Raw genomic sequence first — 144179 nt, 5'->3', positions numbered from 1 at the left:
CACCTCCTTCATTTCAGGAAATGTCAATATTCCATGAATGTTAGTTGAATTGGATGTGCAGCAAAACTTTATTTGTGTTCAAGGATTCTTCAGGGGAAAAAAAATTGATTACCACACCACCAGGTAATTTCTTATTGTGGAACACTAATGCAAGTTAGTCACGTAATCCAGTAAAATGGAAGAATTTGGCAGTCTCCACAATAACCAATGCCCAATGGAAGAGAATTAATAATCGACATCACCAAATTCTAAAAAGATGTGATCTAATATGGAAAAACTTAGGAAAATGAGATGTTGCAATTGACTCAGAAATATTTCACTCTCACTAAGATAATTATTTCAGTATATCTTTCTGGAAGTTACAATAGGTTAGTTGATGAATAATCAATAGAATTAGTTCCAGTCCTACTAAGAAACACAAGAATTAGAATTCATTCCAAAAAAGTTTGAAAATAAACATGTTATCTCTAAAGGTGCCCCTGAAGACGTAGATGTTTTAAAAAAAAACTAGTCAATGTTGTACCAGGGTGACTGAAACATGCTAATCCTATGTCATCTAGCCTTGTATGATTTGAGTTCCACACTAATGTTGTTGACTTCTACCTGCTGTATAAAGAATTTGTATTGAACTTAAATGATACTAGGACATAGTCTTGTGATGCCCACATTTTGAAGGACAGAAACAAAAACAGAAATTACTGGGAAAACTCAACAGATCATAGAATCATAGAATCTCTATTGGGCCCAACAAGTTCACATCAAACCTCCAAAGAGTATCCCACTCAGACCCATTCCCCTACCCTATTACTCTACATTCCTGTCACCAATGCACCTAACCTACATATCCCTGAACGCTATGGGCAATATAGCATGGCCAAATCACATAACCTGCACATCTTTGGATTAGCATCTGTGGAGAGAAAGCAGAATCAATGTTTCTTGTCCTGCGACCTTTTTGTTCAGAAAGACAGAATTTCATTCCTGTGCATCTTGAATATGAATTAAAGTTAAAAACAATAAATTTTGGTTGGATCACACCAATATAATCAAGGATGCAGGTGCTGTTGTGCATCAGTGCCACAAGGATTTTCTTCCGGTTTGAGTAGCACCACATTTGCTCATTGTAAGGACATTAATGCAGGTGCATGGAGCAAAGGATTCAGTGGAAACAGATTGTGACATCTGTCAGCATGGATCATTGACATGATGCTCGCAGTACCATTTTCAGCAAGCTAACACACTCTCTTAAACTCACTCACTGAATGTGCATTTACTGGCTGGAACAAATCCTGACCAAAGCTTTTTTACAGGGATCATCAAGTAACTTGATTGTTTTTTACCAGCTGCTGTTGAATTAGTAGAACTGAGTGATGCTTTGCTCTGTGATTTAATGCCATCCAAGTCTTCAAAAGGTGATATAGTACACTGTAAATGCCTTGGGTTCTGACTTCAGTGGTTCTGCTTGAATTGCTTGCTCCCAGACATCAGTGTTATAGTTTCTCTTTCCCTTGGCAATACAGTTGGGAGTGGAGATGGTATGGATGAAGATAGACTTCTCAAAGAGAAGAAAGACTGAAGACGAAATGGATTCTCAGCTAAAAGCCCTAGTATTCGTTCAGTTCATTAAGGAGATTTCTCCTGCCTTGCACTGTCTTGTTGCAGAACAGATAGCAGGACAAGGACAACACAGGGAGTGACTGTACTTATGAATGTCCATGTGATAGGCTGGTTCCAGTCTGAAGCTGATGGTATTTGTAACACCGCCAACATTTATCATTCACTGGTATGTAAAGGAGGTCACTGCAGTCCTGTTTGCAGAGACAACTCAATATATTCCATTTTCTCTCTCACTCTAAAGCAATAGAAGACAGCATATAGCTTCCCTGGGATTGTAAACATCCCATTATACAGAGTCCCATGAGTCATACACAGTCCACATGTAGGCACTATACAAAGGCATTGAGACACCAACAGGAAAGGGTCTTCCTCAGTGACCAGTTGCTGTGCACAGAATCACACAGGCTAATGTCTAGTAATGTGTCAGCAGTTACAATGCTTTGAATTTATAGCTCTATTTTCCTATTTGCATTTAAGCCAGCACAATAAACCAGAGGGTGACTACTGGGGAGCAAGGGTGTTCCAACAACCAACATTTCTATTGAGACACTTCTGCTTGAGGGGAGAAAGGCCAGCCCAAATTTTCCAGTCTCTGGATAATTGGAGACTAAATGTGTGACTGGAGAAACATGTTGGTACTCCTCAGAATTCCCATTGCATTGAATCCATGGGATTTGTTCAGGAAGTTTGAACTTGGGACAGCAATTTCCTTGGTCCTGGGATTCAAGTGCTGATGAAGTGTTAGATGTCTAACCTTTGAGTAGCTATACAACTAACTGGAATGAGTTCCCCTTCAACCCTCCTCCCAAAAAAAAACAACTGGTTCCACCCTCCATCCCTCCCTATTCAACAATCCCACATACCTACCTGCTACCACAACTACTTGCCATTTCATTAACTTGATAGACCACCCATTTGTCACTGTTTCAGCTGCCATAATCTAACCTCACTATACCTGCCCAGTACCTTATTCAAATACCAATGTACCACCTATCACCATAGCCAACTTGCCAATCAACCAATCTGCCATTCCACCCACTAACATACTGCCATCCTATCACCCACCACTTTCCTCACCGACACTCATTCAAGGATATACTAAAAGGCTGTTTAAATATCACAAAGCTAGTCAACATGATAGAGGATGAACTTACCAGTTCACCATTTTACTGATGTAAAATGGGACATGACTTGTCTTCCCTTGATAATAGTCCGATGAAGAATGACTCTGATTTAAAATATAGTCCGCATACCTGAAGAGGCTCACAATTGAAATCCCAGTGAGAGACTGGAGCTTGGCCAATGCATTAAAAAGTAGGAGTACTGCATAATAAAACTCATGCTGTCACATGAAATGTCATCAAACAAACTATTGGGGTGTTTAAGTGTTGCTTCTCATCTGCAGGTTATCTGTGTACTCCCTAGAATATGTTTCAAGATTTGTCTTCATCTACTGTAGACTGCAAAGTTCAACAATTAGAAGGGAACCTGCCCTTGCCTCCGGGCAGCTGAGGAGGTGGAGGAAATGGTGAAAGAGAAGGAGAAGGAGGAGGAAGAAGAAGAAAGTTAAAAATCACACAACGCCAAGTTATAGTCCAACAGGTTTATTTGGACACACCAGCTTTCAGAGCGCCGCTCCGTCATCAGGTGGTATGGAGTACTCCATACTCCACATACTTCACAACCACCTGATGAAGGAGCTGCGCTCCGAAAGCTAGTGTGCTTCCAATTAAACCTGTTGGACTATAACCTGGTGTTGTGTGATTTTTAACTTTGTCCATCCCAGTCCAACACCGACATCTCCAAATCATGAAGAAGAAGTATGGTAAAACAACCAAGATGTTTTAAAGTTTTGTAAATAGGTTGATTGGTTTTCGAACTAAGGTCATCTCTAGATTGCTGCGAGATAAATAAAGTGTACAGCAATCTGGCAAATATGCAAGACAACAAGAATACAGAGTTCGCACTTTGAAACAGCCCACTGGAATACCTGCAGTGTCAATATCGAAGGTCGTGGCTAAGAGTGTGAGAGCAAGGAGTGTTGCAGCTTCCACATCACCATCTTCTTGCTCCTCCTCCACCTCCTTCTGACACTGCTTGACCAGGTTACAATTCTTGGGGTATACAAAGTGAGAAAGACACAAGAGTAGGTTTGTATTGTTAGTGGTAGTGGGAAGAGACAGTTTCAGGAATGCTCAGGCATTGTCACATGATCTACAACCTGTAAATCAGAAGAGAATGTAGGATGAGGTGAAAATTGAATGTGAGGGTGAGGATTAGGTCAGAGCCGACCAATCATCATCCTCCATGGTTTCAGCTCTTCTGTTTGCCACGGCAACTCCGATGGTAATTATGATCTCTTCCATCTGGACAAGGATATGCAGTGGCTTATTTCCTAACCACTTGGCAGTTGCTGCCTCTGTTTGTGCAGTACCATGTCCTGCAAGTGAGAAGGATGTTCATTTGAGACTGCTATATGTTTTGGAGATAAAGTATTTCATTGATGAAGAGTTAGCAGCATATGCAAGCTGGGAGATGTGGATGTGAGTCTTACCACAGTGCTGAGCATGAGCAGATAAAGTAAGGCATATGAACCTTGATGGAAATGTGTTGCTGGAAAAGCGCAGCAGGTCAGGCAGCATCTAGGGAACAGGAGAATCGACGTTTCGGGCATTAGCCCTTCTTCAGGAATGAACCTTGGGCTGGTGTCACAATTGACAGAGATCGCTGGTTGGTGAAAAACATATAGATCATGTGTCTCTGAATTAGTGGGAATTGCAAATACATGTCAGTACATTTAATTACCTTGACTAGTAATGTGAGCTTTTTGTGACACTGTATTCAATTCTTTGGGGCTTGATTTTTGGCATTGACCTTTGTTGGTACCTAATCTATTGCCTTGATCGAAGAAAGCCTCTTGCCCCTCTTCCCAAACATTCGACCCCCAAGCCCCCTCCACCCCACCAATAAATAATATTGCTCTTTGTCTGCATCACCAGGGATGTGTTGAATTTCACATTAAATTTTGTTGTCAAGAAATTAACATTCCAAAATAACTGGTAAAATGATGGGACATTCAGCATGCCAACTGTAGCTTAATTTTGTTAAGTTCCTACTCAGAGAATCCCTGCAGGGTGAAAACAGGCCAGTCAGCCATCGAGTCCACACTGACCCTCCAAAGAGCATCCCTCCCAAGCACACACCCCTGCCCTATCCCTGTAACCCTGCGCCTTTCATGGCTGACTCACCTGGCCTTCACATCCCTGGACATGATGGGCAATTTAGCCTGGCTAATCCACCTAACCCTGCACATTTTTGGACTGTGCCTTTCTGTTTATGCTAAATTTGAAAATAGCATTCATAAAGCCTGGAAAAGTGATAAAAGTTCAACAAAAGCACAATCTGCGACAAAACCTCTACAGCTAGTCATTATGGAACATTCACTCTTAAAAAACAGCTAATATAATATGCTGTCATCCAGCAATCCTATTCACCTCTGTATGACACTGGTTTGATATAACGTATGACACATATTTGCAATTTTTCTTAGTGGGCATCTAAATGCCAAAATGTTGACATTTCTTGACAACACAACTATGTTTTCCAAGATAACTTTTCTTTGAGCTGTCAATCACACAAACTTTGTAATTACGGACACATTATTTCAAGAAATATCACATCCCAAAATAACTGCAGTATTTTCAGGGAGTTAAAGTCTCGAATCAGTACTGCATGTGTGCAAACTATGCCCATAGGTTGATCAGCAATCTCAAAACATGTCCATGGGTCTCTTTGCATTTCAGTCAATTAGCAGACTAACAAAGTACAGATTGTCAGCGTTATTTTAACCATCAGTAGTTATGCTATACCAAAATCAGCAAACAGATGGCATGCTTAATGCATGATAAAATGAGCATTATAAGCATTCGCTCCTTCTGTTAAGTTGGAATGCATTATAAAGCTCTCTTAAATTGCTGCTGATATTTCTTAATCAGATTATGAGTAAAAACAAAAGCAATTTACACTTGACTGTGAACCACAATGACTGTCCTTCTCTTCTTCAATCAAATCACATGTTAATTCACCAGTTGATCTTTCCATTGCTATATGTCAGAGTTGCTCTTGTGAAAATAAATCACTGAAGTCCACTGGATGATAGCTAGAATGATTTATGGAACAAAAGTGAAATATGTGCATTCTCCGGAGAGTCATGCACTCCACTAATGGTGGCTTGGTTCCATCGAGATGAGTTCAAAGGTTTTTAATTTGGAACCAAAAAATTGTAAATTTTTCAAAACAAAGCAGCCTATCAAAACACCAGATTTTCAGACAGTGAAGTAGAAATATCGAATGAATTTGGGATGGTAAACCAAAGTCAAAGTAATGTACAGCACTGACTATATTTCAATCAGTAAACTTATAGTTGACTATTTCAGTTGCATAAGCTTGGGCACAGCTGTAGGATTAAATCGTAGAGAGAAACAGCATTTCCCTAAAGCAGATTGTTGGTGTTGAATCAAATGTTATAAAATTCTCAAAGCAGGGACACAGCTTTCTTCTAAATTGCCTGATTTCAGGTTAAATGGAAGAGGAACAAGGATGAGAAGACACCTTGCTTCCAAGAGAGGAGTTGATGAGGCTCATTGCCTCTGTTTTAACTGGCTTTCAATGTTTAATAATGCCCTGCAACATTTCCTATGGCTTTGGAAAACCTGGTAGTCTCATAGGGAGTGGAGGGCAGCTTCAAGGAGTTTAGTTTGTTTTCCAGGAGGATCAGTTGTGTTTTCCTATGGATTGTACTTCCTGCAAGCTGCTCAGCATTGGAATATCAACTCCCATCCAAAAAAAAACAACCCCAGAGATCAAAATTTAGATGATTGCCCAGGGGCAAGGATAAAGTTTATCCACACTGCAGCCATATTTGGAAGCCAATGCTCCCTGAATACAACTGCTCCTAAAACCAGTTCCAAAGCTCTCCTTGTTACAGGGTAAACCTCTCTGCTAAAGTAAACCAGCCACCCAAAAAAGATTCACCTCGTGAAGTAATCTGTTAAAATTCAAGAGGAAAGGATTGATCCCAGAGGTCACTATTTAAAGTAAAAATAAACAACTTTATTCTTTAAGTCCAACAGAGAATATTAAAACCAACAACTATTTACAACCTCTTTCTCTTAAAACTATTTTTTACTTCCCACTCTACAATGCTAGTCCGATAAAAATCCCAATTAAGATTTACAAAAAAAAATTCAACTTTCAAAACCAGTCAGCTGTCGAAACTTCTCTTTGTATCTTCATCTGCAGATTTTCCTCTGTCATCTCTTCGATGATCTGCTGTGCAAACTGCTTTTGGACAGTTAACTTTCAGAGAGCTCTTGTGCTCGCAGTCTCTGTGGTAGTTCTCCCTCTAGATGTTTAAAATGTCCAGTTTTATACCCCAAAACATCAGATTGTTGCATTGGCTTTAATATTATCAAAATGTTAAATTCAAATTTGATTGGATTCTGGTATCTTGGGGTATAATTTAAACCGATTAGCCGAATTTGAAGTTTTTTTTTGTTTCATAGCAATCCCATCTGCTGCTCACTGTTTTGACCAAGTGTTACATTGTTTCCTTGTTCCAAATTGTGTGTGCTTTGTCCTTGCCAGCTTTTCAACTTTCTTAAAGGTGCAGTACCTCTACACCTTCATAACATCCTCATCTGACTGGAAGCCAAATTTGTCAATTGCCTACAATCCTGTCAAGTGTAAACTGTAGAGTTAAAATTCCGCTGCATTGTGGGAAACTCCAACTTCTGGGTTTACTGTCTGAAATGTTGCCCTCCTCTCTGGTCTTTGTAATTGCACCTCATTAATACTAGTGCCTTAACTTCACACTTTTCCTACATGTTTACAAAACAGAATTGAAATGGATAGCTTTCCTCAACCTTTTAATTAAGCACTAAGGCGTTTGCACTTCTTGTTAAATAATAAACATCCATCGACTTGAACTTGACATAAACCAAATCTTCAAAAGTGGTGACATTGTGTTCTAAGCTTGAAGTTTTTTTTTCAATGTGGATATTTTATTGTAATTCTATGTTTTCAGGTTACTGTCACAGCTGAAGCACAGATTGCTATAGCCCAGATAAATTGTTTTTACTTGTCCAGATAGTCAATTAAGATTTGTAGCCAGCCCAGGGAATCAACAAAGGGAATTCTCTCCAGTTCATTTCAACCTCTGATTCTTATCGAAAAAGCATAGTTGATCCTCCTTGACTTTGAAAGGCAACAAAAGAACACCATGATAGACTTTTGCTCAGATTTTAACTGCCAGACTAATCAATTAAACTATTGAAGAAAATGCAAGCGTAAGCAGTGACATCATAATATTTAATAATATCTATTAAGCTTTATATACAAATGCATATATATCAGAGTTGCTTTGCTAAATTTTGACATCCTTTCATTATATTATTGTTCTTTACCATTTTGCCTGAAATGCAATCCTCTATTTTCTCTTTGGAACACAAAGCCATGAGCTTAAAACTTAGCTTGTCTCATATTTTGGACGTGGGGATGACATTTTACAATGTGAGGTCTAGCATTTAAATTTAGTGCAAAATCTGAAAATTGTTCCAAGGATGTGAGCATCAGTGTGAAGGCAATTGTTGCACATTGCTAATTACCTTTAAAAAGTGGTGGTGAGTCACCTCCATCGATTGGGTGGCCATGTGATACACATAAGGCTAAAGCACTGTTAGGAAGGAGTTTTTGGTATTTTGATCCAATGACATTGAAAGAAAAGTAATATAGTTCCAAGTCTGAGTGGTGTGTGATTTAGAAGCGAATTTAGAGATGGTAGTGTTTCAATGCGCTTCCTGCATTTGTTCTACTGTATAATGAATTCTATGGTTTAGAAGGTGCTGTCAAAGGAGACTTCTGTCAGCGTGTACTAGTGATGGAGGAATTGAATTCAGAAGATGGTGGACCATTTCTGAATTTCAGTCCCTCTTGAGCACTGTTGGAGCTGTACTCATTCAGGTAAATGGAGAATAGTTCATCATACTCCTGACTTCTGCCTTCGAAATAGTTGTAAGAGTTCAAGGAGTTAGCTTCTGACCTGCTTTTGTCATATAATATTTACTTGGCTTACTGTCACTGGTCACTGTGTTACAATAGTGGTAAATTTGAACTGTTGAATTTTAACTTCCCCTGACTGATTGGTTCATGGACTAATGAGGTTTTTTTGGAAATGGAAGCATCTTGAACCTAAAATGGCTGCAGAGGTCATTTGACCTCAGTTTAAGGTAAGCTTTGTGAATCTCGCATTGAATAAAGTATACCATCTGCACTGAAATTGTTATTTTTAGCTAAAGATCTTAAAATCAGGCAACTGAGGAAGCTCAAGAAGCCTGACATCATCCAGGACAAAACAACCAGCTTGACTGGCACCACATCCACAAGCGTCCACTCCCTCCACCTGCTGCAGTGTGTACTATCCACAAGATGCTCTGCAGAAAGTTGCCAAAGATCCTCAGATAGCATCTTCCATGACAACTTCAATCTAGAAGGACAAGGGCAGCAGATATATGGGAATACCACCACTTTCAAGTTCCTCTCCAAGCCACTCACCATCCTGACTTGAAGTATATCACCGTCCCTTTGCTTGTCACTTGGCCAAATCCTGGAATTCCCTCCATGAGGACACTGTGGGTCAACCTACAACAGGTGGACTGTAGCGGTTCAAGAAGGCAGCTCACCACCACCTTCTCCAGGGCAACTAGAGGTGGACAATAAATACTGGGCCCAGCCAGTTTCACTCACATTCCCTAAAATGAATAAAAAGAAACTCAGTGAGCATTAGGAAACTTGCATCTCCTGTCTAACATGAATTATAATTTCCCATAATGGGAGGAAAAAAAGCTAATCTGTCAGTTAGCCAGCTTGCAAAGAAAATGGTGCCATACTTCAGAATACACACTGAACTATGCTTCAACAGCTGCCTTTTAGCAGCAGAGCAGAGAGACTGAAAATATATATTAGACAGCAAAAGCTGAATTTACTCTCTTCCTGGGAGAAAGTGAGGACTGCAGTTGCTGGAGATCAGAGTCAAAAAGTGTGGTGCTGGAAAAGCACAACCAGTCAGGCAGCATCTGAGGAGCAGGAGAGTTGACGTTTTGAGCATAAGCTCTTCATCAGATTCCTGATCGGCTCTGCTTTTCCAGAATCACACTTTTCAACTTTACTCTCTCCCTGCGTGTCTCATAATCAAGGAATAAATCCGCCACTGAGAAAGCAAATTGGGAAAACTACAATTCATTGAGAACTCAAAGATGTTTACAGACTCTGTTACTGCTGAGGATACAAGTCAGCCACTGAACAACTGTAGTCTTTGTTTAAAAATCTAACACCTCAAAGGTTTGAATAACTATTTAGTTAAGAAAAATGTATTTTCCTATCTGTAGCAGACACTCTTCCTTTTAAAATTATTTCCCATGTTTGATGTCATGTCTTCATGATTTTCTTTCTCTCTGGGTTGGGAGATGATAAATTTCTCTTTCATTCACTGATGAAAAATTTAGTAATTGGCTGCCTCATTTTTGTTTAACAGACAATGTTTTTATTGAAGTGTGTTGGCTGCAGGTGAGAAATAAATAAACTGTTTGTTACAATTTACTGAGTCAAGGTTAAAAAGACAGAAGCCAATTCCCATTCCTCACCTGGTTACTTATGCTTATCAGCCAGAGCTCGAATACTTTTCCAAAAAAAAAATGAGGTGCCAACTTGGTGAAGCTACAACACAGGGTTGTGTGCATATTAAAAAGCCAAAGTAACTTGCTTTGCCCAAACCTCAGCAATCCTACCACCAATAAAGTCAGACCAAAGCTCTGCAGTCTAATCTTAGATTGTCGTGCTCAATTAAGCAACTAAGTTGTTTCTAACTTGAAAAGCATCCCGACTCTCAATAATGGGGGCACTTAGTGTACAAATGTGAAAAAAGAATCTTGTAACCATTTTTACTCAGAAGTCCTGAGTGAATCATTCCCAGAAGCATCGATGCTGTCTGTCAGCAAATTCAGTTCAAGTCCATGTGATATTGAAGGGGTGAAAGTTCTGGATCCAGAAAAGGCAATGGGTGACTTCTTCAAAGCATGGATTTGTTTAGATATCTGTGATGTTGCAAATGTTCCTGAACATTAAACAATCACCAGTGAATGTCATCACTTTTGCTCTTATGATGGCAGGAAGCTCTTTGCTGAAACCAATGAAACAATGTTTAAAGCTGTGCAGGTTAGGTATATGACCATCTAAATTGCCCATAGCGTGCAGACTAGGTGTGTCAACAATGGCAAATGCATGGCTACAGGGATGGGGGCGAGCCTGGAAGGGATGCTCTTTGGAGGGTCAGTGTGGACTTGATGGGGCCAATTGGCCTGCTTCCACATTGTAAGGATTAGGCTGAGGATACCGTCCTGAGGACTGAGTTGCCAGAGGAGGTGGTGGAGGCTGGTACAATTACAACGTTTAAAAGGCATCTGGATTGGTATATGAATAGGAAAAATTTAGAGGAATATAGCCAAATGCTGGCAAATGGGAGTAGACTAATTTAGGATACCTGGTCGGCATGGATGAGTCGGAATGAAGGGTCTCTAAGACTCTATGCTGCACAGCAATGTACAGGAGCACAGATTTCTGGCCTTCAAGGACCACAACCATTTTTCTTTGTGCTAGGTTAGACTTCAACTAGTGTGAAGGCTTCCCCTGATTGCAATGGTTTCAGTTATGCTGGGTTTCTTTGTACCACATTTGCTTAAATACTTCACGTTTGAACCAATACTATAGTTGAAGCAGAAACCTAGTGGCTCTAGAGAACTAAACAGGGAATCCGTAAGCAGGTTATTGCTGTAAACGAGTTACTTCATAGCACTGTCAACAACCCTTTCCAATCCTTTGCTGATGATAGAGAGTAGAGCCATAGAATCATAGAGATGTACAGCATGGAAACAGACCCTTCGGTCCAACCTGTCCATGCCGACCAGATATCCCAACCCAATCTAGTCCCACCTGCCAGCACCCAGCCCATATCCCTTCAAACCCTTCCTATTCATATACCCATCCAAATGCCTCTTAAATGTTGTAATTGTACCAGCCTCCACCACTTCGTCTGGCAGCTCATTCCATACACGTACCACCCTCTGTGCGAAAAAGTTGCCCCTTAGGTCTCTTTTATATTTTTCCCCTCTCACCCTAAATCTATGCCGAAGGAGCAGTAATCGGGTGGCTTGGATTTGTCCTATTTTCTTGTGATCAGGATGTTTGAAGCAATTTTTCATATTGTTGGTGTTTGTCAGAGTTCTTGTTACATTGTAATGCCTTTGGTAAGGCATGAAACACACGCCTTCAGTACATCTGCTGGAATATGGATGTCACCCATTGCCTTTTCTGGACCCAGAACTTTCACCCTTTCAATATCACGTGGACTTGAACTGAATTTGCTGACAGTCAGCATCGATGCTTCTGGGAATGATTCACTCAGTACTTCTGAATAAAAATGGTCACAAGATCTGCCTCACACATCTCCTTCAAACTTTCCCCTTCTCATCTTACACCAATGGTCCCTTGTATTTGACATTTCCATGCTGGGAAAAAATCTCTGACTATCCACCCCATCCATGAGTTTCATAATTTTATACACTTCTGTCAGGTCACCCCTCAGGCTCTGATGCTGTAGTGAAAATAATCCAAGTTTTCTCATCCTCTCCTTAGAATGAATACATGACTATTCAGACCCCTGGGAATCTTATGGGGCCACAAACCAGTAAGCCCTTCCACCAGCTCCCCACAAAGGTTAAAGACCCGACACCCACATCCAACAGGATGAACGTTATGTGCAAGATACCCTGTAAAGACTGTGAAAAACACTACATAGGACAAACAGGAAGAAAACTGACCATACACGAGTGCACAAACACCAGCTCCCCACTGCCAGACACGATCAGTACTCTCTCATTTCCAACCACACAGACAATGAAGGACACAAATTCAACTGGGACAATCTAGCCATCCTAGCACAGGCAACACATAGACATGCCGGTGAATTCCTTGAAGCCTAGCACTCTAACTGGAACTCAATCAATTAACACCTTGAACCAGACCCTGTATACAAACCACTCAGATACAGAACCGCAAGTACCAACAAACAGAGACATATAAATATCAGGCAGGACAGACTGCTGACACCTTATCAAAGACGCGCTGATGATGTCATCTAGTGAGGCGACAAAACATTTGCAGAAAAGCACACTGGCTCAGTGAAAGAATCCATGGTTTAAAGACACCCCAGTTTAGGCCACATCCTGGTAAACCTGTTTGGTATCCTGTCCAATGCCTCCACATTCTTCTTGTAGTGCAATAGACAATACTCTAAAAATGGCCTAATTAACGTTTTATAGATCACTTGCCAACTATTACACGCAAAGCCCCAACCAATGAAGGTAAGCATGCCATACACCTCCGTAACCACCTTATCCACCTGTTTAAAATCACACAACACCAGGTTATAGTCCAAAAGGTTTAATTGGAAGCACTAGCTTTCGGAGCGAGGCTCCTTCATCAGGTAGTTGATGAATCACCTGATGAAGGAGTGGCACTGCAAAAGCTAGTGTACTTCCAATTAAACCTGTTGGACTATAACCTGGTGTTGTGTGATTTTTAACTTTGTACACCTCAGTCCAACACCAGCATCTCCAAATCATGACTTATCCACTTGTGATGCCACTTCCATAGAGCTTTGCTCTTGCATCCCACTTTGTATACCAATGCTCCTAAGAGTCCTGCCATTTACTGTATACTTGCCTCTATCATTTAATCTCCAAAAATGCATCATCTCACACTTTTCTGGATTAAACTTCATTTATGTGCCCAACTTTCCAACTGTATCTTTTGACAATTTTTCTCACTGTCCACAACTCTACCAATTGCTGTGTCTGCAAAGTTACTAAACAGACCACCTACATTTTCATCCAAATCATTTCTATATGTTGCAAGCAACAGAGCTGCCTGCATTGACATTTGCTGAACACCAGTGGTATCAGATCTCCAGTCAGGGAACCATCCTTCCAGAGCTACCCTCTGTCTTCTAGATTGTGTTGGTAAAATAGTGTTGTTAGCATGCACTTTCTAGAGAGAAAGAAATCTGTTTGTTTTAAAGGAAAGCTGTTCTGAATTACAGGAAGCTGCCAAAAAATGTTGCTACAATTCTCAAAAAAGAACAGAGAGTCATGGGTGGCACGGTGGCTCCGTGGTCAGCACTGCTGCCTCACAGCACCAAAGTCCTAGGTTCGATTCCCAACTGTCTGTGTGGAGTTTGCACATTCTCCCTGTGTTTGTGTGGGTTTCCTCCAGGTGCTCTGGTTTCCTCCCACAATTCAAAGATGTGCAGATCAGACGAATTGGCCATGCTAAATTGCCCATAGTGTTAAGTGCATTAGTCAGGGGTAGGAGAATGGGTTTGGGTGGGTTTTTCTCCGGAGGGGCGGTGTGGACTTGTTGGGCCACACTGTAGAAAATCTAATCTGAAAAAAAAGGTTCCATGGTCACTGTTACAACTTTGGACAGCAGTAGTGGAGGTGGACAGCAAGAGAAATGCTGTACTCTGCAGAAAGCCAGGAGGCTTCAGGACATTAATAGGTAGTATATCCAGATGGTGAAGGAAGACTGTTCCTGACACTTCACATTGAGGACTTGACAAAAATGCCACGAGAAATCTAATGACCTCATGTGATTGATCCAGGGCAGTTAATGCATCTTTACAGTACTTCCTACCCACTGAATCCCTCTTGCATTGCACTGCGGCCATTTAATCATCAGTGTGAGTTGCCTCTCAGGACTCAGATCTGAAATCCAAATACACTACCTTATTTTCACAAAGTTATCAATCCAGCTAGCCTCACACCCACCACTCATGTGCTTCCATATTCCTTCTGCTATTCAGCTATAACAGCATATCATAGAATCCCTACAGTGTGGAAGAAGACCATTTACTGGAAATGTGTTGCTGGAAAAGCGCAGCAGGTCAGGCAGCATCCAGGGAACAGGAGAATCGACGTTTCGGGCATAAGCCCTTCTTCAGGCTTATGCCCGAAACGTCGATTCTCCTGTTCCCTGGATGCTGCCTGACCTGCTGCGCTTTTCCAGCAACACATTTCCAGCTCTGATCTCCAGCATCTGCAGACCTCACTTTCTCCTCCAAGAAGACCATTTAGCCAACTGAGTCCACATCGACCCTTCAAAGAGCACCCCACCCAATCCCTGTATCCTCCATGGCTAATCCACCAAGCCTGCATATCCCTGGGCATCATATGCAATTTAGCATGGCCAATCCAATTAACTTGCATATTTTTGGACTGTTGAAAGAAACCAGAGCACCCGGAGGAAACCTACAGAGACACAGTGAGAATGTACCAACTCCACACAATCATCCGAAGGTGGAATCGAACCTGGATTCCTGGCGCTGTGAGGTAGCAGTGGTAACCACTGAGCTACCAAGCCATCCCAAACCATCACCTGAAAAATTGCAAACACTGATATCCTACCACCTTCTCGATGTGAGACAACACACTATAGAAAGCTGCAGAACAAAGAAAGCAGGAGATAAATGATACCTGCATCACTTGAGGCCTATGGAAGAGATAGTTATTTGTTAAATTGGATTGGCTACAATGGAGAAATATCAGTGCCAGCCAATATCATTGGCAACGTTGGCACTGATTGTGTGTTTCTGCCTTATGGTCCTTCTCATCTCCCAGTTCATATTCATCATACTATCCAACATGATGAGCAAGTTGGAAATAATGTGACCATAGAACTTACTTTCTACCTGTCTTCTTCTCACAATTAACTTTGTAGAATGATTTCCTGGTTAGAGATACTGAAGACCCCTGGCTTACCCAACCAGGTGCGAAAAGCTCAACTCCACATCGATGATGAAGAACCTCATCAGTTGATCCTTAATGTGAACCTATTAACTCAAATATAAGCCTTACATGTACCTTGATGGCTCATATTGAGTTTGGATTGACACATGACAAATCACCAAGTCCAGCTGGGTAATAATTATGACTGGAGTAAAGGATAGTTTGTTGCCAATCCATCAAATGGAAAGGGAACAAAGTCAGATTCTGCTAAAGGAGACTTAGACAAGGTCTCCTTTTCACATGGGATGGTACATAAGAAAACACTAATGAACGTGATGCTGAGATGTTACATGTATTGGATGGCATGTCAAACAAACAAAGTACTTCCACTGTAAGAAGTAAATAAAGGATTTTGGCTCTAACTTGGCAGTAGGTGTCATGCATAATTTAAACTGTGTATGTTCTCTAGCTCCCTGTAGTGTTGTAGACCCAGATACACTGCAGTTGCTGCTGCCATATCAACTGTAGCCCTTATGTGAATGAATCCTCCAGCCATTCTTTCGAGACAAAGCACCACTAAATGAAAAATCCAGGAGCTAAGCACAACACCTCTAAAAATACTTGGTGATACTTCCAAAAGCTAATAAATTTAGCTAACTTGCAAGAGTGCTGTCCTTTAATGGACATAATTGCTGGATCACACTTACAGGTGAACTTTTGACCTTTGGTGAACAATGTACAAATTCACACAATGCACGTGTCAGGTCCTACTTTGGACAAGAGACACATCAACCAGGAGGACTGTGTGACGACAAAATAGTGCTGATTAAGCTGCTTTTAGTGTACACAAAGGATAGGCATGTAGATCCCGTTCTCAAGCTGGTAAAACCAGTCGTGGCTGCACTGGTGTGTAGCACCCAGAGTGAAATGGGCTCCTGTCACTATGCTTTTGGTAGTGTGACAGAGATGTAATGCTGTCCATACCCTGTGTTGTGAATCAGCAGGCTGGCAAAAAATATTGAGCAATGACCCAGTACAGTTAAATAATAATTGTCTCTTAAATTCAAAACAAACACCAAAGAAAAAAATATTTTGAATGCAATTGCACTAAATATTTATACTCGAATTATATAATTGGGTTCCTTCCTTGAGTAACACTCTTGAGCATTACTTCTTTAACCCTTACTGCTGAAAATAAACTAAAGCAGTTCAATACCAGATTTAATCTTTACAGAATAACATAATTTCACATAAGTTTGGAGCATATATTAAAAAAATCAGTCTGGTTTTAATTCTTTTCTCAACAAAAGTCCATATGTAGTACTTTAAGAATACCTAGAACTAAAAGTAATTGCGTAGTGTCACTTTGTAATGATGCAACGTGACTTATGGCAACAGGGCAGCACAGTGGCCCATTGGCTAGCACTGCTGCCTCACAGCACCAGGGACCCAGGTTTGATTCCAGCCTAGGGTGACTGTCTGCGTGGAGTTTGCACATTCTCCCCGTGTCTGCATGGGTTTCCTTCAGGTGCTCTGGTTTCCTCCCATAGTCCAAAATGTACAGGTCAGGTGAATTGGCCATGCTAAATTGCCCATAGTGTTAGGTGCATTAGTCAGAGGGAAATGGGATTGGGTGGGTTACTCTTCGGAGGGTCAGTGTGGACTTGTTGGGCCAAATGACCTATTTCCACTCTGTAGGTAATCTGAGCTAAAGTTTGGGTTCGTCAGTGATGTGGAATCATCAATATGATGCCAATTAATCAAAGATTTAATCCTTAGGGTTTTCTGAAAACTTTCTATGATAAATAGCTTCTGGTGTTTCACAAAACACAAGAATTCCAGTCTTTTGAATTTCTTACTGTCTAGTGCAATGCAACTTATTGCCTTTGATTTGCTTAAAAGTTCTTGCAAAAGGGATGTGTTTATCAGGCTGAATGTACAAAACATATAAGAATAGTAAGGGCTGGAGAAACACAGCAGATTTGTGGAGAGGGAGAAAAACAAAGTGGAAATTGGTTAAGTTTCAATTTTCAGGGCTTATTTGCAAATTTGTTTTCCAGAAGATTGAACAAGATTACCCATGTGATTTTCAGCTGTTCACCTCATTAAGTTACATACTGCCTCCACAGTGCTGCTCTTGCACCCTCACGCACTCATTCGTAGTGGACATGCTCATAGATTCAGAGACATTCTGGTGCTCATGCCCCTCAGTGCCATATTTAAACCCTAGCCGTCTACCCATTCAACCCCTGTTAAATGGAGTGGTGGACAGGAGGGCTATCCTCTTTCCTCAAGGTGGCAGGTAAGTAAGCCAGTTGGGTAGAGATATAGTTCAGGGGTTAGGATGCCACATAGTTGTGGTTAGTGTCGAGTATGTAAGATAATAGATGGGTAAGGTGCCAAGTAAATACTGTGCCATCTGGGTACAGCCATAGAGTCATAGAGATGTACAGCACGGAAACAGGCCCGTCAGTCCAACTTATCCATGCCAATCAGATATCCCAACCCAATTTAGTCCCATCTGCTAGTGCCTGGCCCAAATTCCTCCAAACCCTTCCTATTCAACTACCCATCCAGATGCCTTTTAAATGTTGATAATGTTGCCAGTTAGGTGGAAGTGCACTGTATGGATTTTATGCCAAGTGGATAAGGTATGATGGTGCAAGTTGGCAGGTGAGCCAGAGAAGTGATGCAGTGTTTAGCATAGATTGGGGTAGGTGGAAGAAATCGGGTCTGGTGAGTGGGTCGGGAACATTGTGTGACAGGTCTAGGGGTCCAGTGCCAGTGAGGGGAGTGGGAGTTGGTTAATTAGGGTCTGGTCCAATGAGGGATCAGGTCGAGCTGGCTGCAGGGAGGACAGGAGTGTGGGAGAAGTCAGGGAAGTGGGACTTTGGGGGGTGGGGTGGGGATTGTTCTTTGCAGTGTGTGAGTCTGTTGATAGTTACTCAAGAGTTAAATTTTGCATTTAATAGTTTTTTCCTGAGTAACTATTGAGTTAATTTCATCAGCGCCCTCTGAATTCTCTGACTTAAATGGAGACTTTCAGCAGGTTCCAGACAAACAGGTATTTCCCAGTGGAATCTTCAATTTCCCAGGTAATCCTTGGAAGTCTGCTTTGATGGAAATTCAGCAGCAATCACATTCATAACTCCCATCTATGCTGGAATAACAACTGTCTGGGCTATCAGAAAGTCCAACTTGTCATCTTTCAAACCCAGATTCAGCTGTGTAAGTTATCGTTCAGACACTCTTTTAGAGTATTATTTTCAGGTTAAATCTATAATCCTGCTTGTACAGACATGTGTACATTTCTTATACCACAGTTTTTTTATTCCATATCGATCTCAGGTATTTGAAAGGTAAGGAACTACTTTCATGAGTAGAACATCTATACAAGGTCAATGGAAGTATGATCCACTCTGCAATTTACCATTTTGGGGAACAGATTTCATATAAACCTACAAAATAACAACAAGAAAAATAGATTATGATTTTCAGGTAGAAATTTTAAAAATGTTGAAATGTCATTTTTAGTGTAACTGATGGATTAGGCAGGCATTCTAATTTATTTAAGGATCCTGCACCCTTAGTGCATCCACTTTAGTGTATATATCAGTTGTCACTGTCAGTTTGAATGGAATTTCAAATTCTAAACCAAGACCTTTTCTGTTCTTTCGGATAACTGTAAAACCACATAGTACTGTCTTGAAAAAGAGCAGTGATGTTATCCCTAATATCCTGGCCAATATTTATCCTTAATTTAACATCACTAAACAGAAATTATCTGCTTATTATCATTATGTTGTTTCTGAGATATTTCGAGACAAACGTGCTTCCATAGTTCTTAGGTTACAACTGTAGCTAAACTTTAAAAGTCAAGTCTGATCTGATATAACACGATTGTTCTGCTCCTGTGTGATCCCATGTTATAAGAAAATCATGTATTAGCATGACCGGAATTGCATTATAGCCAATACAAGTAAGAAAAGCTCACTTTCTACAAATAATGATCTAAATTCTTCAATCATGTTATAGCCAATTCGTGTTGAAGAAACGTGTATTATAGCAGATCTAACTCTACCTCATTGATTGTAAAACACTTTGAGATCTCTTGATGGTCTGAAAGGTGTTTTATAAATGTAAGCATTTATTTTTATGGACACATCATTTCACAGGGCACCCATAATGCTCCTTGATTGCCAAATGACTTCAGTGTTACCCTGATGATTCTGGTTAATGGTAATAAATAGTTTTCTACTAGTTATTGCTAATAAATGCTTTAATCTCCGAATGGTTGCAACAGAGATGTTTGGTTTTATTGACTGACAGATCAGACTATGTTCTTTCTTAAAATAAAAATAATTTGACTGAGTACATTCAATGAATAAGATGTCTTGGCATTTAGCTCTGTTCTTTTTCTAGATTCTGATACTTGGATTAGGATAAATTCCTTATATAATTTATTCCTATAAGGAATCAAGTAACTACTGAAGATATTCACGAGTTGGCCATCTTACCTCAATTACTCACTCTCCCTTTTCATAATCCAAAAAAGGGTGACTCTTACTAATGTGAAGTGCAAATAAAATGATTCAATGAAGGAAAACACTGACTATTAATAGTGATCTGATTATGTTAAGAAAAATATGTGCTCAACATAGCTTGGGCAAAACTAGTTTCTCAAACTAATTTAAAACTTTATCTTCACATTGGATAAATGACTGTTTTGAGGTAAGACATTTTTGTAGGCAGCATGATTGAGACAAAAAGAAAAATATTTTCTTTTTGACTGTATTTCATATGCCAATGATAGCAGAATGCCATGTCTCCACTTCTCACGAACAAAAGTCAAGAATGTCTGTGTGTACCCCTTATTTGGTAAATAAATGTATCATAGCAGTACAGAACTGGCCCAAACTTGGCCTCCTTGTTTATTTTTAAATGCTTCCACTCATCTTTTTTAACAATATCTTTTCATATCCATTTTCCATTCTTTTCTTCAAAATATATCATGAACTAAGAACTTGTATAAGATAGTATATAGCCTCTATTTACTTTCCAAATAGTTCAATTAAAAGCTGACTGGCAGCTTTCAACAAGATAAATGTGAATTTACGAAAAACTATTACAGAAAGTTGCAAAGTGATACATTTATTCACTAAAATGTGTATTCAAGGTTTAAAGAACGGAAGGATAAAAGTTATGTTAGAAGAGGAAAACAAGATTAGTCTCTACTATTGTGCATGCCTGGCTTGTTAATTTTTTTTCTGAAGTAAAGGTATTCAAAACATCAATTCAGATTCAGCAGTTGCAATGGTTTGTGTACGCAAGTATATAGGGGATGTTCACATGTCTATATTCAAAGTACACTAGGTCCGAGGAGTGAATGAAAGCTTCTCTCGTTCACTTTTTCAGCTCTTCAGGTCATGGATCTTAACAAAGGACAGAAATTGCTGGAAAAAAACTCAGCAGGTCTGGCAGCATCTGTGGAAAGAAAGCAGAGTTAATGTGTCAGGTCCAGTGCCCTTTCTTCAGAAGTGAAAACGTTGGTATCACTGCTGAAGATGGGGTGGGAGGAGGGGAGAGGAATAAATGATAGTTGAAGATGGAGCTCAGAGAGAGAGAGAGAGCGAGAGAGAGAAATCTGTTGGGCAGACAAAGGAGTGGGTATAGCTCAGTCTGGGAGAATCATTAGCTGCCAATGGGGAAGCTGGAAGAACATTTTCCACTTGTTAACTCTGAAAATTTCAGGGTTCAATATTGTGTTCAATAATTTTAAGGCCTGAGCATCTTCTCCCATATCCTAACCTCAACTCCCACAAACCAGGCCCAGTCATAGGTTTCTATCATAAACAACCCATTGTCAGCTATCTTTGGTCCCCATTAGCAGCTATTGATTCTCCCAGGCTGACATTTACCCACTCCTTTGTCAGACCAACTGTTTTTCTCTCTCTCTCTCTTTCCTTCTCTCTCTCTCTCTCTGTGTGGACTCCATCTCCACCTATCATTTACTCTACCCCTCTCCCCCAACCCCATCTCCAGCATAAATACCAACTTCTTCCCACCAACAATCACTCTGGAGATGTTAACTCTGCTGCATCTCCTTTCTGGATCTTGACAGTCTTGTTCTATCCAGCAGCCCTTTGGCTGAGTTGTCATGGATACCTCGATCTGTTTTCCTTTGGAACATTTTCCATTTCAAGAGATCTCTCTCGTGGTACCCGGGTGGTTCTAGCCCAAGTGGCTACCCTCAGCCACCTTTTATCAGAAAACGGCTGCCACTGTTACTTTGATGAATCATTATTTAACAAAGCAGTTAAGTATACTGTAATTCCTATGATTTTCCACTTCCTATCTCCTGTTTTTCAGTATTCCTACAGCGTCTGATGCATGCTGGCATCAAACCTGAAACTGGATTTTAGTAACAAATTTAAACAGGAGGGGTAAAGAAAAATAACCATTTGCTATTGCACAGAATGAAGAGAAAATCAGGTTTGTGCCTGAAAATGGAATGTGAGTTGCAGGGAATTGGCAGATATTTAGTTGGAGATGGAATTTTTTAAACATTAACAAGACAAATTATTTTTGACAGATTTAAGGGAACTGTGTGATTTGGAAAAGGCAGAGAGATAGAGAGACAGAGTGGGGAAGAATGAGAGAAGGTTTCATGCCTGGCCCTTTTCCCATTGTTTTTATATTGTATTGTTTATGGCATATAATTTAGTAGCTTTAAATTCATTGCTTTTGTAATTGTTTCTATGCTTCTTATATCTGCACAGTTTTAATAGTTTTGATCTGATAAAGTACGATGCTGGAAAAAGCACAGCAGGTCAGGTAGCATCTGAGGAGCAAGGGAGTTGATATTTCGTATATAACACTTTGTCAGGACTTATGAATAGTTAATCCCAAAACGTCGACTTATCCTGCCCCTCAGATACTGCCTGACTAGCTGTGCTTTTGGATGTAGGTTTGCTCGCTGAGCTGGAAGGTTCATTTCCAGATGTTTTGTCACCCTACTAGGTAACATCTTCAGTGGGCCTATGATGTAGTTTTATTTTACTGCATGAGAATCATACAGCCATAAAACATAGTAAGAGAAATAGGCCATTCAGCCCATTGAGTTTTCTCTACCATTCAATAGCTACATCATAAACCTGTGAGACCATGAAAGTTACATAGTGAAAATAATAGGAGAAAGTGAGGACTGCAGGAAATGACATCACCACAGGAAATGACATCCTCAACCCAAAGAAACCCAAACATATAAATAGAAAGCAGGAATCATGTACAGTGCTTCGCCTGAGGCCCACTGAAGATGTTACCTAGTAGGGTGACAAAACATCTGGAAATGAACCTTCCATGGCTGATCTGATGTTCCTCAACAGCACCTCCCTGCCTTTTCCCCATGATCCTTGATTCCCACACTATTTAAAAATCTGGCTAAGTCCATCTTGTATATACTTAATGTTGAAGTTGAGTGTATCCAGTACATCTATTACCATTTCCTTTCTGTATCTCTTATCTTTACTTTTATTTTAAATGTGTGAGCTGCTGATTGCATTCAATATCAATTGATGTGAAATGCACATTTCACATTTCACAAAAGAACATTTGAGAGTTTCCTTGAGAGCTTCATTCTGATCGCTTTGAGAGCCTTCAAAGCTTCAATCAAAAGCCACTGGATATCTTTCACAACTTTGATGTTTTGATGCAAATAACAGCTTATTTTGATAGCCAAGTTACATACTACTGCTTTGATGTCCATGAATGCTCTCTATAAGAAAACTTTCAATGGGTGTTGCAGAAGTGAAAGCAAAATTAATGTGGAAACTTTCTGCTTGGGAATGGTCTGGGTACGGGGCATAAATATCAGCAAGGCAGCCAACAGAATTTAAAGCTTAATTAATAAATCTCGAATATAAATCTAATCCAACTAATGGTGAAAATGAAATCACCACTCATGGTTGGGAAAACTCATCTGCTTCACTGATGTCCTTTAGTGAAGGAATTTGAATGTGACTCCAGAATCACAGCGATATAATTGACTCAGCACAGCCCTATGAAATGGTCGAGCAAGCCACCCTGTTCAGTGGCAATTGGGAATGGGCACCTCATGCGAACAATGCCCACATCACATGGAAGAATGGAGAAATATAGTTAAATATGAGAGGAAAAATAAAGACAGACATGAATGGACATGGTGTGTTTTGTTTTGCATAACTATGAGTATCTGTGAAAGGAATATTCATGCCAAATCATGCCATCTGAAGACAAGTAAAACTATCTAATTCTAGCCACTTCAGAAATCTATTTCTGGATTAGTGGTGCTAGAAGAGCACAGCAGTTCAGGCAGCAACCAAGGAGCAGCGAAATCCACGTTTTGGGCAAAAGCCCTTCATCAGGAATAAAGGCAGAGAGCCTGAAGCATGGAGAGATAAGCTAGAGGAGGGTTGGGGTGGGGAGAAAGTAGCATAGAGTACACTAGGTGAGTGGGGGAGGGGATGAAGGTGATAGGTCAGGGAGGAGAGGGTGGAGTGGATAGGTGGAAAAGGAGATAGGCAGGTAGGACAAGTCCGGACAAGTCTCTGGAACAGTGCTGAGCTGGAAGTTTGGAACTAGGGTGAGGTGGGGGAAGGGGAAATGAGGAAACTAGTGAAATCCACATTGATGCCCTGGGGTTGAAGAGTTCCGAGGCAGAAGATGAGGCGTTCTTCCTCCAGGCGTCTGGTGGTGAGGGAGCAGCGATGAAGGAGGCCCAGGACCTCCATGTCCTCAGCAGAATGGGAGGTGAAGTTGAAATGTTGGGCCATGGGGCGGTGTGGTTGATTGGTGCGGGTGTCCCGGAGATGTTCCCTATAGCGCCCTGCTAGGAGGCGCCCAGTCTCCCCAACGTAGAGGAGGCCGCATCGGGAGCAACGGATACAATAAATGATATTAGTGGATGTGCAGGTAAAACATTGATGGATGTGGAAGGCTCCTTTAGGGCCTTGGATAGAGGTGAGGGAGGAGGTGTAGGTGCAGGTTTTACAGTTGCTGTGGTGGCAGGGGAAGGTGCCAGGATGGGAGGGTGGGTTGTAGGGGGGGCGTGGACCTGACCAGGTAGTCACGGAGGGAACAATTTTTGCGGAAGGCGGAAAGGGGTGGGGAGGGAAATAATGGTGGTGGGGTCATTTTGGAGGTGGCAGGAATGTCGGCGGATGATTTGGTTTATGCGAAGGTTGGTAGGGTGGAAGGTGAGCACCAGGGGCGTTCTGTCCTTGTTACGGTTGGAGGGGTGGGGTCTGAGGGCGGAGGTGCGGGATGTAGACGAGATGCTTTGGAGGGCAGCTTTAACCACGTGGGAAGGGAAATTGCGGTCTCTAAAGAAGGAGGCCATCTGGTGTATCCTGTGGTGGAACTGGTCCTCCTGGGAGCAGATCCGGCGGAGGCGGAGGAATTGGGAATATGGGATGGCATTTTTGCAAGAGGTAGGGTGGGAAGAGGTGTAATCCAGGTAGCTGTGAGTCGATGGGTTTGTAAAATATACTTCAGAAATTTAATCTGCCTCAAGTCTCTGTTCCAGTTCATCAGCATGTCTAAGTAGACTGTGTTATTTCATGACTGGGCCCACCAACCTCTCTAAATTGCATGATTACAGTCTCCTTGATTTTGAACCAATACTTGAGTAAACTCAATTGAGATTTTGAAAGATTCTGAATTATTACTTTTGTTTATGTATTCATCAGAATTCAAACAAATTCCTTACAGCTAATTACACTACAAGATGGCGACAGCAGAGTAGGCAGTGACCTGGCTTCTCAATCCATCTGCTTTTGTTTCCCTTTTTTTCTTCTTGTTTTTTCTAAGATATTAAAGTGTTTTGTTTCTGATAAAAAAAAGCTGACCCTGGAGCGGCTGAGATCAGGAGGAGAGTGGACTGGAGGCATGGAACGGAGTGGAGATGTTTATTGGACTGGGGTCGGGCATAGGAGGTCAGCAACTTGTGAGGCTGGTCAAACTGCGTGTTGAAGCCCCTGCGCTCATATACTGCAATGTAATCTGTTTATCTGACTGCAATGTTTATCATTTTAACTATGTCTTATTTCTAACTTATACTATGAATCCCTGTAAGGTAATGCAACTTTTCTTTTTTCTTCATTTTTTAATGTAAGATTTATACCTCAGTACTTTGTACCTAAGATGGCACCATGAGAGGTGACATCATGAAATTTTCACTGTACTTCTGTACTCCTGTACTTGACTACACATGACTATATAGGATATTCTGTTTAATGTTCCATCATAGAGTTATAGAGTCCTTCAGCACAAAGACAGGCCCTTTGGCCCAAATTAGTCCATTCTGATGAAATTGTCCATCAACGCTAACGTCATTTCTCTGCATTTGGCCCAAATCCTTCTAATCTTTTCTCTATCCGTGTATTTGTCTGAATGCCTTTTAAATGTTGATAATGTACCAACCTCAACTACTTCCACTGGCAGCTCATTATACCCTCTCTATAAAAAAGTTTCCCCTGAGGTTCCTTTTTATTCTTTCCCCCTCTAATCTTAAACTAATGCACTCTACTCCTTGATTCTCCAACCCCTCAGCAAAAGTCTAAGTGCATTCATTCTATCCATGCCCCTCATGACCTTATACACTTCTATAAGATCTCCCCGCAGTCTCCCTCGCTCTGAAGAAAAAGTCCTAGTTTGTCCAACCTCTCCCTATAACTCAGACTCTTGAGTCCTGGCACCATCCTTGTAAAGTTCTTTCATCACTTGAAATGTAGCAGACATTTCAGCAACATGTGAAATGGGCTTTCAGCTTTATGTCCAGTGAGATAACACTGACAATGATCAGCTCCATAGCATCTCCAAGCCTTTGCAATAATTCACTGACCTAACTATCTGCCCACCTATCACTTGTTCACCTGCCTGTCCATCTATCCTTTTTATCTATCTAGTGCAAACAACAAGAGGTATAAATATTGAAGCTTGATTTTCCATACTTTGCACTCTCAATAGGGCTCCAGAATATTGATTTCCTGAGGTTCTTTTAGCTTTGATTGTACATAAACTGAATAGATACCTTTGAGAAAATGTGGAACTATAAACTTTTAAACCAATGTTTGAAATTTATGACTTACGTCTGTGAGCGTGTGTATCATATTCTTCTTCATTCTGCTTTTTGCACACAGAAGATTACATTTTTCTGGCACACTCATATTATTTGCCAAATGCTCCCATTTGTGCTAGCTTTCTTACAATTCAGTACCTTTTCTCTTGAACTAAACAAATTCCACTTGAGATATATAAGCCTTTACATGCTTTGAACGAGTTAGTTGTATTTATACATCCAATTACATGATTGGGAGCACCCAACGAAACATGGCAAATGTAGCATCAGTCATGAAAACATCACTTCACCATTTGTGATTTTGTGTCCAAATAGACAACAAATAATAAGCTGCTGACTCATATTTATCCCAACTGTTGCTCCTCAAGGTTAATGTCCAGTCCAAAGATCTCTCAAAGTTGCCACCAAAGTTGATAGGGTTGTTAAGAAGGCATATGCATTGGCTTTCATTAGCAGGGGGTTGAGTTTAAGAGCTGCAAGGTTATGCTGCAACTCTATAAAACCCTGGTTAGACCACATTTGGAATATTGTGTTCAGTTCTGGTTGCCTCATTATAGAAAGGATGTGGAAGCTTTAGAGAGGATGCAGAGGGGCTTTATCAGGATGCTGCCTGGACTGAAGGGCCTGTTTTATGAAGAAAGGTTGAGGGAGCTAAACCTTTTGTCACTAGAGTGAAAAAGGATGAGACATGACTTGATATAAGTGTACAAGATGATGAGAGATAAAGATAGGGCGGAAATGGCTATCATGAGGGGAATAATTGTAAGGTGATTGGAGGAAGGTTTAGGGAGATGTCAGAGGTAGGTTCTTTATTCGGAGAGTGGTGGGTGCATGGAATCCATTTCCAGCAGTGGTAGTAGAGTCAGATACTTTAGAGACATTTAAGTGACTCATGGATAGATACATGGATGATAACAAAATGTTGGTCATGAAAGTTTGTTTGATCTTAGAGTAGAGTAAAAGGCTGGCACAACATTGATGGCTGAAGGGCCTGTACTGTGCTGTACTTTTCTATGTTCTATGTTCAAACCTCTACTCAAGCAAACCGTGGCATCATTTCAATAAAGACATGGGACAAGCATGACTGTATCTCAAAAAAAAAAGAAAGAACTGCAGATGCTGTAAGTCAGAAACAAAAACAGAAGTTGCTGGAAAAGCTCATCATGTCTGACAGCATCTATGGAGACAAATCAGAGTTAACATTTTGGGCCGAGCTACCCTTTCTCACCAATAACTCACCTTGGCCAGACAGAATCTTCTTAGCACAGCTAACAGATGAGTGTTGGGCTTAGAAGACCACATATCAAAAACATCACCCTTCAACTGTGCGAGCATAAACCAATTGTAGGAAGCAGAAGGTGTGCCTCAGTATTGCAACATTATAGGTTCAAAACGTATTTCAGGTAACCTGAAGTTATTGATGCACTCTCTGTGATATGCCCAGGGCTGACAGCAGTTGATTTGAATTCACTGAATAAGTCAATGATTTGCTGAAGACTCCTTTGTGATTCAATGATTAATCGAGTAGCATGAAACTGAATATGTATACACCGAAGGCTGCTCAGGTCTGAACATTGGCCTTTCTTTGAGTTAGCCAGCTGGGCTGGCATGAAAAATATTCAAGTTGGCATCATTGTTGAACTTCCCAAGGTTTCTTGTTGAAAAACATATCGGGGTGCCTTTGTTAAGCTTTGGTTGAGTATAGTTTGCATATATTGGGATTGCCGCAGGTACCCTCTGGTAAACACTTGAAGAGTTTATATACAGTAGGTCACCAGTATATAAGGTAACATTTGAAGCTTCAAATAATTCTTCCAAAAATGAGGGCTAACTTATACGACCAGTATAAAATGTGAAACATTGGTGCTGATGTTGGATGATGCAGATCTGTTTGTTGGTTCACATGTATGGTCTGCTCTGTGTGGTCATACCTTCTATTTCCTCATAAGCTCTTTGGCAGCATTGTCCATTTCATCAGCTTGACTTAAAGTTTAACCTTTAACCTGTATCTCTGAGGTGAAAAATTGAGACTAACTTCTATTGCAAGAACAGCCCTAGCTTACAATCATTAGCTGAGAAATGGGGGACTGACTTATCCACTGAGAATGTACTCACATAAATATGCATTTTGATATCAAAATGAGATCAACTTAATCTGCACCTGAGATGCAGAAATTAAAAGAGAAACATTTTTGGTAGTTTGTTGTCTTGAAAATATAGGAGTTTTGGTAGTTAATGCAATCAAACCCTATTTTAGATTAAAGTGTTTCAGGAATTTGTTGTCACAATAGATTGTGACAACACTAGGTGCCACAATTATTGTCACAAAAGTGACAATAAATTAAAGGTAAAGTCACAATAGTCCCAGAGGGCCACTACAGCATCAGAGAGAGACATTTGGAGGTGAAGTTAAACTGAGGGTTACCACCCCTCAGATGAGAGCGAGTTAGAGGAACTTTTATGTTAATCTCAATCAGTGCATGAACTGAACCCTGCTGTTGGCATCACTCTGCATCACAAAGCAGCTGTCCAGCCAACTGAGCTTCATCATTAATTACTTCATTATTCTGTCCATACCACAAAGCTTTTACAATTTAGACAGAAACAATTTAAATTTTAAAAAATAAATTACAATAAACCTGATCTGTGTTAGAATAATGCCATTTTTTTAAAAAATTAGAAATCAAATAAATATTGATGGAGTGTTTGGAGAAATGCACTTATGTATTGTGACAGGTCAGAGCTATGAGACGTTTGAAAAAGTTGTATTTCTGTTTCCAATCATACAGTCAAAATCATTAAAACCAACACATGGAACATAGAATCATAGAATCCCTACAGTGTGGAAAAGGCAATTCAATCCATTGATTCCACACCAATCCTCTGAAGAGCATCCCACCCAGAACCCTCCACCATCCACCACTATCCCTAGAATTCTGCATTACCAATGGCTAATTCAGTTAACCTGCACATCCCTGGACACTACAGGCAATTTTGCATGGCCATTCCACCAATGCTGCACATCTTTGGACTGTGGAGGGAAACTACCAGACGCAAAGACGATGTGCAAACTCCACACAGACAGTTATAGAGTCATAGAGTCATAGGGATGTACAGCATGGAAACAGACCCTTTGGTCCAACCTGTCCATGCCGACCAAATATCCCAACCCAATCTAATCCCACCTGCCAGCACCCGGCCCATGTCCCTCCAAACCCTTCCTATTCATATACCCATCCAAATGCCTCTTAAATGTTGCAAATTGTACCAGCCATCATCACATCCTCTGGCAGCTCATTCCATACACGTACCACCCTCTGCATGAAAAAGTTGCCCCTTCGGTCTCTTTTATAGCTTTCCCCTTTCAACCTAAACCTATGCCCTCTAGTTCTGGACTCCCCGACCCCAAGGGGAATCCAGGTGCCATGAAGCATTGCGCCTGTCAGAGATATTCAGCTGAAATTGCACAGATTTTGAGAGTTGCAAGAGGGCCAGCTACTGTGAGAAATGCCAGTGGATATATTTTTTTAAAACACCTTGCGTCTGCAACTTTGTACTGCTGCAGAATGTGTCAGAATGGCTTTGAATTTTCAATCCTTGCTCCTGTGGCGATGAATGTTGATCTGAGATAGAATTGAACCTATTTCCCATTTCAATGGCAAACCCATGAGATAACTCATGGAATCAAACTCAATATCTAAACAAATTAGAGTAGCAACTCTTTTGTCAATGCTGGGAAGAATGCTGTTTTTTAGTCTAGACCTCACTGAAGAGCAAAATAGCAAGACTGAAGATCAGTTGAAGTTCTTACGATCTATTTTGTTCACTACACTATTTGTATTTATGGATTATATTTATTTAACATGGAAGCTCAGGAGGAACTGAAGAAACACCTCCAGAAGGGCCAACAGAAAGGTCAAGGCCAAAGTACAGCATGTAAATATTGTCAAGGAAGCTATACAAGAGGAAAGACTGTCCAGCACGGGGAAGCTTCCTCTAACCACAGGAAGCTGAATCACTTGGCACTCAGATGTTTTGTTGGAAAGAAGCAAAGCAGGATCATAAAGATGGCTGTTGAAGATGTGGGAAACAATAGTTCTGATTAATCATTCTACACCAGAGATCAGGTTCACTCTATTTGATTTCAAGGTGCCAACTGTTTTATGATTTAGAATAATGATGGCAGAATGAGTGCAAAACGAGGTTGTGAGGTGACGTGGAGTAGTGTTATGTGCATCATCATGAACTTCTCAGACCTGTATAAAGTGGTTCAAGGTACAGGTGGCGCTGGGATAATGCGCACTTTGGCAGCACGCTCTGGCTATAATGTCACTGAAGAATCAGAGTACGGTATTTTGGAGAATGCTTGCCTTCGTTGGCAATTCCAATGGGGATTGGTTTGCACGTTTCATTCAACACATGCACCAACATGCCCGCCGTTCTGAGCATGTGCCAATGTCAGCTGCTGACAGAGCAGCTTTCTGTGAGGGGTACTGTACAGAGAGCAGCTTACTTATATCTTTTAAATGTACTGTGTTAAATTTACTTTTGCTTCGTTAATAAATATGATTTCAACCTTCATTCAGGCTGTTCTATACTTTAGGTTAAACTTTTGGGTGATTGTTGAGCGATTATGAGTACTGAGTCGAGAGTGTGATGTTGGAAAAGCACAGCAGGTCAAGCAGCATCCGAGGAACAGGAAAATCAATGTTTCGGAATTCATTTCCTGACGAAGGTCTGTTGATTGAAACATCCATTCTCCTGCTCCTCGGATGCTGCCTGACCTGCTGTGCTTTTCCAGCGCCACACTTTCGACTCTGATCCCCAGCATCTGCAGTCCTCACCTTTTCCCAATTATGAGTGATGGTCTGCCCCCAACCTCATTTTTCTCATAAGCCCCATTATTTTTACTAAGTGAATATCGACTAAGTGAGGTTTCATTGGAAGGCAGCTACAGCGTTATAGGAGAACTACCTTTCAAATTAGAATTAGATTTTATTGTCACATTGGGGTGGCACGGTGGCTCAGTGGTTAGCACTGCTGCCTCACAGCACCAGGGTTCCAGGTTCGATTCCAGCCTCAGGTGACTGTCTGTGTGGAGTTCGCATGTTCTTCCTGTGTCTGCGTGGTTTTCCTCTGGGTGCTCCGGTTTCCTCCCACAGTCCAAAGATGTGCAAGTCAGGTGAAATGGCCATGCTAAATCGCCAATAGTGCGAGGTGCATCAGTCAGAAAGACTGGGTGGGTTACTCTTCGGAGGGTCAGTGTGGACTGGTTAGGCTGAAGGGCCTGTTTCCACACTGTAGGGAATCTAATCTAATCTAATGTACTTGAGCACAGGGAAAGATGTACACAGTCACTATTCTTTAGCACTACCTTAGGTACGAAATCTTACATGTAAAGTAGAAAATGAAAAAAATAAAGTTAATAGTTTGGCATTACAGTTCTTATGAAGGAAGGGCTTTTGCCCGAAACGTCGATTTTGCCTGTCCTCGGATGCTGCCTGAATTGCTGTGCTCTTCCAGCACCACTAATCCAGTTCTTATGAAGGGTTTAGCCATGGGCCTGATTCCGGGCTCTTCCAACTGACACTGAGGCCATCATAGTACATGTACCCTCGCTGCATGCCACCGTAGAACAGGGCTGCCATTTTTCAGCACCACATTGCCTCTCCCGACGATATAACTGCCATGAGACCACACTGGGCCAATCTCAGCAACACAGCTACTGCTGAAGCTGCCCTGTGTTCTCCACTCAAGCTATGTATAAGGTTAAAATTACAAAACCAGAGAAATGATAAAAGTAAAAGCAGACAGAGAAGGGTTGGGCTTCACTTAGAGTCCGCCCTGGGGATCACCTCGAGAATGCATTGGGGATCACCTTGAGTCCATGGTGGGGATCACTTCGAGAACGTATTGTGGATCACCTTGAGTCTGTGTTGGGATCACCTCGTGTCCGCGCTAGGGATCACCTCGAGAACGCATTGGGGATCCATTTGAGTCCGGGTTGGGGATTATCTTGAGTCTGGGCCGAAGATCACCTCATGTCCGTGCTTGCTGAACTCTTTGCCATCAATGCCTTCTGCAGATGAGAGGTAATAAGAAAGGAATAAAGAAACAAGAGGGAAAAAGAGAAGTGAATGGAGCGAAAGAGTGAGACGTGTGAGACCAACTCTGCACTTGCAAAGCAGAGTTCCAGTGACCCTTAACTCCAGCCTAAAAAACTAGATAGAGGAGCTAGGAACAAAAAAAGGATTAATCAAAAAAGGTAGCATTAACATACAGGTTGAATTAACAACATAGTAACAATGAAAGGCTGGAAGATTGAGAGTATTCATTGGTAAAATGAATCTCAATAGCACTTTGAGGAGATCTCACTGCCCAAAATCAACTAGTGAAGACAATTGCCACAAAATGCAAAGGCAGTTTTCCACCTTCAATGCAAGGGATGAGTACTAGGAAGTGATGTTGGATGAAAACTGCAATTATTTAATGACATTTTGGATGTCATTTTGGTAAAAACTGGTTCAGTATGGCATTTTGGATATCTATGGAAGGTTATTAATGCATAGAGCATGAGATAGTCAATGATTTTCCAGGAATGGGAGTGATTGATAATGATTAACATCTATATAGATGTAGAGACACATGGAAGCAGTCATTACAGACTATGATGAGAATTGAGATAAATCACTAGGGAGAGCTCACCATGTGATTCTGAAAGTTGCCAAGAAAAAACTGTAATTGAAAATAAATTCAAGTACATAGATCGTGCACTGACAGTGAATTTACTTTGATTGCGAAAGGGTGAGGACTGTGATGGAGATGCAGCAATCAACAGATGTAAGAGCTATGCAGCAATTTCTTGGATTTGAGAACTACTTCTCAAAGTTCTTGCACAATTCGCTACCAAAGTGTAATCTCGATGCAAGCTCACTGAAAAGGATGGTCAGTTGTACTGGGTGTCAGAACAAAAAACAGCTTCCACTCACATAAGACACCTAGTGATGATAGTGTCAGTCTGAGCTGCTGAGAAGTTGACAGTGAAGTCACCCTGGAGTGTAATGTCAGTGAGACAAGACTAAGAGCAATGTGCAACAAGAACAACTCGATGCATTTTGCATCCAGGGCATTTATGCAAACTGAAAGGCATTTCCCAGAAAAAGGGTATCACTCTGGGAATCAGCAGACAAATAGTCAACAATAACTCAAAAGCATACCAATAGGAGACCTGAACAGTTAATGCAATGCATGAGCAGCAACAAATGAAAATCAGAGAAATTAGAAAGAGCAAGCATTCTTCATTGGGTTGCTTGCAGTTGCAAATGATTGCTCATGCACTTAGTTTAGTTTGCTTTTTTTTTCAGTGAAGGAGGATGTTTGGAAAAATACATGAGAAATTATGCAAAATAATCTTTGTCCTTTGTTACCTTTACAAAAATCAATTGTCTAAAACCAAGCAGAAGAACTTTAAGGTCTGATTCTGTTGGCCAGGTTCCCTCTCATGCTTTTTGTGTGAAGGTAGTTTTTGGAAATGGAGAGAAAGCCCAATCTTCCTGACAGCCACCTGTGAAGAAAAAAACCTACTTTTTAATCACAGTGAAATTTCAGGGCTCAGTGTTAATTAATGCTGTGGGATTGAACTTTCGTGGAGAGTCTTAATTTAGATTAATGAGTAACTATGGCAGAATTGCCCCGTGGATCTTGCGGCAATGGCATCAATAGAAATTCATGGTGTATCTATTTAATGGATGATAATGCAAAAGTACACTAGTAGAAAGAGTTAACAGATGCCAAGAGCAAGGATCTCTTTGGTGCAGTGTCGAGAGTGTGGTGCTGGAAAAGCACAGCAGGTCAGCTAGCATCCTAGGAGCAGGGGAATCGACGTTTCGGGTATAAGCCTTTCATCAGGAAAGCCCTTCTACTCTTTGGTGCATGCTGGCAAATTTGTATGATTATGCATAATGTAATGATATCAGAAATGACTTGAAAAACAACAGCCTGAAGTTTGTACAGATGATGCATGTATCATATTCAATGGTATAGCAGTTATTACTACAGAGGAAACATTTTATATTAACCTTCTACATTATCTTGGCATTTTATAGCCGCTCAACACTGGGTTAGCAATGTATCCTGTGGTGCCAAGTAAAACTCAAGAGCTATCAAAAGTAGGAACATATTAGGCGTGGTGTTTATGATCAATAAGAGTGACAAATGTTACAAGCATATTTAAACATCTGGAGCTACATTTATAACATTCATATTAAAACTGTCATATCCTGAAAGCACTGGAAACACAAAGCTCAGGATTAGGAATCTTAGGAAAGAGTGATCTTTCATATTTTCTTTCTGTCTTTCCATACACCTATACATCAGTCATTTAACAAGAACAGTACTTCATTAAACTAAAGAACAGAACAGTTTGATTCAATGTCTGTGACTGTTGAAACATTTTCCCCTTAACAGAAGATTTTAAACATTAGATGTATGGAAATCTGCATCAGATGGATTAAATCTCTCTTAATTATACCTCATTTGACATGAATTTCACCTCAATTCCTTAAGTAGAGCCACGAAAGTATCATTAAAAAAAAGTATACTACTGTTGTGGCCTGCTTGATGTAGTTTGACATTTTCCATTTCACAACTGTAAGGCCTCAGTATCTTTTGTGTGTTTTGATGCTTCATGAAATGGCTGTCCTCTCGTTTGAATTGCAGTAAGACACAACAAAAACAGATGAAAATGTAGCCTAGATACTTAATTGCACGTTTATTGCACTTAGGAGCACTCACATGCACTTATAAGCTTCTTTGTAAACATTTCCCACTGCAAACGTCACAGACTTCACTGCACATGAGAAATATGTGCAGTTAGTCAATCAGATCATGAATTAAGAATAAAGTATGCATCAATATGGAGAATTATGGTGAACTGTAAACCCCTGCCACAGAAGAAAATGAAAGGTTGAATTTGCATGCAGAATACAGAGTTAATGGCAGTTTTCTTGACAGTGTGGAGAAACAGAGTGATCTTGGGGTCTATGTCCATAGGTCCCTCAAAGTTGCCACCAGTTGAGAGGGTATGGTGTGTTGACTTTCATTAGCAGGGGAATTGAGTTTAAGAGCCACGAGGTTATGCTGCAACTCTATAAAGCCTAAATTAGACCACAGTTGGAATATTGTGTTCAGTTCTGGTCACCTCATTACTGGAAGGATGTGGAAACTTTAGAGAGGGTGCAGAGGAGATTTATCAGGATGCTGCATGGACTGGAGGGCATGTCTTATGAAGAAAGGTTGAAGGAGCTAGGGCTTTTCTCATTGGATCAAAGAAGGATGAGAGATGACTTGATAGAAGCATACAAGGTGATGAGAGGCATAGATAGAATCGATAGCCAGAGATTTTTTCCCAGGGCAGAAATGGCTATCACATGGCGCCATAATTGTAAGGTGATTGGAGGAAGGTTTAGGGGAGATGTCAGAAGTAGGTTCTTTACACAGAGAGTGGTGGGTGCATGGAATCCACTGCCAGCAGTGGTAGTAGAGTCAGATACATTAGGGACATTTATGCGTCTCTTCGATACGTACATGGATGATAGTAAAATGTAAGGTATGTAGGTTAGTTTGATCTTAGAGTAGGATACAAGATCGACACAACATCGAGGGACGAAGGGCCTGTATTGTGTTGTGCTGCTCTGTGTTCTATGTTGTATGTTCTGAAAGAAAATAATAGTGTGTGTAGTCTCTGGTGCAATTTTAAAATTAAAAATACCTAATCTGATCTTAATCTATATTTTGATGACTCAGTAATCTTTGGTATAACAGAGACTATATTAGAGGTAACCAAAATAAGAAGGCAAGTAACTAATTTAAATATGATGTGGAGGTGCCGGTGTTGGACAGGGCTGGAAAAGTTAAAAATCACACAACACCAGGTTATAATCCAACAGGTTTGGAAGTACTATTTTGGAGCACTGTTCCTTCATTAGATAGCTGTGGAGCAGGATCATAAGACATAGAATTTATAGCAAGTTTATTGTAAAAAATCACAGTGTCATCACATCAGATCATAGGGTCATTGCATAGTGTTGTGTTTAGTGTTAACATTTGAAAACAAATGCATGTGGAAGCAAAAAGCCACAAATAAATAATTTTAGAAATAAATAAATGGGCAACTATGATAAATAGATTTCAGGATAGGTAAATGTGAGGTTTTACACATCTTAAAAAAAGTCAGAAGAGGATAATTTTCCAACAGTACAAAAGAGATCCATAGATGTTTAAAGATCAAACACAACAGACCAAGGGAGACAGTAAATATCTTCACAGATCTGCTTCCATCCATCATGCCAAGATTGGCTTTTTCCTTTGGATCAGACCCCTTGGACCAATGACACAACATGAAGTCCCTCTTGATGGTTTGTGAATCTCAGACACACTCCAAGTAGAGGCTATCTACTCAAAATCTTCTATGGTGGTAGCAGCTGGAATGTTCCTAATTAAAGCCTGTTTTTCAGTTCTCCTAGCCAGTAAAGACCAGACTAGTCAATCTGGCTGACACCTTAGCTGAGACCAGTGTAAGAAATATGTCACACATTGGTAGTTGATGGGAAAGTGACTTTCTGGGGCTCTCTATCTCTTCTCAATATTGGAATCTTAGGCTTCTGGAACTTTTGAAATAAGCTGCAAGGTGAAATATTCAATTTGATGATGAAGTTAATTGAAAATAGAACAGGAAAAACCATGCATTTTGTCTTGGCTAAGTGCCAGCTTTAGGTCAGCACTAGCATTCTTGACTCTATCTGAGAAGTGAGTTTGAGCAATATAAAAACATAAACTATAACAGGGATCCAAGGTAGGATGGTCTGTGACTAAGGGAGCTGTTCCCATGCAGCTGCTCTTGTTGGTGGTTCAGGTTGTGGGTTTGGAAGGTGCAGTCAGAAACAACTTGGTGAGTTATTACAGTGCGTTTTGTAGATGGTACAAACAGTTGCCACTGTGTTTGGGTGACCGATGCAGTGAGGTGTGGATAGGGTGTCAATCAAGCAGCCTATATCCAGCTGCTTGAGTGTTTTGGAAATGAAAATAATATGCCACCATACTCCAGAGTTGAGCTTTCTGGATGGTGGACAGGTACTGGAGAACCACGAGATGAGTTACTTGCTGCAAAATTCATAACCTCTTAATTTCTTTTAGACAATAGACAATAGGTGCAGGAGTAGGCCATTCTGCCCTTCTAGCCTGCACCACCATTCAATATGATCATGGCTGATCATCCTTAATCAGTATCCTGTTCCTGCCTTATCTTCATAACCCTTGATTCCACAATCCTTGAGAGCTCTATCCAAAACTTTCTTAAATGAATCCAGAGACTGAGCCTCCACTGCCCTCTGGGGCAGAGCATTCCACACAACCACCACTCTCTGGGTGAAGAAGTTTCTCCTCATCTCTGTCCTAAATGGTCTACCCTGTATTTTTAAGCTGTGTCCTCTGGTTCGGGACTCACCCATCAGTGGAAACATGTTTCCTGCCTCCAGAGTGTCCAATCCTTTAATAATCTTATATGTCTCAATCACAATTTTGCAGTCACAATCTTTATATGACTAATCCTGTTAAGGTTCTGATCAATGATAATCTCAAAAGAGACAGAATAGAGACCGAGTAAAGGAACACACAATTTGTGTGAGGAGAAGAAAGAAATTTTCTCCACTGTATATCAGAATAGGAGTCAGGAGGTCCAAGAGGTACAGTGTGAGTTGACTAAACAAAAACTCTAAAGCCTAGAAAGTTGTTACAGAGCTGGGTGATTTCCCAACAATGGTCAAACTGCAGCATTGTTATTGGTGGGTAAATTGTAAAGGAACTCTGGAAAGTAGCAGCGAGAGGACAATCATGACATGAGAGAGTGTCAATTTAAAGCAATGCCCATACTGGCCATACTAACCATCACTGGACCTGCGATGTTACCATCAGGTACCTTCCTGCCTATAGGGTACAATTAAATAACAGGCTGTTATGCAACTGTCTAACCATGTAGAATGACAGTTGAGCAGGATATGATGTGGACGCTTGTGGTTGTGTGAGGTGCAACTTTGCTCGTTCCTGAAGAAGGGCTTATGCCTGAAACGTTGATTCTCCTGCTCCTCGGATGCTGCCTGGCCTGCTGTGTTTTTCCAGCACCACATTTTTCAACTCTGGTCTCCAGCATCTGCAGTCCTCACTTTCTCCTGAGGTGCAACTTTGCCTGAGTCCAGTATTTAAAGCATTCCTAACACTTTTTTTTAAAGATTAGAATCCCTCCATTGTAGAAGTAGGCCCTTCAGCCCAACAAGTTCACACCAACCCAGACCCATCTTCTTCTGACAAATGCAGTAACACAATGGGCAATTTAGCATGGCCAATCCACCTGACCTGCACATCTTTGGATTGTGGGAAGAAACTGGAGCACCCGGAGGAAACCCACACAGACATGGGGAGATTCTTTTCAACCATGAATCTCCTGCTCCAGCCACAATATACTTCCCCTTTAAGCTTAGCTTAAAGTGATGCTAGCTGCTTATAATATTTGTGCCTTTTCAATGAGCTCTGCCAACAATATGGTTAATCCTCGTCAGACACAGATTATCCAGAGGAGAACAAAGTTGGCAAGGTGTATTGAAATCATGGCAAATGGGTTAATTGCACATTGTGTTCCACATCTCTGTTTTCAGAGGAATTTACCCTGGAGATTGGTAGTAATGGGGTATAAGTGAAGGATAGATGCAAAGAATTCAGCCTTCAGGTAAGCACTAACATGTTTTAGAGTCAAATATTGTGCAAAGTTGCTGATTTGGCTGACCATGTCACTCATAAAGTGTTTTTGTACATGACAGTGAGAATGTTAACACTGGAAGCAGTATATCATAGGGAGACAGACTGCTTCCAAATCAAGGCCCAAGCGTTTGTTTATCAATGATTTCCCATTGGTAAAATAATTATATAAATTCAGCAACTGTAAAAATAGCATGGTGCCTGCAGAGATGCAAGGTGATGTTTTCTATCACTTGTGCCTACGTATAAACTCTATAGAAGCTGACATGGAGACCTCATTTAAAAATGCAGAGCAAGGTTTGTAAGGTTTGTCCCTTTGAAGCAAAATTGTGCTGAAACCTGACAACTCGAGTAATTTGTTGCTGAGGTAATCACCGGCCAAACTCCTGCTGAAGAGCATTCAAAACAGTTTTAGGATTACTAAATTTTCAATGGGACGAGGGAATTCTTGGTGCAAAGAAAGAAACAAACTCAAAACTGCTCTGTTAAACCATATAAGGTAAGTACCTTTTACTCAAGTTGTGAAAAAGTTGCAGGCAGATTTTGAGTTATTTTGATGGTTTCACATTACAGTCCTGAGGAAATAATTTAATCAAAGATACTTTCATTGTTACTTTGCAACAAAATAAAATCATCTATACTGAGTATGAGAACACTGAACACAGTGTGGTTCTGATATTAAATAACTGAATAACATAAGAAATGGAGGAGTTTCCTCTCTGAACTGCACTTTGCAATCTGTACAAAATCACCTAAGAAATAGCAGCAGCAATGTACCGTTCACTCCTTTGCATTTATGTTTTGATTTTAATTTTGATTTGATTTTGATTTTATTGTCACATGTATTTAATGGAAAGACCACAACAAAATAAAATGAAAAGCTTTCACCTGTCGCCACAACACAGTGCCATTTTGAATAATTTAAGAATAAAGGTGAAGAAAGATATAGCTTGAGAGAGTTCATCATCTCATCATCATAACAATGCCTGTGCTCCCATCCATCCATCACCGCTTCACCGTTCTCTACACCAGACCCAAAGCAACACCAAAGTCGCTGATCCTCAGGTGCCATCTTTGCTGCTGGGCCAAAACCCCTCCCCCACTCCCTCACAGCCACAAGCACCAGACCCAACTAATGTTACAGTCGTGCTTCTCGCTGCTGGGCCCTCCTCATCGATGTTGGCGTGATGTCTTTCTACCCTCTCCCACTTCCCTGCTACCAGTGCTGGACCCAATCAATAATGAAATCACCAAGCCTCAGTCACCATCATTGGCTAACTCACCACTGCCGATGTAGTAGTCACTGATTCCAGGTCCTGTGCTTGCTCCAGAAAAGTGAGCAGGGGCCTGTCTGAGGTAAAAACAATGACCGCAGATGCTGGAAACCAGATTCTGGATTAGTGGTGCTGGAAGAGCACAGCAGTTCAGGCAGCATCCAAGGAGCTTCGAAATCGGCCTGTCTGAGGTCTGCATCCTCCGTCAGCATTAGGCCTATCTGAGGTCTGTGCCCTGGGTCAGTGTTAGTCCTGTCTGAGGTCTGTGCCCTGCGTCAGCATTAGGCCTGTCTAAGGTCTGCGCCCTGGGTCAGTTTAGGCCTGTCTGAGGTCAGTGGCCTGGGTCAGCGTTAGGCTGTCTGAGGACCGTGGCCTGGGTCAGTGTTAGGTCTGTCTGAGGTCCGTGCCCTGGGCCAGTATTAGGCCTGTCTGAGGTCCGTGCCCCGGGTCAGCGTTAGGCCTGTCTGAGGACAGTGGCCTGGGTCAGCGTTCGGCCTGTCTGAGGTCCGTGCCCCGGGTCAGTGTTAGGTCCATCTGAGGTCTGCGTTCTGGGTCAGCGTTAGGCCTGTCTAAGTGCCCTATGTCAGTGTTAGGTCCTTGTGAAGTCTGCGCACTGCGTCAGCGTTAGAATCATCTGAGGACTGTGCCCTGGCCCTGCCCAAGATCCACGCATTGGGCCTGGCTTGAGACAGTTCACGATCCTCTGTCAATGTGTCGGCTGTACCCCAATCACAATAGGTGTACATTGATAGAAATATTTACTCGGGTCTAATCACTCACTTGCTCTAAGCACTGGTCCCTACTCTATTGGCAGCTGACCTGGAGTGGAGACATCAGAGGCTCTGAAACTCACCAGAAAGGGCTCTCATGTGAATTCACAGAGACAGATTTCAGATGGCTACAGGCGAGATGAAATCAGAATGTGCCAGACAACTTCAGTCTTGTTCATCCCCAACAGAGTTCTTAATGATGTTTGTGAAAAGTTGGTCCATTCAATGCCTGTTTCAATAGAACATCGATTATCTGAACAAGACAGGCAAGGAGTACATTTGTTTGGATAATAGATCGTTTGGACAACCGATCTGATCATAAACAAGCGGTAATTTATGAGGGCTGGTTATCACACATTTCTCGGTTATCTGGCAGTGCACGCTATAATGCCGTTTAACTGATAACTGAATGTGGCGTGGCCTAATGCCGTTTTTAACGGGACCTTGAGATCTTGTTCGGATAATCTGAAATTCTGATAACTGACGTTCGGATAATCGAAGTTATACTCTCTTTGGAATGCTTTGTGTCCATTTTCCTGTCATAGAATGGGCAAATTGCGTATTGATTTAGAATCAAATATCTGGAAAAATTAGAAGACCTGCTGGTTTAAGAAATGAGCAGGATGAACTTCAAATTATCTGACATATTCCTGCTGGTGGACAGGATGTGTTTTTTTCGATTTTTGTAGAAAATCATAACTTTAGAACATCAAGTAGGCTTACCTCTCTTTATTTAAGATGTCTGTGTACAGAGAAACAGCACTGTGCGAGAGGAGCCAAGGGGAGAGTAAGTTGGGAAAGTGGGTGATTCGGTTTCTGAATCTGAGTGGGAAACTGGCAGGTGATGTCACAGAAGGGCTGTGATTTGATCGGCTGATAAGGGGTCTGCTAAATTTGAATCTGTGCTGAATTTAATTTTGTTCATTTATTGGTTACAACTTGCATAAGCAGAGATACAAAAACAAATTCAAAATTAATTCAATAAAATAAGGTTGGAGGGTCAGGTGATGTGTTGTTTCTGCATGACATGGGAACTGGTGATCCCTGTTGTGGTTCCCAGTGACCGTGTCTGTGGTAAATGTTGGTTGCTGGAAGAACTCTGGCTCAGAGTCGAGGAGCTGGAGTCTGAGCTTCAGACATTGTGACACATCAGGGAAGGAAGAGTTACCTGGATGCTCTGTTTCAGGTGACAGTCACATCCCTTAGACTAACTAACTTGAATTCGGCCAGTGGTCAGAGACAGGTGGGTGTGGCTGTGAGTAAGGTTGCAGGAACTCAGCCCCTGTCCTTGTCTAACAGGTTCAAGAGTTTTGTTCCCTGTGTGGATAGGAGGGGAGGGGCTGGGTTCCAATATGCAGGTGGGCTGGGAAAATCAGGTTGGTAGTGGTTCACAAGAAAAGGAATTTGTGAAAAGTCTACAGGATGGCTTTTTTGAACACCTTGTGGTGGCGCCCACGAGGGATTTGGATTTAGTGTTGTGCAATGAGGCAGACTTAATAAGGGAGCTTAAGGTGAAGGAACCCTTAAGAGGCAGTAATCACAACATGATCAAATTTATTCTGCAATTTGAGAGAGAGAAGATAGAATCAGAGGCAAAGGTATTTCAGGTGAATAAAGGCAATTACAGAGGGGAGGGGCTGGGTCAAACTGACTGGAAGAGGGGCCCAGCAGGAAAGACAGTGCAAAAGGAATGGCAGGAGTTTCTGGGAGTACTTCAGCTGACACATCCAGAGGAAAATGAAGCATAGTACAGGGAGGTTAAGGCATCCATGGCTGACTAGGGGAGTCAGGGATAGCATAAAAGCAAAAGCAAAAGCATATAATGTGGGGAAGGGCAATGGGAAACCAGAGGATTGGGAAGCTTACAAAGACCAACAGAAAAAGAAATAAAGAGGGAGAAGATTAAATATGAGGGTAAGCTTGCCAGTAATATAAAGGAAGACTGTAAGAGTTTCTTTAGACATATGAAGGGAGGCAAAAGTGAACATTGGGCTGCTGCAAAAATGATGCTGGAGAGATACTGGTGGAAAAGAAGGAAATGGCTGAGGAACTGAATAATTACTATGAGTCAGTCTTCACAGTGCAAGACACAAATAACTTTCCAAACGTTCAAGAGAGTGAGGGGGTGGAGCTATGAATGGTGGCCATCACCAAGGAGAAGGTGCTAGAAAAACTGAAAGGCCTGAAGATGGAAGAATCACCTGGACCAGATGGACTACACCCCAGCGTTATAAGGGAGATAGCTGAAGAGAGAGTGGAGGCATTAGTGGTAATCTTTCAGGAATTGCTAAAATCAGGGAGAGTCCCAGAGGACTAAAAAATTACTAACATGACACTCCTGTTTAAAAGGGGAGTAAGGCAGAAGATGGAAAATTACAGACCAACTAGCCAAACCTCAGTTGTGGGTAAGATCCTGGAATCCATTGTGAAGGATGAGATTTCTGAATACTTTGTAGTGTGTGGTAAAATTGTACAGAGTCAACACGGTTTCTTCAAGGGGAGGTCATGCCTGACAAATCTGCTAGCATTCCTTGCGGAAGTAAGAAACAGGTTAGACCAAGGAGAACTAATGGATATCATCTACCTGGATGTCAAGAAGGCCTTTGACAAGGTACCACACAGGAGGCTACTGAGTAAGATAAGGGTCCATGGTGTCAGAGACAAGATGTGAGAATAGATAGAAGCTTGGCTGTCTGGCAGAAAGCAGAGAGTGAGGATAAAAGGGTCCTTCTCAGAATGGCATCTGGTAACAAGTGGTGTTCCATGAGGGTCAGTGTTAGGACCACAACTTTTCACTTTATACATTGATAATCTAGATGAAGGAAATGAGGGCATTTTGGCTAAGTTTCCAGAAATATAGAAAGATAGGTAGAGGGACAGGTAGCATTGAGGAGGTGGGGAGGCTGCAGAAGGATTGGACAGGTTAGGGGAGTGCGCAAAGAAGTGGCAGATAGAGTACAACGTGGAAAAGTGTGAGGTCATACAGCTTGGTCAGAAGAATAGGGGCATGGACTATTTTCTAAATGGGGAGAAAATTCAAAAGTCTGAAGTGCAAAGAGACTTGGGAGTTCTAGTCCAGGATTCTCTCAAAGTAAGTAGTTGAGTCAGTAGTTAGGAAGGCAAATGCAATGATGGCATTTGTTTCGAGAGGACTTGACCATAAAAGCAGGGATGTACTTCTAAGACTATAAGGCTCAGGTCAAGCCACATTTGGAGTATTGTGTGAAGTTTTGAGCCCCTTATCTGAGGAAGGATGTATTCACCCTGGAGTGTGTTGAGGAGAGATTCACAAGAATGGTCCTAGGAATGAACAGCTTAACATATGAGGAAAGTTTGAGGACTGTAGGTCTGTACTCGATGGAGTTCAGAAGGATTGGGTTGGGTGGTGAGGGGGAGGTGGGGTTGATCTAATCAAAACATAAAGTATACTGAATGGCCTGGACAGAGTAGATGTTGGGAAGATATTTCCATTGGTAAGAGACTTGTCAAAATTATTTATTGGCTCCTAAATGTTTTTATGGCTTTGAAATCTTCTTTTATTATATAAAAATACTTATCATTTGCTGACTTGTCCAGCTTCTTAATTTTCATCAATTATTTCACTTTATCGAATAACGAATTGATAAATCATCACTCCATATGCCTTTTCCTAGTATGTGGATGACCCAACAATAGGCAATCCACATCCTCAACCCCTTATAGCATAGGGAAGACCGTTTAGAATGGAGACAAGGGGAAATATCTTCATCCAGAAAGTGGTGAATCTATGCCACAGAAGGCTGTAGAGGCCAGGTCATTGAGTATATTTAAGACTGAGATGGATAGGTTCCTGAGTATCAAGGGGATCAAGGGTTACAGGGAGAAAGTGGGAGAATGGGATTGAGAAACCTATCAGCCATGATTGAATGGTGCAGCAGACTTGATGGGCTGAATGGCCTAATTTATGCTCCTATGTCTTATGGTCTTAAAAAAAACTGGATAAAAATTCCTGAGGTGAGCGGATTGCCTATTGTTGGGTTATCGACATACGAGAAAAAGGCATATGGAGTGATGATTTGTCAATCCATTATTCGATAAAGTGAAATAATTGATGAAAATTAAGAAGCTAGACAAGTCGGTGAATGATAAATATTTTTATATAATAAAAGAAGATTTCAAAGCCATAAAGCCTTTTAGAGGGCAAGAAATAATTTTGAAGACTGGATTTCCACCATTTCAACTACATGTTGAAATATTTGGCTGTGTAATGCCCATTTTTGGGAGCAGCTTTTGGTTTTGTTTCTAAATTAGCCTCCATGGATTTGGTGATCACCATGTTGGATACCATATTGGTGAGAGTGTTAGATCAGCCTAAAGAACATTGAGACATTAAAACAGGAGAAGGCCATTTCGCCCTTGAGCTCATTCTGCCGATCAATGATCATGGCTGATTGATACACCCGAAATTGACTTCAGGAAGTGGGATGGAGGGCATCAATGGTGTTGAGGTGGAAATGGTTGAGAGCATCAGGTTCCTGGGAGTGCTGATCAACAACCATCTGTCGTGGTCTACCCACATTGATGCAATGGTCAATGAAGTTCAACAACGTCTCTACTTCCTCGGGAAGTGAATGAAATTTGACATGTCTACAAAGATGCTTACCAATTGTTTCTAGAGGCACCATAGAAAGCATCCTCTCTGGATGCATCACAGCATGGTATAGCAACTGCTCTTCCCAAGAGCGTAAGAATCTACAGAGTTGTGAACACAGCCCAGTCCATCACATAAACCAGCCTTCCATCCATTGACTTCATCTATACTTCCCACTGCCTCGGGAAAGCAACGAACATAATCAAAGACCTCTCCCACCCCAGTTATAATCTCTTCCACTTATTCCATTGGGCAGAAGATATAAAAGGTTGATTACATGTATGAATAGATTCAAAAACAGCTTCTTCCCCACTCTTATCAGACTTAGATCAGAACTCTCAAATGTTAATGTTGATCTCTCTCACTGCACCTTCTCTGCAGCTGTAACATTGTATTCCGTACTGTGTTTTGCTGCCGTGATGCACGGTACATTCTGCATGTAGACCATGCAAAACAATCCTTCAGTTGTATCTTGATACATGTTACAACAATAAATCAAATCAAATACATATAAAAATCTGTCAATTTTAATTTTAAAATCAACACATCTTTCTTGTGTGTGTTTTTTTCTGCATTAGATAGTTTCAAACTGCTGCCATAATTTCTACATGAAAGTATCCCACTTCTCTCCTGAAAGTGCTTGCTCTATTTTATAGGCTGTACCCTATGTCCTTGACTTGCTAAGACTTGCTAACCAAAGTAAATATCTTCTCTCTATCTGGCCTCATCGTACCTTGAAAACCTCCAGTTAATCACCTTTTAGATTTCTAAATTCCAGAGAATACCACCACTCATCATGTAATCTCTTAATATCATTTTGATAAATTGATGCTCCACACTCTCAATAGATAAAATATCCTTCTTAAGGTATGGTGTGCAAAAGTGCTCCAGTAATCCGGGTATCATCTGATCAAACAGTCCTTATGCATCAGCGCCAGTATTCCTTTTATCCATTATTTTCAGATTCTGTTCATGATTAAAATACATTGATGTTTAAACATCTTTGGATCTCTCTTGTACTTTTGGAAAATTATCCTCTTCTGTCTTTTTTTAGCCTATCCTGAAATCTACCTATCATAGTTTGCCCATTTATTTATTCTAAAATTATTTATTTGTGGCTTTATGTTTTTACATGCATTGATTTCGATGTAGTTAAAAATAACGCAACACTATGCGACGACACTATGATCTTTTACTATAAATTCTGTGTCCTATGATTCTGCGCCACTAGCTATCTGATGAAGGAGCAGTGCTCCAAAAGTTTGTACTTCCAAATAAACCTGCTGGACTATAACCTGGCATTGTGTGATTTTTAGCTTTGTTCACTCCAGTCCAACACAGGCATTTCCACATCATGACTAAATGTTGTGCCATGGGCAATGTCCTTACAACCTTATTAAATGCACATCTCACCTTAGGTTCCTATCCTGCTTCCTCCTATAAGCAAACTTGATGCTACACTGGGGAGACAAAATGCAGGCTGGGTGACCGCTTTGCAGAGCACCTATACTCTGCCCACAAATGTTACCCTCAGCTTCCATTTGCCTGCCACTTTAACACACCACCACATTCCCTGGCCGACATCTCTGTCTCAGGCTTGCTGCAGTTGTCCAGTGAAGCTCAATGCAAGCTGGAAGAACAGCATTCACATTTTTCACTTGGGATCTCTGCAGTCTTCAGGACTCAATACCGAGTTCAATAAGCTTAGGGCCTGAACACCTTCTTCTATGACTTTTACCCACCCTTGACATTACATGGGCTGCTTTAAGCACAGCCAAGCCATTTTCACCAACTGAAAGTCTCCATTATTAGTTTTTTTCATTCCCTGGCACACCAATGTCCATCCTTTTGTTTGCCCATCTGCCTTCCTCTCCCTCTGGGCTCTGTCTCCACCTATCCTCTGATTCTGATTCTTTTTATTCAATCATGGGATGTGGGCATTGCTAGTTAGCTAGTAATCATTGTCCACCTCGAGTTGACCTTGTGAGCTGCCTTCTTGAACCACCGTAGTCCATGTGCGGTAGTTTGACCCACTATGCCCTTAGGGAGGGAGAGAATTCCAGGATTTTGACTCAGTGACACTGAAGGAGGAGTGATACTTTTCCAAGTCAGGATGATGAGTGGCTCACAGGGGAACTTGAAGGTGGTGGTATTCCTATGTATTTTTGTCCTTGTTTTCGAAGTGGTTGTGGGTTTAGAAGGCGCTGTCTCAGAATCTTTGGTGAATTTCTGCAGAGCATCTTGTAGATAGAACACACTGCTGCCACTGAGAGTTGGTGATGGAGGTAATGAATGTTTGTGGATGTGGCACCATTCAAACAGTCTGCTTTACACTGGATGATGTCAAGATTCTTGAGTGTTGTTGGAGCTACACTCATTCAGGCAAGTGGGGAGCATTCCATCATACTCCTGACTTCTGCCTTGCAGTGGGGACTCAGGAGGTGAGTTAGTCAGGGTTAAAATCAACGAGGAGTTGCAGTGAGAGACAGACTCGTACTCCCAGTCTCTGACCTGCTCTTGTGACCACTGTGCTTATGTGGTGAGTTTCTGGTCAATGGTACCCCCCAGGATGTTTACAGTCGGGGATTCAATCATGGTATAACCACTGAATGCCAAGGGCATTAGTTAGAGTATATCTTGCATCATTGCCACCCTCAGAGCATCCTCCAAGTGTTTTTCATTTTGGAGGATTACCAGGGGAGGGAGGTGGTAGGCTGTATCCATCAGGACGTTTCTTTGCCCATGTCTAACCTGAAGCCATGGGACTTCATGGGTTCCAGAGTTAATATTGAGGCAACTCCCTCCTGGCTGCATATGACTGTTGCGCAACCTCTGCTGAGTCTGTCCTGTTGATGGGACAGGACATATCCGGGGATGGTGATAGTGTGGTCTGGGACATTATCTGTAAGGAACAATTCCATGATTATGACTATGTCAGGCTGGTGTTTGGTTAGACTGTGAGACAGTTTGCCCAATTTAGGTGCTAGCCCCCAGATGTTAGTGAGGAGGACATTGCAGAGTTGACAGGGCTGTTTCTGTCATTGTCTTTTCTGGTGCTGAGATCAATACCAGGTGGCCTGTCCAGTTTCATATCTTTGAGACTTCATAGCAATTGATACAACTGAGTATTTGATACAACAGAGGGCAGTTCAGAGTCAATCACGTTGTAAAGGGTCTGGATGGCAGATTTCCTGATGGTCATTAGTGCAACATTGACAATGGGTTCATGGTCATCAGCAGATTCTTAATTCCAAGATTTTTAAAAATTAAACTCAAATTCCACCATCTGCCATGGCAGGATTCAAACTCAGGTCCCAGAACATTAGCTCTGTTTCTGAAACCATAGCCCATTAAAAGCACCACCTGGCCGCCATGTCCCCCGATGTTGCCACTTGTGGTCTAAGCAAAAAATAAGGGGAATATTTTCTCAATGTGAGCAGCTAGTATTTTCATTCTCATCCTATTTTATATATAGTCACCTCACCATTACTTGGGAGTTAGTTCCAGTTGGCTGGGAGGTTGGGTTATAATGTAGACAAATGCCGGCATTGAGAGTTCAATTCCTACACCAGATGAGGTGACCACAAAGGACTTTCCTTCTCATCCTTTCCCATCATCTGAGGTGTGGTGACCCTCAACTTAAACCATCACTAGTTGTCTCTCAATAATGGTAGATCAGCCCTAAAGTCTGTTAGGGTTCTGCAAATATTTTATTACATTCACAACATCAGAAAAGGGATAATTTGACTTATTTCAATCAAGTGAGTAATTAAAATGAAATGGTTAACTTAAACTGATTGATGTGGTAGAGAAAGGAACTCGCTCTGGTATTTGATTACTGGAAAATGATGGTGATAGGATAATTTGGATTTAGTTCTGTTGTGTACTTTGAAATCTTTCAAATTATATTTAATGCAAACAGCATGGTTTATTCTATTTTATATTCATTGCTCTTGTATAATAAGCTTCTGTTTTATTGTTGAAGCCATATCTACAGCATTGCCTGTTTAAAAAACCATATTGAAATTGAATTTTTAAAAAAATCTATCAAGCCAGGTTTCTGAAAACTGAAATCAGACAAAGCCCTTGAGGGGTATAAAGGAAGCTGGAAGAACTTAGACAAGAAATTAGGAGAGCTAAAATGGGCCATGAACTGTTCTACATTCTAATATCATCTGGAATCATAACAATCTACAAACTGGACCATGTGGTTTTTCTCTAATATGCTTTCATGATGCATGACAGCATCTGAGCTACCTCATCATTGCATTGTTGTTGCTGTGTTTAATTCCTTTTCCTTAGCAATGTATCCTTTCTTTAAAAGTTCAAATCATATTTAACATTTTTACATGGGTCTACATAATATTTTTAAAATTACAGACTCAAAACTCACACAACTTCATTTGAACTCAGCTGTGAGTCTGCATTCAATTGATACGTCCTTTGTTCAAAATTATTATGTGTAGTTACTGCAGGAAGATATGTGACATGTTAACGGACCCAACTGTTTATGATTCAGTGGATACACAAAAAAACTCCCATCAGTTTCACCTAAATCTACAATGACATACCCAGCAATTTAACCTGCATGCAATATTAATAATTAAAACTTCTTTTTTGACATTTACCAAAAACATTTTCAGATATTGCAAAGTTCAAGAATATTTATTTTCCAAGAAGCAGAATAATTCCATGTATGTTTTAGTAATAGAAATTCTCAATATCAGGTGTTATTTAATCTTGTAACCATTGTACCTCAAACTACAACGCATACTCCTGATGCAATATTTTCGTTTCTGTCTTGCTGAACACTGACCACATTAAAAATACATTGGCTTTTGCATTTGTTTTAAATATTTTGTTTCTTTAAAGTACATTATCTTTGAAGATTAGTACAGTTCACAATTCAAAGGTACTGTGTTTCTTAGACAACTCATTTGTTTCCGATTTTAATTAGGATCAATACGTACTGGATAGAAATTGTGAACATTACAAAACTCTATAAAATCAGTGAAAATAGACAACAGCAACTCCTCCATGACAATCCTAACACCGCAAGGACATATTCTTAGCTCCCCACTGTACTCTCTATACACTCATGACTGTGGCCAAATTTAGTCCCAACTCTACCTACAAGTTTGCTGACCAAACCACCATTGTAAGCTGGATATCAAACAATAATGAGACAGAATACAGGAAGGAGATAGAATGTTTGATGAAGTGGTGCAAAGATAACAATGTCTCCCTCAATTACAGCAAAACTAAAGGGCTGATCATCGACTTCAGGAAGCAAGGAGGTGGACACGCCTCTACCTACAAAAATGGAGATGGTCAAGAGCATCAAGTTCCAAGGAGTGATGATAACTAACAATCTGTCCTGGAACATCCACACTGATGTGTCATTCAAGAACGCACAACAATGCTTCTTCTTCCACAGGAGGCTAAGGAACTTCAACATGTCCATAAGGGCCTTCACCAACTTTTACTGTTGCACCATAAAAAGCATCCTAACTGAGCGCATATGGTAATTGCTCTGCCCAGGACTGTAAAAAGCTACAGAAAGTTGTGAACACAGCCCAGTCCATCATGTCAGCCAACTTCCCATCCATTGTCTCAATCTATACTTATTGTTGCCAGAGAAAGGCAGCCAACAGCCCTCCCACCCCAGATATAACCTTTTCCAACCTCTTCCATTGGGCAGAAGATATGAAATCTTAAACATACGTGCCAACAGGTTCAAGAACAGCTTCTTCCCCGCTGTTCTTAAACTTCTGAAGAAATCTTTCAAATTTCAAATCTAATTCTGATGTTGCTTTTCCACACCTACTGTGCAGCCATAACTTCGCATTTTTCATTGTGTTCAATCACCCTATGATCTGTACTTGCTTGTATGTTATGATCTGCCTGTACTGCATACAAAACAAAACTTTTCACTGTACTTAGGTACATGTGACAATAATAAATCAAATCAATTTAAAGTTATTAGTTCAGTCAGCTGCTGATGTTCGTGAAAATAGTCGAGATCTTTTTCAACAAAATTAACAATTTTAAAGCATTACGTAATTTGAATTAGAAGATTGACTGAAAATGTGTGAGGATCCCATTAGGCTTTTCTCTTTTCCCTGTGTAACATGCAGAGATCTCTCTGACACTCTGTACTACTGATTGAAAGAACAAGGCTACTCCAACTATGAAGATAACTGTCTTCTCATAAGAGTAATGACATGAAACAGCTCCCCGTCCACCATCAATTAACTGCTGCTGCCTGTGGTTCTTGACCACCTTGTATTTCATGAGAGTGAAGTGTGTCAAAGACATGATGTAATTTGTTTGGGAGATAAGTTTGTCACGGTTGAATAGAGGACAGTGTGTGTAAAGTATCAAATGTGAGTGTGAGTTTTACAACATTGGTAAAGAAAGAATTTAATCCACAAGTGAACCATGACTGATTGAGAATGTTGCTTGGTGAATGAAGGGGTGGGAGAGGTTATGACTAAGCAGATTGTTTTCTTTCAGAATATGTGGGCATCACTGGCAAAGCTAACATTTGTTGCAAAGCCTTAATCACCCTTGCACTGACTAGGCCATGGCAGAGAGTCAACCACTTGCTGAGGGTGTGGAATCACATGTAGATCAGTCCAGGTAAGGATGGCAGATTTCCTTCCCTGAAAGACATTAGTGAACCATCTGTTTTACAATAATCAATGGTAGTTTCAAAGTCACCGTTACTGAGACTAATATTCAACTCCATATTTATTCACTGAATATAAATTCCACCATTGCCATAGTGGGATTTGAACTCATGTCACCATTATGTACAGAATGGAAACAGGGCCACCCGCCCAACAAGTGCACACCAACCCTTCGAACAGCAATTCACCCAGACCCAGTCCCCTCCCCTATATTTACCCATGACTAATGCACCTAACACTGTGGGCTATTTAGCATGGCTAATTCACCTGATCTGCACATCTTTAGATTTTGGGAGGAAACCAGAGCACCTGGAGGAAACTCATGGGGAGAACGTGCAAACTCCACACAGACAGTTACCTGAGGGGGGAATCGAACCCAGGTCCCTGGCACTGTGAGGCAGCAGTGCTAACCACTGACCACTGTGCTGCCACCAAAATTACCCTGAAAATCTTAATATATCAATATATGTAGCCTTGCATGAAAATAACATACGGTGATACATAGATGTGTATGCTTTGCAGGTGTGCCTGTTTCAACTCAACAAAATAGATGACAACCATTCACTGATTCATTTCACAGGTTGATGCTTTAATCAATCAGAGTCAACCTGCCTCCTTTTGAAACAATACAAGGCAGATAACTATCACTCATTAATTGGTTCATCCTGTACCAATCACAGTTGACTTGTCAACCAAACAGCAGATGCAGTATAATTGTTGCTATTCTTGCAAATTGTCCTGATGAATGCAAGATGAAAAGCTTTAAAAGAAATGAGTCTTTTTATTTATCAGTACTTAAGGTATATATCACCAAACAACTGTTTGGGTGAAGTAGTGGAAAGATTTGGGGGATGGTTATCAGATTGACAAACTGTGACAAAAATAGGTATGTCATGTCTGTAATCACAGTTACATCAGCTGACTGGGTGGCTGGGTCTATTGTTCTGTGAGCTTTGGTAATCCATTCACATCTACCAGTCACAAGCATCTAGTTGAGTGTTGACCCTGAAATTATATCTTGGAGTCTGATGTACACTTGACAGGGTGGCCTGGAACTAGGTTTTCTGGCTAGACATTCTGTTGCAAGGGCAAGAATACTGCTGCTCAACATCCTTGAATTTACAGGAATGTGAAGAGCATGAGCAAGTCCAGTAGCAGGTTCCAAACCGAGTCAAATTGTGAATCCTCAGGCCTTGCTGATATTAAGAGCAGAGCCACATTTGAATAATTGTGTGCACAGTTGTATCTGACACCCAGACAGATTTAGAACCTACCTTCTGGACTGAGGTCAGTATCTACTAGGAGATCTTAGCTTGGAATGTAGGGGAATGGACTCTGGCAATTGGTAAGTGAAGGAAATTTCCAACCCTTCCGATGATCCTAGAAATGGAGGCTTTGGAAAATCCCGCAGTTGGTTTTGTAGGCCCTTCTCTTGAGTGGCTCTGAACATCAGGAGCTAAAGCTTTTACTAATTGTTTATGTCTGTGGATGTTCAGAATATACAGTGGGCAAAGCAGTACCTGATCCAGCTTTCCACTGCCTTTTCTGTGAAAAAATGATTTCCTTACATGATTCGTAAATTACTCAGCTATCATTTTTAAATGATGTCCTGTTGTTCTGGATTCTTACACTGTGGACATTGTTCCTTTGTGTAACCTATAAGACATGATTAAACATTTCTGTTCAGGTCACTACAACAAGGAATCCTTGTCAACTTATTCACCCTGTTTAATAAAATGTGACATTGAAAAGTCAGCATATGTAAAATATGTATAGGTGCAGAATCTACACAGATAGCTGCTCCAGTAGAGGTTGTTTTGACAGGGAATTGTTAATGGTGTCACCTCACACACTATCACATTGTCTTACTTGTAATGAATGCTTTAGCACCCCTATAATTTTAAACTGTGATTTTAGACTTGTGAGATAAGACTATCAAAGAATATGAAGATACCACACATGAAAGGAGTTGAAGGACAAATCAATCATCATCTCATTGAATGATAGAAAAGGCTAGAGGCCTGAATGACCGATTCTATTCTCTATATTTTGATTTCCTTTGACTCCATTTATTCTACTCAGCATCACATTCTGATAAAGAAGTTCTGTTTCTATGGAGATTCAGAGTGAAGTCTGCCAAATGGGATGTCTTCTTTTTGGAATTTGGTTCCTGAAGGAAAAGTGAACCACTTACTTTTGACTATTTTCTTGGCAGCAGTTACAATGACAGCAAAATTCCTATCCTAAGATCAGTAGTGAAGGAACACTGACATCAAGAGCAGCAAAGTGTGCTCACTGCCATATTTTTCAGTACACTGCTGCAATAAACTTGATTAGATCATTTTGAAGAGGTTGTTTTATCCATGCAATCGAAATCCACATTTGAAATTATTTGCACTTGACTGTATTATTGTCAGATTAGGAGACTTCTGCAATAATAACTGATGCACAACATACATGATAAACTGACCAGACACTCAACCTAAGATTAATTCACTGGAGAATGGGTAATGAAATGATGGTGTACTGTTATTGAATCTAGTACAACAATGTATGATGGTAAAAAAAAAGAAAGGGTGCATTGCAGGAAAGATAAAAATAGTAACTATTATGCATTACTTAATTCCATAAGTGATAATTTGGTGCCTTCAAGGCAAGCTAAACACATTACAACTTGAATAAGCTCCTGTTGAGAAATTCATCTAAAACAGTGCACATTATTTCACTTGAGTCATGATTCCATTTAACTATAATGTGTGTACTTTTCTTTCACTGACAGCATTACATTTCTATTCCATTTGCTCTATGCAAGCAAATTACATTGAAATCCCTGTTGCATCATCTGATTAATGTTTAAATTTTCCAATGTTGCTGCACATTTATATTTATGATTAGTTTTGTTGGATATATTTGCATATGCAATCAATGTCTGGAAAATAGCAAGCACATACAAACTGCGAATTCACAAAAGAAACATATAAGCTTATACTTTATCTTTGTTTATCATTTCACCATTCAGTAAACAATGTTAACCGAAAGAAATCTATGAGAAAATAACAAAGTGATTCACTTCTTCAACATAAATTTGCTGAGAATGTGACTTCATTGTTTTATGGTGGGTAAGAACAAGGGGTCAATGTGGAATATAAATGCTTACTTGTCTAGATCTGTAACTGAACTCTTGTCAAAAAGGACATCAACCATTACTTAGTGTCTACCTTTGGCTTATTATCTCACATACCATCAGTGGAAGTCTGTTTCCTTACTGCAAACACCTTTTTTTTTCCTGCTTATCACCCTCATGTTCTGCAAAACGGGTTGTATTTCTATGGGCAGGCAAAGAAAAAATAGGCACTGTTATCTGGGGCATGCAGCAACACATGAAGTAATCAAAACACAAATTCATCAACATTACTGTCACTGAAGAGAAATGAAGCAAGGCCTTGCCCTCAGATTAATGCATCAGGTGACAAGCCTTGGTCCTATGTTCACATATAAGAGATTACATGGCTGTGGCATTTTAGTTAATTCGTATAACATTATTGGGATTCCTGTAGCAACAAGCTTATGATGTTTTTTTTTTACATAAAGCAATGCGTAACAATGTAAGCAAACTTAATCAATCTTTTCATTAGTGATGTCAAATCAACACTCATACTCCTTTTCATAAGTAATTTTCCTCAATGTTATTAGGATTTTATATTGTGCAGTGGATGGTTGTGCCTCAGAGAATTGAGGCTGTCACAGCTCGAAAAAATATCACTCAATAGAATTAAACCTCAAAAGCAGTAACCTCTTCACAGTTATGCATTTGCTAGCAGAAAGTTATATAAGCTCCAGTAACATTTACAGATATTGTTAGTTTGTGCCATGCAGCAAAATCTTATCTTCAGTGGATGACAGGCCTATATCTTAATTTCCATGTCTTTTTTGAGTTACTTAGTACGTTACGTTCATTGGCCTTTTACAGCGGCATCTGATGACAAATTTTTGATATAAACCTTTCAGTCACACCTTTAAAACATATTCTATCAATCACTTTTACGCTCCTGAAAAACATCAACAAATGCAGCCAAAAGTCTATCCATTGATTCATCATTCCATTCACAAACAATTGCGTATGAGGACTGTGGGTCCAATCTGCTTGTTATTTCAAGAATGCCTTGGCATTTTGTAACCCAGTAACATGCAACTGTGGTAATTCATTCAACCAAAATACATATATTGGAGCAAAGTATTATTTAAGAGTAGTCAGTATGCTGTTGGTTATGTTCAATGGGCATCATCAATTTAAGGCTGAAAAAGGACTCCTGCAGTTTTAATCATCAAGTCCCTTTCTGTTGAAGATTCAGCCTTACGATTTTATTATTCATTTATGCATCACCAGCAAAGCCATAATTTGTTTCCCCATTCCTAATTGCCATTGAGAAGATTGTAAGGAATGGCCTTCATGAAATACTGCAATATATTTGATTTGGTGTACCATAATATTATTGGGTAGGGAATTCAGACTTTTGACAACGCAGCATCAAATAAATGGTGTTGTATTTTCAGATCTAGACGGTGTATGCTTTGGAGAAGAAAATGCAAGTGGTGGTGGTGTACCCATGCATCCACTGTCTTTGTCCTTCTGGATAGTCGAGGACCAGGATGGGAAGGGGCTGGCAAAGGAAACTTTGTAAGTTGCTGCCATGCAATTTGTAGATGGCATACTCTGCTGTCACTGTGCATCAGAATAAAATAAGAGATGGAGAGTTCATCGAACAGGCTACTTTGGCCTGATGGCTTTGGGTTCCTTCTGTGTTGTTAGAGTGCATGTATCTAAGCAAGAGTATGCCACCAGACTTGTGTCCTTGTAGATGGTGGACGGGTTTTGGGGAGTCAGGAGTTTGGTTATTTGCCACTTCTTCAGGCGGAAGGATGAGGGAAAAGACCTAGTCCAATAGGGTTGGCCATGCATTGTCGTGATCCAGCTGTATGGGTCAGAATTTACTAATCTTACTAAAGAGGTGATGTTACTCATACGATAGCGACGGAACATCTTGGCTGAATCTAATGTACTTTTGGCCAAGTTCCAGTTCGATTGTGTTTTATGAAAGGTTTTTGGCTGCAAGAGTGAAGCGCATTTTCTCGCAATATCTTACCAAACTCACCATGTTAATGACCTCCTCTGCCCCTAGGGCATCTCTTATATCCAATTTCAACCCAAATCTTAATATACACCTCGCCCAGAACAAATTGCCATTCAGTGGATATCCACCTAATTTTTGCAAAGCTTTATTTTCTGATTCACTTGTTGTTGAATTGCTTTGACTATTGCATGCTATTTCTGTTGCATTAAAACATTGCATCAGCAATTGAAGAAACCCATCTTCTTAGGACAAATAGACAATAGATTCTATACTTGCAAGTGGCAACTATATGCCAAGAATCTTTTTTCCCTTTTTTTAGAAAAATTACATTATTTTACAATTTGGCGTTTATTTGGAATGTGCAATATACGCACTTTCCCAGTGAAAAGGCGTATAGAATTTCAGCTTGAGACACCTGTCAAGTGTCAATGCCTTTACAAGCACCACTTGGTTACTGGTGAGAAAACAAAATACTTCATGTGCCACTGGAGGCACTAGTCTCTTCACAGTTTTATTACAAAGTGATCTCAAACCTCCCACTAACAATAATGCGTTCCCAATGAGGTATAAGCATCATTTTAAAATGGAAACACTCTTCAGAAGTGGGTTATAAGTGCATTTGTGTGAAGAGATATCCAAGCTGTCACTTTCGGCTATGCTAATGTGATGAACCAAGCTGTTTATTCTTTGCTAAGAAACATAGATTCATGAGTTTAATGTTGGTGACTTTGACCAATCACAGGGTTTGGTTTTTTTTCCCAACGGTAAGAAGATAGCTAAATCCCATTATGCTAAGTCCTATTATCATCAAACCTGCTGATGTATAGACACTTGGAATTTGCAATGATTGTTCAAGGTTCTATGAAATCTCTTTCCTTTCACTTATGTAAACTGTGTAAATAGTTAATGAAGGTTCTTGATCACCAGAATAATCTCAACAACAATTTGCTTCCAAGGCATGCAGAGCTTATGAAACATAATTTGTCGGGCAGGATGCACAACTGCATTTGTTTCCAAAAACAAAAATCCAACGACAATGTGAATTGCATTGGTGGAACAATCCAGCTGCTATTTCTGCCAATGTCCTGCATTGCTGATCATTTTTAAAACTATAAGCCAATTCAGGAAAGTGACAAACAGCAATTTGAATTTTCCCTGAATGAAAAACCAAGAAAAATAGGTCAAATGACTTAATTTGCTACAAAGAAAGGTAAGGCCTGCATATGTTTTGGGCTGAAGGTAAAATACTCCATTTGATTCCAGGGATGACGTATCTTCAAATGTATTTGATTTAACTTTATGTTCAGTGTCTTAGCTTTTCTCTTAAACTTGTTCTGTTAACATGCATTGTCCAGGGCGATTAGAAATCATTTGAGAAATACATAACTCCACAGCTTCCACCAAATCTGTCCTCTGGCTGCATTATAGTGAAGTGAGCATCATTGTGAAAACAAACAGAAAGTATTGCGGATGCTGGAAATCAGAAACTGCCGGAAAAACTCAGCAGGTCTGGCAGTATCTGTGAAGAGAAACCAGAGTTAACATTTCAGGTCTGGTGCCCCTTCTTCAGAATGATGGTAAGCGAAGAAAAAGATTTTTTATTATGCAAAAGATAGGGTAGTGGGAAGAGGGTAAGGAGCAAAGAACAGTTGTACAGACAAAAGAGTTGGTAATGGTCAGTCCTGGAGAATGAATGGCTGCTAGTGGGGACGATTAATGGCTCACTATCAGTTGTACATAATTGCAGACTAGATGATAACAAGGCTTGATGTGTGAGGTATGGGATATGGACATGGGAGAAGGTGCATCAAGCCCTAAAATTGATGAACCTAATATTGAGTCCAGAAGGTTGTAGGGTCCCCAAGTGGAAAATGAGGTGCTGTCCTTCCAGCTTGTACTGAGCTTCGCTGGAGCACTGCAGCAAGATTTAGACAGAGATGTTGGCCAAGGAATAGGCTGGTGTGTTAAAGTGGCAGGCAACTGGAAGCTCAGGGTCTTTTTTGCAGGCTGAATGTAAGTGTTCTTGAAGCAGTCACCCACTCTACACTTTTATTACCCCCATGTAGAGTAGACCACATTGTGAGCAGCGAATGCAATAACTAGATTGAATGAAGTGCAGGTAAACCTGAAAGGTGTGTTTAGGCCCTTAGATACCAAGATGGAAGGAAGTAAACGGGCAGATATTACAACTTCTGCGGTTGCAGGGGAAGGTGATGTGAGGTGGTGTTTGGATTGAAGGAGGAGTGGACCAGGGTGTCCCAGATGGAACGATCCCTGCTGAAGGTTGATAATTGAGCGGAAGGGAATATGTGTCTGGTGGTGACATTCTGCTCGAGGTAGCAGAATTGACAGCTAATGATCCTCTGGATGAAGACACTGGTGGGATGGTAGGTGAGGACAAAGGGGATCCTATTGCTGCTGTGGCACGGAAGAGAGGGAATAAGGGTTGAAGCGCTGTGTATTTGTTTTCTCTTCCTACCTTGAGGTTGCCACCTCACACTGAGTTGATATTGATGACCTGCTTTAGATTTTTCGGAGGAAGCTTGAGAGACAAATAATAGTGAAGCCCAGGCCTCTCAGTCTGTAGTATACCATAGGTTGACATTTCTGACCCCTTCTGATTAATGGGAAAGTTTGCATTCCTTTTAGTTCTACATTTTACGTAATTACTGAGACTTCATGACAAGGCATGACCTAATGAGTAGATGATGTGAATGTCCTTGGCCTTCAAAAGAAAAACATTCCATCCCTAACACAGAAGGTGAGCAATGAGATCCTCAGAAACAAGTCAATTTCTTTCATGTGTAGCCCCTGCCCTTTTGACCACAAGGGAAATGGAGCCCTAGTCTCATAATAGCTCCTATAGAAATAGCTGTTTTGTAGATTGGTATCCACCAGGCCATCACAGACATCAGATGAATCCAATTAGCTAAGAATTTCAGCACAAAGGGGCCCTTCCAAAGGTCATTGTATGCTGAAAATGTAGACATTCAGCCTTGCAGTGTACCCAATTTTCTGAGGCTTTAGATTTAGTGGAAGGCATAAGTCAGCCACAAAAGCCCACATTCTCCCTTGTGATAGAGGCAAATTAACACCACATTGAATGTCATGAGATCCACTGAAGTTTCGTGCAGTTTGAAAACTGGTCTAGCCTACCTTAGTGTGTCACACAAAGCAGAGGTTCCAAAATTTTAGTTCAGTCTTGTGTATTAATCATTTATTTTCCTGATCACTGAGGATGTTTAATTTCATCATTTTACTCCACATCATTTTTTTGTGTCTCCAATTTTCTGCATTCTATTTGTAGTAGAGGATTAAATTAGCCTCACAAATTTGGTAGGTCAATCCTTTCTCTTCTTGCATATTAACCAACATTTTCATAATTCTATTCCATGATGAAGTTTGTAAAACACAGCACATTATTGATTCAAGTTTTAAATCATGTTACTACTCCAGAAATTCTAAGTAACGTTCTTCAGGTTAAATGCATATGAGACCCTTTTCCCACTTTTAATGCAGGTGAATGCTGAAGAAAATGACACCCAATATAATGGTCAACTAAGCTTGTCAGGACAGAGTTGTATGGCTGAATCACTGCAGTTACAATATATTACAGTACAATATCAAATGGTAAATTTGAAGTTGTCAAATTATTTCACATCTGCCAATCAGATGCTTCTGGACAATTCAATTGGCTCACAAACCCTCCAATGAGACAGTTTTTATTGGGCTTCTAAAAATTTTAATAGTACATGGAAATAATAGAGGTAATTCAGATTGCCTACAGGACTCAGAATGTGACATTGATATCAGAAGGGACTTTTGCAGGATCACAACCTTTCCGACTCACTAAAAAAAAACAGGGAAAAAGCATGGAATCAGGAACATGAAGGACATTAAGTTTCATTGTCACAACTTTCAAAATTTTATTGCTGGAACAGCACAGCAGGTCAGGCAGCATCCAGGGAACAGGAGATTCGACGTTTCGGGCACAGGCCCTGTTCCCTGGATGCTGCCTGACCTGCTGTGCTGTTCCAGCAATAAAGTTTCAACTTTGATCTCCAGCATCTGCAGACCTCACTTTCTCCACAACTTTCAAAATGTCAGGTTACTCAGCCTGGTTAGCACTCTACCAGGAAATGAAAGTCCAGCCTCAGCTTTTCACGAAAAAACATGCATTAACCGGCACACCACCAACTGGGATCCTTAATACCTCACCCACTAGTGTCACTGTTATGATACACAATATCAATGTTGTCAGTCTAAAATTATTGTAAAAGAACCACAGGAAAAATGAAGTGATGTTCCCCCACTGCTAAGAGTAGAAAGTTTTGAAGTTAGAAGGTACGTTTGTGTTTGATATTGTCATGACCTGCAATAAGTTAACCAGCCACTTTGATTTCCGAGTACTGCTCAAACCTAGTGCTTGTTAAACAACATTAATTTTACTCATTTTGAAATTGCTTTCTAAACTGAATTTAAAATCTCAGATTAGTCTGGATGTATCACTACCTGGTATGGCAACTGTGCCATTCATGATCAGAGATGGTCACAGAGAGTGGTGAATTCAGCTCGGACAATCACAAAAGCTAACCTCCCATCTATAGAATCCGCCTACCAGGCCCGCTGTCAAGGAAAGGTCACCAGCATTCTCAAATATCCATCCCACCTTGGCAATGCTTTTCTACAACCTCTACCATCAAGGAGAAAGTACAGAAGCCTGAATACACACATCAGTAAGTATCAAAACAGTTTCTACCCTACTGTTGTTAGAATACCAATGGACTCACAAACTCTTCGTATTTTCCTGTACCTTTGTTTTTGTTTTGCCACTGTTTACCTATAATTTACTTATTTATGCTACTTAACTCTGTGATCTGCCTGTATTGCTTGGAAAACAAAGCTTTTCACTGTGCCTCAGTACACGTGACAATAAATTCAATTCAATTCAATTCAATTCAGTATTTGAAGTCAAACTTCTGGACTAATGGTCTGGATTGTTGCATTAATTTTCCGGTCACACAATTTGAAGAGACATTTCATTAAGCCCAAAACTGTCCTTTTACCAATTTCAACCAATGCTCTTTTGATTTTCTCAAAGCAAGCTAATTAATAGTTTCAGACATGAGCAGTAGCTTTTTTCCTTAGACATGAGGACTACAAGAATGGATGGGCAGATACAGCTAATATACGGGATCAACACAATTATATTCTGATCAAATGTCTCATGGGATTGAATGGCCTGCATTTGTTCTTATTTCCTATGTTCCTATATGATCTGTGAACTAACAGAACAGCCAACACGAGAGACAAATAATTTGTCAAGGTTAAAAGAGCCTGTCCGTGTAAAGCTAAGAATCTCCAATCCGAATACCAGCTGAAAATAACCATTTCAGCTGGCCTGAAAACTTTTTATTAACTAGGATTTATGGGACCAGGAGTGTGCTGGTTGGTCAAATAATCCTGTTGATCAAGTGGTCCACCTAATGAAGGCAAAAGCACACACTAATATAATGCAGGGGGTATACACACCACTGCTTTACCTTATTTACAGCATAAATCACTTAAATGATAATGTAATTTTGAGAAAGTTCTCACTTGCACCTTCAACCGATTACCTGGATTTTGTGGGAATTGTGAAACTTCCAATATTTTTGGCATGTAATTTTTGCTAGTTTATTGAGAATGCTGGTTCATAGAGTGGTGGCTTGAACAAAGTTTCAATTAGCAGAAAAAAAGATAGATGAACAGTTTCTTATTGTTAAGGATATTGATAAATCATAGATCTTTGATTGCTGGGTCACATGTATCATATGAATATTTTTGATTCACTTTGACTATACTGTAAAGAAAATAGAACGAACTGCAATGGATCAGGCAGAATGCAGTGTTTGTCACTAACCTCTTTAAAATGCTTTTATCATCAGGGAGAGTGGAAGGTTGCACAGATAAGTATGTGTATAATACATATATATAGTGTGTGTGTGTAATTTCTCATGATAAGATCATTAGGCTGTTTAAGACCATTCACCTCATCTTCACTTATCTCCAGGAAGATATCTTTTCTTCCACATCGCTATTTCAGGAATGATATATTTGTCGTTCATAAATAATCTTTGTATTAAACATGTGATGCCACCAAATCACAGAAAACGGACGAATCTGTCAATAGTTTTGTGTTAATATCAAATTAGCATAATATATGGAGGAAAGGAAAATTTTCCATTATTTTTAAATTAATGGACTATTTGTCTTGGATCTTTCTGGAATAAGATGGAGAGCCAAGAGACACAATGGGAAAGCATGTTTTGGCTATACGTTGTGTGAGATTGGCTCACTGGAAACATGGTGAACAGTTGCAAGAGGGAACAATTCAAGAGAGAAAAATACTCAACATTACCTTACGCTGACGTTAATATATTCTAAGAAGTAGCAGTGCAACAACAATTTGCCCTGAAGCAAAATAGTAAGGAATATTTGTGATTCCTTTAAAGTGTCTGTGGGATCGGTAATTTATAAAATAATCTGAAAAAGAAATGTTAAGAGTTTGCTTCAATAGCAAAAAGATGAATTGTAACAATCTTGAATAATAAATACTAATTCCTGTGGCACATAAACTCTTGACCCAAACAATACCAACAAGAAGTTAAATTGTTGGGCTGTGTGCCACACATAAGAAATGAACTGCAGACTTGAAGGAGAGACATAGACAGGGGAGTTGGAGAATTAAAACAATCAGATGCAGACAGATGTAAATCCAAAAAGACAGGAAAGCACACAGAGAATTCTTATGAAGAGAAGAAACATATCATTCCCAGGAAGAGGTCAGCTTTACCGTTAGGCAGAAAAAGAGACAGAAATCCTCAAACATAGAGTTACTACAATGTGGAAGCCAAACGTTCAGCCCACACTGACTCTCTGGAAGGCATCTCACCCAGATCTGCCCCACATTTCCCATAGCCAATCCATCTAACCTGCATGCCTTTGGACTGAGGAAGCCCACATAGACACAGGAAGAATGTGCAAGCTTCACATAGACAATCACCTGAGGCTGGACTTTAATCCTGATTGCTGGCACCATGAGGCAGCACTGCTAACCACTGAGCCATTGTACTGGCACTGCCTTAGTGTTAGTAAAACCTGACTGTGGAGTAATACAGTGGTATATGCTCTGGCTAAAAATGTCAAAACCTAGAAGGCTGTGTGAATGGCTTGGAGATGCCAAATAACTAGGTGTTTTTCTAAGATGTTTAGTAAGAAGTTTGATAAGGTTTGTCATGGTAAACTGGTTAGCAAGGTTACATCAATAGAGGGAGAACTAGTTATTTGGATACAGAACAGGCTAGAAGGTAGGAGACAGAGGGTGGAGTTGGAGGGTTGCTTTTCAGACTGGAGACCTGTGACCTGCAATGTGCCACAAAGATTTTTTTTATAGTTTTTGAAAAGATTTCGAGCTCAGGTTGTGAATGAGGCCATAAATTCATTTGCCGAGCTGGTGTGTTTATCTGCAGACGTTTTGTCACCTCACAAAGATCAGTGCTCGGTCCACTGCTTTTCGCCATTTATACAAATGATTTGGATGTGGACATAGGAGGTGTAGTTAGTAAGTTTGCAGATGACACCAGAATTGGAGTTATAGTAGACAGTGATGAAGGTTACTTCAGAGTACAATGGGATTTTGATCAGATGGGCCAATAAGGTGACAAGTGGCAGATGTAGTTTAATTTAGATAAATGTGAGGTACTACATTTTGGAAAGGCAAATCAGGGCAGGATTTATACATAATAGTAAGATAATGGGCAGTTTTGCTGAACAAATAGACCTTGGAGTGCAGGTTCATAGTTCCTTGAAAGTGGAATCACAGGTAGATAGGATAGTGAAGAAGCATTTGGTATGCTTGCATTTATTGGTAAGTGTACTGAGTATAGGAGTTGTGAGGTCATGCTGCAGCTGTACAGGATATTGGTTAGGTCATTATTGGACTACTGCATGCAATTCTGTTCTCCTATTGTAGGAAGGATGTTGTGAAACTTGAAAGGGTTCTGAAAAGATTTACGAGGATGTTGCCAGGGTTGGAGAGTTTGAACTGTAGGGAGAGGCTGAACGGGCTGCGGCTATTTTCCCTGGAGCACCAGAGGCTGAGGGCTGATTTTATTCATGTTTATAAAATCATGAGGGGCATGGATAGGGTAAATGGGCAAGGTTTTATCCTGGGGTGGGGGAGTCCAAAAGTGGCGGTCATAAGTTTAAGGTGAAAGGGGAAAGATTTAAAAGGGATCTAGGGGGCAGCTTTTTCATGCCGAGGGTGGTGCATGCATGGAATGACCTGCCAGAAAAGGTGGTAGAGGCTGGTAAAATTGCAGTATTTAAATGGCATCTGGGTGGGTATATGAATAGGAAGGATTGTGAGGGATATGGGCCAAATGCTGGCAAATGGGACGAGATTGGTTTAGGATATCTGGATGGCATGGATGAGCTGGACTGAAAGGTCTTTTTCTGTGTTGTACATCTCTCTGACTCAATGGTTCTATGTATCAAATCAGTGAACTGTGATAGTGATCTGTTGGTTGAAAAGAAACTCTGGGAAATTGCATCAAATGTATTGTCATGACCTGAGGCAGCGAGGGTTCATAGAATAATGCTTTGTCATTGTTAATAATGTCTGTGAAAGTTAGAGGTGAAAACTATTGTTTTTTCAGAAGCTCAGACCTACCTCATACGAATAATCAATCATTTATGGCAGAGCTGCATAGCTATGCAGTGCAACATCTGTGAGAGTGATAAAAATGCTCCTGATTCTGTAGAAATGTTTGTTTTATTGACTATTTAAAGTGCAGTTTACCTTTTTATTTGAAGTACCATTTTCCTGTTTATTTATGTGTTGTGATTTGTGTTAATGAAAATGTTACATAAAATAAAACCTTGTTAGTGATTTTATAATTCAGATGTCATTCAGTCAATTTGGTTATTCTAGTTTATAGTTTCCCCATGTAAATCAAAGCATCATCCCCAATGTTGGTGTCTGTACATTTTAGAGAGCATGAAACTAAAAGAACAAAATAATGATTCTGGTAATTTTCTATAGTTTACATTTGTTATCAATCTAACGTAACTAAAACATTTATTTGGAACAGTTTTTACTGCCTATAGCATTTTCTTTTGTGGAACTTTTATTTACATCAAGTATTGTGGACACAGTGCAATGAAATGCTAACTTCCCAATCAAAATAACTAGTAGAAAGTTTATGAAAAGAAAATTCTGGTGTTGCCTTAGCATTAGTAAAACCTGACTATGGACTAATACAATAACAATTGTCTGTCACCTTTGTAAACGTTGCCCGTGTAGTCGAGCCCAGATGACTTCCAGCTGCATATGAGTTACACCTGAATTTAGACAATCTAGTCTATACTCTTAAATCTTGAGATCCCTCCAGTAAAGACCCATGGATAGCTGCTGTGGCAAATGTAAAATATCAAAATGGCTGCAACAAGATTAGGCCATTCCCCTCACAATGTTGCACTAATTGTAACACCAAATGAAACTAATCCCTTCCGCATGCTCTTTGTCCATTTCCCTCCATTCCTTGCATATTCATACACTTATCTACAAGTCCCTTAAACACTCCTATTGTATCTGCCTGCACCACCACCTCTGATAGTACAGTCTAGACTCCTACCATTCTCTGTGTAAAAACCTTGCCCCACACATCTCCTTTGAACTTTCCCTCTCTCACCTTAAAAGAATGCCCCCTGTTTTGAAACATTAGGCAGTCTTTGGAGAAGTTGCACCTGAGGCAGATGTTTGAAGCAGAGTAAAGGGCATGTTATCCTGTTCTTTATCTGATATGAACTTGTTTCATTCTGACACTGGTGCCCACCAATGTGTCATTGTCAGGCAGTAACATCTCTTGTCTAATCGTTTCAAGATATTAATACATTTTAAAATTTCAAGAAAAATACTTTGTTTCAGTCAATTACTTCTATAAATTACATAAATCACATTGCAACTTGAAACTGTGTAGAATGAACATTAGAATGCAGCTCAAACCAATCCTGACTGTTCACATCATAGAATACAAAGAACTCCATTAAATATGCAGTAACTATTGTATAGTTAAAACTGTTCTGCAAATTCCAAGCAAATGATACATTATATACTAGAATTATTTGCTGTAATTACAACACTCAAATAATGTGGCTATCCATTATAACGGGAATAGTGTAAGGCAAATTATTAGGAGAAAGTGAGGACTGCAGATGCTGGAGATCAGAGCTGAAAATGTGTTGCTGGAAAAGCGCAGCAGGTCAGGCAGCATCCAAGGAGCAGGAGAATCGACGTTTCGGGCATGAGCCCTTCTTCAGGAATGAGGAAAGTGTGGCAAGCAGGCTAAGATAAAAGGTAGGGAGGAGGGACTTGAGGGAGGGGCGTTGGAAATGTGATAGGTGGAAGGAGGTTAAGGTGAGGGTGATAGGCCGGAATGGGGGTAGGGGCGGATAAGTCAGGAAGAAGATTGCAGGTTACGAAGGTGGTGCTGAGTTCAAGGGTTGGGACCTCACCATTTCTATCTCGGGCGACCGAATCAATCCGGACATTTACTATAAACCGACCGACTCCCACAGTTACCTAGACTACACCTCTTCCCACCCGGCCTCCTGTAAAAACGCCATCCCATATTCCCAATTCCTTTGTCTCTGCCGCATCTGCTCCCAGGAGGACCAGTTCCAATACCGAACAACCCAGATGGCCTCCTTCAAAGGCCGCAATTTCCGCCCAGACGTGATCGCCGATGCTCTCCACCACATCTCCTCCACTTCCCACTCCTCCGCCCTTGAGCCCCGCCCCCTCCAATCGCAACCAGGACAGAACCCCACTGGTCCTCACCTACCACCCCACCAACCTCCATGTACATCGTATCATCCGTCGTCATTTCCGCCACCTCCAAACGGACCCCACCACCAGGGATATATTTCCCTCCCCTATCAGCGTTCCAAAAAGATCACTCCCTCCGTGACTCCCTCGTCAGGTCCACACCCCCCACCAACCCAACCTCCACTCCCGGCACCTTCCCCTGCAACCGCAAGAAATGCAAAACTTGCACCCACACCTCCCCCCTTACTTCCCTCCAAGGCCCCAAGGGATCCTTCCATATCCACCACAAATTCACCTGCACCTCCACACACATCATTTACTGCATCTGCTGCACCCGATGTGGCCTCCTCTATATTGGGGAGACAGGCCGCCTACTTGCGGAACGTTTCAGAGAACACCTCTGGGACATCTGGACCAACTATCCCAGCCAACACGTGGCTCAACACTTCAACTCCCCCTCCCACTCCACTAAGGACATGCAGGTCCTTGGACTCCTCCATCACCAGACCATAGCAACACGACGGCTGGAGAAAGAGCGCCTCATCTTCTGCCCAGGAACCCTCCAACCACAAGGGATGAACTCAGATTTCTCCAGTTTCCTCATTTCCCCTCCCCCCACCTTGTCTCAGTCCCAACCCTTGAACTCAGCACCACCTTCCTAACCTGCAATCTTCTTCCTGACCTCTTCGCCCCCACCCCCACTCCGGCCTATCACCCTCACCTTAACCTCCTTCCACCTATCGCATTTCCAACGCCCCTCCCCCAAGTCCCTCCTCCCTACCTTTTATCTTAGCCTGCTTGGCACACTTTCCTCATTCCTGAAGAAAGGGTCATGCCCGAAACGTCGATTCTCCTGCTCCTTGGATGCTGCCTGACCTGCTGCGCTTTTCCAGCAACACATTTTTAGCTAAGGCAATTTATTTCCAGGTTTAGCAAATGTTCGAGTAAAAGAAATAATGAATGATATAACCACGAATAGAAATAACATATAACAAATGTGTCAAAATATGAGAATGTGCTAATCAAAGTTCACAAAGTGGGGAATTAATTATTATATCTATTTTGAATGTCACATGCTCCAATTGATCCTCAGTCAAAAATGATATTTTCCTAACAGTATAGTTTGGTTGTATTTCTACTGCAATGCATGGCTTCAGGTTGAAATGCAAGTGGAAGTGTCCAATACAAATTTACCAGTGTTTGTTAGGAGCTGTTGTTTTACACTTAGATGGTTCAGTATCCATATCATGGGAAGACAGAACTATTATCTCAGTGCATATTTATGGAAGGAAGAAAGTACCTATACATATAATTGACTTTCACAATAAAAGGATGTCCCAAAGTGCTTTACAGCCAATTAAGTATGTTTAAGTGCATTTACTACAGTAATTAAAAAAAACACACAGCAGCTAATCTTCACATAAAAGGTCCCATTTCAGTAATATGACAATTAACTAATGATATATTTTATAATGCTGATTGAGGAAGGATTATTGACCATGACGCCAGGGGTAACTCCCCTGTTCTTCTTCAAAATAGTGCCCATGACATCTTCTAAACCCTAAAGAGGAGATGGGACCCTGATTCATGTCTTGTCTGAAAGATAATATCTCCGATAATATTTGGTCAGCATCGCACGAGAGTTTCAGTGTAAATTCTTGTGTTTGAATCTCTCGGTAAGACTTGAAATCTCTCCAGTGTTGCAATGCTAACACCTAATCCATAACTGATATTTTACAAATTGGTTTATAATCTTGATACATGTAACAAAAGACAAATTCCTCTCCCTTGTAAGGAAGGAACAAAATAAGTTTATGCTGTATCGAAAAAAATTGGGTTAGATCTCATATAGAATTACGGTGACAGGACATTTGGTTTAACTGATCCATGCTAATGCATGTGATCCATACATGCCATCTCCCACCATTTCACTTTATTTGACTTTTTTAAATTCCTTTTATCTCCTATGTTATTACTTCCAATTTAACTTTATGAAAGATAGTCAACTCAACTACTCCTTATAGTAGTGAATTACATGTTCTAAACATTCCTAGGGCAAAGAGTTTTCTCCTGAATTTCCTAATTTATTTATTAATATCTGTCCCATATTTATGGTCCCTAACTTTTATTTGGTGTGAAAATGATTAAATATCTTTTCTATATCTGTCCTGTAAGACACTTTGATAATTTCCCTAAACAAGCAATTTGAAGAAACTCGGCAAAAGTGAGGACTGCGGATGCTGGAGATTAGAGTCAAGAGAGTGGTGCTGGAAAAGCACAGCAGGTCAGGCAGCATCCGAGGAGGAGGAAAATCAACTTTTCAGACAAAAGACCTTCATCAGGAATCTTCATCAGGGCTTTTGCCCGAAACATTGATGTTCCTGCTCCTCGGATACTGCCTGATCAATTTGAAGAAACTATTCATTCATTTTGTATTTCAAACAGGAGTTCTGTGGATCTTGCATATCCCATACAGAATTTGACTTATACTCTATTATTTACATGTTTACGACTTCCTTTTAATTTCCAAAATATTAATTCTGTTATTTGCATGTCTGCCTTCCATATTAAATGCTCCAATTGACATAAAATATTAGTTACACACCTAAAATGTGTCCCTTCTCAAATTTCAAATTTAATGTTGATCTTGTTTTTAGCACACCTTTTTTTGCAGGAGTAACTTTGTATTCCTCATTCTGTTCGACCACCCAATGTGCTTTGTAAGTCATGATCTGCCTGTCCTGCACACATAACAAAACTTCTCACTGTACTTAAGTACATGTCACAATAGTAAATCAAATCATAATATTTGCATGATGTTACTACAAAATACAGAAAAATTATAAATTGTATATCATGAATTAATTTATTTTAGTCTTGATAACTACCAAAACATTTAAGAAAATAAGATTGAACAGTATTCTATACATTGAGTGCAAAGACTAGAATGTGACGATGCACAAGACTTTACTTTGTTTTCGATGCATCAAAATATTCTTCCAGTGTTCAGTCAAAAAAAAATTGATAGATATGTGCACAAACATTGTTGTATATTTCTGTAATGTGCATTTATACAATTATAATCTCAAATCGTCATGAGTTAGGCACAATTATAGGGAAAAACTTTAAACATTTTGTTGGCATGAGACTTAACATTGCTTTGAATTTTACATGTCAGAATTGCAGTATTTATAATGTGGTAACTCCATTCAAATTGGACCCTTGGCCTTTTATAATATTTAACATGTGATTAAAATTATTAAGGACCATTAGTATGCTAATTGTTTTCATTTATTCAGTACTTTCTACCAGTATTTCTTTTAAATGTGGTACAATTGATAGTCTCTTGGGGTTTTCATAATGCGCGTAGTGAAGTGACATTATGCCAATGCTGCAAAGTAAATTGACAGACTCCCATGAGATTACTTTGACTAATAACTGAAAAGAATGCTGAAACTGCACAAGGCAGTTAAGGGCTGAAGAAAAACTCATAGGTGATCCAGTAATTATCAACAATCAGTTGATATTCAGGTACTGATAGTGACTAATCAAACAAGCATTCATAATGCTTACCTTAACTGTAATTCTGAATTGTGAATCTGCTGTGCTACTAATTTACTGAATGCAAAAAGGAAGTGGGACAGCATTTAGTCATTGACATTTGGTCAAACAGAAAATGTTTTGAATAAAAGGATCATTCATAAGTCTTGTTTCATGGACAATATGTTTTGTTTTAAGGGGGATTAAAATTGTGCAGAAGTAAAATAGTGTATACGCTGCAAATTTGAGAGACTAACAGAAAATAATGAAAATACTCAGAAGGTTTGGCAGCAATTGTGAAGACAGAAAACTAAAGCATTGTGTCTGCAAGACTGGCTTTTCTGCGATCTTGCCAAATATGCCAGTAGGTCCTGGTTATCATTTTCTGTCCCAGACCTAGGCATAGCCAGCCAGTTTGAGAGATTAGCTCTTGTATGGCTGATAAGCACTGTATCACAAGCCAGGTACTGAGCGGTGGGTGGGATCTTAAAGGTCAGAGCAGTGTGGGTGCAGAGGGTAAGGTTCAAAGCCAGAAGAAATGCTAATGTTGAAACTGGGGAGAATTACAACAAATGGCCCTGGAGCATCAGAAGTTGGAGTTAGGTAAATGTCAGGGTTAAAAGCAGAAGTGTGTTTCCCAGAACTTTATGGGAAACTAGGGAAGGGATTGCTGGGCGGAGCTGAAAATGTGTTGCTGGAAAAGCGCAGCAGGTCAGGCAGCATCCAAGGAGCAGGAGAATCGACGTTTCGGTCATGAGCCCTTCCTCAGGAAACTTATGCCCGAAACGTCGATTCTCCTGCACCTTGGATGCTGCCTGACCTGCTGCGCTTTTCCAGCAACACATTTTCAGAAGAGATTGCTGGGCCCCTTGCTGAGATATTTGTTTCAGCAAAATTCACAGCCGAGGTACTGGAAGACTGGAGGTTGCTAATGTGGTGCCGTTATCTAAGAAAGGCCGTAGGGAAAACCCAGGGAATTATAGAACAGTGAACCTTACATCAGTGGTGAGTAAGTTATTGGTGGGGGGGGGGGATTCTACCTGCATTCAGAAAGACAAGGACTGATTAGGAATTGTCAGCATGGCTTTGCATGTGGGAAATCATGTCTCACTAACTTGATTGAGTTTTATGAAGAGGTGACAAAAAATATTGATGAAGGCAGAATGGTAGATGTTGTCTATATGAACTTTAGAAAAGTGTTCGACAAGGTTTCACATAGTGGACTGGTAAGATCATTTGGGATCTGGAGGAGCTCATCAGTTGGATACAAAATTGACTTTAAGGTAGCTGACAGACAGTGGTGGTAGAGTGATGTTTTTCAGACTGGAGGCCTGTGACCAGTGGTGTGCCACAAGGATCTGAGCTAGTCCATTGGTTTCCATAATTTATGTAAATAATTTGGATGTGAGGAATGGTCCATAAGTTTGCAGACAACACCAAAAGTGTGGACAGTGAAGAAGGTTACCTCAGACTACAACGGGGACCCTTGAACAGATGGGTCAATGAGCCAGGACTGGAGGGTTTGCACATTAGGGAGAGGCTGAATAGGCTGGGGTTTTTTCCTTGGAGCATCGGAGACTGAGGGGTGACCTTATAGAGATGAATAAAATCATGAGGGGGATGGATAGGTTGAATAGCCAATGTCATTTTCCTAGGGTAGGGAGTCCAAAACTAGAGGATACAGGTTTAAGGTGAGATGGAAGGGTTTATAAAAGGACCTGAGAGGTAACTTTTTCATGCAGAGGGTGGTGCATGTCTGGAACAAACTGTCAGAGAAAGTTGTGGTGGTGAATGCAATTACAACAAAAGATATTAAAAGCATCTGGATGGATTATCAATAGGAAAGGTTTCAAGGGATATGGGCCAAATGCTGGCACAAGAGACTAGATTAATTTAGGATATCTGGTCAGCAAGGACAAATTGGACTGAAGGGTCTGTTTCCTTGCTCTATGATTCTAAGGCTCTATGACTGTAAGTGGCTTTAACAAAGTGTAGTTTATTGCATTATTACAATCAGGTACAAGTTACATTTGTATGATCAACATCAAGTTGAATTTCACCAGAAATCGGAGTTTCTGTCCATGAAGTTCAGAGTGCGGTGCTGGAAAAGCTCAGCAGGTCAGGCAGCCGGAGATTCAATGTTTTAGGCAAAAGCCCTTCATCAGGAACCTAATGCCCAAAACGTCGACTCTCCTGCTCCTTGGATGCTACCAGACTTGTTATGTTTTTCCAGCACCACACTTTCAACTCTAACCTCCAGCATCTGCAGTCCTCACTTTTGCCTTTCTGTCCATGAAGCCTAGTGAGATTTCTGACAATATTTTCTGTGACTACCTCATTACTTATGTACCATCTGCCAGTTCAGCCCACTTACAATAGCTTCCTTTTTGCCAACAGGTCTGAGCAGGGATGGGACTTCCTGAGACTCTCACCACCATATTTAAAACACAGTTGTACACAAGATCAAATGTTATCAGTCCATAGTCATCTTAAAGAGTTCTTGTGATTTGCTCCAGATAGACATGGCAAAAACAGAAGAGGTCACGCATTCAAGATGAGAGATGAAAAGATTAAGGGGGATATACACAGAAAGTACTTTACACAGAGGTTGGTAGGTGCCTGGAACACATTGCCAGCAGAGATAGCAGAGGCAGGCATGGTAAATTCATTTAAGGTGCATCTGGACAGATGCATGAGTAGGTAGGGAGCAGAGGGATACAGATGCTTAAGAATTAGGGGACAGGATTAGACAGTGGATTTGGATTGGCTCAGGCTTGGAGGGCTGAAGGGCCTGTTCCTGAGCTGTAAATTTTCTTTGTTCTTTCTTTGTTCTAATTGGCACCACACATTACTGATAGGCCTGGAGGTCCTGGTGGATAAGGTAATGCACAGGAAGACTATCCTCTTCCTTCAGGCAATACAGAAGGGATAGTGTCAGCATGATCCATCCTTTACACTTCGGTCAGCATAGTGTCCATGACCTGGAAGAAAACCCAACAATACAGGAAGAAGGCCAATGACACAATGTTTTTTGGGGGATTTTGTTCTTTACAAATGGAATAAATTCTGCTAAACTATTGCATTAAGGTTGATCTTCTCTTCCAAAGGATGATCTACAAACTATAAACATTTGAACAAGGAACAAGGTAAGCTGCTCAGCCCTTCAAGCTTGCTCTGCCATTCAATAAGATCATGGCTGATCTGATTATAATCTTAACTCTATGTTCCTGCGTATCCCCAATAGTCTTTCACCCCCTTCATTAGCAATAATCTATCCACCACTTTCTTAAAAATATGCTAAGATCCACTGCCTTATGAGAAAGAAAATTCCAAAGACTCAAAACCTTCAAAGAGAAATAAAAATCTACATTTCCAACTGAAATGGATTCCCTCTTATGTTGAAACAATGAGTCTTAATTCTAGATTCTCCCAGCAGAGGAAACATCCTTTCTATATCTGCTGGTCAAGTTCCCTCAGTTAAGTCACCTCTAAAATCCAGAGAATACAGGTTCAAATTGCCTAGTGTATCTAAAGAAAGCAATCTGCTCAATCCAGGCTTTTCTGTGTCATTTCTGGACTTCTGCTTCATTCAGTATCAGGTTGGGTTTCTCCAAAGTCAATTGTTTTCAGACATTCCAATGACCATTCTGTTTCTTTTGACTCTGACTTTAAAATTCCACAGTCACAATTTTCTACTAATCTGTAGAGATTACCCTGGATGCCTGTTAAATCTTGTTCTTTCAAGAATTTTATTTGTTCCAAGGTTAAAGTAATTGTCATAGGCTTGTAGAATTTTATCACAAGTCTTTCTTACTTCTTTTAGGTCTTGGAAAGACACAATGTTATCAGCTATAGAAATTATTATACAAGTATATTTACTTACTTATTCAATTTAGGATTTAGTATTTACTCTGTTATGATATTTTTTAAAGAACTATTTTCTTTAAGACGTCCAACTCCGTGTTATATTCGGCCCATCTCTGAAATTATATCTACCTGATTTTATTATTTCAATTTAGTATGATTTCTAGCATGATTACTTATTTTTTCTTATTTTAAAGGCTTTTAATCCTGCAATGTCACAATTTTGCTTTATTTATCTGTGGTGTAATAATTCCGCTAGTTTGTAGGGCTTTACTGCTCAGCTTCCTTGCAGTTATGCCGTCAAACTAGACAATCACATTTTTCAATTGATGATCCATTTTTTTAAAAAGTAAAATGAATGATTCCTGCCATTCCATGATCTAATAAATGATTCCCATCCTCTTTAATATTTTCATTGAATGAATCCTGCTGCTGACAACTTTAATAACAATCCCGTTATTTCAAAAACTCTTCATCGTTTTATAAGAAAAAATTTGTTTTCTTTAATGGAATTCACTCAAGATTTGTGTTGTCGACAGCACTACTCATAATCCCTGTTGCCTTACTGTTTTCTCCTGAATGTGTACTACAGTGTGTTAATTAATAAATTCTTCCTAGTTTAAATAATGGAGCCCTCTTCTGCAGCCTCAATAGACACCTAACTTTCTTCATCCAATTGACATTGTATGCTTAGGGTTCTAAATTGTCCCAATACCACTTTGATTCTGGCTTCAAAACATTCCTTGTCTCAGACCTCATTATAAAAGAATTTCTGTGACGCTTGATTTTCCTTATTGTAATGAGAATTGTGGAGCCAGGCTCCAATTGTGGTAATACTCAAATTGTGAGTACTCTAGTTAGCTCTACTTTCTGCAGCCTGAAAATGGGCCATATTTTTAAAGTTCCTCCCTTTGTCAGCCAAGAATTTTAGCTCTGAAGTCTGTGTGCTCTCTGGCACAACCATCAGTGTTTAGATTAGATTACCTACAGTGTGGAAACAGGCCCTTTGGCCCAATAAGTCCACAACGACCCTCCGGAGAGAAACCCCCCCCCCCCCATATTTACCCCTGACTAATCCACCTAACACTATGGGCAATTTAGCATGGCCAATTCACCTAACCTGCACATCTTTGGACTGTGGGAGGAAACTGGAGCACCTGGAGGAAACCCACGCAGGCACAGGGAGAATGTGCAAGCTCCACGCTGACAATTGCCCGAAGCGGGAATTGAACCCAGGTCTCTGGCACTGTGAGGCAGCAATGCTAACCACTGTGCCACCGTGTCACCCACTTAGTCTGCTCAAGTAATCTTTAAAGCTCCCTGGAATCTGTACTCCTTCTCATCATGTCGTATAATGGATCCTCATCACAGTCAACCTGGGAAAAGAAATACTAAACTCATTTATTTCTGCCATTATCTTTGGCCTGACTGATCCTCTATGGTAGAGTAAATCCACTTGGTCTCTCTAAAGGACATCTCTTCTCTTACTCGAGAGTAGTAAGGTAGCAATCGGGAACAAATTACATTGTGAGGATAGAAATTGTTACTTTTTTTTATAATTCATTTATTCATGCGGTGAGGGCATCTCTGGCTAGGCCAGCATTTATCCCTAATTGCCCAGAGGGCAGTTAATAGTCAATCACATTGCTGTGGGTCTGGAGTCACATGTAAGCCAGACCAGGTAAGGATGGCAGTTTTCTTCCCTAAAAGTCATTAGTGAGCAGGAAGAGTTTTTTCCAATAATTGACAATGGATTCATGGTCATCATTAAACTCTAAAGTCCAGATTTTAAAAGAAATTAATTTGAATTCCACCCCTTGCTGTAGTGGGATTCAAACCTGGGAGTTCATCATATTACCCGGATCTCTAGACTAGTGATTAAACCACAAAACCATCATGTCCCCAGTGACTTTGAGGAAGGCCCAGTCAGTAGGTCTACCTTCTGAGAAACAGAGCTGTTCTCCCACTCTAGTCTGTATAACATTGTATTGAGTGGTGTTTAATGCAGTTATAGAGATGTACAACTTCGAAACAGGCCCTTTGGTCCAAATCGTCCATCCTGACCAGAATTCCTCAACTAATCTAGTCCCATTTTCCAGCATTTGGCCCATATCCCTCTCAACCCTTCCTATTCATATACCCAAAGCATTAATCCTATCACAGCCTAACACTGACACAACATTACTCATTGAGATTTCCAAAAGCTAGTCAAATCAGAGAAAATCAAGAGTTCAAATGAAAACAACAAAGTCCAGGTAGGCATACTTACAACATATGATTATAAACCTTACCAACATCCATTTTGAAGACAAAAAGGTGCTTTATAACAATAGTAACCTGAAGAACTGGAGTCACTTTCTCTAACATAAACACTGACTTGTAACTAACTAGCTCATTTCTTTGCCTTCAATCTCTTAAATATGTGAGAGAAGTGTTTCCATGAGGGTTGAACTGGCTTCCTCAGCACAATTTACCAAAGCTGTCCATATCAGTGAAAAAAATTGGGGGAGTGTCAAGTGTCAGATTATGATCAGTGCAAAATTAAATTTCTTTGGTCATTCACACTAGTTTGAAAAACATTACTTTGGAAGTTGATCTATCGACAAAATTGGTCTTAGCCACAGCTCAGATTAACCACCATTGTGAGATTTCACTTGTGCTCCTTCGCAGTTTTTGAAGGAGATTTTCCACTGCATTTTCTTTTTAATGTTAAAACTTTTAAGTATAAAAAAGTTACAAATAAAATTAACTCCATATGAAAAGGAACAAGCATGTCGTTCCCTGTGTTTTGTAAAGCCAATTTTGCTATGCAGCCCAATATTGATTAAAGATGTTTATTTTATGATGTTGTACACATTTTCAGCTGTATAAATCAAACTACAATGTGTTGTACAATCTTAAATAAATCAAAACATATTTGTGTTGAAGAATCTAATGTGTTCTGTGATGCTGATTGTACATTGGCCAATATGTAAAAATCATAGAATCTCTACAGTGTGGAATCAGCCCACACCACCCCTCAGAGGAGCATCCCACCATATGGCTGTAACTCTGCACTACCCACCTAGCCTGCACACTACAGGGCAATTTAGCATGGCCAATCCACCTAACTTGAACACCTTTGGATTTTGGGAGGAAACCCATACAGACACAGGGAGAACATGTAAATTCCATATAGACAGTCACTCAAGGCTGGAATTTGAGCCTAGATCCCTGCGGCAATGCTAGCTACTGAGCCACCAACGTGAATGCAAATCTAAGTAAAAAGACACTTGTCAAAACTGGCACAATTTTTGGTGTAATATGCACCCAGATTACGGATAGTGCCCAAAATAGAAACTCTGATCTTGTTTTGTTAATTTTAATAACATAATGGATTTGTAACGCAGTCTACTTGATGCTGTATATGAACATTCTAAAACAAATTCAAAAAGCTATTGAAATTTCAATATACTTGTTACATAGAAACAGTTTGAATTATTTTATGCCAAAACCATTCAGATGGATAAGTAACCTAACATGGATATACATATCAAATGTTGGAATTCCATACTAAAACATAGAATGAGGAATATGTACTGATTCACTAGTCAGCACTGATTTAATAGAGGTTGTCAGTTCACATCCCTACAGTCTGACATCCTCTTCACCTTTCATTAATTCTATTTGAATTAAACGCAACTTTAAATTAACATTCTATATTGACTGAGAGAACTGTCTCTCCCCAAGATCATTTCATTCTGCATAACTTTTCTCTTCCTTAAAAGTGAGCAAACAGTCATTCTGTGCAAAAACATTTCTATCTGTCACTTTATCTTAAAGCTAAACGGGTAGTAATAAAGTTGTTAAGCAATTTTTTAACATATTTTAGAACATCCTCCTTTCCTGATACAGATTAATCAATTTGTTTTACTGCTACCTGCTGTAAATCTGTATGTCTTTGTTTTCATTTTAAGAAACAGGAGAGATAAGAATCTTCGAAAGGGTTAGCATCAAGTGAGTCAGAGAATAATTCAGGTGGACAGCAAGGTCTGTGAACAGCATACTGATTTCAGTGGCAATGGTTACAGAAACTCAGCATCAGAGAAGTCCAAAGGGAAAAAAAAACTTTTGTGTTTTTGTATCCCTGTTTATTAGACTTGTTGGCATCCAACCCATGGAAAATTCCAGGTCATGGTAGAATTCTGTGGTAAATATGTCCATTGCTGGTTAACTTGTGATTGTTCATCTGAACCCAATGTTTTGGCACAAGTTAGGAGTGTGAGGCTCAACTAGGAGGAACGAGGCTGGTCTGAAATAGATTCTAACTGCCACCAATGTGCTTCCACAATTTCAGGATGTTAAGAAGAAGATGAATATCAAGTTATTTGCATCATCATCATCAACAACCTGGAGAAATGGCCTGGATGGGCAAATTGTGGAGGGGGTGTGAGGCCTGGTATGGGAAGATGATCTCTATGGGTGTCCATTCATATGGAGCACTTATCTTCATCTAGAAAGAGCTTCGAGAAAAAAAAATCATCCGACATTGTCAGCCAGAGTAGATTGGAGTTGTGCAGATATGGCACTGTTTCTACATACATTGGATACTATTTTCAACATATTCACGAACAGATATTCACTCCTAATTATTATACTTCACTAAAACTCAATACAGAATAAATTATCAATACAGTACTGAAATAGCTGAACAATCTACTTAAAATGAAATAAATGGACATTCTTTGATTCAAAATGTGCATCACCCTGTGCTTAATGGTATGAATGTTAACTGCCCAAGCCTCAATGTTATCCAAGATCTGGGGCAGGCTAACTTGTGGGTGGCACGGTGGTAGCTCTGCTGCCTCACAGCGCCAGAGACCTGGGTTCAATTCCCGCCTCGGGCGACTGTCTGTGTGGAGTTTGCACATTCTCCCCGTGTCTGCGTGGGTTTCCTCCGGGTGCTCCGGTTTCCTCTCACAGTCCAAAAATGTGCAGGTCAGGTGAATTGGCTGTATTAAATTGCCCGTAGTGTTAGGTGTAGGGGAATGGGTCTGGGTGGGTTGCTCTTCGGAGGGTTGGTGTGGACTTGTTGGGCCGAAGGGCCTGTTTCCAAGCTGTAAGTAATCTAATCTAAAAAAAATCTTATGTTCCTTCATTACTGGAGAAGTTCTGAATGGATTTTAACATAATGCACTCATCAGTGAACAGTTTCACCCCTGACCTTATGATAGAAGGACAATCATTACTGAATTAGATGAAGATGTTGGACCGATTACTCTTCCCTGAAAATCTCTTGCAGTCGATATAAGTCTTTGATTGTGATCACCTCATGTACATTTGTGTCATAAATAAGCCACTGAAGATTATGACCAAATCGATCACTGTTTTATTCGGACTCTTTGAAGCTATATTCAGTCAAACTACTTTTCGTATCCATGTTATTCAATCAAACTGTGTGAATTCATTCTCCAACTTCTCCAATCTATAGCCTTTCTCTCTTAGAAATTACACACATTCTTTGAAATAGCTCAGGTCAAGGATGTTAATCTTAGAGTGAAAGTATCATTATTAGAGAATATGTGTGTTGGTCACTCAGATGGAGTTGAATTCTTATGGTTCATTATTTCTGTGGTTCTTTGATTTGAGGATGCAAGCTATGCAGAAAAGTTGCACTCTCATGTAATTTGTTTTTGGTTTGCCAATGTGGCAAGTGTTTGCTGTTGCAAGTGATGTATCAAAGACTTGCATAATTTATGTTAGAGAATGACTAATGTCACTTCAATAATGGCTGGGAGTGAGCCTGCAGCATGAATGTGTTGAACTGCAGTTATATTGACTGTCGGCTGTAGTCTGTAGATCAACACACAACACAATTTTGTCACATAACGAAACAGTGAAGTAAGTTATCCATAAATATGCTTCGGCAGTTGTGACAGTGCAGCCACAGATCTTTCATTCATTCATGGAATGTGGGTGCTGCTGACGAGGCCAACATTTACTGCCCATCCTTAATTGCCCAGAAGACAGTTAAGAATCAGCCATATCGCTGTGGGTCTGGAGTCACAGGTTGAGTAGTCCAGGTAAGGATAGCTGATTTCCTTCCCTAAAAGGTATGAGTGAATCATGTTTTTTTTCACATTAGACAACGGTGGCTACATAGTTACTGTTAAATGAGGCTTTCTTTAAAATTCCATATTGTTTTTTGCTCATCAATCTCAAATGACACCAGTTACCACATTGGGATTCAAACCCATGTCCCTCAGAATATTAGACTGGTGTTATTCTACTATACTACTGCCTACCCTTAAATTCTGTGGGTAAGTGATAATTTAGGCAGTGGGGAGGGAAGGAAACCTCTTTTACATCTCTCCTTTCATCCCCTTGTTCCCTCGAGCAAAATAAAATACACAATGTCAGATGTACACCCAAAAAGCATTCAGATATCCAAATCTTTATTGATTAATCAAAATTTCAAGAGGACATGTCTGACAAAACAAATATAATGGATAAAGGTACATCAAAGTATCCAACAATCATAAACCTTGCTCTTAGATCTAATTTTAAAATCTAAAAATTAAAAATAACTCTTTGAAATATCTATGTGACATTTAACAATCAGTGAGCCTATTGTTCAGTGTCCATTTTCACTGGGAGTCTGATTGCAGAATTAAGTGCCTGCAATTAAGTGAAAAAAGTGAGAATTGTGTTGCCACTCTTTACTATTCAATCTATATTAATTTTAAATATTTAAATTCAGCTCTGCTACATTTTGTGTAAGGGGACTTCAGGCTATTTTGATAGGATGCAGTGAAAGGAGCTCCCCACTTAATTTCCTGGTCCCTATTTGCACATTTCTTGCCAACAGCACCAAAGCTGCCAGCAAGAAAATATGCTTTCCTATCTGCATATTTCCCATGTCAATATTTCATTATTGCAAAAAATCAATCCCTGTAAACAGTCCGTTGGCTTTTTCTTTTGCAAATCAGAGGTGTATTGAACAAACAGTTCTAGCACATGGAAACATTTTAATGAGTTAAAGGCACAAGGGAAAACTTTCGAATTTCAATTTCAAATTAACCCAAGTTGGATCAGTTTGGGTTAATTCTCGAGGGAGGAAGAATTTCCTCTTTCCATGAAAGCTATAAGGGAGGCCTGATTTTCTTTGCTAATCAGGAACAAAACATGGGAATCCATATAATTGGTATGAGCGGCTCCTGTGGGAAGAATTTTGCTCATGCTAATGAACAAATACAAGTCAATTGTGACTTCTTTAGTGGTCCTCTAACAACTCCCAAGCAGCTAGAATGTGATTGAAGCAACAGAATTTCCTAAACTTTATTAACTCAGGTGTAAAGTGTGCAATTGTATGAGAATAGCTCAGAGGCAAGAACAAAAAATGAAATCCCAACATGAATACGGTGCAAGGTTTCACAAACATGATACGAGAGGGATGACATCATTTGAGATATGAAGGTATCCTCAGCATAAGATATGCAAGGAAATGTGTCACCCAGACAGGCACTGTTTTTGAGAACCTGACAGGAAATGCGATCATGAGAAATATATGAGAGAACAAGGTAATCCAATATAATTGCTCCTGTTCATGCATTAATAAGGAGTAACTGTGGAGAACCTGACAGGAAATGACATCAACAAAGATACACCAGCTTAGGAAAGAAGACAAATAAAAGTCCTGAATATTGCTGCACAAAATCTGCCCATGACACGATGGAAAGTTATGGTTCTAAATGCCTTCAACAAGAATGCAAGTAAGAAGTTATCAGAGATGAAATATCAGAATTCTATGCAAATTGTGATCCATGCATGTTAGAAAATAAACCTTTTATAAGTGGTCGGTTCAGTAGACCATGTCATGCTCTCATAATCTTCAGTTGCTTTTATATTTGAAGTAAAAAGCAGATACATTATCAAGGATTGCAAACATCAACAAATAGATAGTTCCCAAATAAAAGTGTCTTAACCCTTGCAGTGAGTATGAAAAGCAGAGGATTTTACGGTAAAGTTCAGGACTTCTGACTTGCAGTGTTTTCAGATATTACATGATTTGTCATCATATTTTAGCTGTGGTTGCCCACATACAGTCATGCATAATATCAATAGGGTTTAGGGTGCCAAAACAGAAGCAAAACAATAGAGCATCCTTATCTACTTACTGACTTGTAATTTCATGCGATGGCACTGTAACTTTGTGACAGAATAGCAGAAATCTAGAGGTTTTACAAAGCTTCTGAATTTAATGCACCTAGCCCTATATAGAACAATGCCGACACAAGTTATCTGCGGCTTGGAGCCCCAAATACTATTCCTGACCAGTGCACCAGTTCTCATCTAAATATCAGTATTAAGCCATTATGTGAGTGTGATTGTGGCTGAAATTTTGATAAATGTTAAGTTTCTAACACATCCAATCCTGTAATTTTTAGAATGAGCAGTTGCTCACATCAATTCAATGGAGCTATCCATTTGCCAGTGACTTTAAAGCCAATTGCATAAGGTTTTACATTGGGTTATTACAGAGGTTGCTCATAGCATGTTAAGCCTGCAGACTATTCCAAGCATTCTATGTCTCTGCTTAAAAAGAGCAGGTCTATTTCAAAGCGTTGAGTTAACCGCCCCTGTTTGTTCTGCATCTATTCAAAAATATAAATGAGAGAACAAGGTAATTCAATAGAATTGCTCCTGTTGGTGCGTTAATAAGGAGTAACTGCAGAGATAGAATTGGAAACACTAACCACTTATTTGCTTCTGCAATTCTTTGGCCTTAGATGGAGTGTTATATCCATTTCTGTCCACCACACTTTACGATGGAAAGCAAGCGTGTATTGCTTCACATATGAAAGACTTCCATGAAGTGGATAGATTGAAGAAACTGTTGTGGCTTTCCTTGGAGATGAAGGAATTGTGAGGAGGTGTTCCAAACCATGAGAGTCTTAGACAGAGGAGGTAGAGAAAAGTTGATCCAGTTGACAAACAGTGAAAGAATCAGAGGACACTGATTTAAGATGATTTGTAAACTAAAATGTAATAGAATGCTTTAACACAGCAAGTAGTGAGGAACTGGGATGCAATGTACAAACATGTAGTGGAGATAGATTAAATTATTATTTTTGAATCGGACTTGGATAATCTCCTGAAAAAGAAAGACTCCCCAAAGCCTGTCCACCACCGACAAGCAACAAGTCAGCAGTCTGATGGAATATTCCCCTTGTACCTGGATGTATGCAGTTCCAATAACACTCAAGTTCGACTAATTCCAGGATAAAGCAGCATCCTTGGCTGACATCACATTCACAAACGTTCATACCCTCCACCACTGACGCTCTGTATCTGCAGCATGTACTATTCACAAAGTGCACTGCAGAAATTCATAGAGGCTGCTTAGATAGCACCTTCCCAAACCATGACCACTACCATCAAGAGGGACAAGAACTTCCTCCCTTGTGTCTCCAACAAAACCCAAGAAGGTTGGCCCACTCTCCCACCACTGATGCTCAGTAGCAGCAGTGTACACTATCTACAAGATGCACCGCAGAAATTCACCAAAAATTCTCAGACAGCATCTTCCAAACCCATGACCACTTCCACACAGAAGGACAAGGGCAGCAAATACATGGGAACACCACTACCTTCAAGTTCCCCTCCAAGCTACTCATTATCCTGACTTGGAAATATTTTGCTGTTCCTTTACTGTCACTGGGTCAAAATCCTGGAATTCCCTCCATAAGGGCATTATAGGTCAACCCACAGCAGGTGGACTGCAACAGTTCAAGAAGGCAGTTCATCACCAGCTTTGCAAGGGCAAATAGGGACGGGCAATAAATGCTGGCCCAACCTATGATGCCCACGTCCCACAAATGAGTAAAATAAGAACCCCACAGCACATGGACTGCAGAAATTCAAAAAGGCAGCTCGCTACCTCCTTCCCAAGGGCAACTAGTGATGGACAATAAAATATTGGCTCAGCCAGTGATGCTCACATCCCATGGAAGATTTAAAAATCCAGAACTAGAAGGAAAGGGTGAGGGAATTGAACTATGTCAATTGTCCCTGGAAATGACTGACACAACCATTTTAGACTGAGTAACCTCTTTCTTTGTTGCTACAGATTTTTTTTTTTTGGTTTTATGTTGCCAGTCTTTATTATTTCACAGAATCAATACACTATTTTAATCAAGAACAGATTTGAAATCAATCAGTCATCTCCAAAGACAGACTGGGATCTCTAACTGACTCACAGAGATTTGGAAACGCTGTTACATCTACCTTCAAGACTGTTTTCTGCATGATATGGAGGCTTCACAGTGGGTTATCTCCAACAAGAGTAAAACTTTTCATGTCATAGAGTCATAGAGACATAGAGATATACAGCACAGAAACAGACTCTTCAGACTGGCTCATCCATGCTGGCCAGATATTCAAAATTAATCTAGTGCCATCTGCCAGCACTTGGCCCAGATCCTTCTAAACCCTTCCTATTCATATACCCATCCAAATGCCTTTAAGTGTTGTAATTGTACCAGCCTCCACCAGCCTCTGGTAGTGCATACATATACCACCCTCTGCATGAAAGTGTTGCCCCTTAGTCCCTTTTAAATCTTCCCCACCCCAGAGAAAATACCTTGTCTATTAACCCAATCCTCTGGACTTTCAACAGCAATGTTGTCACTGAATTCCCTACCATAAACATCCTCGTGATTACCATTGGCTAGGGGATGGTGTTGTAATCATGTCGTCATGGGGCTAGGAATCCAGTAAACCAGACAACCACACTCAGGATTTGGGTCCAAATATCACCTTGGTGGCTGGCGGAATTTAAAATGAATTCATAAATCTAGAATTAAAAGTCTCAACAATGGTCACTGTGAAATCACGATTATCTCAGGAACTGGGGAAATCTGCCATCTTTACCTGGTCTGACCTATATGTGACTCTAGACTCAGAGCAATGAAACTAACTCTTAATTGCCCTCTGAAATAGATTGGTAAGCCAATCAATTCAAGTGCATTAAGAATGACAAATGCTGACCTTGCTTAAGATTCCTAGATCCCATGAAATAATGAATAGGAAGTAGAAATGGAGCTAAATTATTCACACAGAATTTTCACTGTGGCTGCACAAACAGGTGAGAAGTCAGAAGTCTGAGATGAATAAGACCATAAGACCATAAGACATAGGAGTGGAAGTAAGGCCATTCGGCCCATCGAGTCCACTCCGCCATTCAATCATGGCTGATGAGCATTTCAACGCCACTTACCCGCATTCTCCCCGTAGCCCTTAATTCCTTGTGACATCAAGAATTTATCAATTTCTGCCTTGAAGACACTTAGCGTCCCAGCCTCCACTGCACTCTGTGGCAATGAATTCCACAGGCCCACCACTCTCTGGCTGAAGAAATGTCTCCGCATTTCTGTTCTGAATTTACCACCTCTAATTCTAAGGCTGTGTCCACAGGTCCTAGTCTCCTCGCCTAATGGAAACAATTTCCTAGCGTCCACCCTCTCTAAGCCATGTATTATCTTGTAAGTTTCTATTAGATCTCCCCTTAATCTTCTAAACTCCAATGAATACAATCCCAGGATCCTCAGCAGTTCCTCATATGTTAGACCTACCATTCCAGGGATCATCCGTGTGAATCTCCGCTGGACATGCTCCAGTGCCAGTATGTCCTTTCTGAGGTGTGGGGACCAAAACTGGACACAGTATTCCAAATGGGGCCTAACCAGAGCTTTATAAAGTCTCAGTAGCACAACAGTGCTTTTATATTCCAACCCTCTTGAGATAATTGACAACATTGCATTCACTTTCTTAATCAGGGACTCAACCTGCATGTTTACCTTGAGAGAATCCTCAACTAGCACTCCCAGATCCCTCTGTACTTTGGCTTTATGAATTTTCTCACCGTTTAGAACATAGTCCATTTTTCTATTCTTTTTTCCAAAGTGCAAGACCTCGCATTTGCTCACGTTGAATTCCATCAGCCATTTCCTGGACCACTCCTCCAAACTGTCTAGATCCTTCTGCAGCCTCCCCACTTCCTCAGTACTACCTGCCTGTCCACCTAACTTTGTATCATCAGCAAACTTAGCTAGAATGCCCCTAGTCCCTTCATCCAGATCATTAATATAAAATGTGAACAGCTGCGGCCCCAACACTGAACCCTGCAGGACACCGCTTGTCACCGGCTGCCATTCCGAAAAAGAACCTTTTATCCCACTCTCTGCCTTCTGTCAGACAGCCAATCCTCAATCCATACCAGTAGCTCACCTCGAACACCATGGGCCCTCACCTTGCTCAGCAACCTCCTGTGTGGCACCTTATCAAAGGCCTTTTGGAAGTCTAGGTAGACCACATCCACTGGGTTTCCCCGGTCTAACTTACTTGTCACCTCTTCAAAGAACTCCAACAGGTTTGTCAGGCACGACCTCCCCTTACTAAATCCATGTTGACTTGTTCTAATCCGACCCTGCTCTTCCAAGAATTTAGAAACCTCATCCTTAATGATGGATTCTAGAATTTTACCAACAACCGAGGTTAGGCTAATTGGCCTTTATTTAACTGTAACACCATTACATCCGATTTTGCCTTCTCTCTTTCAAACTGCATACTGAACTCTACCATATTATGGTCGCTGCTTCCTAAGTGTTCCCTTACTTTAAGATTTTTTATAAAGTCTGGTTCATTACATAGCACTAGGTCCAGGAAAGCCTGCTCCCTTGCGGGCTCCATGACAAGCTGTTCCAAAAAGCCATCCTGTAAGCATTCCATGAATTCCTTTTCTTTGGATCCACTGGCAACATTATTTACCCAGTCCACCTGCATGTTGAAGTCTCCCATGATCACTGTGACCTTGCCTTTCTGACATGCCTTCTCTATTTCCCGGTACATGTTGCTCCCCTGGCCCTGACCACTGTTAGGAGGTCTGTACATAACTATGGTTTTTTTGCCTTTGTGGTTCCTCAATTCCACCCACACAGACTCCACATCATCCGACGCTATGTCATTCAGCACCATAGATTTAATTTTGTTCTTAACTAACAAGACAACCCCGCCCCCTCTGCCCACCTCCCTGTCTTTTCGATAAGTTGAAAACCCTTGGATGTTTAACTGCCAGTCCTGACCCCCCTGTAACCACGTCTCTGTGATGCCTACCACATCATAATCATTCACGATGATCTGTGCCATTTGTTCGTCTGCTTTGTTATGAATGCTATGAGCATTCAGGTAAAGTGCTTTAATGCTAACTTTCTTATCATTAGAGATATTGGAAGTCATAAGATGTCCTAAGTTATCCTTCCTTTTTGCTGCATTCCCAGTCTGTTTCAAGTTTAAGTCTGCCTGCATATATGCTATCCTGCCGCTTATCTTTCCATTTAACTCCATACTCCCTGTCGCTTTCACTTTCCCTTCCCCCCAACTCAGAAGTTTAAAGTCCTACTGACCACCCTATTTGGTACCTGATCGGTTCAGGTGGAGACCGTCCCAACGGTACAGATCCCCCCCGGTTCCAAAACTGATGCCAATGCCCCATGAAGTGGAATGCCTCTTTCCCACACCAATCCCTTAGCCACGTGTTTACTTCCCTAATTTTCTTATCCCTATGCCAATTGGCACGTGGCTCGGGCAGTAATCTGGAGATTATGACCCTTGAGGACCTGTACTTCAAATTCCTTCCTAGTGCTCGATAATCCCCAAACAGGTCCTCCACCCTAGCTTTGCCTATGTTGTTAGTCCCAACGTGGATCACAACAACTGGACCCTCCCCCTCCCGCTCCAATATCCTTTCAAGCCAGTCAGAGATGTCCCGAACCCTGGCACCGGGTAGGCAACACACCATGCGAGACTCCCGATCCGGCTTGCAAAGGATACTATCTGTCCCCCTAATTATAGAATCCCCTATAACAACTACTTGTCTTTTTGCTCCCCCCTCTTGAATGGCCTTCTGCACCATGGTGCCGTGGTCAGCTGGCTCATCCTGTCTAGAGCCCTTTTCCCCATCCGTACAGGGAGCAAGAATCTCATACCTGTTGGACAAGGTCAAGGGCTGAGGCTCCTGCACTCCTGAACTCAGGTTCCCCCTACCTGCCTCACTTACAGTCACACTCTGATGTCCCTGATCGCTAACTGGATGTGAATTACTTAATCTCCCAGGTGTGACTGCCTCCTGAAACAAAGTGTCCAGGTAACTCTCCTCCTCCCGGATGTGCCGCAGTGTTTGAAGCTCAGATTCCAGATCATCAACTCTGATCCGGAGTTCTTCCAGCAACCAACACTTGCTGCAGATGTGGTCACTGCCATTCACAATGGGATCAGCCAGCTCCCACATCATACAGCCTACAGCACACCACCTGACCAGCCATTTCTGCTTAGTTAATTACTTTATTACTTTGTACAGGTTTGAGTTAAAATACTTTCTGATACCTCTCTGCTATAGTCTTTTTCTAAAAACCAGTTAATGGATAAACAGTACTTAGTAAGGGGGTTAAAGGAGGAGGGCGGGTGGGAGACACTACAGTTGTAGAGTCTCGGGTTTAGCCGCCTTGCTGATTTATATACTCACTGCTTTCCTTCCGGGCTGCTCCTCTGGTCGTCGTCACTTACCCCTGCTGCTCCCGCTCTTTCTGTGAAGAGAGAAAAAAAAATAACTCACCTCATGACCCCCAACAACTTTCAGCCAGCCAACTACATTCAAAACATGTTTGGGACTACAATAGAATATTTCCCACCTGCCAAGATGGATGCACCTCCAATAATACTTAAGAAACTTGAACATTGGCCAGGGCTGCTTGACTGACACTCCATTCATTACATTAAACATTCTCTTGATTGAAGAATTGACAAAATGTCAGTGGGAAGGAGATGAGGTCCTTAATTAGCAACTTAATTGGGGTGAAACTTTTTGTTGCGCTCTCTCCAAGACCAAATGGTCCTTTAAGGTGTGATGCCTAGACTTGCTATGGTTTCACTAGGTCTTTATGTAGCTGAAGGGTACACTCCTGTATTCTATTTCTCTTTATGTAAAGGCCATCATTCCATTTCCGTTTTCCTTTTGTTCTGCAACTGTACATGATACTTTAATGATCTGTGCACATGGTCATCAGATTTTATTTGATTCGACTCTTCCTGCTGTTTCACTTTAAAGAAAGTACTCTATCCTATCCATTTTAGGTCCAAAGTGTATGATCTCACATTTGTTTACAACAAAATCTATTTGCCACATTTTTGTCCATTCACTTAAACAATCAATGACTTGTAATGTTACACTTCAATCTATAATGTTCTGAATGCTTACAACACCATCTATTTTTGTGTTCATTCACCTATCTTTGAAGAGCTCTCTTAATCAATAAACAGACTGTTTATCCAATTGCACAGTCATGGGATTGTGTAATAGACCAAATGAGACTAAATTGGAAAGCCCTCAGTAGGGCTGACATTCACGATGTGTGTATAACCTGCACATTTTGTTTATAACGCTGCAGCATAGCTATTACAGCTGACTGCTCATTTGAATTATTTCTGCATGTATCCAATGTTAATCTTGTTGCACACATGTTTCAGGTTCCAGAATTGTTGAGGTTGGACAGAAACTGTTAGCTGAGCAAGAAGTGAAATGTGGACCGGGAGTAACCTGGGAAAGAGCACGTTCTGAGATTTTCAGATTTTTCACTGAAAATCTTTGATTGAAGATGTGGAAAGTAGGAAGGATGTCTTGTATTCACAGGGGACAGGAGACCATCCAGAAAAATATTCAAAGGCAATGGGACCTGATAGCTGTAGAAGTCAATGTCAAAGTTATGTTCCTAGCCCAGATGCGTTCTACGATTAATTCAATGGTTTGACAGGATTAATCAAGGTCAGTTTGTGCCTCTTCAAATTCTATTTCCTACAAACTATGCAACTAGCCTCAGATACTGATTAATTCAACTCATCTTCATCACTTAAGTACCAGCAATTTCAATCAATTAGGCCTCATACTGATCATCCTTATGGTTTATGTTACCCTTATACGCATGTAGCTTGCTATAAGCCACATCTCAAATCTTGTGCATACTGCTAAATACTCAAACATGACAGCTGCAAAAAAACTATGTTACAGTTAGTGACACACTCCACATATTGTGGAATGACAAGAAGATGCACTGTCAGGTCTAGCAGGACTATCTGTGGGGTGGGTAGCCATGCTGATATATTCCTTCATTGGTTCTGTCCATTTTTGTGATACCTGTTGCTGATGCAGTAACCAACACTGCGCTCAAATCATTGGAGGTGATGGTATCCTTTTATTTGTGTATCTTCACCAGTTACTTCCATCTGACTTTTTTCTAACTTATCGAACATTAGATAAGTGATAGCACAGAAATTCTACCAATCATGTCGACCGTATTGAGTAAACCAGTCACCCGTTCCAGTCCTATTTTTCAGCACCTGGTCTTTAGCCACATAGTGTTTCAGGAGCAGATCCAGGTTCCCTTTAAATGAGCCAAGGGTTTCGGCCTCAGTCACCAGGGCAGCAAATTCCAGAAACCCTCTGCGGAGTAAGGTATTTCCTCACGTCCCCTCTAATCCTTCTGTCAGTCACCTTTAGTATATAGTATAATCCTTGATAATTAATCTCTCCACGAGGGGAAAAGCAGGTCTTCCTTATTCACCTCTCCAAGCCCCTCATTATTCTGTACACCTCAACTAAGTCACCCTCGACCCATCTTTGTTTTAAAGAGAATAACCGTTAACTTTCCAATCTATCCTTACACCCACCATTTTCAAGTTTTGACAACATTATTGTCAATCTCCTTTGTGTTCTCTCTAGAGCCACAATGTAACCAGAACTGATCACAAAAACCATAGCTGAAACAGTATCTTATACACTTCGAGCATTCAATCTCTGCTTTGAAGTTGCAGGTGTTCATCTCTTCTCCCTCCATCACCACCTCTCCTTACGACTCTCTTCCTCTGTGCCTTTATCCTTTCAGACTCTCTAGAACTGTCACAGAGACACAGAGTCATACAGAATGGAAAAAGGCACTTTAGTCCAACCAGTCGTTGCCAAACATAATCCTAAACTAAACTAGTTCCACCTGCCTGCATTTGGCCCATATCTCTCCAAAGATTTCTTATTCGTATACTTATCTAAATATTTTTCAAATGTTGTAACTGTACCCACATCTATCATTCTCTGGAAGTTCATTCCACACATGAACCAGTCTCTGTGTGAAAAAATTGCCCCTCATGTCTGTTTAAAATCTTTCTCCTCTCACCTTAAAAATATTCCCAATACTCTTGAAATCTCCTACCCTAAGGAAAAGGCACTTGCCATTCATTTTTTTCTGTAGCCCTTATGATTTTATAAACCTCTGGAAGGTCACCCCTCAACCTCCTACGCTCCAATGCAAACATGTCGCAGCCTATCCAACCACTCCTTATTATTCACACCCTGTGACCTTGTAAAGGTTTGAAAGATACAAGAAGGAGATGATGATCGTGGCTCAAATTAGGCAATTTCATGCTTGAACTCAGCAGCTCAGGTGTAATGGCATAATTTACAGAACAGATCAGAGACAGGATCCGCAGATGGTGAGATGTGGGTAGCCTGCATTCAACACAAATGCCAGCTCTCTGGAGGGTATATTTTGTAATGGAGGACTCAATGAGAACTATTATGGGGATGGCTACAGGAACGAGGCTGGTGGGTAAATACAATAATATGCTTACTGTCGTTGGATTCCTATCAGAAAGCCTGAATTCTCTCTCAAGCAACATGGATGAGCCCAACACTAACTTGCTCTGGGCTTTGTGCAGTGTTTGTATCCTATTATTCAATGGAAGAGAGTGATAGCCAAGTACTTTTGGATCAGCACGGACCCACCATGATGCAGCAAACACGCCTTATTCTAACAAAGATATAAAGATTGTTAATAAAAGCTTAAAAATGTGCAAATAAGTAATGACCCTTTTTAAAATTTACACACACACACACACACATTTTGGAAAACATAAAAATCCTACACAGTGCCTTCATAAAGTATTTTGGTGAAGTTTGTCCCTATTCTCCACCTCCACCTCCTTGTGTTCCTGTTTCTCAGCTTCCATCATTTAACTAATGGCAAGGACCATCACATCATTATGCTGTTATTGTGAAACATGCAGCAGAACATGGATCTTGACATTGCTGGCTGAGTTGAGCATATGGTGCTGGAAAGACACAGCTGGTCAGGCAGCATCTGAGGAGCAGGAGAATCGATGTTTTGGGCATCAGCCCTTCATCGGGAATGAAGCTTGTGAGGAAGGGGAGTTGAGAGATAAATAGGAGGGTGGTGGGGCTGGAGGGAAGGTAACTGGGAATGTGATAGGTAGATGAAGGTGTGGGGGGAGGGGGGGAAGGTGATAGGTTGGCTGCTGGCTGAGTACTTCAGGATACTTCCAAATTATCGAGGCAGCAGAAGCATTGTTTCAGCATGCACATGATCTACTCAGTGATATATTGTGGGCAAGCGCGGATTTCATTCTACACATGCTGCAGACAGCTGCTTGTGTTGTGCACTGGAGGCATCAACAATAGACCTTTGTTGTCCAAGAACCACACTCTGTTTTGTTGTAATGCCTGAACTGCAACTGACACAGAAGAATGCTGCAGAACTAAAGCATCACGGATGTTATCATGATACTGGGGAATAACTTTCATGCTCTTGGTCCCACAGCAGCTAGGCACTGAGTAAGTGGCAACCCTTTCAGTTCTGGTATATGCCAAAATTGACATGATATACCTGCAGAGCAATAAGTGTTCAGTCAATAGCATTGTTTCTCATGAGAATGTCTGCAACCTTGTAAAGTTGAATGTGCATTCTGCCTGTTTGCCTGATAAGAGGCTGAAATGTAATTAGCTCTCTTCCACCTTCCTTACACAACTGGATAGCACGCTGCAGAGTGTTTTAGGTATTTCCAGCTCCAGCTTTCACCTGGAAGGAGTCTGATATACGTAAATCTATTTCCACATTTACCTTTACATACACACATGCACAATGTGGTCCTGGCTCTATCACAAGATTACATTTGTGTCTGCAGTATACACCCAATTTCATTGAGGATCTGTGTATTGAATCCCAGCTGACTCAGTCATGTTTCTTTACTGACATCAAGGTTGGAGAATTGCTCGCTGATCACCTAGGGTAGAAATTTGTCCTCTTGTTCTACTTGCACCTTGTCTTTAATTCTCCCTCTTGCCGCATACCCACTCTGCATACCTTCTGCTCATTCTCCTGGTCACAAAGTCATTCAAGAAATCCTTCAAGCTCTATTCCCGATGAAGGACTTTTGCCCGAAACATTGATTTTCCTGCTCCTCGGATACTGCCTGACCTGCTGTGCTTTTCCAGCACCACTCTAATCTAAACCTTCACGAAGAATGCCTTGGGAGCAAATGGTTTGTGCAGAAGTCTTGGAAATGAGAAAAAAATCCTTCAGCACTTGCACTCACATTCAATCCTTACTATACAATTATATAAATCCCCAAACTGGCATCGAACCTTAAAGGAACTAGAGGAAAAAATTGTAATTGAAAAATAGATAATATCTTACTGGGGAGGGGGGATAATGCATACATGCAAAGGGTTTTAAAGAGAATCTTCGATGCTGTATGGAGAAAATTCTTTACAAACTAATGTAACAATCACCTTCATTGCAGTGTGTTCTACATAACAACGAAGTGATGCATTGCTTATAAGTCATTCATGAAAGATATGTTAAGGGATATTATCAATGCTATTTTTGCCTCATGAGGACTGATACTTTGAGCGATAAAACAATTGCCTTTCTTGCTGTACCCAAAGGCTGGAGAGGTCATTGCCAAAGCAACAGCTGTCAGTTCAGTGGAGAAAGGTTTCAAAAAGAGTTTGGAATAGAACCTATTCCTTGATGGTGCATCTGGTCAGATACCAAAACCAGTGAGTTATGACTCATTCTGCCTTAGGTTACTTGGTGGGTTTATATGTTTGGCAAGCAGCAATATTATTTTGTTGAAACAAATTTACTTGACATCCTTCCAAATTCCAAATGAAACCTTAGCAATGTAGTGTAAAAGCTACTTATTAATGATAAAAAAGTTTTTCTAAATGAAATATTTCCACTCCAAAACATGTTTTTTATGTTAACAATCATGGAAATTGGTGCTGCTACAATGATTGTCTATGCTATTCACGTTTGAACAGTAATCATTTTGGAGCTATAGGACACCTTTAAACCTTACAAACATGCAGAAGCAAGAAGAGAATTTGAAAGGAATGGAGCCAAATAGAGATCTTAAAGCAGACTGATGCATGGAGGCTGTGGCTGAGTTACTAAATGAGTACTTTGCATTGTCTTTAACAAGTAAGATAATGCCTCCATAGTGAAAGGGGAAGGAGGAAAGACATTTGTTAAGTTAAGAATTGATGAGGAGATAATAGATAGATAGACTGCTGTATTACGTTGACAGTTTAAAAAGACCAGGTGTTATGCAATCAAGAGTACTTAGAGTAGTAATCTTGGAAATTACAGAGGTATTGGCCATAACCTTCCGATTCTCCGATTGATGAGGACATTACCAGAGGGAATGCAACAAGATTTGGCAGTGTCCATAATCTTTTCCTCAACAAAATGCATGCAATTTATGGACAAATTCACTTTGTCTACAAAGAACATGGTACATTGGGGAAACCGAGCAAAGGTTACGACAACGGATGAATGGGCACCGCACAACAATCAACAGACAGGAGGGTTCCCTCCCAGTTGGGGAACACTTCAGTGGTCCAGGACATTCAGCCTCGGACCTTCGGGTGACCATCCTCCAAGGTGGACTTCGGGACAGGCAGCAGAGGAAAGTGGCCGAGCAGAGGCTGATAGTTAAGTTCGGTACCCATAGGGAGGGCCTCAACCGGGACCTTGGGTTCATGTCACATTACAGGTGATCACCATTGCACTACACACACACACACACACACAGATACTCCTACACACACACACACACTCTCACATACACACGGACACAGGTACACACAGACGCGCACACAGACACCCACACACCCTTATAGACACACACACTCCTACACTCACACATGCACCCCCTCACAGACTTAAGACACTCTGCACTCACTACACACACACTTTCTCACACTCACAACCCTCACCCCAGACAGACACATACACAGACAGACAGACAAAGACCCACATGCACACATATATTTTGTGTGGTGAATTTGTACTTGCAGAGTTACATTGCACTTTGCTCAAAAACTATATACATTCATGTAGAACTCTGAGCTCAAAAATTGCATGAATTTATGTAAAACTCCGTTATCTCAACTGTTTAGATTAGAATCAATCTAAACATCAGGTCATAGACAGAGAACACAGGGGGCTAACATCTTCAACATATTGTATAGCTATCACCATTGTTAACAGCTAACCCAAGAATGCAACTTTTAAAAAAAAGGGTTTTGTGATTTACACATGAAAGAAGTGAAACTATCACTGTATTCTAACAAATGAAAGGCTTAACAGACAATCAATTTTTCAATGTATAATTTCAGTTACATCACACTGCAAATTTTTGCTATAAATTCTGTGTTACGATCGAGCCCTCCACAATCACCTGATGAAGGAGCGTCACTCCGAAAGCTAGTGTGCTTCCAATTAAACCTGTTGGACTATAACCTGGTGTTGTGTGATTTTTAACTTTGTACACCCCACTCCAACACCGGCATCTCCAAATCATTACAAAGAGCATGGCAGTGTGTATAAATATATGTAGCTTGTAGTATACCTAAATAACTTAGAGTATGGGGCAAATGGGTGATCCTAAATTATTTTCTAGTGTAATTCTTAACAAAGCCAGTATTTTTTAATAATTGCTATCCAGTAGCAGAACCACTTGTTATGTTCATCATGGTCTTGTGGCCTTTGTAGCTAGAAGCTGGTTAAGTATTGTCAGGACACTAACTATTGTGGATGGTCAAAGGTTGTTTGATATGAACCTATTTTTGCCTTGATGGCAGAATCTTCTCACTCGTGTGTTTATAGTAAACTAGCAATGTGAGATGGCGAGCTTCACGTCTTGCACAAATCTCTGGAGTATCTTCCTCTTCTAAGTAATCTGAGGTTGATTGGGCACCTTTCTGGGACAAAGCTTCAAAGTTCTGTCTCTTTTTTGGAATGGATCAGCAAGGAAAGTTTGTTAAACTTTATAAAACTCAGGCTCGGCCTGAATGGAATATTCTGTCCAGTTCTGAGAACCACTTCAGGAAGAACATGAAGGCATGAGGGATGCATAATAGGTATATGAGAATGTTTCCAAGGATGAGAAACTTCAGTTATGTGGATAAAGTGTAGAATCTAGGCCGGATTTTCTTAAAGAGAAAATTAAAAGGAGATCCAATATAACTGTTCAAAACGATGAGAATAATTAGGTTGAAACTGTTTCCTTTGGTCAAAGGAATCAGAACCAAAGAATACAGCAAACTAAGGTGGTTGATGAAAGAAATATTGACTTAATCAGGCTTTCATTTATGTAACAAGTAGGAAAAATCAGTAAAACCGATAACTGTGACTCGTTGGTCCAACTTCTCTTATTTTCTTCAAAATGGTGATCCAGCACAATCATTTCCAAACATCATTGGGTTATTTTAACTCTTATTCCCCCATTTAGAATCTGGAATGCATTGCCTGAGAGAATGGAAGCAGATTCAGTTCAGGCTTTAAAAAGAGGGTTGTACAATTACGTGAAGAAACCAAAGTGCAGTGTTATGAGGAAAAGGTGATGTCATGGGGCTGGCTGCGTTGCTCATATGACAGACAATATGGACATGGCAGGTTAAACCTCCATTCTATGGTGTAACCATTCTATGAATGTCTGATTTCAAATCCTGGATTTCCCCAATAAAAAGAATATGTCCTTACGTACTTTTATGTATATTATATATAGTATTTAAATCCTGCTTTATATTAAATATGTCAATTATATCATCACCCAAAATTCTGAATTCAAGGGAGTTCAAGTGAAATTTATGTAAATTCTCATCTTAATTTAAACCTTAAATCTAAGGTGCTATTCTGACAAACCTGCATTGTAACACTTCTAGTGCCATCATGTCTTTCTGGTGTGTAGTATCCAATACTGGCATAGGTAATTGGTAATAGCCACTGTAGATCAGATCTGACTAAGTCTTTGTACATTTTTTTTAAACTTTGTTCATTCACGGTGAGGGCATCACTGGCCAGGCCAGCATTTAATTGCCCGTCCCCTAATTGCCCAGAGGGCAGTTAAGAGTCAACCACATTGCTGTGGGTCTGGAGTCACATGTAGGCCAGACTGGGTGAGGATGGCAGTTCCCTTCCTAACAGACATTAGTGAACCAGATGGGATTTTTTGACAATCCTCAATTTTCATCATTAGACTCGTAATTTCAGATATTTATTGAATTAAAATTCCACCGTCTGCCGTGGCTGGATTTGAATGCAGGTTCCCAGGACATTACCTGGTTCGCTAGGTTAACTGGCCATCACTTCCCTGTATATTTAAAGACATTGTATATAAAGGCTAACATTCCATTTTGTTAATGTTTATGGGTTAACCTTTAATGTTTTGTGTAACACGATCTTCTAATCTCCTTTGCTCATTCACACCACGAGTCTTTCATTATTTCAAAAGTAATAACCATTGAGGCCTTCAGTGCCTGGTTTAAATGAGTTGGCATCCCACTTTAAGCTCTGTGGATGTCATACTGTTTTTAGTGATCACATACTTACGAGACTGCTTCAGCCAGAGGAGACAGCCACTTCAGCTGCTGTTTAGCTGGTGACCCCTTGAAATTGAGCAGGAACAGGGTAGTCAGGTTTGGCAAAAATTACTGAAACAGTGTTCCCAACAAATTTTGGCTGGGTGGGAGGGTGGATTAAAACGTTCCAAACAAGGCCATTGACTGAATTCTGCAGCTCCCGGACAAATCTCACATGTTTGTCTGCCTCAGCTGATTCTGTACTGCCTGGGTGGGATGAATGTTGAAATCAGTGATCTTAAAATTTTTTAAGGGAACTGTGGTTAAATCCAAAAATGCTTTTTGCCGTTACTTAATTTGAACATTTGAGGACAATGCCATGACCTGGATCCCACAATAGCGCCCACTTTTTGCCAATCGCTAACTTGGTGGCAAGGCTGCTATTCTCTTCTCACTACTGGCTTCACAGCTAGAGGCATGCAATCTTTAAAGTTTTGGTTTATACCAACTCATCTCGCAAAGATTGGGTAAAGGACCAAAGTGGGAATCCAGTCAGCAGGCCACATCGTCCTAGTGGTTAAGAGGATATCCTGTTTTCACATCATTTGAAATACAATACTGCTAGATCTGTGCTGCTTTAAGAGCAGAAATATTCGTTTCTGTTAAATGAACACTGGTATCATGCAATGTTAGTTTGAAAGCTGTGGATACCTTAAATCCTGGAGAGTTTCTCAATATCTTCACACTTTTCTTTGAAGTGCGACATAATGTGACAATTCAGGTATGATAGGGAAGTGCAATGAATGTGAAATGCAGACTTCATGCACTCTTCATATAATATTAATAGACAGATGTAATCAAGAAGAATAAAGGCAGTTTCACACAGAAGACACAGGAGGGAATAGCTCATTTTAGCTTTACCATTTCGTGTATCCTCTATCTGCTCTTTATGGATCACATGGCACTGTGTGTTCTAATGTGAACAGACACATCTGTTTGGACTGCAGAGGTCTGAATATAACAAGACATTTCACATTCAGAATGCATGCTATCTGAAATGACAAGACGTCTGTCCCAGTTAATTCAGGAATCTGCTTCTAAAACCATTCACATTTTAGAATAAGTGCAATAGTATAAAGGAACTGTTTAAGCAGATAAAAGGTTTTATGGATTTTTTTAAACTAATTAAAGCGTTCAAATGTCAGTTAATGGAGGTACTCACCTCGAGTGAAAGAGACTGGCATTTTATTCTTTCTTTTTTCACTGTGATATTGAAATAAAGAGTTTCACTAAATAATTTCAGAATGAAATGATCACAAGAATGAGATACAGCAGCAAAAACAAACCCCTGCATGAATAAAAATGAAAGTTACCAAATATAAAGGTCAAGTCTCCAACAGCACTCCTTCCACATTTCAAGAACAATGACTCATTGTTTTATTTCATGTCATAGGTAGACCTTCAATGCAGGTAAAATAAAACATCATTATTAGTATAGTCCCTAATTTCAGCCTCCAAGCATATCTTTAATGGAACAAAAACAGAAAAAAACTCAGGGGGTCTAGCAGCATCCGTGGAGGGAAAGCAGAATTAATGTTTCATGTCCATTGACCCTTCTTTAGAACTATCACAATTTTCATTTAGATTGATCCAGCAAATAAAGATTATTGAACACCATTCTTAGCATGGGACGGTCTGTACACTGTAGAGATAAACGATCCTGGTAGATCCTTTAATAGTTGTGGTTTTGCAAGGACACATGATGGTTTCCCTCAGGGACCTGAGTAAGTTAGAGGTTATACAGGCAATCTTATAAAACTAATGGGTTAGATTTTAATTTTGTGAGATAGGGTGAAACAGTGATAGGAAAACAGCAGCCAACTTTTTTATGTCCTTTCCTAGCGACATAAATGGAAAAGATAATCAGGAAAGATGGACACTTGGCGGTCAACTATTGTCATTCATATTACAATCACGTGCAAAGTCCATCCTGACCCAATTTTTTTTTCACAGAGGGAAGCTGTGATCTTGATTTGAAAAATCATAGATAGGAACTTTGCTGTAGACGAAAGCTTATTATAAAAAGAAACTGTGAAAAGCACAAGAATCATGTGGAGAAGTCTCAAGCATATCTACTTGTCAATCAAGGAAGGAGGTTACAGACAAAGTAGCTTGTTGCTTAAAATTTTATTATTATTCAAGGAGGAGAGAGAGAGAAAGAGGACAGGAATTAGGTGCTTTCTGTTTTGCAAGTTTGATATTTTACTTCATTGTTCAACCACAAAGCTGTAGCCATTTGCCCAGGAGCCAGTCAAGAAGTTATTACAGTACTGAACACTCTCAAACACACACACTCCAGCAAGCATTCCACCTAAACCTCCTCTCCCGACTCTATCCCTGTATTTGCCATTATTAACCCACCTAACCCAAGACACTATGGGCAATTTACTGTGGACAATCCATCTAGCCTGCATATCTTTGGAAACCAGAGCACCCAGATGAATCCCACACAGATGTGAGGTGAATGTGAAAAATGTGCATGGACAGTCAGCCGAGGTTGGGATCGAACATGGGTTCCTGGCACAGTGAGGGAGCAGTGCTCTTTCTTTCTGTCACACATACTCACTCACTCACTCACTCAGTAGTATCATTCCCTACTGCCTTATTAAACCAGCACTGTAGATTGAATTCAGTAATTCTTTACTTTAGAGATTGAATTATCTTCATTCACATTTCCTTGTACTACAGCATTGAATTTTCCAAGCTTTAGTCCACTGAACAAAAAAAAGGTCTTCACATGCCCCCATTCTTAAAGATATGAAATACCACATCAAAACATTTTTCATCTTGAGCAACATCATGCGAAGACATCAAAACACAAGATTTATATCCATTCACCCTCATTCATCCATCAGACAAGTCTTCTGTAATCTCGCATTTTGCTCTTAAAATTCTAAATTATTCCATCATTTTTGCATTCTGAATGATATGTCGACTATTATGTTATCTTCATCAGTGACATGAACAATATTTACATTAAATGCTAGCATCACTAAACTCTATCTGAGCAATCTTGCATTTTGATTTTAAAATTTTCAATGAACGCTAGAAGGTTTTGAGATATGTATCTTTGTTGGTGACCCCATGTACTTTCCTGTAGCTTACACAGAATATAATTCATCCATCTGTTTTAGGAACTAAGGAACTAATACTACCAGTGAACTCCATTTTTTTTAGGTTCAATTCAAGTAATTTTCCAGCATGTATTGAATCGCAGCTTCTACCTGAGCATGTTTATTTGCTGGGTTCAATCAATGTTATATTAATGCAATGAATCTCTTCTGCATCATGTCTAGCTGACATTGTCCAGATGTATTGTTATAGTTTGTTTTATACATCCTATGGAATATTACTGGATCTTTCCAATTTCCTTCCTCTAAACATGAGAACACAATGTCCAACTTTCTTTGTATTTCCTCATTGATGGGTTGAATTGTGGGGAGGTTGATTTGTGAACTATTTATTTCTTATTCTGCCTCATGCTTACTATGTTTAGATTGCTTACAGTGTGGAAACAGGCCCTTCGGCTCAACAAGTCCACACTGACCCTCCGAAGCGCAACCCACCCAGATCCATTCCCCTACATTTATCCCTCACCTAACACTATGGGCAATTTAGCATGGCCAATTCACCTAACCTGCACATGTTTGGTCTGTGGGAGGAAACCGGAGCACCCGGAGGAAACCCACGCAGACATAGGGAGAATGTGCAAACTCCACACAGTCAGTTGCCTGAGGCAGGAATTGAACCTGGGTCTCTGGTGTTGTGAAGCAGCAGTGCTAACCACTGTTCCACCCACTATGTTTGCCATTCTCCACTAACCTTTCCACATGGTGAAAGTGATCTTTCTCAATTTCTTCCCTGTGATGTAATTGTATCATCATGTTCGCATCACATAATCTATCCTTCTTCTTGTGCTAAGGAGTATCTAAGAGATAAGTCACTTTACTAACAACACTGAGAAAGAAGAGTTGATGGACATACTATATTTGGATCTTCAAATCTGGGCACCACTTCTAAGGAAGAATATTTTGGCCTTGGACGAAGTTCAGTGCATGTTTGCAAGGTTGATACAGGATTTCAGTTATGAGGAGAGATTAGATGAAATAAGCCTTTATTCTCTGGAATTTGGAAGGTGAAGGGCTGATCTAAGGGAGGTCTTCAGGATATTAATAGGGAAAGACAGGGTAGTGAAAGATAAACTACTTTCACTGTTTGAAGATTCTAGAACCAGGGAGCATAATCAATAAATAGGCATGGGTCATTCAGGAGAGATGTTAGAAAGCACTTCCTCATGCAAAGAGTAGGGGAGGTTTAGAACTCTCTTCCTCAAACAGTAGTTGATGCTAATTCAATTTTTAAATATAAATCTGAGAAAGACAAATTTTGATTAAGCATGAGTATCAAGGGATATGGCCCAAAGCAGGCATATGAAGAGTGAGGCCACAGATCAGACATGACCTTATTGATAACAGAGCAGGATCCAAAGGCTGAATGGTGAGTGTGGTGCTGGAAAAACACAGCAGGTCAGGCAGTATCTGAGGAGCAGGAGAGTTGACATTCCAGGCATAAGCCCTTCATCAGAAATGAAGCATCATTTCTAATAAAGGGCTTATACCTGAATCATCGATTCTCCTGCTCCTCGGATGCTGTCTGACCTGCTGTGCTTTTCCAGCACCACATTCTCAACTCTGATCTCCAGCATCTGAAGTCCTCAATTTGTCCTCAAAGGGCTGAATGGCCTAATCCTGTCCCAAAGAAAGCAAGTGCAGCAATTTATTAGGAAGGCGAATGGAATATTAGCCTTTATCACAAGAATATTTGAGTACAGGAGTAGTGAAGCCTTGTTTCAATTGTATTGGAGCATTGGTTATACAACACCTGGAGTACTGTGTTTAATTCTGGTTTCCTTATCTGAGAAAGTTCTTATTGCCAAAGAAGGAGTGTAACAAAAATTCATCAAACTTGTTCCAGGGATGGTGGGACTGATATATGAAGAGACATTGGCCAAACTGAGCCTGTATTCACTATTGTTTGGAAGAATACAGAATGCATTGGCCATGTTTCGGTACTTAAGAAGAATTACTATGTATTACAAATGTCCAAATTACTTCAAGTGATAAATAGGGTTGGGAAGTCTCGCACCAGGGGGTATAATTTAAAAATAAAGGGTATACACTGAAGCCTGAGATGAGGAAAAATTATTTTTTAGAAAGAGAGTTGTGAACCTTTAGCATGCTCTGCCACAGATAATTGTGGAAACTTTGACATGAATATGTTTAAGGAACGGATTGATAGATTTCTGGTTACCAATGGTGTACAGGATTTGGAGGATGGATGGTACAAGATATTGAAGTGTTCAATTAGCTATGATCGTATTGAATAGTGGGCCAGGCTCAATGTGCTGAAAGGCCTATTCCTGTTCCAATGCTCCTAAACTTTCCTAAGTATCTGAAAGGGTTTTTAAAAATTATAACTTAATAAGATAACTTGTGGAGCAATATTTAATATCACACAGCAGAGAACATTTAGTTGTGAGTAACTCACAGCAACACAGAACTGTTTGTTAAACAATACATGGGACTATTTGTACGGGGAACTAACTCTTCTGCAAGCTAGTAATGGAATAAGAAGATAATGCTCATAGTGAAATAAAGAGTTGTTTATTCATTGAACCTCTGAGCTTGAAAGAAGGCACTAATACACTAGAGTCATTGGATAAGCAAAGGTGATTGATATGCACAAGTCAGACATGAACCGTTATATAAGGACAAATTGTAGCCTATGGTGCAATCAGACCCGATCATATGTATGTGTCTTCACACTAAACATATGTTACCATGGGATAGGTGTACACATGTGGTGATAGGTTAATTATACTGACATAGTAATGATTGGATGTACATAACTGTACACCTCTTATTTGGTATATGTTAATTTCTTGTGACTGAATGTAAGAGTGTAGCTGCCTCTGTGATCTTTTGTTGTGGGTCTCCAATGCATTATTTTTACATTCTCTGGGGTTCCTTCCTGGCTAAGGAACAAAGGTCATTTTCATAATCTATAGGTCTTTGTCTGATCACCCTCTGCAGATAGGGTTCAGACGGTAGTGGAAAATGTGGTGCTGGAAAAGCACAACAGGTCAGGCAGCATCCGAGGAGCAGGAAAGTCAGCATTTTGGGCAAAAAGCCCTTCATCAGGAATCCTGATGAAGGGCTTTTGCCTGAAATGTCAATTTTCCTGCACCTCGGATGCTGCGTGACCTGCTGTGCTTTTCCAGCACCACTCTAATCTTGACTCATCTACAAGTCATGTTGATTGAACCTACTGATGCTGGAATCTAGTTTCCATCATTAACTGGAAAGAGATCTCTTTTAGAATTTTGCATAATGCCCTGACACCTTTTTTTTCTCTCTTCAACCTTCTACATGTTCAACATTCAGTTCATTGGTGTAAACCAGAACTAAATCCATGAGGAGGTTGAACAGTTCATCCACTTTACTAACACCTTCCACCTCGACCTCAAATTTACCTGGACCGTCTCAGACTCCTCCCTCCCTTTCCTTGACTTCTCCATTTCTATCTCGGGTGACCGACTCAAATAGACATTTACTACAAATCGACGGACTCCCACAGCTACCTAGATTACACCTCCTCCCACCCTGCCCCCTGTAAAAATGCCATCCCATATTCCAAATTCCTCCGCCTCCGCCGCATCTGCTCCCAGGAGAACCAATTCCACTACCGAACAACTCAAATGGCCTCCTTCTTCAAAGACCGCAATTTCCCCTCAGACGTGGTCAACGACACTCACCACTGCATCTCCTCCACTTCCCGCACCTCCACCCTTGAACCCTGCCCCTCCAATCGCCACCAGGACAGAACCCCACTGGTCCTCACCTACCACCCCACCAACCTCCGGATACATCGTATCATCCTCCGTCATTTCCGCCACCTCCAGACAGATCACACGACCAAGGATATATTTCCCTCCCCACCCCTATCAGCATTCAGGTGAGACCACTCCCTCTGCAACTCCCTCGTCAGGTCCACACCCCCCACCAACCCAACCTCCACTCCCGGCACCTTCCCCTGCAACCGCAAGAAGTGAAAAACTTGCGCTCACACCTCCCCCCTCACCTCCCTCCAAGGCCCCAATGGATCCTTCTATATCCATCGCAAATTCACCTGCACACACATCATTTACTGTCCGCTGTACCCTCTACATTGGGGAGACAGGCCGCCTACTTGCGGAACGTTTCAGGGAACACCTCTAGGACACCCACACGAAGCAGCCTAACCGCCCCGTGGCTGAACACTTTAACTCCCCCTCCCACTCCGCCAATGACATGCAGGTCCTTGGCCTCCTCCATCGCCAGACCCTGGTCACACGACGCCTGGAGGAAGAGCGACTCATCTTCCGCCTAGAAATCCTCCAACCACAAGGGATGAATGTAGGTTTCTCCAGCTTCTTCATTTCCCCTCCCCCCCCCACCTTTCCCAGCGCCCTTCCCCCAAATTCCCTCCCCCCTACCTTTTATCTCAGCCCGCTTGGCACACCAGCCTCATTCCTGAAGAAGGGCTTATGCCCGAAACGTCGATTCTCCTGCTCCTCGGGTGCTGCCTGGCCTGCTGTGTTTTTCCAGCACCACATTTTTCAACTCTGGTACTCCAGCATCTGCAGTCCTCACTTTCTCCTCAGACGATAGTGGAACTGCTATCAGACCCAGAAACTCCTGCACGGTGGCTCAGTGGTTAGCACTGCAGCCTCACAGAACCAGGGACCTGGGTTCAATTCCAGCCTCGGGTGACTGTCTGTGTGGAGTTTATACAGTCTCTCTGTGTCTGTGTGGGTTTCCCCCCACAGTCCAAAGATGTGCAGGTCAGGTGGATTACCATGCTAAATTGCCCATAGTGTTTAGTGCAATAGTCTGAGGGAAATGGGTCTGGGTGTGTTATTCTTTGGACGGTCAGTGTGAACTTGTTGGGCTGAATGGCCTGTTTCCACACTGTAGAGAATCTAATCTAATCTAGTTTGGTTGGGAAGGATGGTTCCAGCCCTCCATGAATTCAAAATTTGCACTCCTGGTGAGTAGCATTCTCACCAACAGTTTATGTCAGACTAAAATTAAATACACTCAAAGACTTAACCTCCACAACCCTCTGCAGCAATGATCTCCAAAGATTCACCATCGTCTGGATGAATAAATTCCTTCCCATCTCAGTTCTAAAGGATCGTCCCTTCACCCTGAGGCTGTGCGCTGTGGTCCTACTCTCTCCCACTAGTGAAAACATTCTGTCCACATCCACTTTATCCAGACCTTTCAGTGTTTAGAAGTTTCAATCAGATGCTCCTCATCGCTCTAAACTCCATTGAGTATGTGGAGTTGAGAAGAATGAAGGGGGTGACCTGATTGAAACTGTCAGCAGTATGATCTGAATGGCCTCTTTCTGCACTCTAATATTGAGTAATTTTATAAAAGTACTCAAAATTCACCAATATACTTGTCTTCTAGACCCAGGTTGACTGAATGCATTGGCCATGTTTCTGTACTTAAGAAGAATTACAACCTTGATTAACCGAGCATCAATTATCTGAATTTCAGATTATCCGAACAAGACCTCAAGTCCCATAAAAACAGCATTAGGCAACTCAGCATTCAGTTATCAATTAAACAGCATAATGGCGTGCACTGCTGGATAACCGAGAAATGTTTGATAACCGGCTCTCATAAATTACTGCTTGTTTACGAGCAGATCGATTATCTGAACAATCAATTTTACGAACAACAGACTCCCTGCCCATTTAGTTCAGATAATCGTGGTTCTACTGTAAATAGATTTTAGCTGCAGGGTAGTCAATTATGTACCATCAACTCAACCACATAACTCGACTGGTTAAAACTCTAACTTTCCTACTAAACTCATGCTCTACAAATAAACAAGTCGACATAGATAGAGAAACAATGGCATTGATAGGGTAAAGTCAGGGAATGGGCCTTTTTGATAGAATTCACTGAGATGATTTTTTTGGTTTGTCAGGATTTGCTAATCCTTGATATTCTTTTTCCAGTTACTTTCACTTTCTCGCAGAACGTGCAGATTGATTGGTTTGTACTTAGAAAATCTCTTATTTATTAGTTAAAAGACATAGCTTACAGCAACTGACAAGGGAAATAAATTGGTTTTCTCCAGGCTTAAGTTTGACTGCAGGGGAATGGACAGCACTTTCCTTTTCAGAGGTCTGACGGTCATTGTTCAAACATTCACACCCACATGTTGTCCAACTACCTGGGAGGCATTGACATAGTTCTCAGTAGACAGAAGATCTTCGCCTTGATAACTGGTTACCATTTCACAAACCAATCAGCTACCTATTGCTGGCTGAATCTCATTTTGTATGTACTCCATCGTTCTAGCTTATCTGCAGCTAAACCTTCCCCATTGTTTGAACAAGCAGCAATGTAAACGACACTTATTCAAAATGTTAGTAGCCTGCCTGTAAGAAGTGTAGCAATCCTTTCTGCAATCCTTGGTTTAAAAAGTAGCCCCTTTCCCGTTCAAATCCAAAATCAAAAATACACAAAAATAAAAAATGATACAGACTTGACAGTATTTAGACATAAAATGCAAAAGCTGATAGTCTTTTTGGCGTAACAATTGATATCACGGTCTCCAGTTGGACCAACTGCAATATTTATTTTTTGATCTGCTTTTTCACATTTATCTAGAATCTCATTATTTTGCTGATTTGGTTCCTATACATCATCCTAAAACGTTAATATGTTTCTATAAACACAAGATCAGGGTGGAGATTGTGAATGGGAGGAGCATGATGGAGGCATTGTAATAGTCTTTTCTTTCAGCTTTAAAGCCCTGACATTATAACGTGATTTGGGAAAAGAGAAAGAAAAGAGCCCAGCCAGAAGATTGGACCCCCTTGACTGTAATGTATGAGCCTCCTGTAACAAATACTGCTGGAAAAGCGCAGCAGGTCAGGCAGCGTCCAAGGAACAGGAGAATCGACGTTTCGGGCATAAGCCCTTCTTCTTGAAGAAGGGCTTATGCCCGAAACGTCGATTCTCCTGTTCCTTGGATGCTGCCTGACCTGCTGCGCTTTTCCAGCAACACATTTTCAGCTCTGATCTCCAGCATCTGCAGTCCTCACTTTCTCCTCCTGTAACAAATAACCTATGTAAATTTCAGTGAGTATAAGGTAAACCTTCAGGTGTTGAATACATTCACATTTCTAACATAAAAACATTCCATCTTTAATTGTGGTGCTATGTATATCCAGCATTTTCTTTGTTTTTATTTCAGATTTCCACCATCTATAATATTTTGTGTTTTGCTTTCTGGAGTAGTTTCAATTTACTAAGGAGGTAGAAGAGTTTTCTACCTCTGACTGGTCTTTTCCTCTTCATTTTTTGTCCCTTCTCGGAGATTGTATAATTGGTGGTTGACATTTGTCAATATGCAATGGAAGTAATAAATACCTCAACATGATGTTCATGGCTTTGGAGGTTTTACAAACAGATTTAATTAATCAGTTAGTCTTTGCCGTCAGTAAAATTCATAGGTTTTGTAGATGAGTTGAATTCAATTTCTGTCATGTGCATGTTGTATGAATGAAGTACACATTATTTTATGCGACTACAAAGCTCACTTTTCACCTTTTCATATGCTAGTGACAACTGTGAGCAGTTTCTTGAGTTGCTAGGGACCTTTTTGTGGTCTTACTGCAAGATATTCAAGCATTGTGTCTTGAAGTGCCAAAGAATAAGATACCGAAGTACAGAGAATATAATTAACATTGCAAATAGCAAATGCAAAGGTAGGTTAACTACAACATCATATCAAATATGTCTATGCAAATATCCACTCATATTCTGTAACTTAAATTCAATCTGGTTAAGCTCATTGAAGGCATAACAAGGGAAAAGAAATTGGATTAGAATCGATCCAAGATAGCAAATTGCTTTAGGGTAGAAGGATATTTGATTATAATGAACCTCACCAGAGCACAGCAATTAGGTTTCTCTTAGTTTTCCACATGGATACATAGGGTTTATTTCCAAGCATCTTGCTTTGTGGTAAACAGAATCATAGAATCCCTATAGTGCAGAAACAGGCCATTCAGCCCACCACAATTCTCTGAAGAGCATGCCAACCCAGACTCATTCCCCCTACCCTATCACCTGGAGGAAACCCACACAGACATGGGAAGAATGTGCAAACACCACGCAGACAGTCACCCGAGGCTGGAATTGAACCTAGGTCCCTGTCACTGTAAGGCAACAGTGCTAACTGCTGAGCCACCGTGCTACCTCAGAAGTAACATCAGGAGAAATAACCAATGGAATGAGTCTTATCGCTGACAGTGCTGTGCCAATGGTCTCCCAGGCCTACCACTGGATAGCAAGAGCATCCCTTAGATTCAGATTTATTCAAATGCTCATCGGAGTACTATCATACTGGAAGCAGCAGATTACCATTTTTTGTAGTCTCAATTAGGTGGAGCTACAATTAGAGATCCCTAATCTAAGAACCTTTGTATTTCTGTTGGACCCCTAAACTTCACAAAGCCCACCTGCTACTCTGGTACTAAAGAAACAGAGGGCATGCCGTCTTCTTCTAACATGGAGGGACTGACCTATAGGGTAGACTTGGAATCAGCTATAGTGCAGTGCTCAATCTTCATCTATCCTCATGACAACACTGATAAGAACTAGACATTCTGTGATGTGTGGGCAAGGGAGAAAGGAGAATTTAACGCATAAGCTTTGTTAACTTCAGTAATTTTCTTATTAATTGACAGATATAAATAGCACAGTCTCAAAAGCTCTCAGGGATGCACAGAATTCTCACAGGTAATGACTGTGCGAAGGGATTTTAGTCAGGGACATGGATTTACTCAATCTATTGATAATGTCTTCCATCCATTAAAAAGTTTAAGGAACTCATCTTACCATAGAAAAAGAGTAATTTAGAGTAAACATTATCAGTTGTCTTGGTGCAGTGTTTAATGTATAAGGAAGGTGGACTGAGAGTTCAGACATTGGTAAGTGTACCTAAAGCACAGCATTTAGTATTTTCCCGCTATTGCTATCAATAAATGAAAACCCATGTGGATTGGTGATTAAGAAGGACTCTGTATAAGTATCTATTGTATACAGGTTATACAGGCAAGATCAGACAATGAAAGGGCTGGAGCTAATTCAAGGTTCATTTAAATAGAACTAGTAAGATTCACGTGCCGAATGGATTGGGATACAACTCATCAGATTCAGAGCAGTATTGAACTGCCTGTGTATTTTTTAAAGCACATTCATAGTTTGGGGAATTACAGGGTTTCCCAGAGTCTGTGGATATGGATAGGCCAGATGAGCTTTCAAATCAGTTGACAGTGGTTACATTGTCACCATTGGAATTGTTTTATTTCCAGATTTTTTCTGTATTGAATTCACCATCTGCCATGGTGGAATTCAAGTCCATGTACCTCGAATATTAGCCTGGGGTTTTGGATTCCTAGTCTGGAGACATTTGCACAACATCACTACCACCCCTGGTTAGCAATGTAATAAGTCGGGTGGGAGTCATCCAGGGAATGGGGGAGGGGAGAGATCGAGGTGGGAGGCAAAATTCCAAATCATTGTTGTGGTGTCCATGAAGGTGCTGCAGACCACTATCTGAAAGAAACAGGCACCTGAGCCACTTAGCATGAAACCATATAAAAGCATGTTGATTACCTGTAAAAGTGCTATATTACTGATTCCATGTTGAGACCTGTTAGTAGAGATAGAATTGAGCACAAGTGCTTTATTACATTCATCTGAAGTTCCTCTCTTCAAATTGTTACAGGTTGCTTCCAACTGAGGGGGTCAGATTTCAAATCAGGATATTTATTCATACTTCAGTAGTTCATAGAGGTTTTTCAACATGAACTGTGTTACTGATACACTCCTGCTCTTTAGATGATTAGGGAATGAGCCTCTGTGGACTTGAATGATGGCAGTTTGGATGGAAAGACTAGAAGCAAAAATAGCATTTCACATTCACCAAGATCTCACAAAACAGCCGGCTCTCACAATCCAAATATAACTCATTATGCAGTGCTTTAAGATTCATTGGTCTGTGGTCCATAATGACCAAATACATTACCTGGAACAGGGAATGAGGTAATTGGAAGTACCATTCACCTTAAAATGGGCTGAATTGTGCAATATGAACCCAAATTGATCAATAAAAGTCAGACAGGGTTTGGAAATAAGATGTAAGATGCGTTTGTACAAAGTGAATTATTTCATTCATTCCCACAGGGTGTGCTACAATGATTGCTCCAATGATCAGATGAAAATTGAGAGAATGTAAATCTCTAAAAGAATGAAATCAATCCAGCGTACATCTGTTAATCCTCAACGTTTACATTAATTTCATTCTTCTGGATATTCATATTTTCCTACCATTAATTCTATTGAGGCTTTTTGATGGTTATTGATTTGAATTTTATGAAACGTGAAAAGAATATCCAGATTCAGATTACTTGACTGAGACATTATCTAATTAATAAACTTCCCGGAAATGATTTTAATACAACATTTCTGAGCTGTAATATAGAGTATAATAAAAGAATAATTCTCTGTGGTAAGGTTAACAACAAACACTGAGCCTGGTACTGATGAATTGGTTTACTCCAACGTGCAGATGGATTCAATTAACTAACAAATGTACTTGCCTTGTGCATATGAATTGTTTTGTGTATCTCAGCAGACAGAATAATGCATTCTTTTAGTGTGCATTGAATTATACAAACTATTGTTGAATATGATTTGGTATAATAATCTGTTATGTTAATCAGAAAGGTACAAAATGCATTGTGTGGTGAAATTGGTCCATCATTAGTAGTGTGAGCCTGGAAAATCAATGTATCATCCACATCATCAAGACCATGGGCGGCACGGTGGCACAGTGGTTAGCACTGCTGCCTCACAGCGCCAGAGACCCGGGTTCAATTCCCGACTCAGGTGACTGACTGTGTGGAGTTTGCACGTTCTCCCCGTGTCTGCGTGGGTTTCCTCCGGGTGCTCCGGTTTCCTCCCACAGTCCAAAGATGTGCGGGGCAGGTGAATTGGCCATGCTAAATTGCCCGTAGTGTTAGGTTAAAGGGGTATGGGTGGGTTGCGCTTCGGTGGGTCGGCGTGGACTTGTTGGGCCGAAGGGCCTGTTTCCACACTGTAAGTAATCTAATCTAATCTAAAAAAAAACCAGTGACTGCAATCCCTGTAACTATAACATTCATCAGCTCTATCTGCTTGAATGCATCCGCTGTCTGAAATTCTTGTTTCATTCCTTTGCTATTCCTGGATTCTACTATTGATTGTTCTTTTGCCTGGCTCCCCACCTTCCACCCATGATAATCTTGAGTGTATCCAAAACTCTTCTTCCACATCCTACCTCACCCGTCATCCATATGCTTACTGATCTATATCACACATCTACATTGGCTCTTGGGCATGACATCTTTAGTTTAGAATTTCAATTGTGATATTCAACTCCTCCTACTTTCTCATTCCTCTCCACCTTGGCAATCACCCTTGATTATCACCCTACCCAAATAACCCTGCAAGACCTAGTCAAGATTTTGATCTCTTCTCCTAATAAATTTTCATGTGACCCAAAATAAAATGTATCTGAAACCTTTGCTATCAAGAGCCTTGAGACATCTTTGTGCCACTTAATAAAGATAGCATATAGCTGTAAATTGTCATAGAGTCATACTGCGCAGAAACAGACCCTTCAGTCCAATCAATCCATGCCAACCAAAAACCCAAGCTAAACTAGTCCCACCTGCATTCTTTTGACCCATGTCATTCCAAACATTTCTTCTTCATGTACTTATCCAAATGTCTTTTAAATGATGTAATTGCATTTACATCCACAACTTCCTCTGGAAGTTTATTCCCCACATGAACCACTCTCTGTGTAGAAAGGTTGTCCCTCATGTCTTTTTAAAATCTTTCTCCTTTCTACCTTAAAAATATGCCCCTCAGCTTGAAATCCTCCAACCTAGAGAAAAAGCACCTGCCATTCACCTTTTCTATGCCCCACATGTTTTTATAAACCTAGATAAGATCAACCATCAACCTCTGACATTCCAGTGAAAAAAGTCCCATGCTAACCAACCTCTCCTTATAACTCAATCCCTCAATTTCCAGCAACATTCTGGTAAATCTTTCCTGAACCCTCTTCAGTTTAATAATATTCCTGATGAAGGGCTTTTGCCTGAAATGTCGATTTTCCTGCTCCTCGGATGCTGCCTAACCTGCTGTGCCTTTCCAGCACCACTTTAATCTTGACTCGGACCTCCAGCATCTGCAGTACTCACTTTCACCTCTCCACCTTAATAATATCGTTCCTCTAACAGGGTGACCTGGTCTGGACACAGTACCCTAGAAAAGGCCTCACCAACACCCTGTACAACCTCAACATGATGTCATGAAAACAAAGATCAGTCCTCACTTTCACCGTGGTATGAGATGGCTTATTGTTTCACAAAGGTTATTTAAGTCTCATACATTTGATATTGTTGTGGTTGTAGGAAAAATGGACTGTCAATTTTCAATTTCCATCAGCTGCTTTTTTGTTTAAATCCGGTGTCTATTATGGGTTAAAATGGCCTTTAAAAGAGCAAAACACTGGCTTAAGATGGCTGCCATGATCACCTGATCAGAAATTGTGTCAACTCATGAAACCATAAATAAACAAGCCTAAACTGAACTTAACATATTTTCAGAATAACTGCAAGCAGTCACTCAGATTTGGTTCTCGTATTTGTTTTAAAAATCCTGACAGTATCATACAATGAGATGAAAGTTTGCCTGCAGACTATCCCACTTGGGGGAAAAAAATGAAGCAGTCATAGGAATACATAAATGAACTGTATGACAGACCTCAATCTGGAGACAGAGATGGATAAAGGAAGAAGAAAATGAATTAATAGCAGCAGTGTTGAAATTCTTGCTCTATCTATCTCTATCTGTTTTATTTTTCTTAGACATTTGAAAACAACAGCCAGCGATAGGGTAAATTGGAGAAACATCTATTCACCATGAACTGAAATGTATCAATAACTGATTGCCACTTGTAAAGATTCAAGGCATCAATTTCACAGCCAGAATTGCAAATTAAAACCTCACACTTCAAAGACTGTAAGGACTTCTTTAATTAAATTGACTGTGTTGATTTTCCCTTCCGTAGTAGATACTCTTCCTTTTTTAAAAGTTTCACTGGTATTTGTATGTATATTTGATGTCATGTTTTACTATTTTCCTCAGTGCTAATAAATAATAAAGTTCTTCTTTCACTCATGAAAGCCTTACACTTGGTTCTTTAATTTTGACGAATACAATATTTTAATTGGAATCTGATATAGCTGTGTTATAGAAGAGAGTTTAAAATACTTGTTATGGTCATCATAGAATGATGAACCCATACAGTGTGAAAGCAGGCTATTTGGCTCATTATGTTCACACCAGCCCTCTGAAGAGCATCCCACCCAAACATACCTTATCCTACAACCCTGCATTTTCCATGGCTAATCCAGCTAGCCTGCACATCTTTGGACTGTGGGAGGAAACTGGAGCAACCAGAGGAAACCCACGCAGACACAGGGAGAATGTGCAAACTGCACACCAACAGTTACCTGAGGGTGGGATCAAACCCAGGACCCGTGAGGCAACAGTGCTAAACACTGAGCCACTGTGCCAACTGTGGGGTTCAGAAAGCAGAAAGCTGATTCACCTCTCCACATCTGGTCATAACAATTTTTCCATTGTCCAAGGTCCCAGACAGTCTTGCTTGTTGCAGATTTTTTTTAGAAATAATATATCATATTCATGTTGCTTATGACATGGTAATGAATGTTGTATAATTATTTTGCATCAGTCTTCATGGTGGAAGACATTAATAATGAAGGATGGGGTGAGGAGCTGGAAGAGGATAAAGGCAATCACCATCACTAGAGAAGAAAAGGTACTGAGAAGTTAAGAATCAATTAGTTTCCTGGATCTGATGGTACATATCCTCGGTAATAATCTTCCTAGAATCCTTAGAGTCAGGAAATGTCCCAGATAATTGAAAAATTTCCAATGTAACATCCTTGTTCAAAAATGGAGAGAGACAAAAATACAGGTAAGTATAGACCAGTCAGCTTAAAGTATCACCCTCACCCTCACCTCCTTCCACCTATCGTATTCCCAGCGCCCCTCCCCCAAATTCCCTCCCCCCTACCTTTTATCTCAGCCTGCTTGGCACACCAGCCTCATTCCTGAAGAAGGGCTTATGCACGAAACGTCGATTCTCCTGCTCCTCGGATGCTGCCTGGCCTGCTGTGTTTTTCCAGCACCACATTTTTCAGCTAAAAGTATGCCATTGGGAAAAAAATTTAGAGTCGAATTGAAGGATATAACACTAGAGCACTTAGCAATACATAATAAAATTGAAGGAGAGCTGGAATGGCTTCTTGAAGGGGAAATCATTCATGGCAAATTCATTCCAGTTCTTTAATGAGGATAAAGGGAAACAGTAGTTTTAATATATTTGTATTTTCAAAATGGGTTCAATAAGGTCCCACAAATGAAGCTACTTAATGAAGAGTCAATGGTGTTGGGGAAAATGGATAAAGATTGGTGAACAAATTGAAGACAGAGTGTTGGGATAGAATGGCTATTTTCATAACAGCAACCTATAACTCGTTGAATGCTGTGGGGATGGGTTATAAAGTCATAGAGTCATAGAGATGCACAGCACGGAAACAAGCCCTTTGGTCCAACTCGTCCATGCCAACCAGATATCCCAACCCAATCTAGTCCCACCTGCCAGCACCCAGCACATATCCCTCCAAACCCTTCCTATTCATATACCCATCCAGATGCCTTTTAAATGCTGCAAACATACTAGCCTCCACCACTTCCTCTGGCAGCTCATTCCATGCATGTACCACCCTCTGCATAAAAAGTTGCCCCTTAGGTCTCTTTTACATCTTTCCCCTCTCCCTTAAACCTATGCCCCCCCGGGAAAAGACTTTGTCTATTTATCTTATCCATGCCCCTCATGATTTTATAAACCTCTATGATGTCACCCCTCAGCCTCCGACACTCGAGGAAAACAGCCCTAGCCTATTGAACCTCTCCCTATACCAAAAATCTTCCAACCCTGGCACCATCCTTGCAAATCTTTTCTGAACCCTTTCACATTTCACAGTATCGTTCCCAAAGGAAGGGGACCAGAACTGCACGCAATATTCCAACAGTGGCCTCACCAATGTCCTGTACAGCCGCAACATGACCTCCCAACTCCTGTACTCAATACTCTGACCAACAAAGGAAAGCATATCAAATGCCTTCTTCACTATCCTATCTACCTGTGACTCTATTTTGAAGGAGCTATGAACTTGCACTCCAAGGTCTCTTTGTTCAGCAACGCTCCCTAGGACCTTACCATTAAATGTATGCATCCTGTTAAGATTTGCTTTCCCAAAATGCAGCACCTCACATTTATCTGAATTAAACTCCATCTGCCACTTCTCAGCCCATCGGCCCATCTGATCAAGATCACATTGTAATCTGAGGTAACCTTCTTTGCTGTCCACTACACCTCCAATTTTGGTGTAATCTGCAAACTTACTAACTATATCTCCTATGTTCACATCCAAGCTGTTTATATAAATGATGAAAAGTAGTGGACCCAGCACCAATCCTTGTGGCACTCCACTGGTCACAGACCTCCAGTCTAAAAAACAATCCTCCACCACCACCTTCTATCTTCTACATTCGAGCCAGTTCTGTATCCAAATGGCTAGTTCTGTCTGTATTCCCTGCTATCTAACTTCGCTAACCAATCTCCCATGGGGAACCTTGTCAAACGCCTTACTGAAGTACATATACATCACATCCACCACTCTGCCTACATCAATTCTCTTTGTTACTTCTTCAAAAAACTCAATCAAGTTTGTGAGACATGATTTCCCACGCACAAAGCCATGTTGACTATTCCTAATCAGTCCTTGTTTTTCCCAATACATGTACATTCTGTCCCTTAAGATAGGCTTATGCCCGAAACGTCGATTCTCCTGTTCCCTGGATGCTGCCTGACCTGCTGCGCTTTTCCAGCAACACATTTTCAGCTCATTCTGTCCCTTAGGATTCCCTCCAATAACTTGCTCACCACCAACATCAGGCTCACTGGTCTATAGTTCCCTGGCTTGTACTTACCACCCTTCGTAAGCAGTGACACCACGTTAGCTAACATCCAGTCTTCCAGCACCTCACCTGTGACTATTGATGATACAAATATCTCAGCAAGAGGCCCAGCAATCACTTCCCCAGCTGATCATGTCCTGGGAATTTATCCACTTTTATGCATTTAAGACATCCAGCATTTCCTACTCTGTAATATGGACATTTTTCAAGATGAAACTATCTATTTCCTGACATTCTATATCTTCCGTGTCCTTTTCCACAGTAAATACTGATGCAAGATACTCGTTTAGTATCTTCCTCCATGTCCTGCGGCTCCACACAAAGGTCACCTTGCTGATCTTTGAGGGGCCCTATTCTATCCCTAGTTACCCTTTTGTCCTTAATGTATTCATAAAAGCCCTTTAGATTCTCCTTAACTCTATTTACCAAAGCTATCTCATGTCCCCTTTTTGCCCTCCTGAATTCCCTCTGAAGTATACTCCTACTGCCTTTATACTCTTCTAAGGATTCATTGGATTGATCTTGTCTATAACTGACATATGCTTCCTTCGTTTTCTTAACCAAACCCTCAATTTCCTTAGTCATCCAGCATTCCCTATACCTACCAGCCTTTCCTTTCATCCTGGGTCTGGAGCCACAATTATTTACAATGTAATTATAAATGACTTGGGATGATCAAAGTGAATATAGAATCAAGTTTGCAATAATCCTATAAAATTCACAGTTGTAACACTGCTCCTTGTTTTACGGCAAGATGTTGCATGCCTTGATTGCAATATTTTCATGTTTAGCACCTTATGATTTATCTATTGTTTCCTCATTGTTTCATTCCCATTCATACTACTATCTCCTCTGTCACTTAATCACTCCTAATTTCCATGTAATCAGTTTTCCTCCCTTTTGTTTTTCCTCCTCTGGACTGCTTTTCCCTACCTATATGTTTATTTAAGAATGATGTGAAAATGCCAGTGTTGGACTGAGATCGACAAAGTTAAAAATCACACAACACCAGGTTATAGTCCAACAGGTTTAATTGGGAGTACTAGCTTTTAGAGCACTGCTCCTTCGTCAGGTAGCTAGTGGGGCAGGATCATAGGACACAGAATTTATAACAAAAGATCAAAGTGCCATGCAACTGATGCGGTACATTGAACAAAACTTGATTGCTGTTAAGTCTTTAATCACTTAAAACTGATTACAGGTTTCAATTCATTAATATGTAAATCCCAGAACTTCTTTCAAGCCACATTCCTGAGATAATTTAAAGTTTTACAAAAAAAGTGACATCTCGGCTGAGATGATGCTTTAAATGTGTGAGGTTAGAGTCTGTGTGTATGCAAAACCTGAGTTAGACCAGTTCTATATCCAAAGTAGAAATTTATAAAATGTCACTTGGATTGACTGCCTACAGATTGTGTGCTTTGTGAACAAAATAGAATGTATCTGCAAATGCAAATTCACCTCATAGACTGAGATGTGTGTGTGTGCACGTGAGGGGAACAGAGTGTGTGTATGTATGTGTGTGTTTAGGATAGAAAAGGAGAGTGTGTGAATGTGTATACGCATGAGTATATGCCTGTGAGAGGGTGTGCACGTGAGTATGAATGTGTGTGTACGTGTGTGTGCGTGCGCGTGTATGTGCGTGTGCGCGTGTGTGTGTAGCGGTGTGTGTATCACGGAGGGCCTGCGTGATTGTGTGTGTATACTGTAGAGGGGTCACCTGGAATATGACATGAATCTAAGATCCTGGTTGAGGCTGTCCTCATGGTTACCAAACATTTACTTAAGAAGTTTTATACCTCCAACGTTTTTCAGATGCAAAATCACTGAAATGAAAAATTGGTCCTATACTGATTGTAACAAGGTCAGCCAGGTGGGCCCATAGAATAAGAGTTCCCTGATTGGTCCAATTAGGGAGCCCAGGCTGACATATAAACAGGAGTGTCAGAGGTTCTGTTCACTCAGACCTGGCTCTGAGGGAGCTGGATCAGTGTCAAGGACTCTCCATGTGTAAATAAAGAGTGACTTAGTGACAGGATACTGGCCTCTGTGGAGTTATTTCAGGTCCCTATTGCTAAGCAGAATAAGCAAGGGGGCAGAATCTTTGCTGCACAGGTTTCCCTGCACATACCATGGAGCTGTAACTGTAGTGTATGTGTCTTCTTTATAAACAGGATCCCTGCCTGGATACCAGCCTGATTGACAAGTTTAGCTTCCATTTCAGAAAGGAATAATCTAGAAGGTAGGGATCAGAGTTGCAAGAACAGATGAGGAACTATTATTGTGTATTGGAATTTGGGACAGGATCCAATCCCAAATGAGTCTTAATACAAGGGTGTTCTATTGTGGGCTTGTTTAATGCTTGGGCAAGTAATCTTGGTAGGGTGTGGTCCAGAAACATCCTGCTGTTTCTGGACCACCCCTGTATTAAGTTTTTCCTCAGATATTCCGTGTTTCATTTAATCAATTTAGTTTCCTAAAGATTGTGTGAAACTGTTAACATTTTCACATGGCACCCAACTCCAACCTGCTTATTTCTGCAGGCTACAGTTGCCCCATTGTCACAGTCACTATCATAGTTGATACCCAACATGTTCGAGTCATAGATGTGAACAGCATGGAAATATGGCCTTTCAGCCCAACTTGTCCATGCTGCCCATTTTTCACAATTTAACCTAGTCCCATTTGCCTACATTTGGTCCTTATCCCTCCACACCTATCCCATCCATGCATCTGTCTAAAATGTTTCTTAAATGACAAAATTGTATTGGCTTCCACCACTATCTCGTGCAGTCAATTCCACACACTCATCATCCTCTGTGTGAAAAAAATTGCCTCTTTGAACCCTTTTATATCTCTCCCTCTCACCCTAAACCTATGGCCTCCAGTTTTAGCTTCTCCTACCATGGGCAAAAACTGTCCGATAACTACCTTAACTACGTCCTTCGTGATTTTATATATCTTAATAATGTCATTGCTCAGTTTCCTACACTCCACGGAAAAAAGTCCTAGACTATCCAACCTCTCCTTATAGCACAGACCTTCTGGTTCAGGAAGCATTTTTGAACTTTTTCTAGTTTAATAATATCCTTTCTCCAGTAAGACAACTAGAATTTGAATGTTTAGTATCTCCAGGAAGTCTTGTTTATATTTCAGATTTCCACAGTATTTTGTCTAAATGGTGCTACTATCTAGTCTGCCAAGCAAAGACATCATAAAGAGGTATGTCGGTCTTGAGCTGGAAAACTATGCTGTTAAAACTAATCTGCATGGTTTAACAAGGGAAACTCTTAATTACTTACTGGAATTTTCAATTTAGTTCATGCATGTGTTTGGTTAGTTTCTAAGCTAAAGAAACATAAAATCTAAACAAGATATCCGTCTTCTGCACCAAAGCCTCTTAATTGTAATTTGTACAATGACTTATCATTTTCATGATATGTCAGACAGGTCATTTGATTGTTTGAGAATAGCAGTTCTGTAGGTTGAAGTGGTTAGTTGGTTTAATGAATTTTCACCAATGCCAGTAATTACTAAGGTCAAATTGATGAGCCATCCATTCCTTTGTACTTGCCTATGACTGCATTATATTTTTGTTACTTAATAATTCAACTAATAGAAGTAGCAGATCAGATAATTGGATAAATGATTAGTTCTTTTGAATGCTATCGCTCAGCACATGCTTTTCAACAAAGCATGAGTAGCTCGAGCAGATCAATTCAATGATTGTCCTTCTGAACTGCCAATCATTATTAACTATTCACTCAATTAGCCTAAACAGATTAATAGGCAATGCTCCTGGTTCAATGCATGTATAGAAGAAGGGGTGTATGTCCTGGTAACCAAACTGTTACAATGATAAATAGAATGAAAACATCATGACTTGAGGGAAGCAGAAGGCAATGAAGCTTTTAATTATTGTTCAGCTGCAAGCTACAGAGAATTGAAAATAGACAACAAACAAAGGAATAAACAATTCATGATCCAAACGAGGTTAAAAATTATCGTCAAATCCTGGGTACATCAGTTGTGATTAGAACATAAGAAATTAGAACAAGAATAAGTTCCTTGAGCCTGTTCCACCCTTCAATAGGATCATGGCTGGTCTGATATTCTTCTCATTCACTTTCCTGTGTTTCTCTTATAACCCTATATTCCTGATTTGTCTATCTCAGCCATCAATATACACAATGACTCTACCCCCATCATTCTCTGTGGCAAGGAATTTCAAAGACACACAACCCTCTGAGTGAAGAAATTCCTCCTCATCTCAGTCTTACATTGGTGTCTCTTCATTCTGCGACTGTACCGTCTGGTCCTCGACTGTCCCATGAGGAGTGACATCCTCTCAGCATTTATCCTTGTCAAGCCCCTTAAGAATCCTATACACTTAAATCAATCACCTGTCATTCTGCTAAACTCCAGTGAGTAGAGTCCCAATCTGTTTAGCTTTGGCTCATACGACAATCCCTCAATACCAGTAACTCAAAATGTTAAGTCTGTCTCTCTCATACATTACATATAATACAAGATGTGGTCAGTTTCTCTATTTTTGTCCATATAAACTTTTTGTTTTTGAAATACATTGTACTTTGGATGATTTAACCAAACTAATGTTGGACACACAACATGCCATGACATTATCTGAAGATGAGCAAGAATTTATCCTAAACATAGAAACTAGCTTTAGGATTTAGATTAGATTCCCTACAGTGTGGAAACAGGCCCCTTGGCCCAACAAGTCCATACCGACCCTCTGAAGAGCAACCCACCCAGACCCATTTCCCTCTGACTAATGCACCTAATACTATGGCCAATTCACCTGATATGCACATCTTTGATCTGTGGGAGGAAACCGGAGCACTGGAAGGAAACCCACACAGACACGGAGAGATTGTGCAAACTCCACACAGATAGTCACCCGATGGTGGAATTGAACCCAGGACCTGTTGTGCTGTGAGGCAGCAGTGCTAACCATTGAGCCACAATGCTGCCCTCAAGGAGTAGGACATAGATTTGATTAGTACAGTTAAGGCAGATGAACTGGTTACCACCTCATTGCTATATGTGGGATATTACTACATAGGGAATGACTATGTATTCAGTGACATAACAGTAGTTCTTTCCAGAACCATTTTGAGACATTGCTGAGAGATGCAATCAGGCATTATATCAATAAAAGATTGATCAGTTTTTCTTCTCTGTCTTTAGTTTAATGAGAAGTAAAATAAATCCCTTTGAATTCACTACACTGAGGGTATTTTTTCATTAATGCTACTTATGTATAAGATTTAATTTGTAAAGCTCAATTTTCCAGCTCTTAAAATCAATGGCAAGAGAGGCTGCAAAACACATGAACTGATCTTAGTGTTTCATTTTCCAGTCTGCACTTGAGCATGACTCCATACTAAGAGATAACATCACAAATTAAGTGATGTTAATCCCTAAAATTCTTGCAGTAAGGTTGCCTTGGCCATCATCTGTTGCTTCATGTAGCGTAGAGAAGCTGAAAATCAGCTGTGAGCATGGACAGAGTATTAGCAAAGTACATAGAAATGCCATTGAACTGAGGGTGGAATGCACAGGGCATATGGTTGTCCTGTTGAGTAACGGGATCCATGCATAGAGGATGGCAACAATCTGAGTCTGCACAACAGCTATGGATCTGAACTGCTCTCTGATCTTCCACCGAAGCACTTTGAGCTGCCAACAGGATTCCACTTGCGCAGTTGTGGAAGCTGTACGGAAGCCGACAGAACTTCATCGTGACTGGGTCCACCAAAGTTCTTGTGAAGTTGGCTATCACCCCATGGTGGAAAGAATGAGCTCCAATCTCTGTACGATGGCCACTGTCAAATTGAAGCCAGACCGCTCTTAGCTCTTACACAGTGACATAGGCTGTCTGCCAGTGACCCAGGAGTCTCACTGAGAGTGTTAATCAATGTTTTCCTGCCAGCCACCCCACTGAGGTATTCTTCTCACTGGGCAGCACAGTGACTCAGGGTTTGATTCCTGCTTTGGGCGACTATCTGTGTGGAGTTTGCACATTCTCTCAGTGTCTGTGTGGATTTCCTCCGGGTGCTCTGGTTTCCTTCCACAATCCAAAGATGTGCAGGTTGGGTAGATTGGCCATACTAAATTGCCCATAGTGTTCAGGGATGTGTAGGTTAGGGGTAAATGTAGAGTAAAGCAGAATAGGTTTGGATAGGATACTCTTCTGAAGGTCAGTGTGGACTTGTAGGGCTGAAGGGATGTTGTAGGGATTCTATGAAATCTGACTCCCCTTGTCTGTGACTCAGTTATCCTGAGAGCTATTACATAAGCAATCCCTTACCTCTGAGACGGCTTCAGTCTACTCATCTTTGTTAACTCACTCTGTGTACTGGCCATGACACCGTGCCACCCTCCACAGTGAGGTATCTGAGCCTGTGAATGTAAATCAAGTGCAGGTCCATCCTCATCACTCATATGAGATAGCTCTCAGTCTTCCTTTTCCTCCTGGTAGCATCTTCATATGTCTCGAAGTAAAGAAGAAGAGGGAGCAAGGTGGGCAAGGAGGAGGAGGAGAAGAGGAAACAGAAACAGGAAGAGGCCATTCAGCCCCTCAAGCCTGTTCCACCATTCACTGAGACAATGGCTGACTTGTGGCCTAACTCCATATATCAGCCTTTGGCCCATATCCCTTCATATCTTTGTTGAACAAAAACATATCTATTTTAGATTTTAAATTAGCAAGTGCTCCTGCATCCACTGCCTTTTGTGGAAATGAGTTCCAAACATGTCTCCTGAATGCACTGGCCCTAATTATCAGACTATGTTCCCTAGTTCCCGAAATCTCCGACCAGTCAAAATAGCTTATCTACACCATCTTTTGCTGTTAATATCATGAAGATTTCCTTCAGATCACACCTTAAACTTATAAATTCTACAGAAAACAGGCTAATTTATATAACCTCTTCACATAACTTAACCCCATTGTATTTCATCCTTCTTTTCTGGCATGTCTGGGGCACTGAGTTATGAGCATTTACTTCTAAGACGTGCTCTAGTCCTTCTTAATTTGCTTGTTTTGAGGATATCATTACGATACAGCTCCATCCTAGAGCCGAATTCAGTCACCAGACCCTCCACAGCATCACTAATGCAAGGAACACTTTCCATGATTTCAGGTGTGTCACTTCCTTTTGAAAAATAATAAATCTTGAAGAGGGGCAGGATGTCTGAATCATGTGACCTGAGAAATAATGCTGCCAACACCAGCTGTGTGCAGAAGCTGCGGGAAGCACAAGGATTAAAGGAGCAGCCAAGGGCAGAAATCTTTAGGAGGATCAACAAAAGTTTGATTGAATTTCTTAAGAAAGTGACAAAGATGATTGATGAGGGTAGGACAGTGGATGCTATCTATATGGACTTTCCTGAAGCATTTGACAAGATCCCTCATGATCCAGAAGAACACGTCACATGGGATCTATTGTGAGTTGGTAAGTTTTATACAAATTGGCTTGGTCATGTAAGACAGAAGGTAATTGTGGGAGAGGGGTTTTTTGATTGGTGGTCTGTGACCAGTGGTGTTTTGTGACCAGTGGTGTTTTGCAAGGATCAGTAATTAGAGCTCTGATGTTTGTAATATATATAAAGGATTTGAATGAAAATGTATGTAGTCTGATCGTACGTTTGCAGCCGATATGAAAGTTAGTGGAGTTTGTGGATGGCGAGAAAGATTATCAAAGGATACTCAGTGAGACAGATTAGTTGGAAAGTTTGGTGGAGAAGTGGCAGTTAGAGGTTAATCCAGGCAAGTGTGAGGTGATGCATTTTGGGAGGTAAAATGCAAGAGTAAAGGACACATCAAATGGCAGGAACCTTAGGAGCATTGATGTAGAGGGGGAATTTAGGGTGCAAGTCTCTAGCTCCCTGGAAAGGGCAAAACAAAGAGATAAGGTGGTAAAGAAGGCATATGGCATACTTGCCTTCATAGGACAGGGCATTGAGTACAAAATTTGACAAGTTATGTTGCAGCTGTATAAAACTTCAGTTAGGCTATATTTAGAGTATTGTGTGCAGTTGTCACACTGTAGAAAGGATGTGGAGGCTTTGGGGACAGTGCCAAAGAGGCTTACTAGGATATTGCCTGGATTCAAGTATATTTGCAATAAGGAGAGGTTGGAGCTGAAAATGTGTTGCTGGAAAAGCGCAGCAGGTCAGGCAGCATCCAAGGAGCAGGAGAATCAACGTATCGGGCATAAGCCCTTCTTCAGGAATGCTCCTATAAGGCAAGGTTGGTCAAACTTGGAATATTTTTGTTAGCGTGTGACCTAATAAAGGTTTATAGAATTCTAAGAGCCATGGAGTATTTTTCCCAGGGTAGAAACATTTTAGAGACCAGACTAAACCCCCTCAAAACATGTCAAGGAGATAGCCTAGACATTAACGTTTTCTTATTTGAAAGGCAGGTGCCAGGCATTGTCTTCCGGATGCAATTTGATTGGTCAAACTACTAGGCTTGAAGCAAAACACACTTTATTTGTACCCTTTAAAATACTGACAAAATAAAAGCAGAAGAATTGGCTTAACTATAACTCTATCAAAATACTTTACAAAATAATAAACTACTCATTAACTGCTCCAATATAGTAATATCCCATAAGGACATCCTTGTCAAGGGCAAATTCAGTAAAAATAGATTGTCTCACATACAACTCCAGGAAAGGGAACAGAACCCCAGCTTTTAGATGTAAAGAGAGAGAGAGAGTGAGATGTAGCAGCTTTCACAATCCCAACAGCTACTAAAAGTTAAAGCTAAAAATCCTTGTTCTGTGGGAGCTTGACTCCACCCATTCAGGCTGCTTCTATTGCTCTAATGTTTAAATAATCTGTCCTAACAAGCTATTTACTTTACTGGTTTAAAGCAGACCTTTCGTTAATTCTGTCTCAACCTCTCTTCTTAAAAAAAGGACAAAATACACCCCTTACACTTACAGTATTGTCACAAATGTTAAATACAAGTTTTAAGGTGAGATGGAGAAGTTTTAAAGTTGGAACTTACTTAAGCAGAGTTCAGAAGGACATTGATCTTCCTACATTGCTGTTCGTTCCTCTAGAAAGCAGAGAGTGCTCTATCCTGGGTGGCAACTTCTGTCTAGACTGGAATGGTGCAATATCATGGCCTCAATTACTAGTTCTAGAGAAGGAGGGAGGAAATCTTGTAGTGACATGGCTTCAGTCGTGCGAACGTTGTGAGTCACGTGACACAATATTTCCTGAGAAAAGTACTCAACATCTTATTTGTGCAATTATTTAGGGAGAAAGGGAGTCAGTTGGGGAAGATAAATTACCATAACAGAGTTGATGCCTTGAAGCTTACTCACCACACATTTGAACTGCAAATGTGAGAAGTCCCCTTATGTTTAACATTGTGGGCTGCTTCTCTGTGTTAAAGGCGCTATGTAAATGCAAGTTGTATGGGTACTCAGCGATAATGAGGAAGCTTGTCCTTTTCCTATATTCCCTGTATGACAGGTTTCTGAAATCTTCAGGTTGTAGCTCTCTGGTTCCTCTGCCTCCTCTGATGCTATGGATTTGAGAGCAGCTGACTGTTTCTCATTCTGCTGTTCCTGAGGCTGTTTTTCTACTTCTGTTGCTTGTATTGCCGCGCTGTTGCTCGTGGTGCTCTTGCTGTAACTGCTGGGTTCCCTACCTGCTATCCAGTCTAAGGTAACAACAGTAATCATGCTGCTCTGATACTTCAGAGTTCCAAAATGTATATGAGACTTCCAACATCCAAAGTGCAGTTACACATCTGAAGTGTTTTAAGTGTGTTGGAAGAACTTCCAAAGTTTGAAGAGGTTTACAATGTAGATTAGATTAGATTACATTACAGTGTGGAAACAGGCCCTTCGGCTCAACAAGTCCACACCGACCCGCCGAAGTGTAACCCACCCATACCCCTACATTTACCCCTTACCTAACACTACAGGCAATTTAGCATGGCCAATTCACCTGACCTGCACATCTTTGGACTGTGGGAGGAAACCGGAGCACCCGGAGGAAACCCACGCAGACACGGGGAGAACGTGCAAACTCCACACAGTCAGTCGCCTGAGGCAGGAATTGAACCCGGGTTTCTGGCACTGTGAGGCAGCAGTGCAGACCACTGTGCCACCGTGCCGCCCACCGTGTGTGTAAAGCAAACTCCAAATTCAGTCTTGTGGAAATGTTCAATGTACAGTGTATGTATAATAAGCAAGTCCTGACGCAGGTACAGCAGGTGTGAGTGTAAAACACTTATTTGTATTTTTTCATCACACACTTTAGCCTCCACAGGCCTGTTCTCACTGTGTTTTTAATGGTAAGCTCCAGAAAACCCCAAAAGCCCCATAGACTCTAGCTTAAAGCTGGAAGTATGTACAGCATCTTACTTATTGACCAATTAATGTATGTTAAGTGGCAGCTTGTCTTTCCCAAGTGGGTTGCTCTTAAGCAGACTAACAATGCTACAATGAAGGCTGTAAGTTAGCAGATTGGTGTAGCTCTTCAGATAGTCTGACAATTCTGCTGGTTTTAACCATCCACTTGCACCCAAAACCGCACAATCCTTCAGGTTGAATTCCAGCCCATTATCGCAGAAGGGTAAGCTGCCTGTGCAAGTGTGCCAGGAAATACAACCTCACTCAGATCAATTAGATGAGGCCTGAAGCCAAATGCAAGGCCTCTTGTTCATACATTGCCAATGGATTGTGGTCAGGCATCCTTTGCAAACCATCTGTTGCAGTTTGAGCATTTTACTGGTTGGCAAGGAACTAATAACCAGTGACTCTATCATAGAATTTACTGGGAGGATTTTGAGAGTCAATCACAGAACCACACATCCAATGGATTAGTTTTACCAGTTTGGTTCTGAGGGAAGGCCATTAACTCTGTCCTTTTGAAGGATGCTGACTGACCTGCTGAGTATTTCCAGGCATTGTTACTGTTCTACTTAAATTTTCCAGAGACCTTCTCAAATCTTAAAAAGGATTTCCACATCTGAAACTTAGTTGCTCTCTGAACTGCCTATAACAGTCTTCGAAGGCCCATTTCATAAACAATGGGAAGTTTGTCCATCAATTTATGCTGAAAATTGTAAGACCCTCACTTTACACGGGCAAATGTGCTCATTATTATTTTCTCATAGTTTTGCTGATATTTAATGTATGTACTTTGCTTCATCAAGTTACCTACCATTCATTACCAGCATAAGGTTAGAAATACAGGTGTTACTTTATGAAAATTTACAAATCCTTAGAGAAAGAAGGAATCTGTTCTTTCATACCATGACATGTGGACAACATTTAGGATAAATGGAAAGTACTATTCATTCTACTCAGGCGCGAGGCAAAGTCCATCTCTAACAAGATAGAAACTAATCATCTCCATTTGACATTCAAGGGGACTACCACTGCTAAATCCATCAACAACTGAGGATCAACATTAGCCAGAAACCTAACTGGATCAGTATCACAACATCAGTGGCTGAGAATTCAAGAAAATCATCTCAATCCTCCGCAAAGCCTGTCTCTAATCTACAAGGCATAAGTCAAGAGTGTAATGGGATGTTCTCCATTTACCTGGATGAGTGCATTTAACATCTTCATTCTTTTCAACAGCACCAAATCGTACCACTTGCAAGATGAAATACATCAACTCACTAAGGCTCCTTTGAAAGTGATAAAGCTTTGGGAATTCAACAGCAAAAGTTCTATTATAATGGCATATCATAATGTTTTAGAGCATTGGGAATTCAACAGTTATCAAATCTCTATTATCGTGGTTTACTATGGTTTTGACTGTGTGCCTGCCTTCTGGTAGGCTGAGACCAGAAAGCACAGTGGATGTCTGGTTATCTCTCAGAACTGGAGGAATTGCCTGGAGCCAGAGGTGTGTATTTTGCCCTCAGCCCTTGAGCAAAACTCAAATTTGTTCCTTGCATAAGACTATCAGCCCTGTTATGGATCTTATTAACTGCCTCCTGTTCCTATTAACATACTTCCTTACTCATTAATAAGGGTATGTGATGACCAACAATGAGAACAATACTGGATCCAATTTTCTACCTCCTTAACTATTAACACAAGATTGTGAATAATACAGTAACAGGCTCATGTGAAATATTCGGTATTTGTCACAGGAAGGTAAAAATCATTAGATTGAGAAATACCTTTTTTTAACAATATAATCGCAATCAGCCACACTCTGATTGTATTAGTCACACTCAAAAAAGATACAAAGTATGCTGCTTGCATGTAATGTTCAGAGATTCATTGAGGAGTGCCACCACAAGAAGGCTATGAGACTCCTTTGGTGTCACCCAGAATCTCTAGCCGGCAATCCAGAAATAAGGCTTGTTTCTCCTTAAACTGAAATTTGTGTCATCTGGAATTAACAAAAACACTTCCTAAATCTGTGACCTCTACTACCAGAATAATCAATTCGGAAAGCACACAGAAATATTAATACTGGCAAGTTCCTCTTGTAGTCACATATAAACTTCATTTAGAACTTTAGCATTGTTCTTTCATTGTTATTTGATTGAAATCCTTGAACTCCCTTCCTAACAGCTTGGGTTATACTAACAGGATAGCGTGCCCCCATACCCAAGGACTACGGTGGTTGAAGAAGTTAGCTCACCATCATCTTCTCAAGGGAAAGTAAAGAGAGGAAATAACTCATAACCATACCAGCACATCTGACATCCTATGATACAATAATTAAAATGAACCAATTTAAAGCCAGCATTTCGTAGTCCTTACGTATGTCCAGATTTAACCCTCCAATATATGCAATAATAAAGCATCACATAAACTGTCTAACACCTTTCATGACTTCACAATTTTCTGAAGTGTTTTGCAGCCAATGAAATAACTTTGATGCATCATCATCCTTGGAGAGCCGGAAACCTTGTAGCCAATTTGTATACAGAAATAAAGTCACAACTACTTCATCTGTTTTCTCAACATTGGTTGAGGGACAAATATTGGCCAGGACATGAACAGAGATGACCATTTTCTTTTTCAAGTTCATGGAGTCTTTAACATTCTGTGGTGTAAGCAAACAGGGTTTTGATTTTGCTTCTCTTTAGAAAAATGTCACCCTCCATTGTGCTCAAATCATGGAGCTTTTCACACATGTTCCAGCCTTCATTTTGTGTGCAAAAGCCTGGAATGGCATTCAAACACACAGTCATCTAATTCTGAGAATAGGGATCTGCCACTGAACAACAGCTGACATTCTGCCCTGGATGCTAGGCAAGATTATTACAAATAAAATGTTTCAGTATAGTATCAAGCTGTGCAAACATAAGAGATGTATATCGTATTTAAATCTAAATAAATTGGTTTTGCTTTCATACTTAAAACATTGGTCATTTGCTAATTAAATATTGTAGAAACCGCATCTTATCCTTATTCTGGCTCACTGCAGAGGCTGAACTGATGAGGAATAGCTGGGCATTACATATGATTTTACATAAACAAAAATTAATTTGCATGGACTACAACTTTATCACAAATGCAAGTGACGTACTTCAGAGTCAGTGAATTACGAACTGAAGATAAGCTAATCATTTAAATCACTTCTAATAGTGACCTAAATTTGTATCAGATCATTGTCATCCAAAATGCTTCAAAAATGGGAAGGGTCAGACACAGATGTTAATGAAGAGAAACATAGTCTAAGTGCTAGATTTTAAGGGTTCTGTGGAAGATAAGGAAATGTGGCAAAGTGAAACATTTAAGAGAGTGGGTTCCAAAATGTGGTGCAAGAAGGTACCACAGTGGGCAAGAGCATATAATGGATCAGAGAAGATTCAAGGACAAGACAGGTAGGTAAAGCTCAAGAGGGTGGAGAAAATGCTGGAAAAGAATTGTAGCTAAGTGCAATAATCCTACCTATCCAATCTTCCTTCCCACCTATTCGCTCCACCCTGCCCCCTGACCTATCACCAAAACCTCCCACCTGCATCTATCTGTTGCCTTCCCAGCTATCTTCCACCAAGCCCCACCCTCACCCTCCTATTTATCTCTCAGCCCCCTTCTCCACACCCCCCCCCCCCCCCCCCCCACACCCATATTGCTGATGAAGGGCTTATGCTCAACACGCCGATTCACCTGCTCCTTGGATGCTGCCTGGTCTGCTGTGTTTTTCCAGTACCAACACTTCTCAACAAGCATGTTAAAGTCAATGCAAAGAGATGTGTGGAAGTAGTTTAAGTGCACAGGGGTTTGGAAGGTAGAATAAATGATATTTTGTGCAGAAGAGATGCAGATGGAGCTCTGACAGCGTTGGAGTTTAAGAGGTAGGAAGTCAATCAGATGAGCAATACAAAAGCTGAGCTTTAAGGTGACAGAGGCATGATAAAGGTGTCAAGGCAATTGTGGGTTTGGGAGCTGTCAGTTAGAAAATTGAATTAATTGCATCTCTACTTAAATTTCTTGTGATTGATAAAAAATGTGCCATGCATGAGATTTCACAATGCTCCTCTATAAGTGTTCCTGGTCTTGTTTATGACTGATGAGATAGTAGGAAAAGTTTTGCTGGTACACACGTAGCCATGGAAACCTATTGTTTCAGCAATCATATGCTGGCTGGAATCTGCCACAAACTAATCAAAGACTGTGTGTTTTGCTCACAGCAAAATTTGTACATTCTGTTCCGAACAAGGAGTCAACTGCATGATTCTTCCTCAACAGAGATGTAGTGCCAACAATACCACTGGACAGTTGCTAATTCACTAAATATTCATCCCTTTTCTTGTGAATCAGATATGAGAAAGACACCTAACCTTCGACAAGTCCTTTTAATATGATGCACACACAAAATGAATGGTTTATGAAATTACTGCACAAAGACATTAATTATAATCTATTGACTCTCACAGTAATAGTGCTGAATTTAAATTAGTTTTTTTTTATTTTCTTCTGTTCCCAATTCTGTAATATCTTTAATAGCAGTTAGCATTAGCAACACCATCGTCTTATTGCAAATCATACATATCTGCTGATATGATTAGCAAGTGACAGTGGTTAAGTAACACCTAAATAATGTTAATTTGTTCTTCAGCTCTAGTTAGCACTTAGAACTCCACAGATGGATGAACTTAATTATCAGCCTTTTGATTTGAATAACAGTACTAATCAAGACGATGCTGGCCTGACAGACGTGTTAACTGTGAATTAATGACTACGGTTCTGAAAAAGTGAGAGTGAGAAGCTGGAGTTGGCTGTGACAATGTAAAGGAATTAAATAAATTATAAACAGACTATATCATGGACCATTTGGATGGATTTGCATGAATAAGCAGCAGTTTATTTCTGGTTCAATGCCAGCTGCTTATGAATATCTGAAAATTTGAGCAGGGTGAAGAAATTCCCAGACTGGTAGCTTTTATAAGTTGGCTAAGAGGTAATTGAATGGTAGATGGCCTAAGGGACAAAATGGCTTAGCCCTGCTCCATGTTTTTCTACTGTGGTGGACCATTGCATTTGTTGGTGACATTTTGACATTAATATATCTTTATTCCATGTTCTGAATTTAAGAAATGTTTGACAGCCCTGTGGTTTATTTGAATTCTATGGGCCCACAGTGACTCAGTGACACCAGGGAACCAGATTTGATTCCAGCTTCAGGCGACTGTCTGTGTAGAGTTTGCACATTCTCCCTGTGTGTGCGTGGGTTTCCACCAGGTGCTCCAGTTTCCTCCCACAGTCCAAAGATGTGCAGGTCGGATGAATTGACTGTGCCAAATTGCCCATAGCGTCCAGGGACGTGCAGGTTAGGTGGATTAACCATGGGAAATGCAGGGTTATAGGGATAGGGTAAGGGTGTGAGTATGGATGGAATGCTCTTTGGAGTGTCAGTGTGGACTCGATGGGCTGAACAGCCTGCTTCCACACTGCAGTGATTGTATAAAATTCATGATGAGTTTGGAAACGTTTGTATTGAAATTGTGATATTAAAAACAGGGCATTTTCATAACTGCAAAGCAATCTTATTCTACAAAATTTCAAATCGATGAATTTCAAAGTTTTGAAAATGACATTCTTTTTAGTTCGAGCTCTGTTTCCTGGACTTCCAATCAAGAAATGATTACTGAGTGAATCACAAAATCATGGCCTCTTCGAAAGAAAACCTTGCATTTATATGGAATCTATCAGGACCATCTGACATCCCATAACTCATTGCAACCAACAAAATGTTTTTTGAACTGGAGATATTGCTGGAATAGAGTTGAACTTATGCATTTCCCCACCATTCATATCATTGAGCCTAACTGATATACACTTTGTATTTGAATGCATGTTATGATAAGTCAAAAACAAAAAAAAAGGCTGGATCATTGAGTCCATTTAAGGTTAAATTAGGTAGAATTTTGAAAGGTGTCAAGGATTATGGAGGACAGGCAGTAATGAAGGGTGGAGAACATAGATAAGATTAACTATTATTTCATCAAGTAACAGAACAGGCTCTTAGGAACATGATTCTGGATTAGAGTGGTGCTGGAAAAGCACAGCAGTTCAGGCAGCATCCGAGGAGCAGGAATACAGCCCTGTATTCCTGATGAAGGGCTTTTGCCCGAAACGTTGATTTTCCTGCTCCTTGGATGCTGCCTGAACTCTGAACTGCTGTGCTTTTCCAGCACCACTCTAATCCAGAATCTGGTTTCCAGCATCAGCAGTTATTGTTTTTATCATCTTAGGAACATGAGGAGGCCATTCGACCTGAAGTCCTATGTTTCCAAGTAACACAAATCTGCTGTATTATGTCTGGCAATTAAATGAAAAATTGATTCCATCAAACATTATACTTCTTAGATTAAAATGTAAGGTCAAAAGTCTTAAAATCTGTTGACCTTCTTGAAATATTCTCTGCCATTATAGAGAATTACAACAATATATAAATGAGTACTTTGATACTTTACTGCCATAGCTGAAAGTGCACACAATAAATTTTAGTGAAAGGAAAGGAAGTAAAAATGTCCTGGGATTATATATGTTTTTTCATGACCTTGGGATGACCAAAAGCAATTTGTAGTTGCAAAGTACATCTATGACTGTCATTCAATAGTAATGTAGGAAATACAGCAGCACACAGAAATGTGATAGCAATCAGATAATCTGTTATAATTGTGTATTTTGAAGGATTAGTGTTGACTGGGATAGCTGAAAAATGCCCAATTCTTCTTTAAAATAATGCCTTAGGAATTTTTCACTCCATTTGAGTGACAAAATGTCTTCAGCATGTGATTGAAAGACAGTACCTACAACAGCGCACCCTCAGTGCTGCACCGTAGTATCACTTTGAATTTTGGGCTTATATAGAATGTCACAGCTCTCAGGCGAAAGTGTTAATAGTGAGTATAGCATTTTCTGATCATTCAACATGGACCAGTGTTCTACTGTGCATGGCTGTATGACACTATAGCCCTAATGCAGGTAAATGGTGCAGTGATTGTAAAGAGGTCAGCCAGGTGGACCTCAGAGAATATGAGTTCCACGGTTGGGGCTGTTAATCTGGTCCAATCAGAGACCCTGGGTGACAGATATAAACAGGAGAATCAGACATCCTGTTCACTCTGAGTTGGCTCTGAGATCAGTATCACATGTAAATGAAGGGAGACTTGGTGACAAGATAACTGCCTCTATGGAGTTATTTCACATATAATTAGTGCATTTTGTTGTTTGATGGTTGGCATAGACATGGTGGGCTGATGAGCCTGTTTCTGTGCTGTATGATGCTTCTTCTCTATGACTGTTAGACACTGTTTTCTGCCACTAATGCAGACTTATAAAATGACTCAGTGTATTCTTCAATCCCCACATGCAAGAAAAAATTGATTCATGCTTCATCAAAAATGTAACACTTAATAATATTATATCAACAGAAGCATCTGTGAAAAACTTGAGTTATTAATAAACATAATGTAGATGTGCCTTTGCCTTTGCATTGTGAAAAGAGACAAGGGTGTTGTAAAGGGATTTATTGGAGTGGTACATTTTAAAAGTGTGTGGAAAGATGTTTATGTAGAATATACTCAGTGCCAGTGCAAGGTAATGTTCCATCCTTGGAGACTACTGTTCCCACAGTGAGTGCTTGATTTGTGCAAGTCTCTTGTCTTTCAGTATCAATATCGCTGCTGGGTTGATGAATCCTACAGCATGTTGAGCTGTTGCTTCTCATTGAAATCTTCCAGATTCAAACACTGTCTTAGCATTCTCAATTTTCTTCATAACATGTCAAGAATGCCACTGTCTATACACATCTGCTTCCCTTGCTTGTATGCCATTTCCAAATGTTATCTCTGCAAACGATGTGACATTCTTTGAAGATGCTAAGATGGAGATGGAAATGTTATGAGAAGGACAGTTTGAAGTGAGCTGTAGTCAGACCCAGTCATCCTGTTTCAACCAGACTGATATTGATTGAGGTGTTCACAAGCAAAAACAATAAGCCAATAACCTTTTGCCTCATGCATAGCATCATTTTGTTTGCGTAAATAATGTGAATGTAAATTAACTAGTTGCCCTTGGTGCATCAAAAAGACGTCTTATCAGGCCTTCAGGTGATCTGCTGAATTTTGATTTGGTCCAATGTCTTTGATCTCCAAATCCTGTCTTACCGACATCACAATACAAGATGATACCATTAACATTCTAGTACCTCAGCGTTAGCATCATCAGCGTTAATTACTTGATGATATCAAAAGCTGTTTCTTTAGTTTGATGCTCCAATACCACTCCACATCTTTAACAGTGGACTTGTGTAGAGGTTTATATTCTGATCGCAAATTAGATAAGATTGTTGCAAGATAATCCACAAATATGGCAAACAATTTCACCTTACTACATTTGTTAATTGCTGTCTCCCTGCCATAACTCTCAACTTATCAGAATCTGGGTCAAATCTATTTACTTATCAGTGCATGACTTATGTACTTTACTTGGAACATCTTTAATTGCAACTTCTATTTTCCCATTCAAGTTCTTGGTTCATTTGGCAAGATCTCCCTAGTATTTGAGCGGGATTCTATTTATTGTGTGCAATGACTTATTCCGTTCTATTTCCCCATCTGTAGATCACCCATGTTAGTCCATGATCTTTCCAGTGTGGAAGCTGTCTGTGTTGATATTCTTCTGGAGCAGTGGAAATGTCAAATGACATGTGTAGCCATCTGTATCTCCCAATATAATTAGAAGACTGCTGATTTCATCCAGCTTCACTTGACAGTAACCGTCATTTTCATAGAGGGTAATTAAGGTCTTTGCTATGGCAAGCTGTGGCAAATTACTTCAATGCTTGGCATGGGGTAATGATTCCTCTTCAAAGTTTTGCTGAGAGTCTTTGAATCTATGCATGATTTCAGTCTTGCAGGATTTATCCCTGCTGGTCCAATCTGTAGGAGTCATCAGCTCTTCTATAACCTTTTTCCAGGCAGAATTTGAGAGCAGCTTTAACTCTCTTCATCAGATGCCAAGTTGATCTCACACCCTCATCTATTAACATGACATTCACCAGGAAGCATCCAAGACTTGTGAAGATATTGTTGTAATCTCTTAAGATCTGTTCTGTCAGTGGCTTAGTGGCCTGCAACTCATTGGCAAATCTATTCTGGCACCCATAGTGTTACCAGTACAAAATTTAGACTTTTTTTCAGTGAAGATGAGTAAATAGGATGGCAGCTGAAAATGTGTTGCTGGAAAAGCGCAGCAGGTCAGGCAGCATCCAAGGAACAGGAGAATCGACGTTTCGGGCATAAGCCCTTCTTCAGGAATGGCATGGTGGCTCAGTGTTTAGCACTGCTGCCTGACAGTGCCAGGGACACAGGTTTGATTCCAGCCTCAAATGACTGTCTGTGTGGAGTTTGCACACTCTCCCCGTGTCTGTATGGGTTTTCTCCAGGTGTTCCGGTTTCATCACACAATCCAAAGGTGTGCAGGCTAGGTGAATTGGCCATGCTTAATTGCCTACTGTGTGCAGGGATGTGTCAATTATGTAAAATATAAAATAATGGGGAATGGATCTGGATGGATTGCTCTTTGGAGGATTGATGTGGACATGTTTGGCTGAAGGGCGTGTTTCCACACTCTAGGGATTCTATATTGCCTAACGTCTACTCTCTGGAACTGCATTGGGCTCACAGACCTCCTGGTTGACTATTGCTCCATCATATAGTCTCAATGTTACCTCTGAGGGCTTCATTTTCTAATCACATCATATAGGTGAGGTAGAAAACAACAGTACCTGTCACCCACATTAACCCAACCTTCTGCAGCCATCATTCTAACAGTCACACATAATCTATCTATCACCTTTCGACCTGATGTAAGGGTGTAGTGTGATACATCAGAATCATCACCTGACATCTCTCCAGCTGCCATTTATATTGACTGGCTTTCATTCTTTCACTTGGCACACACATGTTCAGCTGGATCCAGTTTCGTGCTTTTAGAGCACGAACATGCTGGACAGACTCTCATTTTTGTCTGGTGCTCTCGACAATATTTATATCCATTACTCTGGCCTTGAGTTTTTTCATGGAATTTCTGCAGCAGAACATACAAACCAACTCTTCAAAGTTTTCCAACTCTGGCTCTTCTGCTTCTCAATGAGACTTAATGTGTAACACAGCTTGTAGCACTCTCCAATATTGATAACACAATTAACATTCTTATCTAGTTGACTTGCTATTTCAGTTCTGTAGCTACTTCAGTTTTGAGATGGAAACTGACAGAAATTCCAATTGTCTCAATGCCTTTTGTTTCCCAGCACTAGGGATTGGCACATTCACAAGCATCCTCACTTCCATAGTAATTCAAAGTTACTGGCTGCTGTTCTAGTTATTTTTTTATGCTTTTTACAGTTGCAGGATTCCCAGAGCTCTGAAATTCTACAGTTTCAGCTGGATACTGAAATCATGATGTGTCGCAATGGTTAGTGATTCTAAAGTGAAAGCACGTTACATTGACAACAGAGTCAAGTGACTAGGTACAATTGTGGTTTATTGGTGTATAAATGTCTTTCTCCAAAATAAAGCTTCTAGTTGCCAACATGTATCACCCTCACCTTGACCTCTTTCCACCTATCACATTTCCAACTCCCCTCCTCCAAGTCCCTCCTCCCTACCTTTTATCTTCTCCTGCTGAACACTCTCTGCTCATTCCTGAGGAAGGGCCTGTGCCCGAAACGTCGAATCTCCTGTTCCCTGGATGCTGCCTGACCTGCTGTGCTGTTCCAGCAATCAAGTTTCAACATGTTCAGTGTTACTACCTTACTTAGAGTTATAAAGCTCTCCAGCATGAAAACAGACCTTTTGGTCCAACTCATCCATGCCGACCAGATATCCTAAATTATTCTAATCCCATTTGCCAGCATTTGGCCCATATCCTTCTAAATACTTCCTATGCATGTACCCATCCAGATGCCTGTTAAACGTTGTAATTGTGCCAGCTTCCACCACTCCTCTGGCAATTCATTCCATACACGCACTATCCTCTGTGTGAAAAAGTTACCTCTTAAATCCTTTTAAAATCTTTCCCCCTCACCTATTTGTTCAATTCTTCTCACTTCTATCATAGTATAATTTTCTAATAAGTTAAATTTGTGTAAAATCAATGATAACTAATCTTGAATCTAAGTATCGTTTTCTTCCATCTACCTCAACCAAAACTCTTCAGAAAATCCAAGGTGCTCTTGATGTCCAAATGTGAAATGATAGAAATATTCAATCCATTCAGTAGCAGCTGTGGAGAGAGAAGCAACACTAGCAAAGTCTCAGATTTATAGCCTTTCATGAAGTCTCCAGAAAAATACATAGTTGGATACAAATTCATCTTGGGTACGAGTGAATTGGCAGCCGTTTAATGTTCCATTCAATTCCCTTTTCAATGAAGTGTAAAAACAAGCTGTCAACTTGACAACATCTGTTTTATCTGCCTAGCCTAGACAAATTTTAGGTAATACAGACTAACAAATACCACCACTCCTTTCCCTTTCCCTCCTCCATCTATGCACCTAAACAGTCAGACCAGTTGTTAGTGACTAGTGAATTTCAGCAAATATTTGCCCGGTTAAAAAGAAGCTACCTATCATACATCTTCTCTCACGTCATTGTCATGTATACAGCAGATGAGCATTCAATGAGTTCTGCCAGGAAGAGTGCTGAAGAAGCAGACTAAGAGCAGACTTGAGGGGCCATCTGCCTACTTCTGTTCCTAACTAGTATGTTCACATGAAATCTGTCTACTCTGTGCTGAGGCCAAGCTAGACAAAAACTGTCAGAAAAGCGGGAGAGAAAGGCATTTGGAGGTTGAGTACACACAGGGCATCAAGTCTCAGCCAATGGGTCACAGTCTAATTGTGGCGTGAGGAGGAGCTATTTGGTGGCTGTGACCTGTTCAAAATGCATGCAAAACTACCTTAGCAGCCCTTGCAAGTAATCTGCAGTGGAATTTAAAGAAATACTAAATCAAATGTTATAGAGCAGCATGTATTTCTCTATTTCTATGGTGGATTGCCTCCAAACTGGACTATCGTTTTCAAGTATCAGGACTGGTGCAGATAGACTCAAGCAAAGAATAACTGCTGTTGTCCACATGCTGAGGTCAACTTTTGGGCTATTCTTATCGTACACATCCTGAGATCACCCTGTGAAGGTGGATTATATACAAATTGGTACAGTGTGTGGAGATGGTTCTTCCACATCAATGTTAGATCGGGAAATTCTGGTACTCCACACCCTCCTCATTGACCTGTCAACCCCTCCCCCACCCGCTAAGTCAGTAAGAACTTGTGGTCGGTTGGACCACAGTCAGTACTAGGGGTGTGTTCTCTAATGGTCAGGGGACTTTTCAGCAAAGGTCCATGGAATCCCAAGGAAAGTGAGTAACTGAACTCTGGAAATGGGTTTCCTCGCACAAAAGAAAATGTTAGAGGGCAACTTGAGATGGTCATTGAGTAAAGGAGCAGATGGGGAGCTTTGGGTGGATGGAGAGTTTCTCAAGTCACTGTCACTTTGGCCTAAATGGGAGAGAATGTCAACAAGGACATGACAATTCACCAAGCCATGGGATCAGGGTGGGGGATGGAGGGGGAAGGCGGACATTGATGGCTATGTGCGATAAAAGGGCTGAGTGGAAAGGCAGGGGGGTGAGGCAGAAAGGTCATTATGTCACAGAAGAAGCAAGAGAGAAGGGAACATGCAAGATGGGGTTGGTAATGGGACAAATTATCATTCTGCAACTCAGGCAGAGCCTACAAATAACTCACAAACTCTGCAAGCAGAGAATAATTGTTTGACTCTTAGGTGTGCAAGGGCAATTGCATTATTCATGCATCCCCTGACTCAGTAATGCTACTTATCTGGTATTGAATAACACCAGATAAGTAGATCATTCAGTGTCCAAGAATGACCTCAAGTTGTTTGGACTAATTGTCTCATGTCAGCTGAGCAAATGTGATCAGATGCCAACTAGAAAACAAATCGCAGGATCGTAGTTATGGAATGTGTTTCAGAAATGCCATTGGAATACACCACTCCAGTGCTGCCACATTTGCAAAGTGAACTGTAAAAATGCACAGACATGGTCAGTGATGTGTGTGTGTGTGTTGTATGTGTGTCCGTGTATGTGTATCCGTGTGTGTGTATGTGTGTCCATGTATGTGTGTCCATTTATGTGTGTTCATGTGTCCGTGTGTGTATGTGTGTCCGTGTGTGTGAATGTGTGTGTGTGTGTGTCCGTCCGTGTATGTTTGTGTGTGTATGTATATGTATATGTATGTGTGTATGTGCGTGTGCGTATATATGTGTGTGTGTGTATATATGTGTGTGTGTATGTATGTGTGTATATGTGCCTGTATATGTGTGTATATGTGTGTGTATATGTGTGTGTGTGTGTGTCCATATATGTGTATGCGTGTGTGTGTATGTATGTGGTGTATATATATGTGTGTATATGTATGTATGTGTGTATCCGTGTATATGTGTGTATCCGTGTATATGTGTGTGTGTATACGTGTATATGTGTGTGTATGTATGTGTGTATACGTGTATATGTGTGTGTATGTATGTGTGTGTATACGAGTATATGTGTGTGTATGTATGTGTGTGTATACGTGTATATGTGTGTGTGCATGTGTGTGTGTGCATATGTGTGTATATATGTGTGTGTATATGTGTGTGTGTATGTATATGTGTGTGTATATGTGTGTGTGTGTGTGTGTCCATATATGTGTATGTGTGTGTATGTATATGTGTGTGTATATATATGTGCGTGTATGTATGTATGTGTGTATCCGTGTATATGTGTGTATCCGTGTATATGTGTGTGCATGTATGTGTGTGTGTGCGTTTATGTGTGTGTGTATGTGTGTGTATACGTGTATATGTGTGTGTATGTATGTGTGTGTGTATACGTGTATGTGTGTGTGCATGTGTGCATGTGTGCGTGTGTGCATGTGTGCGTGTGTGCATGTGTGCGTGTGTGCATATGTGTGTGTGTGCATATGTGTGTGTGTGCATATGTGTGTGTGTGCGTGCATATGTGTTTGTGCATATATGTGCGTGTGTATATATGTGCGTGTATGTGTGTGTGTGTATATGTGTGTGTCCATCCATATATGTGTATGTGTGTGTGTATATGTGTGTATATATATGCGCGTGTATGTATGTATGTGTGTATCCGTGTATATGTGTGTATCCGTGTATATGTGTGTATCCGTGTGTGTGTGAGTGTGTATATATATGTGCGTATACGTGTATATGTGTGTGTATATGTATGTGTGTGTATATGTACATGTGTATGTATATGTGTCCATATGTGTGTGTGTGTGCATATGTGTGTGTGTATGTATGTATGTGTATGTGTATATGTGTGTA

This window comes from Chiloscyllium plagiosum, unplaced genomic scaffold, assembly GCF_037043375.1.
Source record: "Chiloscyllium plagiosum isolate Xiang-an unplaced genomic scaffold, Cpla_swu_hap1 HiC_scaffold_6, whole genome shotgun sequence".
Classification (NCBI taxonomy): Eukaryota; Metazoa; Chordata; class Chondrichthyes; order Orectolobiformes; family Hemiscylliidae; genus Chiloscyllium; species Chiloscyllium plagiosum.
This window is presented reverse-complemented; position numbering follows the sequence as displayed.